Consider the following 139,985-nt stretch of genomic DNA (forward strand, 5'->3'; position numbering starts at 1 on the left):
ACAGCTGTCAAACTAGGATCGAGAAATTAAAAGTGAGAGTGTGTGCGTGCAACATGGAGTTAAACTTTTCAAAGTGCCATTGTAACCTTCACATCAACTTCATAGAAAGTTTAACTCCATGTTGCACACACTCTCACTTTTAATTTCTCGATTGAGTCTTGTATTCATTCATAACCTTAAGAATTTGAATTCTTTAATTTGAATGCAGTTGATTTCGAGTTAGAATATTTTTTGAATGAACATGAAAAACTTTATTAACAATGCAGAAGACTGAAACGAAATGCACTTCAATTGGGTACTAAAGCCCTATGTCAATTTTTATGTACAACGGTAAAAAACACGATAAAAAACCATTTCTGATCACTTTTTTTCATTTTAATGCAAAATTTTTTTTTGACAAGACAACATTTTTCCAATGGATCAACTATGGTCCCCTTGGAACGAGCTGTCAAGTAGGAGCTTTTCTATCAAGAAGGACCGCTAGGTTAATTTTTCAAAATTGATTTAAAAATCCATTTTAAACTCTTTGTGCTCGTACAAAGGGTCATTGTACTCAGAAAAATGAGCTTTATCGCTGTAAACAATAATATCAGCAATCTAAGCTTCATTTTAGGACCCAATTGAAGATCTTGGCGCCAAATACCACTGTTGACAAAACCGTGTTCTGTGAGTGCTAATAAACGAATGGCGGTCGAAAATAGACATTTAGGGACTTAACAAGGTATCGTTATCACAATAATTGAAGTGTGCTAATTGTATTACTATGGATTTATTCCACATTCAAATCACGCTTTTCAAAACGTTGTATATCTGCAAATTTCGTTTGCCGAGAACGCTTTAAAATATGGGTTGTATTCGATGTACTTAGAACGAATCATGCTAAAGAAATCGGAATGTTGGAATTTGCCTCTCTTTATGAAAAGTACATCTCGAAGTCATGTGGCACAATTGAGTTGTTCAAATTTAGTCAAATTTGCTCTTCAATTTATCGTCCAAGCGCCAAAATTCGCTACAAACGCTGTCGTCGCTGTCGGTCCCCCTTCATTGATGTCTACGACGTATATAAAACCGTAACCCCCGTCCAAAGTTCAGTTTCGTAAAAATGTTCTTCACGCAAGCATCGCTGGTGCTGACCGCGATCTGGCTGCTGACCGATTCGCCGGTGGCCGTCTCGTCGATCGACATCACCTTCCAGGAGCACATTCGTGATGCGCAGAAAAAGTACCTGCTGGTCAACGATAAAAAGTCGTTCTTTGGAGCGTGGCAGGACTGTACCTCGTTGGGGCTGAAACTGGCCACGGTCACGTCGAAGGCGGACGCGGACGAGCTGGCGACGGCCATCGGAAGCTACAATCCGGAGTACAAGCAGCAGTGGTGGATCGGGGCGATTGCGTTGAACCACAAGGGATATTTTATGTGGATTTCGACGAGTCGGCCGTTGATTTTCCAGAACTTTATGAAGGGAGAGCCGAACAATCAGGACGGGAAGGAGGATTGCGTGTCGATTGGGCAGTATCCGGACTACAAGTGGAACGATGATGAGTGTGAGAAGTTGAAGCACTACATTTGTGAGGCGTAAGAGTTTGGGAGGCTGTGAGATTGTGTTAATTATGAGAATATTGGAATAAAATCTGTACTTACTTAACTTACTACAAATCTTACTGTCTCCTTGTTACACTTAAACCGCGATGGTTTGACACCAATTGAAGTCAAACGAACAATGTTACTCTTTAGTTTGACAACCTTCTTACACAGAGCTCACACTTACTACCAAACTCTGTCAAACCAACGGGGTACAAACTAAAAAGTGTCAAACGAAAAAGTGATCAACAACCGTTTATTGAGTTTATACCCAGTAAAAATTTTGGCTCGAGCCAAAATTCTCACTGGGAACCTACAAATTGAGCAATAAATTTCATTGACATGAAATTGGCGAAACAAATAATTTTTCAAATGACTTTTCTAACATTTCGTCTTGAAAAATATAATTAAAAATCACACAAAGTCAAGTAAAATGATGAAAAAACAAAAGAAGAAATTTAGAACTTAAGAATTTTAGAAGATTAAAGTTTTAGAATTTTAAAATCTAAGAATTTTAAAATTTTAGATTTCTTTTAATACTGAAATTTTTAAGATCTTATAATTATAAAATTTAAGAATTTTTTTATAATAGAATTTTAAAGTTTTAGAATTTTTTAAATTTTAGAATTTTTTGAATTTTAGAATTTTAGTAACCTAGAATCGTGATTTTTTTGAAATTTTTGATTATAGAATTTTAAAATTTTAAAATATTGGATTTTTAAAAATTTTAGAGCTTTTAAATTATAGAATTCTTAACTTTTTTAAGTTCAGAATTATATAAATTAAGCATTTTGGAATTCTTATATTTTTTTAAACCTTAAAAAATATAGAATTTTGGAATTTTGAAATTTAAGAATTTTAATTTTTTTTTTGAATTTTGGAATTTTAGAATTTAAGAAATGTAGAATTCTGGTGTTTTTTTAAAGGTCCTATAAACCAAATTTAATTTTTGGTTTTTGGGTGTTTTTGAATACCCCTGGCCAACCTCCTGTGGCCGAATGGTTACGGGTTTCGCCTCATAAGCGGAAAGTCATGGGTTCTTCTCAGGGTGGCAGCCTTAGGTTTAAGTTCAGAGGTAGCAGCAACCGTATGAGTATAAAACGGTTGCTTCACGTGCTCTTCAAGCATGTGATCGATCTTGGGATATTCCTTTGCGCCTCTTCCCAAAATACTTTCCTCGTGTCTTCGCATGTAAATAATGCCCAGCCGATCGGTATAGGGACGTGGCGTTACATCGTGCTGCCATCTGGTTTTTTAAAGTGCAAGAGTGGAAAAGTGCTGAGTCATCGTCTAAAAATAGACGGCGTCCTATCTCGCCCAGCAAAATGAAGTCGATAAAGTAGTCGGTTTCGATGAGAAAAAGTGGAAAACGTGGTCTAAAAATAGCGACGCCATCCCCCTATTGCACTGCAGTCCAGTCGCATTGTCCAGATCAGAGCAAAGGGAACACCGCAAGAGTAGCGCCGCAATAAGACAATTGTCTTTACAAGACCCCGCGCGGCAAATAATAGCTGCTGGGAAGAGCTTGGAAAATGACACGAAAAAATTGTCACCGCGGTTCTAGCGATACATAGCGCACAAGGCACAAGGAATGGAGTTTACAGCATCTGGATGGAACAGCACTTTTCCTCTCAATAGGAACTGTGTTATAGATCTGGAAATGCTTAATAACAGTAAAAAATGAGTAACACGATACAATAGTCCTTGTAATTAGGATTCCGTGTCTTAATACTCAAACAGAAAAAAAAAATACCCCTGACTCAAGGCGGTTCTAAAAACACCCAAAAAGCAAAAATTTAAAATTTGGTTTATAGGACATTTCAAAAAAAAACTCCAGAATTTTAAAAATTTAAAAAAGTTAGAATCTAAGAATTTCAAAATTTCAATTTTCTCCTATTTTTAAATTCTAGAATCGAAGAATTTAAAATTTTTAATGTTTCAGAATTTCTAAATTTAAGAAATTTAGAACTTTGGAATACTAGAATTTTAGAATTCTAGAATTTCAAAATTTCAAATGGTTTAAATTTTAAAATTTTGAAATTTTAGAAGTTTGGAATGTTAGAATTTTACAAAAATGGAATTTTGGAAATTTAAAATTTTAAAATTTGTGAATTTTAAAATCGTTGGATTTAATATTTCAGAATTTTTAAATTTTAGAATCATTAAATCTAAAAATTAGAAAATTTTGAAAAAAGACAATTTTAGAACCTTGGAATTTTGAAATTTTAGAATTCTAGAACTTAAGAACTTTTTAATTTCTGATTTTTTAAGAATTTTTGAATCTTCAAATTTTTGAATCACAGGATTTAAATAATTTAGAATTACAGAAATTTATGATTTCAGGACCTTTGAATCATAGAATTTTAAAATTAAAAATTTTTAATTATCAGGCTTTTAAAATTATAGAAATTTAAAATTTTGGAATTCTAGAATTTTAGAATGTTAGAATTAAAAACTATAAAATAGAGAAAATGTTATTTTTTTATTGAAATTTTAGAATTTCAGAACTTTAGAACTTTTATATTCTAGAATTAAAATAAAGAATCTAAGAATGTTAAAGTTGTAATATTCTCGATTTTTTTAATTTTAAATTATAGAAATATGGAAACTATTTTTTTTTTAATTCAGTATCATAGAATTTCAAAATTTTGGATTTTTAAAATTTTTAAATTTCAGGATTTTAATTTTTTTTTAATTTTTAAACTTAGGAAATTTCAAATTTAAGAATTTTGAAATGTTAGAATCAACAAATTTTGAAATTTCAAAATTTTAGAAACTGAGAATTATACAAATTTAGAATTTTGGAATTCTTTTGTAAGAATTTTAAAATTTCATAATTTGGGAATTTTAGAAAGATAGAATTTTGGAATCCAAGAATTTAAAATTTTAATATTCTCGAATTTTTAAATTTTAGAATTATAGACATTTAGGGAACCTTGGTGTAGGCGTGATTGCCCAGTCGGCCTGGGTTTGATCCCAGACGGTCTCAATGGCATTTTTCGGACAAGATTTGTCTGACCACGCCTTCCGTCGGAAGGAAAGTAAATGTTTGCCCCGGTCTTACCTAGAGGGTTAGGTCGTTAGCTCAATCCAGGTGTAGGAGTCGTCTCCCTGGGTCCTGCCTCGGTGGAGTCGCTGGTAGGCAGTTGGACTCACAATCCAAAGGTCGTCAGTTCGAATCCCGGGGTGGATGGAAGCTAAGGTGTAAAAAGAGGTTTGCAATTGCCTCAACAATCAAGCCTTCGGACACCTAGTTTCGAGTAGGAATCTGGAAATCGAGAACGCCAAGGCAATGCTGTAGAGCGAATAATTTGATTTTTTTCTTTTAGACATTTAGAATCTTGATTTTTTTTAAATTTTGAATCATGGAATTTTAAAATTTAGGATTTTTAGAATTTTTAAATTATAGATTTTTTAAATTATAGAATTTTTAAATTGAAGTATTATATAGATTTAGAATTTTGTAACTCTAGAATTTTTGAATGAATTTTTAAAGTTTAACAGTTTTATTTTTATTAATTTTAGAATTTTTGAAATGTTAGAATCGAAGATATTTAAAATGTTAGAAATTTAGAGTTGTAGAATTCTCGAATTTTAGAACGTTAGAATCAAATAACTATAAAATTGAGAAATTGATATTTTTTTGTTAGAATTTTAAAATGTGAGAATCGAAGATTCATAAAATTTTAATACTCTCGTATTTTTTAATTTTTTAATTATAGTCATTTAGAATTTTAAAATTTTTGGAATTTTAAATCATAGAATTATAAAGTTTTGGATTCTTAGAATTTTTAAATTTTAAAATTATATAAATTAAGAGTTTTGGAATTCTAGAATTTTTGAATCATAGAAAATTCTTAAATTTTAAAATTTCAGAATTTTGAATTTTTTTGAATTTTAGAATTTAAGAAATTTAGAATTTTAAAATGTTAGAATCGAAGAATTTTTAAATAAAATTTTAGAATTTTGAAATTCTAGAATTTTAGAATGTTTGAATTAAAAAACTATGCAATTGAGATTTTTTTTTGTCCGAATTTCAGAATTTAAAAATTTTAGAATCTTAGAATTCTAAAATTTTAGAATCGGAGAATTTAAAAATTTTAATATTCCCGATTTTTTTAATTTTAGAATATTAGAATTTTTTAGTTTTAGAATATTACAATTTTAAAATTTTAGAACCTTAAAATTTTGAATTTTCAGAACTTATTGGAATTTCAGAATTTAGGCATTTTAAAATAACAGAATTTTTAAATTTAGAACATTACATTTAGGCTTTTTCCGTTGGATTGCTTAATTTCGAGGTCAAAAGTATTTATTTTTCAACGCGAAGTAAAATATTTCTGTCAGTGATAAATTTTAAAGTTGGATAACAAACAAGGCAGCTTCGAAACAACACTTTATTGAATCAAGAGTTCTTTAGCAGCAATAAGTTATGTACATTCATTATAGGATTCGAACTACACATCTACAAATATCCGGCGCCGGAAGTTGCTCTCCCCCAAAACGCCGGTCGATACTTTTTTTGTTCCACCAATCATATATAATTTGTATTATAAATCATTCATTTAAAAACTTTTAACCTACCTTCTAACAAAGAAAAAAATATATATATAGATGAATCATGCACTTTTGTCCAAACACAAACCAGAATGCAGCGACTGCGGCGGCGACGGCGGCTACAAAAGCGCAAAATCAAAGGCAAATCCACGACGACAATAACCCGGTTGTTTTTAGATCGGCTTGTACAGCAACGTCGTGACGTACTTCTTCCGGTAGCGGTGCGTCGCACTGAGGACCATCACGCCGTCCTTGATGGACAGTGCGTACAGATGGTTCAACATGACGTGATTCGGCTCCGGCAGCAGAGTCGGTTCGCACTTAATAACGAAAAGAAAAATGATTAAAACGGAGATTTTTCCCAAATTGGCCGCCCAAACTCACCGACAGCGGCGTGTCCTTGTTCAGGATGACCTGCAGCAGGTGCGGCGGCAAAACCGGCGGCCCGGACTCCTTGCCCCACGGCTTGCTGGTCGGGATGTCCTGGCTGTACTCTTTCGTTTCGTCCTTGCCGGTGTCCTCGCTGTCCTTGGCCAGCGCCTGGAAGACCTCAAAGTCGGACTGGCGCACCGAAACCAGGTTGTTCTTGGTTCCGACGTCGTTCTCGATGTTCTTCAGCTTCGGATCGTGCCTCCACTCGCCGTCCACGCAAAACTTGTACTGATGTTCCCCCTCGGGCAGATCGATAATCGTCACAAAGTCCCCGTGGCTCTTGACCATCGGCAGGGCCTTCCACTCCGAGAACGTCCCGCTGATGTAGACCTGCTTGCCACCGCCATCCCACTTGAACACCGTCGGCAGTGCCGTCTGAACCTCGTCCGTGTCGTCACCCTCCGGCTCGCCCTGCAGTGCAGAATCCTCCGACACCGTGTTCGACCGCCGACGGTGCTCCCGCAGAAACTCCGGCTCCGGAACCGACTTGGAGTAGTACGGCTCCGCGGCGTCCTCCTCGCTGCGCTGGAACACCAGCCGATGGGTTTGGTCCGGTTTCTTGTCGAACACAAACGCCTGACCGTCCTTGAGCGGCGATCCCGGAATTAAATCGTGCGAGCCTTTGTGGCGCTCCCGCGGGAGGTTGCTTCCGGCGTTGCCCATAACGGAACTGAGGGTATTTCAAGTGGAACTAGTGTGAAAGACTCAGGCGAATCTGTGGGCGGTTGAAAATTGGACGCAATTAATAAATTAGCGGAGAAAAATTACGTTTTTCGCTGCGAACACTCACTTTACTTTTTTTTTCTACTGCGATTTACGCGACTTTTATTTTGATTTGAAGTTTCTGGCGACAGATTGAAGAAAGATGTGTCAGCACGCAGCCAGTTGGGTGGAACTGACAGAAGGATTCACGGTGGGATTGGAAGCGTAGTTAAAACTGGTCAAAATAATTAAAATTATAAAAAAATAATTAAAATAAATAAAAATTAGCACCTCTTTTGTTAGCATTTATTCGATTTGTTACATTTGAGTAACAGCAAATGGCAGGGAATTGAAAAATACTTTTTGTTAAATTTTTGGATGATTTTTTGTTTATTTCACTTTTATTAAAAATATGTTTCAGTGTACAATTAGGTCCTAAAATTAATTTTAAATTGCTAATATTATTGTTCATTATTATTGTAACTTCACGGCTCTTCTTGACAAAAAGTCTGAAGCAACATTTGAAAAGGGCGCATAAGCAATTTGACAGCCATCACGATTTTGCAAATTCTGAGCCAAGAGTACACTATTAAATACTATTAAATTTTAACAAAACCCGCAGTGTTTAAAGGTAGCTGGGAAGGCCAGCTATTGATTTACATTTCGAGTTTTGTGAAAAAGTTACTTGTTGGCTCGAAATTTGCAACATTGCTCCTGCCGTCAAAATGCTTATCCGCCCTTTTCTCGTGTTGCTCCAGAAGTCTTCTATTTGACAGCTCGTTCCAAGAGGACCACAGATCCATCATAAAAGGTTGTTTTGATATTTTATTTTTTCGCCTTAAACAAAATAATCAGAAATAGTTTTTATGTGTGATTTTATACGTTGTACATAAAAAAATAAAAAGGGCTATTTTTAAGGGGGTGCAGTAATAAATAACGTAGGGTCTTGAACATAAATCTATTCAGTAATACATCACTAGTGTTGGGGTTGCCAGATAAATCTGAGAATTCCAGATATTTCAAATGTCAGCAGAATAAAGATTTATCATTCCCTGTTCCAGATTTTGACAAAATTATCAAGATTATTCTTTTTTTGCAAATTTTTGAGCAAGTTTTTGATAAAAATAAACGAGTCAAAAGCTTTGATTTAGTCAACATTAAATTCAACCTTTCGAGACCCACACATTAATCAAACCATTCTAATGTAACAAACTTTTGAATTGATTCATAACATTCTTCCCTTCCTCTTAATAATTGTTTGCTTTTTGTCTGCCCGATTTTTTATCGATAATTTAGCCAATTTTTTTTTATTTTGACCTGGCAACCCTGCGTATGCCATTGACAACTAACAAGCGCAAATATGAACACGCTTGCGTCCAAGCTTTGACTAGTCGACTTATCGATTTTTGCTCTTTTGATAAAAAAAGCACTCACACAGACATCCTTCAATCATTTCACGCCGCGGATCCTGGAGCTCAGGGATGTATTTTTCGGCAATGATTTTTTCACCAAATTGATAAACTCACCAAAATCAACAAAATTAACACCATGAACATATAAAGTAGACTTTTTTAAGCTAAAATCCAATACCTTTCTTAAGTAAGAAAGCAAATTGTAATAAATAACAAATGGTTGTCTTCGGCAAGTTTTCAATAATGTAAGGTACGCACTTCGGAAGTAATCGGTCAAGAAAAATTTCAAATGGGCAGCAGCGGTAGCGAAAGCAAGTCAGAGAGGGTGAAGAAAAGCCCCAAGAAAACATTCCCTCTCTTTTGTTCTGCCGTTCGTAAAGCTGTTTCTTGACCCCTTTCCTTCCGGTCTGCGTACTAGCCTTAAAGCGTCATTCATCATCCACAATTCATCGATGTCGAGCTAACTTGTCGCACGTTCATTTTCGGCCAAATTGAGTTAAGAATGCCATTTTGTGCAGCTCACAATGCCTAAACTTTTTATATTCACAAATCTCCAAAATTCAATTTAAATCCTGAGATATTCAATAAAAACCAAAAAAAAATCCATGCGTTGTTGACACCTTACATATGAAGAAAGGTTATATCTTGTCGTGCTATCTTGACACACCCTGAAAATTAATGTAAGCGCGACAGCTGGCCAAAGGGATTTCAGGTCAGAACGCGTTTGACACGCGTACATGCCCGACTACCGTAAACATTTGTAATTTTAACTCCGGCAACCAAATTCAACCACACTTCGGGGCCATGCACAGAATGGTCAACGAAACAAAACGTGTTTGTTATTGCTCAAATTGTGTGCTCTTTTTTTTGTTTATTTAAGGTCAAACATAAAATGCGTTTTTCTCGGAACGTCGAAATGGCGAGTGCGACAAGATAGCACGACGGCGTCGAATTGACGAATTATTCAAATCGAGGAAACTAATTCTGTTTTTTTTTTCAAAAAATCAAATTATTCGCTCTACAGCATTGCCTTGGCGTTCTCGATTGCGAGATTCCTACTCGAAACTAGGTGTCCGAAGGCTTGATTGTTGAGGCAATTGCAAACCTCTTTTTACACCTAAGCTTCCATCCACCCCGGGATTCGAACTGACGACCTTTGGATTGTTAGTCCAACTGCCTACCAGCGACTCCACCGAGGCAGGACCCAGGGAGACGACTCCTGCACCTGGACTGAGCTAACGACCTAACCACTAGGTTAGACCGGGGCCAACATTTACTTCCCTGTCCGACGGAAGGCGTGATCAGACAAATCTCGTCTCAAAATTTGCCACCGGGACCTTCTGGGATCAAACCCAGGACGACTGGGTGAGAGGCAACCACGCTTACCCCTACACCACGGTCCCGGTTTTTTTTTATTTTCTTTAATTTTAATTGACAGTAGTCACATGAAACGAGATCTCATACAAAATAGTTTGTGCGATTGTGACCTGATAGTTTCAAGATTAATTTTGAACATCCATTATAAAACTTTTCGTTTATGCACGAAGTATCAGCAATCTAAACTCAATTTCAAAATCCAATTAGTTTCCTGGCAAACATTTCTCAAATCAACTCTAAAAATAATTTAAAGAGATATTTATTGGATTGTTTTATTGAATAAATTTATAAATGCTCTCAAAGTAATCTGGTCCCTAACAGTTGTAAGACAAAGTGGAACTCATAAATTCAGCGATAAAAATTAACCAAATGTAGCCCTAACTCAAAGTACTTTCTTCACACATCAAAACGAAACTCAACGCACAGGCAATTAAAATTAATAAATTTAAACGCGTGTAAACTCTACTTCGCCCAGACTTGTGCTGGTGCTCGCTCCAATTGATGATTTGTTGGATACACTTGAGGGCGAAACATCACCAAACAAACCGATCCAAACAGCCGGTCTGAACTTCCTTGGAAGCTGAAACTGGGAACTTATAGCGAGAGAAACCACCCATCAAGACTCAAATCGTTTTAGTTTAATGCTATGTGTAGTGTGTGTTTGCCCACTGTCGTAGTCCATCATCCGTGAGTGACGAAGAAACGACAGGTTTTCCACGTGTTTCAAGACAAGCCGACACTTTGGGTGTCGAATTCATAACGAAAATATCTTCCTTTGCATGCCACAGTACAAAATTTATGAGTGTTTTTTTAAATAATATTTTTGATTGAAATTGCAATTATGTAACCTAATTTGACCAAATAATATTTGTTTATAAATATTTTCTCACAGTTCAAACTTAATATCGCCTTCCTGTCGGCCCCTTTCATGGTGTATAATTTTCCCAGGAAAACCGCCGAACCCCACGGGGAGACGAAAAAAAAAAGAAAGGTCAAAAACACTTGCATTTTCCGCCCGAAAACTCTTCCGCATGAAAAGGGGGAGAAGAAAATAGAAAGAGAGAAGTGAGTCTGAGTGCGTATTTAAGCTTCACGCAGGATTATTTTAAGGGATACGCATCAGAAGAGATGGCGATGGGATGAGTTGCAGCTGAGTTTGGTGGATTATGTTGTGGCAGCAGCATAATACTGATGATGATTTGAGTATGCGCGCGCGGTTTCTCGGATCGAGGGAAAAGCATATTTTCGGTGACGAATGGGCATAATTAAAAACATGTGCGCAGCATTTCTCTTTGTGGTGCGATGATATTTATCATCTAATGAATTTGTTGTTCGTTCGACATTTGTTGAAGTGAATTTTAACATCAACATTAGAGAAAAAACATTTAAAATGAAACACAGTTTTAATAAATTTTAAATTCTAATAAATTAAATATCATATAAATGCAGTACAATTTCTTTTTTTTTTTTAGTTTGCTTCAAATGAAAACTTTTATTTGTCAAACCATAAAAAAGGAATCAATGAAACTCTAAAATTACATATTTCGCTTTGTAGGCTTGGGTTTGATTAAATTTGCATATTTTAATCTTTGAAAATGGTAGATCATGTGAGCAACTCTCTACGAAATCGGCCGATTTCGACCATTTTTATTTTTTGTATTTTTTGATTTGACTCAAACTTTAAGGGGGCCTTTCCTATGACCAAATAAGCTATTTTGCGTCATTGGTTCACCCATACAAGTCTCCATACAATTTTGGCAGCTGTCCATACAAAAATGGTATGTAAATATTCAAACAGCTGTAACTTTTGAGTGAATTTTCTGATCAATTTGGTGTCTTCGGCAAAGTTGTAGGTACTGTTGAGGACTTTTGAGAAAAAAATAGGTACACGGAAAAAAATTGCAGATTTTTTAATCAACTTTTTTTTCACTAAAACTCAATTTCCCAAAATATTTTTTGATTTTCGAGATTTTTTTATATGTTTTAGGGGACAAAAATCCGCAACTTTTGAGCCATAGAGAAACATGGTCAAAAAATCTGCCGCCGAGTTATAATTTTTTGAAAAAATAGTGATTTTTGGAAAAAATCGAAGTTTCATGCAAAAACAAGTTTGACATTATAAAGGGCTCCGTTTTCAAGATATAGCCACCGAAAGTTTGATTTTAGCAAAATATTTGCAGTTTTTTAATTTTTAAAAATAGTGACCATGAGTGACCATTTTAAAAAATATTTTTTTTGAAAAGTTCAGAAAATTTGCTATAAAATTGTCTAAGAGACATTGAAGATTGGACCCCGGGTTGCTGAGATAGAGTCGCTTTCAGAAAAAGAAACACGAAAATTGAAGTTTTCTTAATATCACCAAAAAAACACGCTATTTTCTAATGACGATATCTCAGCAACTAATGGTCCGATTTTCAATGTTAATACATGAAACATTCGTGAAATTTTCCGATCTTTTCGAAAAAAATATTTTGAAAATTTTTAAATCTAGACTAGGACCATTAATTGCTGAGATATCGTCATTAGAAAATGGTGGGCTGTTTGGGTGAGACTTAGAAAACTTTAATTTTCGTGTTTTTTTTTTTCTTTAAGACGCTGTATCTCAGCAACCAGATGTCCAATCTTCAATGTCTCTTAGACAATTTTATAGCAAATTTTCTGAACTTTTCAAAAAAAAATTTTTTCAAAATGGTCACTCATGGTCACTATTTTTAAAAATTAAAAAACTGCAAATATTTTGCTAAAATCAAACTTTCGGTGGCTATATCTTGAAAACAGATGCATGAAACTTCGATTTTTTCCAAAAATCACTTTTTTTTTCAAAAATTCATAACTCGGCGGCAGATTTTTTGACCAGGTTTCTCTATGGCTCAAAAGTTGCGGATTTTTGTCCCCTAAAACATATAAAAAAATCTCGAAAATCAAAAAATACGTATTTTGGGAAAATGAGTTTTAGTAAATAAAAAGTTGATAAAAAATCTGCAATTTTTTTCCGTGTACCTATTTTTTTCTCAAAAGTCCTCAACAATACCTACAACTTTGCCGAAGACACCAAATTGATCAGAAAATTCACTCAAAAGTTACAGCTGTTTGAATATTTACATACCATTTTTGTATGGACAGCTGCCAAAATTGTATGGAGACTTGTATGGGTGAACCAATGACACAAAAATGCATATTTGGTCATAGGGAAGGCCCCCACAAAGTTTGAGCCAAATCAAAAAATACAAATAAAATCCATTTCCGGTTTTGGTAGAGAATTGCTCATGTTGAATCTTCCAGCAAAATATCGCACTATTTCTATTACTCCAAAAATTTCCATCAACCGATGGAATAACTTTTCTTATTATCAAAGATTTATTTGGATTAAAGTAGCAAATCTAGATCATTTTTGTAATTTATCCAAAATTTATGCGTAAAAAAGTGGAATTACATGGACTTATGAAAATTTCAATAGAGTAATTCTCCACATTTTCACAAATCGACTTTAGTCCATTAATTCCCTTTGTTGTTGCATTATTAGTTTTTCCATACAATTTTGCGGGCTGGTCAAACAAATTGGGCATGTGCATATTTGAAAATCGGTATATTGAGAAAGGACTGTTCATCGATTTGTTGTCTTCGATAAAGCTATGATAAGAACTTTTTAGAAAAAATGTACGCGGAAAAAAATCCCAGTATTTTTATTTGACTTTTTTTTTACAAATAGTAAAATTCCCAAAATACGTATTTTTTAAAATTTTCAATTTTTATACATGTTGTAGCAAGAGTTTAGGTTGGCGCAAAATCTGGTACCGAAAATGTGATTCTTTGAAAAAAAATAAATTTGGAGAGCAAAAAAAAAATATTTTTAAACATTTTTTTTTTTAAACATTTTTTGGTGCCAAATCAAAATTGTTTTTAACTTTAGATAAAGTGCACCTTTCTCAAGTTTTTTTATGGCAAAAACACGAATCGAAAAAGGTATCTTGTAATTTAAAAATAGAACATTTCGAAATCGAATAAAAATTTCGTATATCATCAGTTAAAAATGAAAGCTGATCAGACAATACTGAAAAAAGCTTTTTTTACAAAATTATTACTTGAGGCTGTATCTCATCAACCACTAGTCCGATCAATAATATAAAAAAATGTAGGAAATTTTTTCAGCTTCGCAAAAGTGCTTTTCCGTCATCACAGATTTTTAAATTGCAAAAAAAAATTATCGAAAAATGCGTCATTTCATTTTCGATTTCATCTAAATGAATTTTAAAAATTGTTTGACGTTACATTTGATTTTTTTTCAAAAATCACCAATCACCAATCAACGAATGTATATCATCGTACACACAGTAAAAAAAGAACTCATTGTAGTATTGAATCTGGGAATTTTGACAGATTTAGGATCAGAGGAAAGTGCAATTTTAATTCTAATAATGTGTAAATTTACATCTTTTTAATTTGATGTTGAGGTAATTTTACTTTCCTGCTTAAATTGAAATTACAAAAAAGGTAATATTCGACGATGAAATTTTTCAACCTTCCAAAATTCCAAACAACTTTAAAAATTTGCAGACAAAATTGCTTGATATATCCACAGTTAATTTTGAAAGGATGAAAATTTGATGTTTAAAAATTACCCCTTTTTAATCTAATTTTACTTCAATGTATGTTGAATATGTAAAATTACACAAAAAAGACGCAAATTTACACGATTTAAGAGATAATAGTAAAGTAATGCCGGGACCAGGGTTGCGAATGAGCGAGCGCTCACGGAAAGCGTGCTCGCTCCTGCTTGAGCGTGAGTTTTTATCAGGTAGCTCGTGCTCGCTCACGCTCACGCTCCTCCTCACGAATGAGCGAAAAGTGAGCGCTTACGAGCGAGGAACGCAACACTGGCCGGGACCCGTGATGTAGGGGTAAGCGTGGTTGCCTCTCACCCAGTCGGCCTGGGTTCGATCCCAGAAGGTATTTCTCGAGACGAGATTTGTCTAATCACGCCTTCCATCGGACGGGAAGTAAATGTTGGCCCCGGACTAACCCAAAAAAAGGTTAGGTCGCTAGCTCAGTCCAGGTGTAGGAGTCGTCTCCCTGGGTCCTGTCTCGGTAGATTCGCTGGTAGGCAGTTGGACTAACAATCCAAAGGTCGTCAGTTCGAATCCCGGGGTGGATGGAAGCTGAGGTGTAAAAAGAGGTTTGCAATTGCCTCAACAATCTAGCCTTCGGACAATTAGTTTCGAGTAGGAATCTCGTAATCGAGAACGCCCAGGCAATGCTGTAGAGCGAATTATTTGATTTTGATTTGAGTAAAGTAATGCTACAGTAAAAAAAATGTTGAATTATCAATTGAAAATATGAAAAAAAAGGAAAAATTGAATTCAGAAGCCATGGTTTTTGACATTAAAAAAAAAGATGTATACCAGTACAGTTGTTTTGCAATCCTCAATTTACATAATATCAACGTAATTCCATTAAAAATTTGTTTTTTTTATAATACAACATTGTTTTGCTTTCTGAGTTTTGGGCTGTTGAACACAGCAAATAAAGTAGTAATCCAGCTGCGTGTAAAAGGCCTGGGTGTAAAATAAATGTTGCATTATTTTATGAAATTCTGTGTAATATTACACTCTGAAATATGTAGCCCATCAGTATGGTAAACCTTCTTGACCGAAATGTCAAGCTCATATATGCGTTTATCCTTACAGCTTTTCATCGGTCTGACGGCCGAGTGGGCTAAGGCCAGTCCTTACTGTTGGTGCTGGGTTTGACTCCCGTCGGTTGCAACTTTTTTTGTGTTTGCAAAAATTGTACATGCAGTGTGTAATATTAAGTGTTTATTTTGACGAAGGTGATATGCATGCTTTTGTATGCGATTTTACCATCGGATTTTTTGCTGTGAAATGAACGCTTATTTTTTTTAAATTTATTCCAGTATTTCAAGAAGTGGTGAAATATGCTTCCAATCCCGCCCAATTACTCCATCATGTTCATCTCGTGGACAAGATCAAATTTCTCGCTCACAGAAATCATCATAAAACCGTTGTCAAAATGTGGAATTGATCAGGGACAGTTGTGTACGTCGTCAAGTCCCCACATATATAAAATGATGTGCGTTCCGCAATTCGTTCAACCACAATTGACATTTTGACCCCAGACACTGTCGAAATATGCTCTTCTAGGGGAGCGTGCCTGATGTCGACAGATTATTATTTCTATCAAGTGGCATTAGATTTAAAGAAAATATAACTAAACATGTTTGATATGTTAATGGTAATTGGGTACTAAAGCCCTATCTCAATTTTTATGTACAACGGTAAAAAACACGATTATAAACCATTTCTGATCACTTTTTTTCATTTTAATGCAAATTTTTTTTTGACGAGACAACATTTTTTCGATGGATCAACTATGGTCCCCTTTGAACGAGCTGTCAAGTAGGAGCTTTTCTGTCAAGAAGGACCGCGAGGTTAATTTTTCAAAATTGATTTTAAAATCCATTTTAAATACTTTGTGGTCGTACTCAGAAAAATAAGCTCTATCGCTGTAAACAATAATATCAGCAATCTAAGCTTCATTTTAGGACCCAATTGATGTTAAAAAATATGGATGAAAATTGATGATTTTCCCCTTGCATCGAGCCCAGCATCCCATTTTCAATTCCAGGCAATTAAAATTTCGACTCATCCGAAGCCAGTGGAAAAGCATAACGAACATGTGGAGGATTCAAATCATTTACTCCCAGCAGCATTTCCTCCCTCACTCTCTCTCTCTGGCTTAGTACCGCTCAGAGTCTCAGACTCAAGATTCGGATGCTGGTTCTGGCTGGTTCCTTGAGTCAGTCGTGTTCGGGTTGTCGAGTAGATCGGTCGTGTTTAAAGTGGAGTGGAGTTTCGTCTTAAGCCTAACGCCAGTGTTGAATGGATCCTGCCAAGCTGATAATGAGTGTACTCTTCCTCTGGTGAAACAGCAGCTTAAGCCTCGTTCAGTGCGATCAGTGATAAGGTTACTTAATCCGTACCGCAAAGGGAGAGTGTTTCAAGGGATTACCAAATTCGAGGAACAAATATCGTCTATTGTCTAATCAAATGCCAAATAGAAGCAAGTGACTGCGCTGAATGGTGAATCACAGGATGAAGATTCTTCTGGTGGCGGTTCTTGGACCTCTGCTGGTCCAGGCGATCGGTTCCCGAGACCTGTACAGCTACATCAACGAACCGAGCGAGATCCTGCCCCGTGGTGATGAGGAATTTGCCGAGGTCAAGCTGGACACTCCGGCGCACTTTTACTCCGAGAAATACGACACGCTATACGTAAGAGCAGAAATTTTGCCCGCGAAAAATTGCTTCAGAAAGAGTGAATGAAGCATGCGGTTATCAACGGTTTTTGAGCGTGTTCTAATCTTGACTTTCGTCGTGTCGTGACCTTTTGGGTGATTTTTTGGTTGAAGAAGGCGCCATCAGCAAACCGTTAATGAGTGCAAAATAAAACAGCTGGCTACACTTTATCAAAACCTTTACTGAAAGTGAGGAAGACATTGCGAGTAAAAATGCGTGGGAGTGAGAGTTTACTGATTATGTGAAGAGTAGTGTGTGTTTTGCAATGCAATTGCGTGCAAATTGGTTATCAAAAAAAGTTATTCCTGTGTATGTTTTATGCTGAGGAATAATGCACTTGGTGAAATGTGAATAAAACTGAAAAACTAACGATGCATATAAAATCATCTGCAGCTAAAAAAAACTGATAAGCTGATAATTTATGGAATTTGAGCATAACTCATAACGAATGTACAGCTAAATCTGTAAAGCTCAACAATACTTACATCCATTTGAAATGTTTAAATCAAAATTGATCGAATTTTTCTTAAGATCCAACAAAGTTCAGCTTTTCCACAACAAATCATTACTAAATTTTCAATCAAAGGCTGCAAAATTTCAAAAAAAAAATTGAAAAAATTAAAGAGCACATTTTTCCGAAATTTTGTCCATCGAATTTTTCATATCCTGAAAACCATTTCGCATCAATACTAAACTGCCGTTCTACGCATAATTGTCCCATGTCAGTTTTGGACGATTTTGACTTTATGACATTTTTAAGTTTAGTTTTATGTGTACTTTAAGAAAAACACATAAAATCTGGTACTTTGTTCGCAAACTCATTAAAAACAACACCAAGTCTGTTTGTCCCGTCGTTAAACTTCTACGCATAATTGTCCCACCAAGTATTTTCTTACACGGAATCATCAGTTTTACTAAGCATTATGTCTTGTTTACCAGTTGTATAGCAAGATAATCACAAATAAGGGTGATAAACTGATAACTAGGGCGATTAGGGACACATAGGGCGAATAGGAACCCACGGGACAATTATGCGTAGAAACACAGAAATCGATCGAAAAATTTCAATCGCGTTTTTCTCAGTTGCACTTTTTTGAACATGGGACAATTATGCGTAGAACGGCAGTAAAGTGCTATGAATTCGCTATGAAACTATTTTAAAATCTAGGAAAAATAGCATTTTGATAAAATGAGCCTTAATGTGAACCCTAAGTCTTATTTTGTACTTTCCAAATATTATAAGAAAACGAAAGTTTTGAAAAAGAATTCATTCAATCTTATGCCCAGTGGCGTTTACGTCGTTTTGGCGATTATGAGGTAGTAGAATTAATTAATTGCATTGCTAGCAACAATTCCTCATACTGGAAATAATCAAATACTGCCGTACGAGCGATTGTTCCTCTTGCCCCATATGGCCGTCTTGCCCCACCTTCTCCTAAGCTTTTAAAATTTAAATAAATAGTGTCCATACTTGACCATATCTGAAAATGATATTTTAGAAATGCTGGATTTTTTTTAAAGCTGTTTAAAAATTACTTAAAATTGGTGACTCATTTTTCTCTGTTTTCCAAGTTTGCGAATTATGTTAAAAATTAAAAATGTCTGTATGTTAAGTTTAAAATTCACTTTGATATTAAAGCGTTATTTTGAAATTCTGCGAAAAAAAGGTTAGCACAATTTCTCAAAGGAGTAATGCTCTACGAAATCGGCTGATTTCGATTATTTTTATTTTTTGTATCTTTTATTTATTTGGCTCAAATACATGTCTCCATACAATTTTGGCAGTTGTTCATACAAAAATGATACGTAAATATTAGAAAATCTGTAACTTTTGGAGAAATTTCCTGAACGATTTGTTGTCTTAGGCAAAGTTGTAGGCAAGGTTGTAGTTGTAGGTGATGAGGACTATTAAAAAAAATAGATTCAGGAAAAATTGGTTTGAGAATTTCTAAACCAAGTTTGTTTTCACAAAAATTCAATTTTTCAAAATCCTTTTTTTATTTTTAAAATTATTTGATCTGTTTAGGGCACAGAAAATTTGCCACCAAATTAATATCAAAAAAAAATTGAAATAAAAAAAACTCAACAATTTCTAACTACAGTTTTTGATGTGAAATCAAATTTGCAATCGGAAAGTACTTCACAATTTTTTTTAATAAAGTACACCGTTTTCAAGATATAGCCGCTTGAAGTTTAATTTCAACTGAAAAATTCCTGTCCATTCCTGAAAATATCATTTACATGAAAATGAGAAAAATTTCAATAAAACAAGCCTTTCCAACAAACTTCGTTTTGCCTTTTTTGGTTTTTGACGTTTTAGCCTTTTTGCTTATTCAGCCTCCTGTGATCAAAACTTGATTTTACGTAACTTTTTCCATACATTTTGCCGATGCTCCGGAATCGGTTCCAGAGTGGCCAAAGTGTCAATTAGTTAGCGTAAGAACCTTCCTTGGGCTTATACGAACCCAATGCAGTAAAAAGCGCCTCGATCCGTTGTTCCGTATTGAACTGATTCGCGTTCGAACAAAACCACCGAAATTTTTTATATATATAGAAGAAGATAGATTACTTAAGATACATCAAAGATTGAACCTATGGTTGCTGAAATACAGCGAGTAAAAGATAAAGAAACAAGAAAATTGAAGTTTTTTAAGTCTCATTCTCATCCAAAAAGCCTAAGTAATAGTAGCGATATCTCAGAAATGAATGGTCCTATTTTCAATGTTAAAAAATGGAACATTTGTAAAATTTTCTGATCTTTTGAAAAAAAAAACTGTTTTGAACATTTTGATATTAACTCCATCATTTCAAAGGGCGTAATATTAAATATTTTTTTAAATGTTAGTCTGTATTCCAAAACTTGAAAATTATTATTAAATTTTAAAATAAATTAGAAAATGAAAATATCTCTGTTAACTCGTAAAATTAACCATTTAAACTGCATTTTCCTGCTTTGACGGCCTACTTTTCTGTACCAAAAATTAAAAGAATCGAAAAGTGATACTTTTTAACAAGAGCTGAAAATTTATACTTATGAGCAATTCTCTACCAAAACCGGAAATGGATTTTATTTGTATTTTTTGATTTGGCTCAAACTTTTTGGGGCCTTCCCTATGACCAAATAAGCTATTTTGCGTCATTGGTTCACCCATACAAGTCTCCATAAAATTTTGGCAGCTGTCCATACAAAAATGGTATGTAAATATTCAAACAGCTGTAACTTTTGAGTGAATTTTCTGATCAATTTGGTGTCTTCGGCAAAGTTGTAGGTATTGTTGAGGACTTTATAGAAAAAATAGGAACACGGAAAAAAAATTTGCAGATTTTTTTATCAACTTTTTTTTCACTAAAACTCAATTTCCCAAAATACATATTTTTTATTTTTCTAGATTTTTTGATATGTTTTAGGGGACAAAAATCCGCAACTTTTGAGCCATAGAGAAACATGGTCAAAAAATCTGCCGCCGAGTTATGAATTTTTGAAAAAATAGTGATTTTTGGAAAAAATCGAAGTTTTATGCAAAAACAAGTTTGACATTACTTTTTAATGCAAAATTAAATTTGCAATCGAAAAGTACCTTACAGATTTTTTGATAAAGGGCTCCGTTTTCAAGATATAGCCACCGAAAGTTTGATTTTAGCGAAATATTTGCAGTTTTTCAATTTTTTAAAATAGTGACCATGAGTGACCATTTCTAAAAATATTTTTTTGAAAAGTTCATAAAATTTGCTCTAAAATTGTCTAAGAGACATTGAAGATTGGACCTCTGGTTGCTGAGATACAGCGGCTTAACCCTCTAACGCCCATGTTTACTCCAGAGCACCACTAATTTTTGTCTTCAAAATTAAATTTCTCTGCAACCCTGCATTTTTTCGACCTGATTCAACCTGCATTAGTTTAGGGGAAAGTGGGGCAAGTGTAACAAGCTAAGGAAATGCTCGTTATAACCCATTAAAAAGTTAAAAAATCTGTCGGATTTTATTATAATCATCTTATTCTAGGTCTTGACTAAGACTTTGTTTAAACAAGTTTTTAAAAAATCCTGTTTTTTAATATGAAAAATTGATTTTAAAATTTTTGATTTTCCGTACGTTCTACTCAACTATTGGGGCAAGACGAGCAACCCGTTGGGGCAAGAGGAACAATGCATGAAAAAAATATGGTAATTTGCTAACAATTGAACTGTTATCACTTAGATACATCAGATTAGAATGTATTTGAATGGTTTCTTCCATTTTTAGATTAAATAATAATATTTTACTAAAAATTTTATCGTTTTTACGAAAAAAAATACTACTTCGATGATAAATAGTAAATTTTCATAATATCACTATACTTTGTATGTACAATTTTTTTTAACGATTGTTTATCAGTTTTTAAGTACTTTCATGTATTTATTTCCCAATAAAATATGTTGTTGCAGCAATTCGTATTTTTTTCCATACTAAAAACCCATATGGTACACTTGCCCCACCTGAACAAGATTTTTTAAAAGCTCTCAACAGAAATAACCAAAAGTTAAATCATACTTTGTAATAGGTGCATGTCATTTGTAGGGACACTACTGATCTAGGAAAAATAGCATTTTGATAAAATGAGCCTTAAAACGAACCCTAAGCCTTATTTTGTACTTTCCAAATATTATAAGAAAACAAAGGTTTCGAAAAAAAACTTCATTAAATCTTATGCCCCGTGGCGTTTACGTCATTTTGGCGGTTATGTGGTAGTAGAATCAGCTAATTGCATTGCTAGCAACAATTCCTCATACTGGAAATAATCAAAATTGTAAAAATTACGGCCGTAGGAGCGATTGTTCCTCTTGCCCCATATGGTCGTCTTGCCCCACCTTCCCCTATATAGATTGTTAGCTTATGGCCATTAAAATTTCATCAAATTTGGTCGATCCTATTACGAGTTATGGTGAAAAACGTAAAAAATCTCGATTTTGCTCTGGGCGGGAAGGGGTTAAAGAAAAAGAAACACGAAAATTTAAGTTTTCTAAGTCTCACCCAATTAGCCTACCATTTTCTAATGACGATATCTCAGCAATTAATGGTCCGATTTTCAATGTTAATATATGAAACATTCGTGAAATTTTTCGATCTTTTCGAAAAAAATATTTTGAAAATTTTTAAATCAAGACTAGCATTTTAAATGGGCGTAATATTCAATATTTGGGCCTTTTAAAATGTTAGTCTTGATTTAAAAATTTCAAAATATTTTATTCGAAGAGATCGGAAAATTTCACGAATGTTTCATATATTAACATTGAAAATCGGACCATTAATTGCTGAGATATCGTCATTAGAAAAAGGTGGGTTGTTTTGGTGAGATTTAGAAAACTTCAATTTTCGTGTTTCTTTTTCTTAAAGCGGCTCTATCTCAGCAACCCGAGGTCCAATCTTCAATGTCTCTTAGACATTTTTATAGCAAATTTTCTGAACTTTTCAAAAAAAATATTTTTAGAAATGGTCACTCATGGTCACTATTTTTAAAAATTGAAATACTGCAAATATTTCGCTAAAATCAAACTTTCGGTGGCTATATCTTGAAAACGGAGCCCTTTATCAAAAAATCTGTAAGGTACTTTTCAATTGCAAATTCAATTTTGCATTAAAAAGTAATGTCAAACTTGTTTTTGCATGAAACTTCAATTTTTTCCAAAAATCGCTATTTTTTCACTCGGCGGCAGATTTTTTGACCGTGTTTCTCTATGGCTCAAAAGTTGCGGATTTTTGTCCCCTAAAACATATCAAAAAATCTCGAAAATCAAAAAATACGTATTTTGGGAAATTGAGTTTTAGTAAAAAAAATTTTGATAAAAAAATCTGCAATTTTTTTTTCCGTGTACCTATTTTTTCTCAAAAGTCCTCAACAATACCTACAACTTTGCCGAAGACACCAAATTGATCAGAAAATTCACTCAAAAGTTACAGCTGTTTGAATATTTACATACCATTTTTGTATGGACAGCAGCCGAAATTGTATGGAGACTTGTATGGGTGAACCAATGACGCAAAATAGCTTATTTGGCCCCCACAAAGTTTGAGTCAAATAAAAAAATACAAAAAATAAAAATGGTCGAAATCGGCCGATTTCGTAGAGAGTTGCTCATACAGCACTAAGATGGGTACGGGAAAGTTAAACTTTCCGGCACTTGTATCGAAAAGAAATACTTTTAAATATTGTTTTGATTTGAACGGTGAGTTGACTAAACACAAGGACATTGCTAAAAATATTGTTTGCCGCTCGTGGCAAAACTTGATATTTTTCAGAACTCGTCGTATTTATCCATTTTCCTTGACATTTTCGAACCATAAGTTATAATTTTAATTGTTATATTTTTTGTATTCTAAATCAGTTAGTTTAAAAGTAACACCCACATCCGATTAGGAGTTTGGAAAAATAAACCAAGACTCTGAAAAAAGCAAGTGTAATTAAAATAAATAAAAAATCTAAATATTTTCACAATCATCCACCGACAAAGGGGCAAACTTTGCAGGGGTTGGCACAACCACAATCTATCAAAACGGGCAATCTAAGTATAGACAATGTATTCCAAAGACGCTTACGATGCGTTATTATCGCTCGACGAAACCAGGACAGATCACCACACCACACTGAGTCGATGTTTGTAGCGAATCTTCATCGCAATGCTAAACAACGAGCTGCTTAATGTTACGCAAACAAACTTGATACCCGAGAACCACACACGCACAAAGCCCTGATAACCCATTCACAAATCCGCATGAATGAACGCTCTCTTCGATTCCCCGCAGATTAACACCAACGGCATCCTTTCGTTCGGGTCGGAGTTCATGAACTTCCTCAACCTGCCCTTCCCGATCGAGTACCCGGCGATCGCGCCGTTCTACTCGAACGTGGACACCACCCTGCCGAACGACACCGCCGCGATCGTGTACTTCCGATCTGCTGATGGGGAGCTGCTGGACCGGGTTGGGGAGTTGGTTCGGAGTAGTTTCGCCGAAGCGGGGGACTTTGAGGCGAGGGAGGTGTTTGTCGGGACTTGGGAGCACGTTGGGCACTTCAACATGAAGAACGACGTCACGAACTCTTTTCAAGTGGCGTTGATCCTGGGCGAGGAGGAGACGTACGTGCAGTTCTTGTATCCGGAGCATGGGATCAACTGGATTCAGGGCGATACGGGGGATTCCGGGTTGCCGGATGTGCGGGCCCAGGCTGGGTTCATCTCGGAGGATGGTCGGTTCTTCCAGCTGCAGGGATCGGGAACGGATAATGTGAGTATTGTGGTTGATGATCGTTGTTGGGTTGTGGAGAGTAATGGTTGGTATTCTTTGTAGATCAAGCACTTGACGGTATCGTCGAACATGGGCGAAGCTGGCTCGTGGTTGTTCAAGGTCGGACCGCTGGAGCAGGAGGAGAACGTCCTGGAGCCGAACATGATCGATGAGGGTGCGCTAAGGGAACCTCGAACCTGTGCCGAGGGGGGTCACTTTAAGTGTCATTCGGCGGCGTCCTGTACGGACACCCGCAGTGGATACTGTTGCACGTGTAAGGCTGGGTATTACGGCAATGGGTTCAGCTGCGTCAAGAACGATGTTCCGCTGAGAGTTGTGGGCGCTGTGAAGGGTTCACTGAATGACTGGACGATCGATACCCAGATGCAGTCGTACGTGGTCATGGCTGACGGACGGACATATACGGCGCTTAGCCCGTTGGAGGACGACGTCGGTACTACGCTGCAACTGGCTCAAGTGATCGGTGCCAGCATTGGATGGCTGTTCGCAAAACCCATTGGAAACGTACTCAACGGCTACCAGGTCACCGGTGGAAAGTTCAACCAAACAACCACGATCAGCTTCGAGGGATCCCACGACAACCTGCGCGTTGACCTGATCTTCAACGGCTTAAACTTGTGGGATCAACTGGCGGTAGACATCCACATAGAGGGACAGGTCCCGCAGATCCCACTTGGAGACAAGCTCCACATCGAAGACTACGCCGAGATCTACCAGAAGGCCAGCAAGGATCGCCTGGAGTCGTACACCTCGCACAAGGTTCACATTCCGTCGGAGGATCGCGAGCTGTCGTACACCATCCACCAGGTGATCACGTTCGAATCTTGCAAGTTCCTGGAGACGGACAGCGCAGCAAATCGCGTCGCAACACTCAAGACCAGCAAGATCAACCTGGGCTACGAACCTCGCGAGAAGGCGATCCGCATGGGTATGCTGAGCAAGGTCACCTCCGGAGAGCGGCTGAACCCTTGCGACGACGCAAACTGTGGAGCAAACACGGTCTGCGTGCCGAACGGAGACGATTCGTATGACGTAAGTTCCAACTTATACCAATGATCGATACCCTACTAACCAACCTTGAACCATTTCAGTGCAACTGCAAGAACGGCTTCACGTACGTGCCGTACTCGGCCAACGATCGCGTCAACTGCGTCGACATAGACGAGTGCTCCGGCGTGAACATCTGCGACGAGAACGCGCAGTGCATCAACGAGCCGGGCGGCTACAACTGCGTCTGCCATCCGGGCTTCGAGGGCAACGGGTACCAGTGCGAGCGGGCGGGATCGTCGACCAGCTCGGTGATCGTGGTTACGCCGCCGAACACGTACTACGAGGTGGACACGCCACGGGAACCGGAGCACAAGGAAGCGCCGCAGGAAGACGATCGGTGCGAGGTAAGGAGAGGCATGATCGTGACTTGTTTTAAGAATATAACCATGATCTTTGTAGTACTGCTCGGAATTTGCCGACTGCAACAACGGACGCTGCGAGTGCAAGACCGGCTACGCTGGAGATGGATTCGTGTGCGAGAACCCGTGCGATGCGGATCACGTGTGGAACGGTGAGACCTGCGTTCGACAAGGCTCCACTGAAGAGTGTAAGTTTGTCGTTGCTTCTGCCTGCTAGTTGTTACTAAGAACCTTCTGTTTCAGACGAGATCGCGCCCTTCTGCACGGTACAGGGTTGCACCTGTCCTACCGGATACGCCTTGATCGAGTACGCATTCGACCAAATCTGTCGGCTTTTGGAGGCTCAGCCGGAAGATCCGGATCTTCCGTCGTGTGACGTCGAGAACAACTGTAGTCCTTCGGCAAACTGCGAGTGGGACGAGCATCAGTACCGGTACCAGTGCGTGTGCAATCCCGGATACGACGGCAACGGTTACACCTGCGTTGAGAAGGAGGTGTCCTGTCTGGACGAGGAGGACATCTGCGATCAGCACGCGACCTGCAACTACATCGTCAGCTTGAAGAAGTCGATCTGCGTGTGCAACAAGGGATACGAAGGAGACGGTCGAACCTGCCATCTTGCTCCGGAATGTGCCGAAGACGATGACTGCGGCATGAACTCGCTGTGCTCGGACGGACTCTGCGTCTGCCAGGACGGATTCGAGCGGGACATTTCCGACTTTTGCGTGCGCACCGGATCTTGCGGAGGAGCGTACTGTGCGGAGAACGCCATCTGCATGCTGGAGAGAAGACAGAACATCCAGTACTGCCACTGTCCGGACGGATTCGTCGGAGATGGAATCCATTCGTGCAAGTCGATTCCACCTCCCTGTAACATCCGGAACAACTGCGGACTGCACGCATCCTGCGAGCCGGACTACAAGTAAGCATGATCGACCTTTTCAACGCAGGATATCTAACGTACTCCCCTTCCAGCAATCCCTCTACCTACGAGTGCAAATGCAACGCCGGATACTTCGGAGATGGATTCCTATGCACTCCAGAACGAAACTGCCGCAACATCCCGAGCTTGTGCGATCCCAACGCCAAGTGTGTTTCCACGACCAGCGGATACCAGTGCATCTGTAACCAGGGTAAGACCTCCCGTACGATCCCATAATCAGCTTGATACCACGATCACCTTCCACAGACTACATCGGCAACGGAAGCGTTTGCAGCACTGCTCCACGGCTCGATTCCGGATTCCTGCTGATCAGTCAAGGTGTCGCCAACGTTAAGGTTCCGTTCAGCGGAGCTCGTGGTCTCCCGGTGACCATGGCCCAGATGGCGATCGGAGTCGACAAGGATTGCGCAACAGGTCGCATTTTCTGGAGCGATATCTCCGCCAAGCAGATCTTCAGCTGCAAGTACGGTGGAACCGATCGCAAGCCGTTCATCACCAAGGACATCGTATCCCCTGAGGGAGTTGCTGTCGATTGGATCTCACGCCGTCTTTATTGGACGGATTCAGCCAAGGACACGATTGAAGTGGCGAGCTTGGACGATCCGGACCTCCGCACGATCATCGTTTCCAAGTACCTGGTGAACCCGCGAGGCATCGCCGTTGATCCTCACCAGAGCAAGCTGTACTGGTCGGACTGGAATCGCGAGAGCCCCAAGATCGAGTGGTCCAACCTGGACGGTACCGAACGGGAAGTCCTGGTAAGCGGACCCCAAGTCGAACTTCCCAACAGCATACAGGTTGCACCGGGCACCGGCGAACTCTGCTACGCCGATGCCGGAACCAAGAAGATCGAGTGCGTTGATACCTACTCCAAGCGCATCCGGACCGTGGCGAGCAACCTAACCTATCCCTTCGGACTCGCCATTACGGACGATCACTTCTACTGGACCGACTGGACCACGTAAGATTCCGAAATATCCCAACTCAAACCCAATCTAACCCCCCTCCAAATTCCAGCAAAAAGGTCGAATCGATCAACACGTACGGCGAGCGGCAAAAGGGCATCCCGTCGCCCGTTTTCGGCAGCCACAAGATGTACGGAATGACGGCCGTCACGGACAAGTGTCCGCTGTTCCACAGCCCGTGTGTCATCAACAACGGGGACTGCCCGGAGAAGCGCATCTGTCTGACGAACCCGCGGGCGCCGTCCGGCCGGGGCTGCAAGTGCGCGGACGAGTCCAACTGTAACGATGTTATTATGGACTATTGAGGCGAGAACGGGATCCTGTGAGGATCGGTGGAGTGTTTGCAGCGAAATGGAGGGAGAGAAAAGAAGTGTCTTTGACAGTAGCATTTAAGTTGAAGCAGATGTGCTAGTTATGGAATCATGGAAAAGTATACTTTTGACACCGTAATGTAGTTCGTAAAGTTAGTACAATAAAGTCGATTCAAAGAGTAATGTGAGATATTATTTCTGAGAAAGAAAAAAAATTAAAAATACAGGAAAATTTTCGAAAAGAGTTTTGGAACTTTTTATAAATGACAAAAAAATGTTTTTTTTTTTCGAAAAAATACATGAAAATGCCTAAAACATAAGAAACACTACACTTTATCAAAGTGTGCATTTTTTTGGCAGTAAAATTTCTTCATATGAAGTAATACTACAAGATTACTTTCAAACTTACTAACGTCTAATAAATGAATTCAATTTGATTGTATTTCCCAATAAAAATATTATCCTAATTTTTAAAATGGAGATTTCGGCATAACCTTGTTTGACTTTGTGTAATAGACTAAAGATACTTGGTTTTAATATATTTCTGTTAAGTATCCCATTGTATTTTTAAGCTTTAGCTAACTTAATTTTAAAATTTTAAAATGAATATTTTGATGAGATACCAGTTTTCCAATCTAATTGATGTATCTATATAGTGAACTCTCTCTGTGTTGATATTGTAGGGACCGTCGAGAGCGGGAGGTATCAAATTATAGAACGAAAAAATCAAAGCATGTTTTTGAAGAAACTATAAAATTAATTGACAAATGGAACAATATTGACATCGAGAAGATCAACAGCCAGAGAGACGCCTGTAGTTAGAATCAAATATTGAATATGAATTTTGAAAAATCATAGATTATTTTAAAATTAAATAAACAATTGAATATTTTCATCATTTTAACTTTGAACTTATTGTATTATAAATATAAATTTTAAATAATTGTAATAAACCATACCATTTTTATAGTAAATATATGGTAGAACTGAAAAATAGTGCAAACTGCTATTAAAATTTTGAAAAATATAAGTCTGGAGTTTTTTTTTTGAAAAGGTCCAATAAACCAAATTTCCAGTTTTTGCTTTTTGGGTGTTTTTGAAACCGCCTTGAGTCAGGGGTATTAAAAACACCCAAGAAGCAAAAACAGAAAATTTGGTTTATTGGTCCTTTTCAAAAAAAACTTCAGAAGTGATAATGACTTTATGATACATCCTTGAGAAAAAAACAATTGCAAATATATTTTTTGAAGGTAAATCAGCTTTGAGGTTAAATTAACTTTTAAAAATAAAATACCTACCTAAGAATTCGAATCGAAGAAAATGAGTTTTTCTAAGTGTTCTGATCTTTTCATTAAAAATAATAATCGTTACTTTTGAAAAGGTTTTCCCAATTTCCTCATTTATTTCCTAATTTCATAGTTAATTTGATCCTAACTAAGTAATTTTAAATTCTAGAAAATTTTCTCAGCCTTAAAAAATATTTTTTTTGTAGTGCTTTTCATTCAAGTAGTATTCACAGCAAAAAAAGTTGAATTTTGGAATGTTGAAAATTTGATAGGTTGAATATTACTCATTTTTTGAGTAATATTACTCAAAAAATGTGTAAAAATGTGAACCTGATGAATATTCATCAGAAACTGATGAAAATTCACCAATTCCTGATGTAATATTACACATTTTTTTGCCACAAGATCTGTCACCATTTCCTGATGAACATTACCATCGTTTTTTTTCTGTGTTCTTAAAATTCAAAAAAAAAATCGAAAATGTATACCTTAAAGTAACTATAATTTGATAACGATACATTTTATTAAACAAAGTTGATGCAAATTTGATTTTGCTTCAAAAAATGATTTTAAATCTTTTTATGTCTAAGTTTTTGATGTTTTCCAAAAAAACACGACTTTTTTGGCACCACCACGCATTATGGCTCAGAAATGCCAATTTTCGAAAATTAAAAAAATACGTATTTTGAGAATTTAAGTTTACGTGATGAAAATTTAATAAAAAAAACGGGTTTTTAACTATGTTTCCGGAAATTCCTAATCATAGCCGAAATAAATGAGTTTTTTTAAGTGTTCTGATCTTTTGAATAAAAATAATAATCGTTACTTTTGAAAAGGTTTTCCCAATTTCCACATTTATTTCCTAATTTCATAGTTAATTTGGTCTTAACTAAGTAATTTTAAATTGTAGAAAATTGTGATACACGGTTAAAAAATTGTGATTTTCAATTTAACTTTTTGTCTAAAAATTGATTTCCAAAAAAAAACACAATTTTTTTATATGTTTTAGGAGGCATAAAATGCCAACTTTTCAGAAATTTCCAGATTGTGCAAAAACCCTTTGACAAAGTTATAAATTTTCGAATCAACACTATTTTTTCAAAAAACCGAAATATTGGTCGCAAAAACTTTTCAACTTCATTTTTCGATGTAAAATCGAATTTGCAATCAAAAAGTATTCCAGTGAAATTTTCATAAAGTGAACCGTTTTCAAGATATAGCCATAGATTTAGGTATTTAGGTTTTTTTTAAATAGTCGCAGTTTTCCATTTTTTTTATTAGTTTTTTATTAGTGGAAAATTCTCTTTATTTTGCTTTTTTTGACTTTGTTGATACGACCTATAGTTGCTGAGATATTGCCATGCAAAGGTTTAAAAAGCAGGAAAATTTATGATTTCTAAGTCTCACCCAAACAACCCACCATTTTCTAACGTCGATATCTCAGCAACTAATGGTCCGATTTTCAATGTTAAAATATGAAACATTCGTGAAATTGAAAACGGTTCACTTTATGAAAATTTCACTAAAGTACTTTTTGATTGCAAATTTGATTTTACATCGAAAAATGAAGTTGAAAAGTTTTTGCGACCAATATTTCAAAGATTTTTTGCACAACCTGGAAATTTCTGAAAAGTTGGCATTTTATGCCCCTCAAAACATTTCAAAAAATAAAAATAGTGTTTTTTTGCAAATCAATTTTTAGTGACAAAAAGTTAAATTAAAAATCACCATTTTTTTACCGTGTATCATTTTTTTTTCAGTGTAGTCCTTATCCATACCTACAACTTTGCTGAAGACACCAAATCGATCCAAAATTCCTTCAAAAGATACAGATTTTTGAATTTTCATACATCATTTTTGTATGGACAGCTGCCAAATTTGTATGGGACATTATATGGACAAACTAATGATGCAAAATGACTTCTTTGGGCATACCGAAGGCACCAAAAAAGTTTCAGCCGGATTAAAAAATACAAAAATTAAAATTAAAAAAATCGATTTCGTAGAGAACTGCTCAAATACACAAAAAAATCGAAAATGTAACTATAATATGATAACAGTACATTTTATTTTTTTTTAATGTAAAGTTGATGCAAATTTGATTTTGCTTCAAAAAATGATTTAAAACTACTACTACTCTATAGCTTTTCGTCTTTCCCTGATCTGTGGTCCAAATATTTAAAATTTATCAAAATGTATAAAAGTGCACTATTTGATATTAAACACAAAAAAATAAACGTTCTCACAGTGTTTCCAATCGATTGTTACAAAGCTTTCAATAAAGTCTAGAAAATAAAATCAAACAATGTTCTTGGTATGATTTGTTTATTTGGTATAAATGGTATTGAAAAAGTTATATACTTCCCTTTTACACATAAATATTAATCCTAAATACTGGAAGCTGAAATGAAATTAAATGTTAACAGCCAAATTTAGCAAATCTTCTTCTAAAATATCAAAACTGCATAACTTCATCAATGTTTTGTTTAGTGAAAAAACATATTTTTTAATTAAATTCTGACTTATTTTTAAGATTATTTTATTTTTCAAATATCTGCCGACAAACTCACCACACCTAACCTAATTCCACCTCGCTGCATTCAGCAACCCACTTTCATCAGTTTTTATTTTGCCTGGCCTCAACTACCTCCCATCAGCTGCCACCCAGGCCCATCCCTCCCTTTTCCTACCATCACAACACAGCTGTCAGTTGTCCCTAGCCAACACACACAGTTCGTCGCAGTCTTTGATCGAAGGTGCATCGCAAGTGCAGTTCCGTGTTGTCGTTTTCTCTAAACACCCCTCCCCGGCCATGTTCACCAGCTCAGCTCCATAGTGTGTTGTGTGGAAGATCTCTTACAACAAAAAAACGAAGAACCGAGTGTTTTTGGGATTTTTCTCGGCGAAACTAGTTTATTAAAATTAACGTGAAACTGTCTAGCTACGTCGACGGGCCACATAAGATGGCAATAAGCGAACAATACGTGCTCATCATTAATTTGAGAAAAAGCTTTTTAATAGACTACATTTAAGGCCTCTTTGTGCGAGGAGGGCTTAGGTTGGTGCTGTTAAGGGGAAGTACCAGGAAGGAGTGCAATACAATTTCTGTTTTTTTGTTGGCTTTAATTTTGTTTGTTCCTGTTGAGTTCTTTGGGGGGAGGTTCAGGAGTTTGGCCGAGGCAGACTTCGAATGAATTCCGTGGTCCAGATCGCAACGCAGAAAGTCGACCTGGTTCACCTGGTTAGCTGGTGTTGTAGTAGTTGTTGTTGGTGGTCCATTACATAATCATGTTCCGTGGCCTCATTGCTTAAATGCGGAGAAATAGCCCCAGTCGTAGGCCCAACACCGTCATCGTCAAACACCCAACCACACATCTACACTACCAGTGCTGGTGTACGGCTATAGTAGTACTACAGCGACTACTATCACCATCATCGTCGTCATCAATACTCGACACTCGACTGCCTCTGTCTACCCACCGACCACAAACCAGCAAGACTTCAACAGCCTGAGCCTACGACGCACCGGAAAGCGACCTCGATTCACGCCTAAACAAGTTGTGCATTCTTCGACATCCCAGGAAGAGTTAAGACAGCTGACGACGTCCCCAGAACGCGGCGTCATCTTCAACAGCGTCCCTAAGGTAAGCCACCCTATATACTGTCTGAGTACTCTAGCGACACGCGGTTGAAGGTGAAGGTCTTCTTTATTTATAAACAAGTTCCGCCTAACTTTGCTGCTTGCTGGCTCATGCTCGGGCTTGCATCTATTGGCGAATCGAATCAGTTACGAGGTAGATTAGCATCGGTGAACATCTCGGAGTGGGTTGATCTCGCTAGACCAAGTGTTCCCTCGTCGGAAAGGGTTCTAATATTTAAGGCGTTACGAATTACACGAAATTGTCAAGCAATGCAGGCAGCGGCAGCGACGAAGCAACGTGAGTTCAAGGAAGGTCAAAAGTTGTTACAAGCTACACATTACAATACGAGCACGCACCCGTTCAAGTTATGCAAAAGCTGCAGGTCAAAACATTGTATCATCACGGTGTTCGCGTACGGTTTTGTAGAGGAAAGTAAAAGTTGGCAGCCAAAGTGCATGGGGCTAGACTAGTTGGTTGGTAGTGTGCGATTATATTTAGAACGCATCCGCTTTTTTGTGCAAAGGGATGCGCATCCTAAAATAGCGCTTGTGCAGATTCTCGTGAATGTAGTTTGAAACTTGCAGCAGCAGCAGCTGGCATGTGTTTGGGTGGTAATTATTGATGCTTTTTGGTGGACTAGAAATAGCATTGTTCTGGTTAAGATATGAAGAAGATTAGTAACCCAAACAAGTTTGAAGTAAAGGAAAGGAAAATTTTGGTCAAGAAAAATGCAATATTATTAGCGAACAGAATCACAACTTTTAGCTAACTCAACTAATATTTGGGCCATGTAAATCTATAAGGTCTATTCGAGTCAATGTGATGACTGTACGGGACTAACCTTAAATCAAGTGATATTTAATTTGAGCACAGTTGTTGTCTCTCTCAAAGTAGAAAAGTGAAAAAAATATTTATGAGTTTCCAGACATAGTTACATTAACCCCACTGTCAAAAAAATCAAAATGGTTCTACACGTGCTGGTATTCAACCAGTGCTTACCAAATTCAAACTTTTTTGTGATAGGTGACAGAACACCCCAAACGTCTTCACAGGTCTTCACCACGACAACCTGATTTTGACATTCTGCTTTAATTCGTTTCTCACACAAACGAATGAGTGCCACGCAGAGTCACTCTCAAAGTCATCGATCAACCTCTAGAAAAAAAAATCGCTCAGAGAACGGTCGTTTGATATTCTACCAAGATTCCGATCATCTCTCCAGCAAACATAAGGAAGAGAGAGAGAAACGAAAGATGAGAGAAAGAGAAAGAGCACGTTGTCTTGTTCGGGCGGCTGCTTGAGCGGTGCTCATTTTTCGTTCGTCTCGTCTTTGTGTTTACGTTCACCGACCGTCGCTAAGCAATGACGAGCACGATAGACGCGTGTGTCAGAGATCAAATTTCATGTTCGGAAATGATCGCTGGCAGAAAGTTGTTTCAAATATCGAGCAGCCCCAATCAGTGACAGATCAGTTTTGAAGCATTGTTTAACACCCAAATTTTGATATTATTAATCTCCTAAATATTTTGGAGGAAATTGTAGTAGAATTGATTATATTCTTTTTTATATTTTAAATAGTAAGTTTAATTTACAAAACTTGGAGTCAATCTAAAGTTACGTAACGTCATCAGAAAATAATATCTTTTTCGCGAACAAAGCTGAATTTGGATACAAGCTGAGAAAAAATAAATAAATATAATGTTATAGGTAAAATATTTTCTTTAATAATATATGGATAACCCCTTAACCTTGAAAACGAAGAGGTTAACGTTGCGTTTTTTATGATCTTGAATATACGCTTACAACGAATTTCCCGATTTTGACAACATGCCTGTTTTGACAACTTCACTATATTTTCCAAGTCAAAACATGTCAGTAATTTTGTATAGCTTTCCCATTTGTTAAAAAGAGAGAAAAAAGCGATTAAAAATCATTTTATAACCTGCAATAACCAAATAAAAAAAAGGAGGTTTATATTACACATCACCAATATGACAAAGAACTTTTCATGAAGCATCTGAAGTTGAATCTATTTCATTAAATTAGAATATTTTTTATCCAAATTTTCTACAAACATAACCAAGATTTCCAATTTGAAGCTCTTGAGCCACCGTGACCTCCGACACTAATTTTCGTTTTTCTTCAAAATGAAACAATATTTCATTTATTTTTAATTTAGGACACTTGAAGGACGTGTAGATGAACAATCTCAAGCATTTCTGCAATTGGTTTATTGTAAGTAGGTCGAATACCGATGCAAAAAAGGCTTTGTTTACCAATGGCTCTTACGGCTTTTTGAAAACTCACCCGAGACTTTTTCTATTTCTATTATCTATCTATTTAAATTATGTCGGTATTCCGGTACACTAAACCATCGGAGGTTTGACAGTTTTCGGTTTGTAGCTAGTTTGCCATGACAAAATTTTCGAAATTTCAAAATCTAGCTCAGGTATTGAAAATGTTCGAAACAAGTGATTTTAGCCCTTATCAAAATTAATTTTGATTTTAAAACTTCGAAATTATTTTTATAGAAAAGAGCAGAAAATTTCTCAAAAATTTCATTGTTTACAATAAAAATCAAACCCAGTTTCCAAAATTTCTTCAGTTTAAAAATTATGGCAAATTAGTTGACACCGAGAAATATTCTTTTTTTCATAAAAAATCAAGCTTCAAGAGAATGTATCTCATCAACAAAGCCATCGACTAAAAATTGCAATAATTGATTTTTTTGTTGTAAATTTTTGCCTTAAAAATGTCTTGAAAACGGTGCATTTAACAAAAAAATAATAAAGTCATTTTCGATAAAAAATTTGATTTTGACAATATGTTTTTAAAATCGTCAGTAAGATGCCTTTTTAGTCCCCTAACACATATGAAAAAAAATCGAAAATTTAAAAATACGCATTTTGGGGATCCTAAATTTAGTAATAAAAAGTCAAATAGTTTTTTTTTTCGTGTACATATTTTTTCTGAAAATCTTCAGAATTCGGGTATCATATTTTGCACTTCAGCGCATAAGATGCATTTTCAGTTCCCTAACACATATGAAAAAAAAACTAAAATTTAAAAACACGTATTGTGGGAATCCAACATTTTGTAATAAAAAGTCAAATAATTTTTTTTTCGTGTACATATTTTTTCTGAAAATTCCTTAACATAGCCTAAAAACATAGCTTACAACTTTGAAGGAAACACCACATCGATTAGAAAATACTTTTTGAAGTTTCTTTTTCTAATATTCCCATGCCCATTTTGCACAAACTGTATGGAAAACTACAAAACCAAAATTTCATTCAATAAAAAAAACAACAATAATACGAAAAAATGGCGCATTTCTTAAGAATTGTTCAGTTAAAAAATATATTTGAACAAAATAAGGGAAACTACTCTGCAACAATGTATGCAAATTCAATCTTCTACCAACAAATCCGTCCCAAATAATTCAAAGCTCACTCAAATTACCCCACATTGATTACCCGTCACTGTCTATGAATCAAGCACTATACTTGTACCCACCAACAGGCATCATCCCAAACAAAACCAGACAATAACAAAGCACGAGGTAGCGTCCTGCGTCCTACCTCCTTTCAAAGATCCCAACTTCCGCCTACTTTGCTGTCCTTTTCTGCTTCTGCTTCTCTAGGTCAAACCAATTTGCTCGAAGCTCACCAACTGCTACCGCTGAGTTTGTCGTTAATACAATCAATGACCAATAAACCAATATGCTCGAAGCAGTTTGACGTAAATGCCTCCTCTTCCCTGGCTCACTCTTTTTGCTCCATCGATTGGAGGCGACACAAAAAGGACATTATTTGCTTCATTGTGTGAAACCTGTATGGTATTGAATCTTTTCATTAACGTTGGATTTATTTTGAAAATTATTTTTTTTTTAACAATAAGGTTAGTTAGTAAATTACTAATTTTCCAATATTGAAATTAAGTCACCTTACCCTAAGAAACGTCAAGCACACAAAACTGGGGGCTCGTCCCAAGCCGGTTCCGCGTCATCGCCAGCGAGGAACTTATGTTTGGTATCGAGCTTGACGTGGTCCCTTCCCAGCGCCACACAAAAACAAACTTTTTTGCCTGCTTGAATGAACCTGGGGTACGAACGTACAAAAGCGAGGGAAAAATACGAACGTAATGTACACTAAGCGCCAGCACACAATCAGTCGATAATACGAGGTTTTACGGCCAAAAATAACCTCGTGCTACTATCAGAGCAAAAACAGAGGAGCATGGTCCGATGGGGTATTCTGGGGTGAAATTTAAGACGCAATTCTTTGTGGGGTCGCAAGTCGGCAAACATGTCTTTTTTACGGACTTAGCATTGTTGGATGCTGTACTGGTATTACTAGAACTAGAGACAACCAGAGAGTACATCACATGTGGATATTGATTGCATGCTCTCGTTTGTTGTATTGGCGCGCGGGCTTTTAAGGAAAACATGCGACACAGCCACTGCAAGGTCGAGGACGTTGTTGTCACCGTTCGTCGTTCCACAGCTGGTTGGGTGTCTAGTTTCTAGGCTTCTAGTCTCATGATAGTAGCTCAGCTTGTAAACAGTGGAACACGTGGTGGTATGTGAGTGTTGTGCTCTTTGGGATGGAAGTTTATATGAGTGTGAGGTTACGTAATGGAAGTGGTTTTGTTGTACTGGGTTAATTGAAATATCATGTGACGATATTAAGTAGACGAAACAGAAACTTATTAATTTCAATAGTCTATTGTTTTTATGTGGTCCTACAAACCAATTTTCTCAAAATACAAAGCATGTTTAAAAAAATCAGGCTAGTAACGGTTAAGCTTCTGATTTCGGACGATAGAAGAATATTTTTATTAAAATATCAAATAGAGTCGGAATTGAAAATTCAGAAAATCGAATCACGAAAAAAAATATCAGTGATCCCAAAATTGATTGTGCAATTTTTTTACATATTCGGAATCCTCAGGAAATTCCACGTCAGTTTAAAGTATTCGAGTTGTAAATTTGATTTTAAAAAATAACGAAATAAAACATTTTTGAAAAACAGTTAGATTTGCTTTTCCCAGTGATCTATATGTCAAATGCTGTATCAAGTAGGCGAATATCTGTTTTACTCCTAATCTGACAAAATGTTCAAAATTATTTAATTCATTCTAAATGGCATATTTTTCAATCAAATTAACAACTTTTTATCTTCAAACTCACGTGAAATTTCTCGAGGAATCCGAAAAAAAAAATTGCCCGAAAAGTGCCGTCTTCTTGGGCTACATGACAAAAGTTAACGTTGTAAAAAGTTTGTAATAGAAAAATCGTAAATCTATGAGAAAAACTGATATTGGCCAAAAAGTTAATTCCGTAGGCTTATACTGCCGTTCTACGCATAATTGTCCCATGTTCTAAAATGTGCAACTGAGAAAAACGCTATTGAAATTTTTCGACCGATCTATGTGTTTCTACGCATAATTGTCCCGTGGGTTCCTATCCATCCAATGTGTCCCTAATCGCCCCAGTTAGTAGTTTATCACTCCTATTTATGATCCTCTTGCTATACAATAGGTAAACAAGGCATAATGCTTCGTTAAACTAATGATTCTATGAGAGAAAATACTTGGTGGGACAATTATGCGTAGAAGTGTAACGATGGGACAAACAGACTTGGTGTTGTTTTTGAAGAGTTTCCGAACAAAGTACTAGATTTTATGTGTTTTTCTAAAAGTATACGACAAACTAAACTAAAAAATGTCAAAAAGTCAAAATCGTCTAAAAATGACATGGGACAATTATGCGTAGAACGGCAGTATAGTCCATGTCCTATCTTTTGACCCATAGGAGTATGGGTGTTGGATGCTGTTGCAAAAAGATATTAGGGTTTTAAAAAAATCCATTTTTAACAGTAATTTGCAAAAGCTATGAGAAAAAGTCAAACCTATTCTAGATGTCTATGGCCCATTTTGAAGTGCTTCAAAATAACTTTCAAATGCATCTAAGAGAGTTGGAATTGGTAAAGTTTTACGTAAATGCGAGGAATTTTAAGATTTTTCATGTTTTTTGGACCTCAAAATTCAATGCCCGTTTTACCCCACTTTCTTTTGTCGTAGAGGGCTCATATTTGGCATGAGTTCATCTCATGTATAGAAAAACAAACGCTGAAAGTTTCATCCAAATCGGAGCACCTCGATACGACCTCTAGAACAAACCGAGCAGAATTTACAAATACTGCCTCTTAATATTTGATTTGGGAGCGTTCTTTTATTACGTAACGCGAAAAATCGGACTTTTAGACCCCTCCCCCTCTCGTAACAAAATTTCCATACAAATTTTAAAAATTTTGTATGGAGCGTAACACGGCCTCCGACCCCCTCCCCCTACTGCGTTACGTAATAAAAGAACGCTCCCTTTGTTAGTTACAGTTTATAATCAAATAGTATTTCACCACTTCTATATTTCAATGCTTCTGTGCTCTTTTGGTCTAAGCTTGCAGGGATTCCAATCCCGTTAGCATAAGAGAGCACAAAGGCATTGATTTGTCGCCATCTTGGATTGCATATTCCCAGATCACATCGGAACATTTTTGGAGCCATTTTTTTGCTAAATAAAGTGGACAATTTATTTGGTTTTGGAGCTTTCAGAGAAGTTGTTGCAAATGAGAAGGGGTAACTTTTAGCTTGGTTGAAAATTAGGGTCGTTCACAATTAGAGTGTTTTATAAAATGTAACTTTCCACGAATATTTTGAGGATTTTTTTTTCTCTTCTAGAAAGTTATTTTTTATTTTAGTTGCATTCCAAAGGGGAGATCAAGCACTATAAACGCTAAAAAATCTCAGGAGTATTTTTTCTTTAAAAAAACGATTTTTGTATAAATTGGGTTTTTTATGATTATTCTACATAGAAACGAAAAATATGACAAAAAAATCAATATTTTAACAAATTGGCTTAAATCTGAGGACAGATTGTGGATGACAAAAAATCGAAAAATAACTGTCATATTTTGTCCGTTTTTTCATTATATTATTGTTATTATTATTGATTTTATTAAAGACACTTCGCCCCTTTAGTGGCATTTGTGTCGTTTTTCATTATATATTTGAATTGATTAAAGCCCGAAACTAAATAAACAAAAAAAAAACTTTTCATCATATTTTTTACAATCAATATTTGAATAGAAATAATAGTTAAATAATTTTCAGTAGTTGCCTAAAAATGTGAATTTTGTTTCATTTATTGGGTTGTTTTGGCAAAAAAAACATCAGTGCAGTAATTTAGGGGGTAATATGCACCCCCGGGGCAAATTGCACCCCCAGCATTTCTCGGTATTGGGAAGAATTTTCCAGGGAAAAAATCATAGAAATTGGAAGCTTAACATAGTAAAATTATGCTGGTAAAATTTGAGCATGGTAAGATAAAAACAGCCAAAGTTATTTACAAAACTTTAAAATGTTGTGTTTCGATTTAATTTTTTCAACTTTCAAAATGATGTTTGGACAACATCAAAGGCATTTATTGATACTGTAAGTGTTAATTTATATAGTTTTAGCCATAATCTTCATTATTCTATAGAAAGATGAGCCCAAAAACATTAAAAAATGTATTTTTAATTGAGGTTTTGCAGCGCGACTGTGTTTCAAATGTAGGTGGCGCCAAAATGAGGTTACTTGCCAAAAATCGTATTCCTTTCTGCTGGATTGAAGAACAAAATCGCTTATTTCTCATGATTCCCTGCATCAATCTTTATGAAACTAGTTGCAAAAGATGAGAAAAATTTTTTGCTTTAAAATAATGAACATCAATTTTTAGGCGCGCAAAAATTTGTGTACTTTTTCTTTAAAAAACATGTTTTCGAACACGAAAAAATGAGTTTCTCCGTATATATCAATGAAATAAACAGTTATATAGTTGATAACAGATGTGTTTACGTATATTCAACCATTTTTATTGATTTTTGACAGACTTTCGTGGCAAATAGTCCAAATTACAATCTTTTTCTAAATTTACAGTTTTCTCATAGAAAAATCAAACAAATATTGGAAAGTAGTACACCAAATTGTTGGAAATAATTTTTCTCATCCGAATCCGACATAAGTTTTATAAAAATGTTGATTTTGAAGGTAAAAACACATTTTTACAAAAAATCATAGGTTTAAGCTACTTGCTCATAGGTGGCGACATGTGTCTTTTAGCTTTGCTGCAAATTCTCTTTTAAGTTTTATGTAATAAGCGTGGTCGTGGCAAAATGCACCAATGTGATGCTCCTTTGTAAAAACAGCGGTGCCATCTAGTGGTGACTAGTGAAAACTGATTTTACCCGGTGCATTTTGCCCCGTTGTTGTAGTGCATTTTGCCCCAATGTTGGGGTGCATATTGCCCCGCATGATTGTTTGGAATGAATCAAAAATGTTTTTAGAAATTTGCATTTTTAAACAAATTTGATGGTTTTCAAGATTTTTTTACATGGATGAAGAAGAATAAGAGTTGATTTAGAACATTTAACAAAATTCTTCCACAGAACTGATGTTATGGTTGAGAAATCACAGTTTTCCCTTGGGGGGTGCATACTACTCCCTCTCTCCCTACCTAAGTTTAGATATGGGGTGCCTTTTAACAGTTAGCTAATTCAACCGGGGAAAATGAACTGAGCAAAAATGTTCAAAAAAGTTACAAACTTTACCCTCTATGATGTGTTTTAGAGGACAAAAAAGCTACAGTGTACGATGCACTAAATACATGAAAAATATATTATTGCAATTCCGTCGTTGAACTACTTACTTTTCCTGTCCTTCTCAAACGACGAAACGGCCTGCTTTTCTATTCCAGAAATAACAAAATAGAAATTAAATCGTTTTCAGCATTAATATCGGAAAGCATCATTTTTCAATATTTTTTTGGGTTGAACGGTGATTTTTTTTCCATCCGTGAAATATAGTTTATCCAACAAGTTGTAAATAGAAGATTTCTAAGCATGATTCGTAGTGTGTCCATCCCGGGAATTCCGGGGATTTTTCCAAAACCGGGAATTCCATAATCCCGGGATTTTTTATAATTTGTCCTGGAAATTTCCGAAATTTAAAAAAAAACAACAATTTTTAGTCTGGAAATTTAGATTTGGTTGTGGAAATAGATGAACAGTTGAACAGATAATAATTTTAAAGCATTACACATTGTATTCGGCATATATCAGCATGATTTGGTGCATTAGGGAAAACTGTTGAAATTGTAGTTTACCGATCTGTAAAATGCCTAGCGCTTTAAAAAAAGATTGAGATATCTAGGTATATGTATGATTTAAAATAAAAATCAAATCAAATTATTTTTCATCAAACACTGCCACGTGGGGCAAATCAGAACAAATGAAACGAATCAAGACACTTATTTAGCCATTTTTTGCATGATGTTTTGAATAACATTGGTTAAAACAGGAACAGAACAAAACAATTTCACAGAACACCGATTTTTAAATTGTTTGCTCTAAAATCGACCTACCTATTCAGACTGTATTCCTGTTTTTTTCCTAGAACTTAAAGATAATTTATAAAATATGTTTTGCAAAAGTTTTTTTTTTTTTTTGTAAAAGTTGAACTTTTCAATACAAGTATCAACAAGTAAAATTTTTATTTTTTTTTATTTTCAACGGTGAATTTATTTATCACATGGAAAAAAATCAATTCAAAAGACGCTAACTCAAATTCAAAACTTATAAAAGCTTATCTAAAATTTTACATTGACTGTTGTCATATTGTTTGTTGTAGCCTCTTGTTTTTTAAAGATATTTTCGAATAATTTTTTCGAGCTTTTCTGATCATGTCATATAAAAAAGAAATTTGTTTATATAATCCAAATCCAAATCACAACAAAGAACATAAAAAACTTATTTTAATTCTCTAAGATTGAAGAGTAGAAAAAACGAAACGAAACGAAACTATTGGCACTACGCCCCCCGGGGCATGGCCTTCCTCTAACGTGGGATTTCTGCTCCAGCGCCTCTGACGAGACAGGAGAAACCGGGACCGACGTTTTACTTCACCATCCGATAGAAGCTCAGTGGATAAGGCGGGAATCGAACCCGCGTCTCATAGCATCATCGGGATCGGCAGCCAAAGCCGCTACCCCTGCGCCACGAGACCCACCGAAGAGTAGATTATCATTAATTAATAGGATTGAGATAATTCTATGACTTTAAGCTTGAAAAACATAACAAATATAATAAAAACATAGATTTTATGACAGTTTTATAAATATCCCGGGATACCGGGAATTCCCGGGATTCCAAAAATATTTTTCAATTTTTTTTAAAACCCGGGAAATTTGGACGCTTTAATGATTCATATATCGTGCGCATACGACGTATGCTAAAAAAAAAGTTTTGCAACAAGATAAATTCAACATTTTTTGCTATTCTGTAAAACACCATTAGAATTGGATTTTTTCTAATGAAACGTTTGTTTCCCTGCTGAAATGTAATTTGCCGTCAAGATAAATCTCAAACTCCAAAAGCGTTTCGAAAAGGTCAAGATTTCAGCACTCAAATTGATACTGAAAAGGACGTATCAGTACAGTATTTTTGGCCATGAACATTACACACTCAGCTCTAATGTTCGATCGACGATATCGTCAATGTTCGATCAACGATATCGTCAAGAAGAAAAGATAAAGAAAAATAAAAAAAACATTCTAAATTTTAAAGTTGAGATTAAAACATTATTTGCTGTCACATGACTTTTTTTTATTTATCTATTAAGCGTTGAAAAATAAGTCTTACAATTAGTTAACATTTTGATGGTTAGTTGATTTATTAACAATTCTCATTTATTTCTAGAATGTTTGTTCAAGCCTTAGAAGAAAATCTTGAACGATTTAAAAACTTTCTTGAAAACTCTTCGAAACGGAAAATTCCAACCGGAAACGGAAAGCAGTTTGTCTAGTTTCCAGCTAAATTTAGACCGTCAGAACCAGAACCAGCGCCGGATACTGAGCGAAGACATTCTCGGAAGCGAGCAATCAAAAAAAAAACCCAACAGTCACGATGGGCAGCACCTGCTGCTGCTGAGCCCGGTGCCCTTTCATTGCACCTTTTGGGCACACGACGACACGAGCCAGAATCGAGTTATTTCGTCTCATCCGGTTTCACCCTTCAATTGAAATGCGTTTGAGAAACTCTTTTTAAAATGTTAGTTTAGCTTAAATTTTGTAAACGTATTTCGTATTTTGACTTTTTTCAGTATTCATGAAACTGTGTGTAACAAGTCTGTCAACTCGTCTCTTTGTATTCAAAGTCTGTCAAATGTCTTATGCTTTTGAGTCAAATCAGTTCTAACAAACCACGAACGAATCCGTCGATGCAGCTCGTATTAGGATGCAAGTTACATATTCATTAGACACACTCTTTGCATGTTAATACACTTTTGATCGATTTCTTTTAACGGGAAAAAACGTCATTGTCACTGTTTGGCAAATTCGGCAAAGATTATTTTTGAAAATTTAAGAACAAAACGAAATAAAATAGTCTTAAATGATCACAATGGACTTCTACGCACTTTTCAGTGCCTTGGATTTAAATGAATTCATCAAAAAATTGTATTTGAAGATGGTTTTGAAATAAGCATTAAATTCCCTTAAAATCATGATTGTTCAAGTATAGCCATTTTTTGCTTAACAAAAAAACCTAAATAAATCTTTGAACGGGAATTAGAGGGTTGAACAGTTCATGGTTTGCATACCGCTTCAAATTGACGAAGTCTGCTTCATCGCGTCACACCAAAACGACGAATTGCTTCTGCTGCTGGCACGTGTAGGCTTGACGCGCGCGATACACCTGAACTCATCAAATCCTTCACCGTTTCATGGTGATGCGTTTGATTGGTGGAAGCTTAATTGCAAAAACGGTCTACCCACCACCACCCAGTTTAACGTGTATCGCAAACTGATAGGTTATTCATAGAGGCCGAACCAGATCGAGCCCATTTCTTATCGCACTCACTCGAATAAGAGAGGAATTGAAGGCAAGGCAAGAAGAAAAAAAATGTGATTATAAATCAATCTACTCGCGCCATTCGCGTTCTCGCGAGAATGTCCATCATTCTCCGAACGTCGTCAGCTCAGCTGTTTTGAGCCGAACAACAGAGGCTCAGTCAGTCTGGAAGAAGACGCTGTTACGGCGACGACGTCCCGTATCAGTCGCAGGTCGGCGTCAGTCGTGATAATGAATTTCACTCGCGAAGGTTAAAAAGATTTCTTCCCGCCTTTCTTCTACGCAAATCTAATTCCAATTCTTTTTCCCGACTCCTTCCAGCTGACGCACCTTCCGTTCCGGAAGTAGGACCAACTTCCGCTAGTGGCACCGGCCAACCCGTGGGGGACACAGCCACGATGCAGCAGACCACGCGGACCGAGATGCGTCCGGTCAAGTACCACTACGCGGACTCGTTCTGGTGCACGTATTTGATTTCGGTGTTTGCCGCCAGTATCGCCGAAACGGTGACCTACCCGCTGGACCTGACCAAAACGCGCCTCCAGATTCAGGGGGAAGCGGCGGCAACGGCCGCGGCGGGAGGACTTAAGAAGGTGAGTGCTGTGGTCACAACGATTACAAAACATGAGTGGGGTTATTTTTGTAAAGAGCACATTGTGTTGCGATTTAGAAGAAATCGCTAGGATTTTGCTGAATAGCATATCAAGCTCACCTCGGATAGTATTCTTATCAATTCTCCCATGTGCTTGGTTTATCGGTACAAATTACACAACACAAGCTTTGTGTGAACTCAAAACAATAACATCAGATTATGTTGTTATCACTTTTTTCACTTTTCTTGTATGATAACTTTGAAAAGGGGTTTGATCAAAAACAAAAAAAAAAACTATACTATTAAATCGTTAAAATAATTAGTCTGAACTCTGATAAAATGTGTTCTATTAAATTTAGTTTAAATTTGTTAAGTATTTGAAAAAACAACTTCTGAGCATTTATCTGGAATTTCGGCCATCGATTTTTTATTAAGATTAACTTTGTAAGCACGGCTTGTCTAAAAGTTATTTTTATTAAACTTTAATGAACCTCGCCAATTCAACGTTTTTCTTAGGGTCAAGAAAAAGTTCCCCAAATTTGGTTTTGGATTTTGTGCCCAAAATGGTCCGAATTCAAGCAAAACAATGTACATGGGACAATGTCGAAATGTAAAAAGAGTCTATCCTGCTCATGTCAGTAGATGTTTACTTTAGGAACGAGCAAGATAGACTATTTGTTTACACTTCGACATTGGCCCAATTACGTTGTTTTGCTAGAATTATTATTATTTTTATTTTATGCAAATATCGTCAAAATTGTCATTTTGGCCTACCCTGATGCGGCAGGAACCACCCTAATGACCTGCCAGTTAACAATAATGAAACATAAATGTTTTTTGTTCACTTTTAGCAAACACTTTACTTAATTTTCGTGACAAATTACCACTTTCCGGTTAAAGTAAAGGCAATACATATTTGGTATGCAATCTTCATTTTTTTCGAAAATTTATATTTTTTAGAAAACTTTGCAATAAAGATCGAAAAACATTTTTAAACTTTATAAGACGCAAAATCTGATTTAAATTAGCAATTCTTCAATTTATTTTTGACTCAAATTTTGTAAGGACCTTGTGGGCTCATGTACCTTTTGAATGAATTTTCAGATAGATTTGGTGTCTTCTGTTGTAGACCAATGTCCCAAAATCCGCATCTTTAAGTAAAATCGGATTTGCAACTGAAAATAAATTTACAGACATTTTCAAATAGTGCACCATTTTTGAGATATGGCAACTTAAGGAGGTATCACACATTGACAAAGTGGCTGCTTTCAATGCTTGACTGTGTTTGTTTGCAGAAACGTCAGCCTTCATAAATTTTGCTTTGTTTGAGAGTTTGTCGCAAACTATGGAGCACTTAAAATCAGAAGTTTGTTTGTTTGTCATAGACTAATACCTCCTTTGAAATTAGTTTTTTTTTGCAAAAAAAAACATTTTTTTTCATTTTTTTAACTTCTGCCAACGATTTTTTTTTTCGAAGATCAGACCGTTGCAAATATTTGAAACGTCCTTAAGACAATTTTCTAAAGTTTCGTTTGAAAAGTATTGAAGATGGCGGATGGAAAAAAAAACAAACAGGAAATTGAAGTTTTTTTCGAAGGCTCACCCAAACAGCTCCCAATTTAATTCCAATCTTAAATGTTAAAAAATGAACACATGTTAAATTTGGTTTTTGTTAGTTTTGCAATCAAGACTATGATCTCAAAAGGGCCAAATATTATGAATTTAAAAATAAAAAAAACTGATTTCCAAAAATTGTTTTTTAAGATACAAATTTAATTTAAAAACCGGCATTTTTTTCAGTGTACCTATTTTTCAGAATAGTCGTCTTCAATACCTACAACTTTGCCCAAGACACCAAATCGATCAGAAAATTACAAAAGATACAGATTTTCGAAAATTTAGAAGTGCCATTTTGTATAGACAGCTGTTCAAATTATACGGAGACTTGTATGGGTGAACTGATGGCACAAAATGACTTCTTTGGCCATACACAGGTCCTTAAAAATTATGAGCCAAAAAAATATAAATAAAATCCTCCAACTCAACTGTAATCAGGGATGCAATAATCGCGAGAAAATCAATTTCGCTTCCGAACTTGTTTCACCCGCGAAAGAGAGAGGAGGAAAATCACGCAACAGAAAATCGCTCTCGAAATTCTCCAAGAAAATCAATCTGCTGATGATTTTTTGTGAATTTCCTTGTTAGCACCACTCAAAAATATTTATTTCACTTTGTTTACACACAATGTCCATCTACAAAATGTGACAGGTCATTTTTCGACGTGTGCCGTTACACTTGCAAGTATAGTAGTGAAAAAGATGATTCGCCGAATAATCAAGATGATGATTTTTTTAGATTCTTTTTACTGATCTTTCGTGCGCGAGAGAGGAGAGCCATGCTACCTTTGGATTTTTTCTCATGAAGAACATCCAAAGATTTTCTTTTGGTGATGATTATTCCATCACTGACTGTAATAATGTATAAAGGATTTAACTGTCATTTTTTTAAAAGCACGAAATTTGTTTTTTTTTGTAAACTCCTACCCTTCTTCTTTCTTTTTTGTTATTTTTCTTAATTGAGTGATGTTATATGCCTGCAAAGTTCCATAACCTAAAGAACTAAAAAAATCTCTAGATTGGTTCATTATGCTGAGTACGTTTGATTTGTTTTTTTTTTTCATTTGTTTCATTTGTTTCATTTGTTTCATTTGTTTCATTTGTTTCATTTGTTTCATTTGTTTCATTTGTTTCATTTGTTTCATTTGTTTCATTTGTTTTATTTGTTTCATTTGTTTTATTTGTTTTATTTGTTTTATTTGATTCATTGGTTTATTTGTTTAGTTTTTCTTATTTGTTCAGTTTTTCTCATTTGTTTTATCTGTTTCATTTGTTTCATTTGTTTCATTTGTTTCATTTGTTTCATTTGTTTCATTTGTTTCATTTGTTTCATTTGTTTCATTTGTTTCATTTGTTTCATTTGTTTCATTTGTTTCATTTGTTTCATTTGTTTCATTTGTTTCATTTGTTTCATTTGTTTCATTTGTTTCATTTGTTTCATTTGTTTCATTTGTTTCATTTGTTTCATTTGTTTCATTTGTTTCATTTGTTTCATTTGTTTCATTTGTTTCATTTGTTTCATTTGTTTCATTTGTTTCATTTGTTTCATTTGTTTCATTTGTTTCATTTGTTTCATTTGTTTCATTTGTTTCATTTGTTTCATTTGTTTCATTTGTTTCATTTGTTTCATTTGTTTCATTTGTTTCATTTGTTTTATTTGTTTCATTTGTTTTATTTGTTTTATTTGTTTTATTTGATTCATTGGTTTATTTGTTTAGTTTTTCTTATTTGTTCAGTTTTTCTCATTTGTTTCATTTGTTTCATTTGTTTCATTTGTTTCATTTGTTTCATTTGTTTCATTTGTTTCATTTGTTTCATTTGTTTCATTTGTTTCATTTGTTTCATTTGTTTCATTTGTTTCATTTGTTTCATTTGTTTCATTTGTTTCATTTGTTTCATTTGTTTCATTTGTTTCATTTGTTTCATTTGTTTCATTTGTTTCATTTGTTTCATTTGTTTCATTTGTTTCATTTGTTTCATTTGTTTCATTTGTTTCATTTGTTTCATTTGTTTCATTTGTTTCATTTGTTTCATTTGTTTCATTTGTTTCATTTGTTTCATTTGTTTCATTTGTTTCATTGGTTTCATTTGTTTCATTTGTTTCATTTGTTTCATTTGTTTCATTTGTTTCATTTGTATCATTTGTTTCATTTGTTTCATTTGTTTAGTTTTATTTGTTTCATGTGCTAAGTTTTCTTCAGTATGTTCAGTATGTTTAATCTGTTACTTTGAAGACGACATTCGAAGATAAACGACAACTGGTAGTATCAATCTGTTATTTGTTTTAGTTTGATACATTTGCAATTTATGTTTTTTAATATTACAACTGTTTATTTTTTTAATTTCCTTGGTTTCCAATATTTCCAAAATGTCTTTAAAAAATAAAGAAATAAAATTGGAAAAAACTTACACTAAAAATATAACATTTCTAACGCTTCAAAAATAAATTTTAAAATTTTGAAATTAAAAAAATAAACGAAAATCTGGAACTTCAAAAATATTTTAAGAATCTTAAGTTTCTCATTTTTTTAAACATTTTAATATACATAAATGTTTTTGATTTTCGGATACCTTTAAATTTCTAAGCTTCTATGTTTTTTTTTTATTTCTAATTTTTCTGAGATAACTCCTTTACTAATTAAGAAATAAGTTTAAAAAATCTCAATTTATTTAAATTTTAAAAACTGTTTTAATTATCTGTCACCCATTTTATGAACAACAATTCACGATTTCGGGAATTGATTGTATTTCCGTGTGTCGAATAACGGCGCCGGCCATGCTCTAATGCAGATCTTGAAAAAAATTAACATATTTTGAATAGGAATTGAAATACAGGACATAAGTAAAAAAAAGTCTGTTCTACTGTACTTTCGGAATAATACCTCCAAATCTTGTTGAAACAATCCTGAAAGCGGTAGACAGTATCTTGAAGCTACACAGAAAAAAAATCATGGTAATATTACATCTGGGAAGGGATACATCTTTAATGTTAGAAAAAAGGTGTAATTTTACCTCTGGAAATGTGTAATTTTCACACTTTTCTGGTGTAATGCCACTTTTTCAGTGTAAATTGAAGTAAAATTACATCATAAAAGAGGTAATATTCAACCTTCCAAAAATACAGCTTCCAAATTTACATTATTTTTTACTGTGTACCGTTTTAGCACATGCTTAATTCAATCTGTTTATTATCACCACTTTAAATTTCAGACCAAATACCGCGGAATGTTCGCGACCGCCAGCGGCATTATCCGCGAGGAAGGCGCCCTCAAGCTGTGGCAGGGTGTCACTCCGGCACTGTATCGACACGTTGTTTACAGGTAACTCGGCGGCCTCGCTTTAGATAATATTTACAATTTATTTAGCACGCTCTAATTTCGGTGTTTTTCCATCTTCCAGTGGCGTCCGCATCGTAACGTACGACGGTCTTCGGCGCAAGCTCCGCAACGGCAACAACGACTTTGCGCTGTGGAAATCGGCGGTGGCCGGAGTTGGGGCCGGTGGGCTGGCCCAGTGGTTGGCTTCGCCGGCCGATTTGGTCAAGGTGCACATCCAGATGGAGGGCAAGCGGCGGCTGATGGGGTTGGAACCGAGGGTTCACGGGGCGGCCCACGCGTTCCGGGAGATTGTGGCCCGCGGTGGAATCGCCGGGTTGTGGAAGGGCAGCATTCCGAACGTGCAGCGAGCGGCGCTGGTTAATTTGGGCGATTTGACCACGTACGATACGGTGAAGCACATCGTGATGAAGCGGACGGGGTTGCCGGATTGCCACATGGTGCACGTGATTTCGTCGATCTGTGCGGGGCTGGTGGCGGCCACGATGGGAACGCCGGCGGATGTGGTCAAGACGAGGGTGATGAACCAACCGACCGATTTACACGGAAAGTGAGCGATTCCTTGAAGAGGTTATGTTAAAAGTTCTAAATTGATCATCTCTTTTCAGTGGACTTCTCTACAAGGGCGCTATCGACTGTCTGCAGCAAACGATCGGCAAGGAGGGATTCTTTGCGCTGTACAAAGGATTCCTTCCGGTTTGGATCCGGATGGCGCCGTGGTCGCTCACGTTTTGGCTTTCGTTCGAGCAGATCCGCTCTAGTCTCGGTGCCGGAGGGTATTAGACAAAATATCCCTTAATTTTGTAAGATTTAACCCCGTTTTCGAAACAGACTCGCCAACTTCTGTTGCCGCACTTGCGTAATACTTAGAGTTCATGTTGTAGTTGTTTCGAGATTCGCAACCCGGATAGAGAAGAAAAGGCACAAATTATTCTACTTTGCACAAAGCTTCAAACTTTCTTAGCAACAAATGCCACTCAACTTAAGCTAAACTCACACGTCGACGTCGAAAAGAGTGCCATCTTTATGTTTTCGCTGAATAATTACGAAATATTATGTTCTTTCTCCGATACTAAGTCAAACCCCGCAATGCATCACTCTCTGTCAAGAAAGGAAGAAAAACAAAATCACAGTTTGAGACATATCCACCCGAGGTTGGAGAAGGACTATAATTTTTGATCTGTGATTTAGTCGTAGCCGTTAGGTTTAAGCACACGCCTTCAGCAAAACCTGATTCAACCTGTTGAGTTTAAGTCTCCAACAATATCTTCATCGAAATCATCAAAGCAGCGTCACTAGAATGTCATCCAAACTTTGCCTCAGAAATGCGAGACGAATTATCTCAGGGACGCAATTTCGTTTAATCCTCAACCTTATCTTGATACTTTCAGATTTAAAAATATTAAGTCCTTAACAAAGTTACTCTTCGGTTAATTTCCGGTCTTAAAATATTTGTCCTTAACGTAAGGAAATATAATCACGCCTTGTTCTACACTGAATTCGAAAAAAATACATTTACTATACAAACTACCCATTTGTGACAATACCAAATTTTACCATGTTACATACTATCCACTCAAAATACTTTGTACTGGAAATACCTTAAACAAAACCCTGTAGACTGCTTAATGGAAGCCCCCCGAAAAAAAACCCCACTGACTGGAGAAAGTTCGAAGCCCCCGATCCTGAGAAGAGTTATACAAATTGCTAAGTAGGTAGTGTACAAGTTCTATATAGAGTTAAGAGTAAAAAAGAAGCATAATTAACTAGATGTACGGAGGAAACGCAGTTGTGTAAGCTTGTGTGCGTGTGCCGATATTCGGGAGGAACATGGTGTTGTAATAAACTCGTATTTGAAGAAATAAACTGATTCATGGGTTGAAAAATAAACTGAATGCGTTTTCTTATGGTTTCTTTCGCGCTTTGCAACCAAACATCTTCCTAATCTGAAAAAATGACTAAAACATAATTTATAATTTTATTCTTGAACTACAACAAAGTCTAGAAAGAAGACCTTTTATTTTATTTAAAAAAAAAAACAAAAAGATCAAGCTAAACCCGATAATCTTCGTCTTGTCTTTTTTTCGTTTCTTGACGAGTTTTTGCTTATTCAGCCTCCTGTGATCAAAATTTGATTTTACGCAACTTTTCCTATCAAAAATCAAACCATCCACATTAACGACCCCCGGGTCTTTTGTGGTCTCTATTGCAAGTTTCTGCTCGAACCTAGGAGTCCGAAGGCTTGAATGGGGAGAGCATCCAAACCTCTTTTTACTCCAAGGAACCTTCCACCCCAGTGTTTGAACTGACGACCTTTGGATTGCGAGTCCAATCGCCGCCAGCGATTCCACCGGAGTAGGCTTGGTTTGGTGTGTTGTTTGTATTTATGGCATGGAGACAACTCCTACACCTGGAATGACTCAACGGCCTAACAACCAAGGCCGGGACCGACATTTTACTTCCTCATCCGATGGAAGGTTGCAGCAGATGGGAATCGAACCCAGAATCATCCGCTTACAAAGCGGACAACGTAACCATTCGGCCACGCACTGCCACGTTTTCCTATACAATCTGCAAATTTTCCGGAATTGTTTCTAGAGTGGCTAAAGTTGTCACTTTTTGGTGTATGCACATTCTTTAGACTTTTACGAACCCAACGCAACAAAGAGCACCTCGGAAATAGAAGTCTTATCAACTCAAAACAATCTCAAATGCATTTTTCTGCATTTTTAAACATATTTAGCTTATTTGAGCACGTTTTAAAATATTTTGAACAATCATGAAATTGCACCGCAAAAAAAAAAACAAAAATTCTCAAAAAAAAATTTCGTCAATACTTGGAAATTTTGGAAACAGGTGTATAGTACGTTTTAAAACACTTTTTTCATTCAAATGTTAGCACCATGGTCTGTAATTCTAAATTTAATTTTTATTGTTTTTTTTTCTCCAATCATGATAAATATGATATTCATCGCACAAAAACGCATTTAAAAATTTTCAAAAAAAAAGTTTAGTTGGCGATGGGAAAATGATTTATACGAAATTTATAGGCTTGTTTTCAAAATTTAAAAAAATGCCTGGATGCAATGCACAATCCTCTACGAAGTGAGATTTTTTTTCATTTTTTTTGTGTTATTTAATCTGGCTGAACCTTCTTGGGTGCCTTCCGAATGTCCAATGAAGCCATTTTGCAACATAAATTTGTCCATATAATATTCCATACCATTTGGCAACTGTCCATACAAAAATGGAATATGAAAATTGAAATATCTGTATCTGTATCTGTAGGTATGGATGAGGACTACACCGAAAAAAAATGACAGACGGTTTAAAGCTGATTTTTAAAATTACTCTTACCCAATATTTTCAACATTTTCCAATAAAACACAACACGGCGTGTTTTCTAGAACAACCTTATCAAGAAAAAATAGTCATCGCTACTTTCAAATGTGTCTTATAGGAAATTTTCTCAGCTTTCCAATGCTGCTATGAGCGAAATGTTTCATCGGGAAATTTCTGAGATATCTCTATTTTAAGTTTTTTGGTTTAAAATTTCTTTATTATTTATTGGAAATGTTATACTAATTGTTCAGAAAACTTATGAAATGATGTGTTTCATGTGTCATTTACTCATCAAAATGTGCAAAATAAGACAAGAAACAACTTTGTAGAAGGTTGCAAATCGCTAAACATTTTGAAAATGAAGCTTTAACCATTTTTTAATATATGGAATTTATTCAGAAATTTAAATCATAAAACAATGTAAAAATATATTTTTATAACATTATTACATATATTTTTTGTGTACAAATATCACGAGTCTGCTCTGATTTAGCTTGGTCAACCAAAACTTTGGCAGGTTTGTGATTGTTAATAGTATTATTGAATTTTAATGAATAAATTTGATATTTTCATTAACCAGAAACATAAATACAAATATGATTTTAAATCGAAATGTACTACATATTACTGTTACAAGCTTCAAAAGTCATATTTTCATGAGAATAAAATAAATATAAAATTTTATAAAATGTTTACTGTTGAAAATGCACTTAAAAGTAGCAATAAAACTCGACTTTTCCAATTCAGAATGCTTAAAACACCGTCACAAACTTTTTTTTTGTTTTAACAATATTTTTATTATTAAAAAAAACAAAAAAAGTCTTTCCAAACGATTTGAACAAGAATCAAGAAATAAAACATTTTTTAAAAAAGATGAGGTTAAAGATGAGAGTCTTATAAACTTCTAAAATATTGCTTTTTCCTTGATCATTTAGTACAAAAAAACTAAAACAATCATTTCATACTAGTGGAAAGTGTTTTTCTTAAAGCTTGCAACAGTAGTTTGCAGTTCAATTTCGAGTATTAAACATGTTTTGTATTCATGCAACTGGTTAATGTTTGATTAACCCTCTCACGCCCATGGTTACTCCAGAGCACCAAAACTTTGAATTCAAATATCTCGGAACTGACACAACTTTTCATGATGCTTTAAGTTGCAGGTGTTCATGTAGAATGTATACTAACATCTCCCCAAATTTCATCAAATTTGGTTAAGCACAAGCAAAGTTAGTGTGAAATGTAAACAAAAATGGGCCAATTTTAGGGAAATAAATAAGACCTGTTTTCGAAAGCCCGTAAAAAATACCAAACACAAAATTTTATGAAACAAAAAATGTTTTGCTATCATTTGAACCTTGGACAAGAACCCCTGTGAATAACATTGTTAGTTTGGACCGGTTTTAAGTGTTTTTCAACCTTTTTCATTTGGTGCACCAGAGCACCACCTAGGCATATGAGCAACTAAATATTCAGGAGCACTTTTTCTAAATTACAGAAAAGCTTATTTTTATCAAAACAAAGTTTATAAACGTTTTGACTATTCATAAACAAGACAAAACATTGTTATTAGACCGATAATTTTATTATTTTCCTCATTTTTCATGAAAATGGTTGTTTGTGGGTTTTGAATGAGCCAATCAAAGAAACCTGAAAATGCAGAGATTTTAGAATTTGTAGTTAATACTTCAGAAATATGGTCTTACAGCAAAGAATAAGTAGTTTTTAACACATTTCGAAGCGTTTTCAAACAAATGAACCAATAGATTTGAAGAAAACGAGATTTTGTGGTTTAAAAAAAAGTTGCTCATCTTCCTGATGGTGCTCTGGTGCACCACTTCAAATTCTACTTTTTTGCCTCAATTCTATGTTTGTGAGTCAAAGTAAAGTATTTCCTGCATTATTGTACCAAAATTAAGCCATTTACTATTTTTACGATAAGCAAACAGCTCTGGGCGTTAGAGGGTTAAGGAAATATGTTAATTATTTATAAAAATCTTGTAATAACCTATCAATCTCAAACCTGTAAAAATTTCGGTTGTATCAGCTTATTGCAAGCTGAATCATAGTAGACCGGTGTTATTTGTACACAACAATTATGTAATAATCAATTTATTCTAGTAAAAATAATATTTTAATGCGGTTTAAGGATTTTAATTTCTGAATAAATCTCACATATTCAAAAATTCGGTTAAAACAAAATTTTCAAAATGTTTAGCGGTTTGCAACCGTCAACAAAGTTGTTTCTTGTCTTATTTTGCACTTTTTGATGAGTAAATGACACATGAAACACATCATTTGACAAGTTTCCTGGACTGTTATTTAAAAGTTTCCAATAAATGATTAAGGATTTTAAAACAAAAAACTTAAAATAGAGATATCTCAGAAATTTCCCGATGAAACATTTCGCTCTTAAAAGCATTGGAAAGCTGAGAAAATTTCCTATAAGATACTTTTGAAAGTAGCAATGACTATTTTTTTTACTTAAGGTTGCCCAGAAAACACGCCGTGCACAATTCTTATATAATTTTTTATTTGTTTTAGGCGATATAAAGATGGAATTTTCAGAATATTCCTGAAAAGTAAAAAATCTTTGTCCAGTTATGCTTTTTTTTATATTTTTATATTAATTTAAATCAAACAGTACTTTAGTTTAGCTTAGCTTAGCTGGGTTGACCGTACTCTAGCCGAGCATAAAGCTCGCAAAAGCTAGGTTGGCGCCGATAAGAAAAATAAATAAATCAGGAATGTGCCGAATGACACATTACCAATTTAAACCAAACAGTACTTTAGTGGAATTTTGATAAAGTGCACCGTATTGCCATTTTTAAGTAACCTTTTTGAATAAGTCGCTGTGTTCAATTAATAAAAAAAAAAACAGTGTCCATGTTTTCCCATTTTTTCTACAAAGTTTCAAATAATTCTGACAATTCTTATGACGCCTCTAGCTTGGTAATTTTTTTCCTTAATAGGTTAATTTAATTTATTGTGCATTGTGTGATTGTGAACCATCCGGTGAACCATTTAGTGAAGGAAATTCGCACCTCCAAATTCTTTTCAAAGCAAGCTAATTTTAATGTTTCACAAGATACTCTGTTATTACTCTTAGCTTTACAACTGTAATTACCAAAGCCGATTCGGTCCTTACCAGGTCCCTGTACCAAAAATGACCTAATAAAAATAATTTTATGAAAAAATCGAATTATTGGTAAAGGGATTTTACACTTCCATGACAGTAGGTTTACAAAATAATGTGCAATTCAAACACTAATTTTTAATGTGTGTGAGAACAATTGACCCCAAATTCGTTGGTAAAGTAAAATAAAAGTAAGTTATTGCTTTCCGATTTAAACTTATTCGATTTTTCATACTCGAACGCGGAAGAAAAGAGTTCATTGAAATATTACGCAAAACATTTTTTTTAATTGTTTAGACAACACAATCTCAAATTTGTAAAATAAATTAGTTCCCGAAAGGTGTGACTTTTAATTTAAAGGCAACGGGCTTTAGACATGACATCTAAGGCCATATTAAACTAAAATAAAGCTTCAGTGCAGGAATTTATTCACTTTTCAGATTTTTTCTCCCTGTTATTAAAAAAAAACTTAAATTGCAAAAATTAGATCCTTTTGAGGATAATTTTCGTGTCTTAACCCTCTAACGCCCATGGTTACTCCAGAGCACCAAAAATTTTTGTGTTCAAAATTAAATTTCTCTACAATCATGCATATTTTCAACCTGGTTCAGCCTGCATTAGTTCATAAAGAAGGTTAACTTCTAACCATTAAAATTTCATCCAATTTGGTCGATTCAGTTATGAGTAATGGTGAAAAACGTAAAAATCCTCGATTTTGCTCTGGGCGGGAAGGGGTTAAATAAACTATCGCAAAAATATTCACAAAAAAAGATAAAATTGAAGAAAACTCCAAAGAAAAACCGAAGAGTAAAAAAACTATTTGTAAATTAAACAACCGAAAGAACTCTAAAAATACTTAAATTTTACTCAAAGAAATAGTTTGAAATTTAAGCCCATACGATACCCTAAAAAATAACATTTTTCCAAGTCAAATAACAGTATTTCAATAACATTTTCAAAACCAAGTCCTCACCATGCTCCGCTCTCAAATTGTTTCAACCTAACGAACTCAAATGCTCACGTTCGCATCTCATCGCCATACATTTTCTCTCTCTTTATAACGAAGTCGTACCCATCGGAATGTTTCTAGTCTTAATTTAACCGCCGGCGAGTTTGGATCAAAAAAACAGCAACTGTCGTTCAAACCCTTTCGCATTTCGGAAATCCGCAGCAGAACAACAACAATACAAAAGTGCAGTCATCAGACTACATTCGAGAAGTTTGTGAACCGAAACAAGAGGCAGTAAAAAACCACGAAAAATGAGCAATATTGGTAAGTGTAATTAGTTTTTGTTGTTGGTGTTTTTTATACTTCTTTCCTATTTGGTTTACAAAGTATCTTAAAATTACCGTTACTTTTTCGGGGCGTCGTTTTACTGCACCTTTTGCCAAAAAGTTCGATGCTTTCTAATGTGGAACACGTCATGTGTGAAGAAAGAGAGGCGAAATTGCCGGTACGTTTGCCGGTCGCGAAAAATCGAAGATATACCGAGAAGTGAAAAACCAAACAAGTTCACCCTGAATTCTAGGAAAAAGCTAAAGAATTGTGGGCGAGGAAAATGAAGCTAAAAATAATTTATATTTCCTGAACCAATTTGTCGAGTTCTCGGCAGAGTTGCTTTCGCTTCTTGGAAAGCGACAATTTCGTGATTCACTTTTTGGGGTCAGCGTAAAAATCAATACAAAACACGATGTAATGAAGATTCTACTGAACCAAGAAGAGTCGAGTAAAGTTCCTTAACTAAATCGACAACAACACAATCATTGGCACATGAATGTTAATAAGAAGTCGACCTCGTTTCTCCCAGTACTAACGAATGATCACAAGTCTGTAATGTAACCACTAGTAGCGGGGTACCTTCCAATGACGCCGAGGTGACACGTCTCATGTATCATCCCACCGATCTTTGCCGCTTAGCTTATAGACTTAGCTATAGAGAGAGTTGCAAACTGCTGCTGCTGCTTGAGGCATGACATCATCACTATCATTGGCCGTGTTGCGATTTTTTCTAGCGTTGATTTGGTGAACAAATAACAACAACATTAATCTGCGCTGCACAGAAAAAAATAATGTAAATTTGGAAGCTGTAATTTTGAAAGGTTGAATATTACCTCTTTTATGATGTAATTTTACCTCAATTTAGACTGAAAAAGTGACATTACACCAGAATAGCGGTAAAATTACACATTTTCAGAGGTAAAATTACACCTTTTTTCTGACATAAAAGATGTACCCCTTCCCAGATGTAATATTACCATGATTTTTTTTTCTGTGTGGGAGAGGAAGTTTGGGCAGATTTGGATGCTGCGGTTGAGAGAGCAGATCAACATTTGAGGAAAAATATAAATGCTTGACGTTAATTTGTTTATTTGTTCAGAAGCTGTGTTTGAAATTCTTTCAATTCTATTGAAATCACGTAATTCTGTTAAAATTGTATTATTTATTTTCTTTTTCTTTCTTTCGAAAAACCCATTGTGAACAGCATACTTTGCTAATTAATCACTTCCTCTTCAATCACAGAAGTTTTTTTCTAACATATAAGCACGATCTGCTAAACTAACTGGAGCAATTAACATATTTGCGCTAGTTGACCTGTTGTTGCAGTACTGTCTTATTAGCACTCGTTATGTTAAAATAGAAACAAAATAAATTTTAAAGATTTGTTTTATAAATTGCAACAGAGTAAGAAAATTGTAAGCTTTTGAAACAGTTGTTAAAAACAATATTTTTCAAATTCTTTGGATTCAAAATTCAAAACAAAATGTTTAAATAAAGATGGCATTGATGAGAGAAATAGGAACAAATATTAAATTTCAAAATTAAAACAAATCATATTTGATCATAATATTTATAAAAAAAAAACAAGCCTTACCCGACAAACTTTGTTCTGCCTTTTTTGTTTGTTGACGTTTTTAGCTGGTTTGCTTATTCAGCCTACTGCGATCAAAATTTTATTTTACGCAACTTTTCCCATACAATCTGCAAATTTTCCGGAACCGGTTCCAGATTGCCCAAAGTTGTCACTTTTTGGCGTAAGAACCTTCCTTGGACTTATACGAACCCAACGCAACAAAGAGCACCTCGATCCGACGTTCCGTATTGAACTGGCTCGCGTTCGAACAAAACCGTCGAAATTTTTTATATTTATATAAAAAAATAAGTCATACTAAGATAATTCTGTGATTTTTTTTTACCATTATTTTCCATAGTTGTTAGGTCCATGGCCCAATAATAATGCTATAAAGAGATTCCGAAATTTATGTCAGCGAAAAGCTTTTTGGCTAAAAATTACGAAAACTTATTGAAAAATAACCAATCACAATTCAAAAAATCTATTATGTTAAATCCATAATCATAATTCGAGTACTATTTTGTTAAATATAAGGTAAAAAAATGATGTCATGCACAATACAATAACATTTTGAATGTCAGTCAAAGTTTTTGAATATTTTATATTTTATGGAAATTTGGGTGAAAAAAACAAAATTCGTGCAAATCTTATAAAATATATGTATTTAAAAAAATCTTTTTTGTGAAAGCTATAAGCATAATTCGAGCACTATATTGTTTGATACAAGGTTGTTCGTAATAAAAAGGTATTTCATGTTCAAAACAATAACATTTTGAATATCTGTTCCAGATTTGTCTTCGGATATTTTATTTTAAAAAAACTATTTATTTAAAAAAAAAAGTGTATAAAAATCGATGATTTGTGGAAACTTGGGTGTTTTTGAATACCCCTGGCCTGAGTCGGTTTCGAAAACACCCAAAAGGCAAAAAAAATTGATTATTGGACCTTTTAATGAAATACTCGAAATTTTTACCAAATCACGTTTTGCTTGACACCCATATTTAACTGTTGTACGCATCATTGTCTCACATCACTTTATATATTTTTAAGGGAAAGTACGGCATTTTTTTAAATTTAATAAATTGACTTAAGGTAAAAATTAAATTAGACAAAAATAGCCTGAAATTATTGTATGATCTTAACAATATTTTTCCATGACGGAGTCAATAATATGATCATCGCTGCAAATAAAATAAAATGTTGCTTAACTTGAATAAACAATTAAGAGAACATTATTTTTCCACGACCAATGTACACTAGAGTTAAATGTAGAAAATTTGATACTTCAAGATTTATTTTTTTAAATAAACCGGTTTCCGGATGCAGTCTAGTCCAAGCCCTCAGAAAAATTTCAATTCGGACAAACGAATTTAAAAAAAAATTGCTGGTGATCCGGAAATTTTTAACCCAAGATGGCGGCCAAAAAGACGATGATGAAATACAGAGAATATTCATTTGGCAATGTAAATGGCAACCAACCACTCGAATTTGACTAAATTTGGGTCGCACAACTCAAATTTGACGTTCGGATAATCGCAATGGAGAACCCGCCGTAGAGCAGTTTTTGCTTTTTTTTCTACGATATATTTCAATTTCTTATGGAGAGACTGTCAAAAAACTGCTCGACAGCGGGTACTCAATTTCGGATAATCGAGTCTGGACTGTATTTTATATTAAGTCTCCATGCAATTTAAATTGTGAACACGTTTTATACAAAAATAGTATGAACAGATTTAAAACCACGTTTCCAGAGAGAAAAAAAAGTGTGCAATTTCGGCATATCGAAAAATTGTGTTCGCTTTAAAATCTGGAGTTTTTTTTAAAGGTCCAATAAACCAAATTTCCAGTTTTTGCTTTTTGGGTGTTTTTAAAACCGCCTTGAGTCAGCGGTATTAAAAAATACCCAAAAAGCAAAAACTGCAAATTTGGTTTATTGGACCTTTTCAAAAAAAACTCCAGAAATGTTTTCACTTAGGCTGGTACAAATATTTTTTTAAAGTTTTGTCGCCAATTTGTCGTCAATTTAAAATGGATTACGCTGTTTAAGAATCATTTTAAGGATGTTTGTGTTTATTCAAAAAAACATAATTTTTTTGTAAATTTTCGATGTAAAGTACCACTAATGATTTTTTTAGTTTGCTGAAATTTCGTTTTCGTCAAACATTTTTTGAAAACTAATGATTGAGTAATTCCATGTCAAATAACTTGTAACTTGTAACTTGAAACTTTGTAGACATGTTATCCTATGCTTACATAAGCCATTTTAGTGTATATGGAGCCAGTTGCAATCGATTATAACATTTGAGAAGGGCGTAAGTGTTAAGTTTTTTTTTGTATTACGTAATGTAAATATTGCTGTAACTCGAAGCCGTTGCATCTTATCAAAAAGTGGTCAAAGACAAACCTGTAGGATGGATGTGCTTTCTGAGAGAAAAAAATACACTGAAAGAAGAAAAATAGCCTAAGATGTTATAAAAACATTTAGTTGCTCTAAACGTCACCATCCTTGTGAAGTTACATTTACAGTTAATGTTGAAAAAAATTGAGGTTTTTGGCAATTTTTGGGCAACTTCTATGGGAGAGACTTGGTTTTTAGTCTCGAAAATATTTTCCCCGGAAAGTTCGTCCGATTTCCTACAAGTTTGCCTTTCACAGCATTTCAATTGGAAGTATGGGCTCACAGATATAAGCTCGTTCCTAAATTGCTCGTTCCTCGTTCCTGAAAACAAAATATTTTTTTTGAGTGTAGTAAAGTAAATTAGCTTACATCAACAATAAAACGAGTTATTGAAGGTGGTCAAAGACAAACTTAGTGTGATTTGCATTTTAAAACACTTTTTTCATTCGAAAGTAGAGACTTTGGCTTTTTATTTCAATTTTACAATATTTTTGGTTGAATTTCAAAATTCAAATCAAATTAAAAACTTCCTGAAAAGCATATAAGCCAATACAACTAAAATGTTCAGAACATCGTTGATGCATTGTCCAGCCATGTAAGTTCAGATGCAACTGATAGACAGGTGATGTGTAGGTGTAAGGCTAGCAGGGGCACAAATTATTCACTTCATTCATTCCGCGTGGTTGTCAGCATCACAGCACGTGCATTCATAGACAATGACGTAAACCTTAAAATATAAAGTTTATTGCAAATTCAAGCTAGTTATGGTGTGACCATTGCAACCGTTGTTTTTTTTTATTTGTTGCTCTCATGCCTTTTTAATGCGAAATAAAACAGTTTTACTCCTAAATTTATACTTGGAACAATTATTTTGCGTGCCCTCATTAAGTATGCAAAGCTCATCCAATGGCAGGCAACCCATTTGTAGTGTACACCTGCAGCATTGAATTTTGCAATGCAAGCTGATATCACCTGGACAAAACATTTGAGGTAACCTTTAGCTTATCAATAAATTTTGATAAATTATTTCGTTATGTCCGGAAATTTGTAATTCTGAAGATTATTATTTTCAAATGTGAACAAAAATTAATTTCATATTAAATCAATCGTAGCCGAGAGGGTTACCCAACTAAACCCCCCAAAACCTTCCCACCATTTAAGTAGCTTGTTTTATTAGTTCCACCTTTCTTGTTCATCCACCTTTCCATTTCCTCATGCATGGCTACCCTAATGGCAGTCCAAGCTTGTCTTACGATTTGGTCTAAAAATAATGTCTGACTCACCCAGCGTCATCGTCATCGTCATCGTAAACGACGTTCTGCACCACAACCCAGATTCTGTCCAGTTCGTGTTTTTTTTCGCTGTTGTCTTTGAAAAATCGCACCGCTTCATATATTTTCTGACCTCCCCACCCGGTCGGGCGGTGATAATGTTGCAATGCAGTTGACCGTTTTCGTTAGGGTGGTCCGATTTTGGTTTTCGGTGTCGGCTACTAACAATCATGTGTTGTTTCATACTTTTTTTTAATGGTTGATGTAATCATGCACTTATTGAAAGTAAGACCTTCTGCATGCCTCTCCCCAACCTTTCCGTAGTCGTTGTCGTAATACGTTTGATTAGCTTTATTGGAAGTTCAAGCCCAGGGTCATTCCGCACACCCAATCGCACCCAACATTCTTCTCCATCATCAATCCAGGTGCCCCCCCTCATCGTCGGGTGAAGGAAAAGAAACGTCCCAACGAGGAACAAGCCCCCGATGTAACTAACTCGTCCGCCGAGCCAAGTCCTTCCGAATCGTCGGAGGATCGATCTCAAGCATTTGTAGAACCGGCGCGAGCCCCTGAAGCTTCACAGCAGCAGGAGCAACCGCCAGTCTTGCAATCAGCGGTTAGGTTGATAGGTAAGTTTGGAATTTTCGGTCACATGTTCGTTGCCAGAACCGGTTCGAGCGCCAGAATTTGCCAAATTTGAATATTTTAAAAACCGTCAAAAGTCACATGACTCTGATGTCGACACACCTCTCCCGGCGGAAAGCATCGCCATTTCTCAAGTCTCAAGTAAAAAGCGAATGACAAGATCGAATCGGCATGCGATGGAGATGCGACTGGCTGGAGTGATTCACTGGTGATGGACGGGACGTTTGGACGTTAGACACGTGTGTGTTTGTCCAGAATGAAACGAGAACACAAGCAATTAGTGTCGAGACAATTGTTGCTTTTGATGAAGTTATGTGAGTGGGATGGCTATCGCGGTGGAGATTGATTGAAGTCCTCAGCAAATTTTATAAGGGAGAACCAGCAAAAAACACGAAAATTAAATTTCCAAACGAATCTTCAAATCTAAAATCATTTTTTTGCTAGATACATAGAAACCAATCATTAAAACATTACCAGTTTGTCAATTCATAGTTTTACGTTTGAGAAGCCCAACCAACCAACCAACCAAATAGACATGGTCAGATATTCAACTCATTACTCGTTGGAGAACCTTCCTTTCAAAAACCATTCAAAAATGAACAGGTTTCGAAAAAAAATACCACGAAAAGAAATTTACACAGCAAAAAACTATGTAAATTAGGAAGGTGTAAAATTGGAAGGTTTAATATTCACTCTTTTATGATGTAATATTACCTCAATTTAGAGTAAAAAAGTGGCATTACAACGATTACAACGAAATAGCGGTGAATGTACACATTTTTAGGGGTGACAAAATTCGCCTTTTCGCGCATTTTCGCATTCGCATGGAGATGGTGATCTTAGCGGGTTGCAGACTGGATTTCGTCATGTATGTGTGATGATTGTCCAGCTCAGGTTGCATAGAAATTGATTAAAGGGAATTAATGGAATTGATGCTAAACTTACTTAGAAAAAGGTAGCGAAACCGCAGGCTCTTTTTCCCAACCCTATTGTGGAACTCGATCAACATTTTTAGGGGTGACAAAATTACACATTTTTTTTGGCATAAAAGATTCCCAGTTGTAATATTACCATGTTTTGTTTTTTTTTTACTGTGCAGTTAAAGCAAAAATAATACATGGGTTATTCTCTACCAACTCACACTAAATCGGGAAAAGTTGCCCCGACCCCTCTTCGATTTGCGTGAAACTTTGTCCTAAGGGGTAACTTTTGTCCCTGATCACGAATCCGAGGTCCGTTTTTTGATATCTCGAGACGGAGGGGCGGTACGACGCCATTCATTTTTGAACATGCGAAAAAGGCCTGTTTTTCAATAATTTGCAGCCTGAAACGGTGATGAGATAGAAATTTGATGTCAAAGTATTTTTCATCGAAAAAAACACTAAAAAAGTTTTAAAAACTCTGCCATTTTCCGTTACTTGACTGTATTTTTTTTTTTTTTTTTTTTGGAACGTGTCATTTTAAGGGAAATTTAATGCACTTTGCAAATCTACATTGACCCAGAAGGGTAATTTTTTCATTTAGAACATTTTTTTCATTTTACGATTTCATGTTTTTTCTAACTTTGCAGGGTATTTTTTAGAGTGTAATAATGTTCTACAAAGTTGTAGAGCAGACAATTACAAAAAATTTGATATACAAACATAAGGGGTTTGCTTATAAACACCACGATTTATCGCGATTTTACGAAAAAAAAAAGTTTTAAAAAGTTACGTACCTCTTTGTTTTGTCGTCCGTGTCTGATTCGCCGACTCGACTAACTGCACTTGAATTAACGAATCCAAATTAGGTAATTTGAATGACTGACAGCTGAATTTTGCCACGTGAGTGCATTTTAGTTCAAATCAGTAATACATAATTCGAATTACCACAATTCAAATTAAAATTATTCATCATCAAAAAAACATTTTTTTTTTTTATGATAGGGTCCTATAAACATAGGAAACACAATAGCTTATAGGACCTTTTCAAAGAAAACTCTAGAACTCTAGTAGGTGGATTCAATTGATAGTATCAGTCAGCGGTCGTGGACACGAACGATTCCCAAATGATGAAAAAAGTGAATTTAAAAGAAGTTATTGTTAAAATATTTCATCATAAACGACTTAAGATTACCCTTAGGTTTGGATCGATGCCACCATCTTTCGGTCACCTGCTCCGTTTGTTTGTCAACAAAGCTGCGGCTGGATCGTGAGGGGGGAGAGGTTTTGACATTTGGAGCTTAACATTTCAAAAGGGCACATAACTTTTGTAAACAATAGTGAATCCCTTTCACTCGAATGATAGTTTGCATAAGGTGTGAGAGGGATACACTCTTGTTTACAAAATTTTTGTGCCCTACACGATTTAAGAGCCCCCATCAGATCCTCCGGTGGTTGAAATTTTTTAGTTTGTTTTTAGTTAGATTGACAAGGTCATATCATAACAAACATTTGGTTGGGGTGCTTGAGTGCCGTGTAAAAATGGCGTCAAACTGAAAATGAAACCCGATGATTTGACAAGAAACATTGTCGAACCTTCGGGGTTTTAGGGTAAAGAGTTTTAACCGATTTTATAATAAAACAAATTATTTTGTATTTATATTAAAAAAAACACATTTAAAAAAACCATAAACCTAAAAGAAATCCATATTTCCGTTCCCTTTCCAGAAATCGAAACCGAGGACAAGCTGGAGTACCAGTTCCACCCGGCGACGAACGGCGTGGTCAACTTCAAGGTCCGTGCCAACAACGATGCCCATCTGGCGCTGACCAGCGGTCCCGCCGAGTCGGACCCCATGCTGGAGATCTTCATCGGGGGCTGGAAGAACACCAAGTCGGTCATCCGCAAGAACCGCACCAAGCCGGACGTTTGCGAGGTCGACACGCCCGACATCCTGAACGCGGGCGAGTTCCGTGGATTCTGGGTCAAGTGGCAGGATGACGTGATCACCGTTGGAATGGAAGGAGCCGCCGCGGCATTCCTGTCCTACGAGAACACCTCCGAGCCGTTCCCGATCAACTACTTTGGAGTTTGCACCGGCTGGGGAGCGTCCGGCTCGTGGATCATCGAGCAGAACGCACCGGCTCCGTCCGCTCCGGCTGCTCTTGTGTCCAGCGGAGGTGCCGCCTGTTGGGTCCCAGCGGCCAACGGAGAAGTTCCTCCGAATGCCGTGGTCGGAGGAGCCGACGGTGAAGACATGTACATTGCACGGTCCCAGCACGAGGGTGCCATCATTCCTGGCAAGCTGGTGGCCTCGCACGGATGCGCTTATGTCGCCTGGGGTGGAGTTGAGAACCCGAAGCAGGAGTACGAAGTCCTGTGCGACGGAAACGGAACGTTCGTGAGTACCAGTGGTGGTGAAATTCCACCGAACGCCATCCCTGCTGGAGAGTCCGAGGACGGCGAGCCGCTGTTCATCGGACGGGTTAACCACGAGGGCACGGTGACCGTGGGCAAGGTTCAGCAGTCCCACGGCGTTTGCTACATTCCATACGGCGGCCAGGAGTTGGCGTTTGCCGATTATGAAATCTATGTCAGCCAGTAAGCAAAGAAGAAAAGCCATTTTGGAGCAGCTACATGAAGTCAGCAGAGAATCTCTTGACCGTATAATGCGGAATGCACAGCTTAGATATGGAGCAAAAACACAAAATTAAGCTCGCTAAAAAGCATGAAACCACATGATGCCTGCACATTTATATTTATTGTTAATTAACGAATGTATTAATTTACTAGTAGAAATAAAAAAACACCAGCTTTTGAACCACAATAAATTGTTTTTCTATCTAAAAAAAATACACAAATGTTCCTTCTTGTTTAGATTTTCTTGTTCTGCATTCAACCTACAACTTATCTCAGTTTGGTTAGTATCGAGACAAAACGGGACACATGGAGCGAATTGGGACAGCATTGCGAAAATCAAGATAATTTCTCTGCTCAGAAGTGGATTAAGCTCTTTTTTGCAAACAATGACATATCAATGCAGCGAGCTGATAAAAGCAACACAGCTGGATTCAGGAGATTCAGTTTTGCATCAACAGTCGTAGCGGTCGGATTATTGGAATTCCATATTTTCCTCAATAATTCAGTAGCAAGTAAGTACAACAACTGGGGCGATTCTGGTTCTGAATTAAAATTATTCGCATACTTGTTTGATAGTAACTTAATGGAAATTTAGGAACATGACTTTAAAAAAGTAATGAATTTTGAATTAAAACTTCGTTACAGTGGAGCAATTAATCGGAACATCAGACGATCCGGATGTTGGGACCACAAAAACCCAAGACCCAACAATCTCATGGTATTGGGTTCCAGCCTCTAATGGAAAAGTGCCCGAAAAAGCCGTTGTTGGTGGATTTGACGGCGGAAATTTGTACATTGCCCGGGCTAATCACAAAGGTGAAGTGGTACCAGGAAAGCTGCACCCGCCGTCCGGAAGCTGCTACATCCCGTGGGGAGGCTCGGAACATCGCAAGACAAACTACGAAGTTCTGTGTAACGCAAAGGGAAAATTCGTCCATGCTTCCATTTCCCTTCCATTCCTAACAATGCTTACATTGGTGGATATTCCACAGTTAACAATGAACCTTACTATATCGGAAGAGTGAATATTTACAAGACGCTTACCCTTGGCAAAGTTTCACGAATGCACGGCCTTTGCTACATTCCGTACGGTGGAAAAGAGCTATATTTTACTGAGATGAAATTTACGTCAGCCAATAGAAGTTGCAGGTCAAAATAAAAAATAAAATGATAAAAAATTTTAAGCTTAAGCAAAAAACAAATGCAGAATACAAATAAATTCAAAATAAATAAATAGAAAAAAAAACTTCATTGAAGCCACCAACGTTTGAAGTGGGAATACAAAAGAATATTCTTTAATTTTACGTGCAAGAGGATTACAAAAAAAAGATTTCTATACTGCTAACTGGGGAGATTAGGGACAGACAGCTCACGGAAACCATGCGGAAGGAGTTCAAACAAAAGGACACCAAGATCAAAACAACGGTTGCTAAATGGGTACAACTAAGACAACTATGCGTATAAATACAGCCACTTGTGTTCATGAGTTAAATCGCTATATTCTCAGTAGTTGCAAATTCTTGTTCATGGTCTAATCATGCGTAGAACGGCAGTTAACTGTTCATATCCGCGTAAAAATCCCATATGCATTTTGATTACTGAATTAATGATGCAGTATGATTTTAATCTAGTTGACCAAACTAAAAATTTGCAGTACTCTGTTCAAACATACTAGAGGAAATCAGTTTTCTGTAAAAGTTAACATGTGAAAAACTTGCCTTGCGTTTTTCGCAGCTTGCTGTTTATACTAACAGGTCCTTGTTAGGTGCTCTAAAAACTGACAATATAAGATGACAGTCTCAATATGAACGACAAAGCAAAAATGCAACAATGCAGTTTGCAGTGTCAAATCACAAATTATTAATAAATCAATGATAAGCAAGTAAATAATAGATAATGTTTATACATCTGACCTGCTTGACAAAACCGTTATCCCGAAACGAAGTTCATTATCGTCGGGACAGGTCGGGACGATACGATAACATTTTTTTTCATTGTTATAGATCAAGAATGATTTATCGCACCCTAATAGCACGGCATCTTTGACATCTAGGGAAAGGTGGGGCAAGACGACCATATGGGGCAAGAGGAACAATCGTTCGTAAGGTCGTAATTTTTACAATTTTGATTATTTCCAGTATGAGGAATTGTTGCTAGCAATGCAATTAGCTGACTCTACTACCACATAACCGCCAACACGACGTAAACGCCACGGGGCATAAGATTTTATGAAGTTTTTTTTCAAATCTTTGTTTTCTTATAATATTTGGAAAGTACAAAATAAGGCTTAGGTTTCTTTTTATGGCTCATTTTATCAAAATGCTATTTTTCCTACATCAGTAGTGTCTCTACCAATGACTTGCACCTATTATAAAGTATGATTTAACCTTTGTTTTTTTTTTTTCGTTGAGAGCTTTCCAAAAATCTTGTTCAGGTGGGGCAAGTGTACCATACGAATTGCGACAACAACATATTTTATTGAGAAATAAATACATAAAAGTACTTAAAAACTGATAAACAATTGTTAAAAAATGTCCATACAAAATATAGTGATATTATGAAAATTTACTATTTATCATCTAAGTAATATTTTTTTTCGTAAAAACGATCAATTTTTTAGTAAAATATTATTATTTTATCTACAAAATGAAAGAGACCTTTCAAATACATTCTGATGTATCTAAGTGATAACTGTTCAATTGTTAGCAAATTAACATGTTGTTTCATGCATGGGTTGTTCGTCTTGCCCCACTAGTTGAGCAGAACGTACGGAAAATCTAAAATTTTAAAATCATTTTTTTACATTAATTACAGGGCTCTTTCAAAGCTTGTTCTATCAAAGTCTTAGTCAAGACCTGGAATAAGATGATTACAAAAAAATCCGACAGATTTTTTAACGTTTTTAATGGGTTATAACGAGCATTTCCTTAGCTTGTTACACTTGCCCCACTTTCCCCTATAGACAATTTTAAAAGTTTACCTGAGCATACTAACATGGACAAGTCAGAGCATCCGCTTAGTCATATAAATTGGTCATATCATTTATAAGCTTGACCGTGCGTGCTGCCCACCACTGAAAAAGAACTAAATAACATTTGCACTTTTGTATTGCAGTCAGTTCCTAGGCCTCCTAGGATCAATAAAAAATAAATTTCACAATTGCCAGAAGTGTTTATAGGATGTCCAGATATGTATTACAAAAAGGAATTAAATCTAGAGTTTTTTTAATAGGTCCTATAAACATATGAAACACAATAGCTTAACCCTCTAACGCCCACGGCTGCACCTGAGAACCACTAATGTTTTAATTCAAATTGACATTTCTCGAAAACTATTGAATGAAATGAATTCATTTTTCCTACACATTGTTAATTAGGATGTTAACTGCCTCCAATTCCAATGTCAACCAATTAGGTCAAATCTGTAAAAAATGGCAAGCAAACACGTAAAAAATCTCGATTTAAGTCTGAGCGGGAAGGGTTTAAAATAATAACTCTAAAAATATTTTTTTACACTTTTGCAATCCCTCTGGGATGGGACATTGTATTTCCACGAATTTCCTGGGCACTATTTGCCGTGCGCCACAACTCGCTCTCTGTAACAGTATTCCTAATTCCAGTCCACGCTCACCAAATTGTCATGGCAGTGGTCAAGCAACTTTTCGTTCATATTCATCATTTTAAATTTATGTGTTCTTAACTTTCACGTTGGGATTAGTTGGGAATCGAACCCATAAACTCTCTGTCGACTTTGTCGATCTATTTGAAAATCGAGAGTTTCCTGTATAAACAGAGAGGAAAAGATAAGGGTAGGTTGTTTGAAAACTTTCCTCTCTCGCCAACAAGCAGACAACACAAACATAACAGTCGAAGAGAATCAGTCAACTGACTAACATCGTCTCTCAAGTTCGTTAGCGGGTCTGTTTTAGATGCGAAAATTAGTCATCAGCATTTCCACACTGCAAAATGGTTAATCTAGGTTTGTAATTTAATATAATTTCTGCTTTACAATTTAATACAAGCTTATTTGGTTCTAGTTTCCGCCTCGCCGAATAACAACGTTGAACAGAACTGGGGCTGGCACGGCCTGTGGGTTCCAGACGATGAACCGCACTTGAACCGGCAGACGCGATTGCAGGTTCTAAACCGCCGCGACCGCCAGTTTGGTCTCCGTTGGGTTTGGGCTAGCAACGGGCAGGTTCCGGCAAATGCCTTACGCACAACCGGCCCTACCGGTAGTCGGACGTACATCGGTCGCGCTCACTTCCAGGGATCGGTGACGCCTGGGATGATTGTCCCCGATCGGAAGGCCTGTTGCATAGCTTGGGGAGGTAACGAGCACTTGATTAAGATCTACGAGGTGCTGTGCTCGGAGGGTAGTTTTGTCCAGGTAACTCAGACCGATGCGGACGCCCTGCTGAGGGCCACTTCCGGAGGAATCTCCGAAAGTGGCGAGCCGATTTTCATCGGACGGGCCAAGTACAAGGGCAACTGGATAGCCGGTAAGGTTCAGCGATCCCACGGATCTCTGGGAATGTGTTACATCCCGTACGGAGGCAAGGAAGTGGCCCGTCCCGAGTACCAAGTATTCATAGCGGTTCCGCCGGAACCCGGAACCGTCGGCCACTACTGGCGGTCAACGGAAGAGTTCAGCGTTCCCGCAAACGCCACCATCGGAGGCTCGAACGAGCACGGTCCGCTCTACATTGGCCACGCGAGCCATCGAGGTTCGTGCACACCCGGTCAAATCAGCCGGGTCACGAACCGGTGTCACATCGCCTGGGGCGGAAGTGAACATCGTAAGCCGGCGTTCGAATTTCTATGCAACTGTCGGGGCAGGTTTGTGGCGTCCCAGGAGGGCCAGGTGCCGGTCGGGGCGATTCTCGGCGGATGGTCCGAGTACGAAGGCGAACCGCTGTTCGTCGGACGCGTTCAGGTTAAGGGACATTGGCTCGTGGGGAAGCTTCAACCCTCGCACAAAGTGTGCTACATTCCGATCAACGGGAAAGAAGTGGCACACAAGCATTACGAGATATTTGTGCAAGATGGAATCTAGAGTGGTTGAAACTGAATAAGTAAGACTGTAAAGATTCTAAGTGTTGAAAGATCTGTTATCAAGCATTGTACTGTATTGCATTGAAGATTAAACTTATTCATATTTACAAACAGTTGTGAAATGTGTTTCTTTCTATGGGGAGAAGAAATGTGCAATTTAGAGAAAGTTGGTTGTATTTTGCGATGCACGGCTTGCAGTTAGAAAAGGGCGATGTAAACAAAACGAATGAATGTAGAAACAAGGTCAAGTTGGATAGTGTGAGTGAGATATGACCAGGGTGTCGACAAAACATTTTGTCTGGGATCAATTTGAGTTAAAGCCAGACAAGCTGAAGATAAAGAATACTTTGAATTTCATAGAGCTATCTAAGCCCGATCGCACACTAGCTTACCATTTGTTTTTGCTGGCAGGTACAAATTTTAACCTAAAAACCCTTCGTTTACAAACACACAATACATGCGCACGTATATAACTCTATTGAAATTCAGTTAAGGAGCTATTAGACTTGTTACCATAGTCTAAACATACTCGCACTTTTTTGTGTTAAACAGTTTTCCAAACTCGCAAAGAAAGCCAAATATTTGCAAGCAGACGAGAGATTTTGTTTATCAATTTCTGCAAAATGTTTGATTTTTCAAAACCTCACAGAAGGTATGTTTGAATAATCTTATATTTAAAAAAAACAGATTATAGAAGGGTAATTCTCTACCAACTCACACGAAATCGGGAAAAGTTGCCCCGACCCCTCTTCGATTTGCGTGAAACTTTGTCCTAAGGGGTAACTTTTGTCCCTGATCACGAATCCGAGGTCCGTTTTTGATATCTCGTGACGGAGGGCGGTACGACCCCATCCATTTTGAACATGCGAAAAAGAGGTGTTTTCAAAATTTGCAGCCTGAAACGGTGATGAGATAGAAATCTGGTGTCAAAGGGACTTTTATGTAAAATTAGACGCCCGATTTGATGGCGTACTCAGAATTCCGAAAAAACGTATTTTTCATCGAAAAAACACTAAAAGTTTAAAAATTCTCCCATTTTCCGTTACTCGACTGTAAAATTTTGGAACATGTCATTTTATGGGAAATTTAATGTACTTTTCGAATCTACATTGTCCCAGAAGGGTCATTTTTTCATTTAGAACAAAATTTTTCATTTTAAAATTTCGTGTTTTTTCTAACTTTGCAAGGTTATTTTTTAGAGTGTAACAATGTTCTACAAAGTTGTAGAGCAGACAATTACAAAAATTTTGATATATAGACATAAGGGGTTTGCTTATAAACATCACAAGTTATCGCGATTTTACGAAAAAAAGTTTTGAAAAAGTTACTTTTTGCGTTTCTCTTTGTTTCGTCGTCCGTGTCTGTCGCGAGTGACCATGAACGGCCATGATCGATGACGACCAACTTTTTCAAAACTTTTTTTCGTAAAATCGCGATAACTCGTGATGTTTATAAGCAAACCCCTTATGTCTATATATCAAAATTTTTGTAATTGTCTGTTCTACAACTTTGTAGAACATTGTTACACTCTAAAAAATAACCCTGCAAAGTTAGAAAACACGAAATTTTAAAATGAAAAATTTTGTTCTAAATGAAAAATGACCCTTCTGGGACAATGTAGATTCGAAAAGTACATTAAATTTCCCATAAAATGACATGTTCCAAAATTTTTACAGTCGAGTAACGGAAAATGGGAGAATTTTAAAACTTTTTAGTGTTTTTTCGATGAAAATACGTTTTTCGAATTCTGAGTACGCCATCAAATTGGGCGTCTAATTTTACATAAAAGTCCCTTTGACACCAGATTTCTATCTCATCACCGTTTCAGGCTGCAAATTTTTGAAAACACCTCTTTTTCGCATGTTCAAAATGGAAGGGTCGTACCGCCCTCCGTCACGAGATATCAAAAAACGGACCTCGGATTCGTGATCAGGGACAAAAGTTACCCCTTAGGACAAAGTTTCACGCAAATCGAAGAGGGGTCGGGGCAACTGCTGTGTGAGTTGGCGGAGAATTACCCAGAAAATGATTAAATGATTGAAAGAATGAAACACTCACACTGACTAATTAAAAAATTCTTTTCAAATATGTCATTTCAGCATACAAATATAGAGTTGGTGTGAAACCATCGTTTCAGTGATATTTCTTCGCCGTTATTATGTCCACCATCTTGAATTTAAAATTGTCAAACCACTATAATTCGACGCCGTCGTGCTAACTTGTCGTACGTCGCTTTTTGACGTTCCAAGAAAAACGCGTTTTAATGTTTGACCTTGAATAAACAAAACCGAAAGCACGCACTGTAAACAATAACAAACCCGTTTTGTTTGGTTGACCATTATGTGCATTGTCCTGAAGTTCGGTTGAATTTGGTTGCTGGAGTCCCGAGTTACAGTCCAACTCGGTTATCCGAACCCTCGATTATCCGAAGGTTTGTATGGAACTTCGGATAATCGAATTACGAGCAAAAGAAATCGTTTTTTTTTTCTTTTTATTGTTTTAAACATCAAATTCGAGTTCTGCGACCCCATTTTAATCAAATTTAAATAGTTGATTGGCTATTAAATAACAAAATGAATTTTTCAATATTGGCCGCCATTTTGGATTTTTAGGGGTTACAACCAAAAATTCAACAATGACAAAAATCTTGTTTCGATTTTCGAAATTTTTGCATGAACTCCGGATAAACCACCAAAGAATGCCTCATGTTTTAAAGAATTGATTACTTTTTTGTCGTATCCGAAAGAATGCCATGGTTAGTTTATGCCTAGCACTCTTCTAGCCAAGTTTGCAGTGCGTCATCGCATTTAAATAAATTGAACTAAACAAACATTACATCGCCCAGCCACTATTGCGTAAAGTTTAAATTTCAAGCATATCAAAGTATCAAAAAAATGCTTTATATGCTAACAAAAAATATCCTTAAATTTATATCAATAGTAGTTAATGCAAAAAGTTGCAAAAAGAGGATTTTTTCAGCACGAGTCGTACATTTATCCAACGAGGTTCACCGAGTTGGATAAATACGAAGAGTGCTAAAAAAATCAAGTTTTGCAAAGAGTTCCATACAACATTTTTTGCAATTCCAAAAAACACACACTGAGTGAAATTTTATGTCAAATTTTCATGTATTTTGTCAATAAATCGTTTATCAAATGTTGAAAAGTGTTACTTTTCGAAACAAGTGCTGAAAAGTTCAACTTTTCAGCACCCATTTCAGTGCTGAAAAGTAGAACTTTTCAGCATTTAATTTGAAAAGTGTTGCTATTCGATTCTGTTATTTTTGGTACAGAAAAGTAGGCTATTTCGTCGTTCAAGAATGACAGGAAAAGTAAGTAGGGGAAATATACCCATTTTAATCACACTAAGCCGTTCGACCAATTCTCATCACTCTTGCCATTTCTGCTATTTAATCAACATTTTCAGATGTTTCAACAATGGAGAGTTGCTTGCTCACTTTTATTTGAGCTATTTATTACTTTGGAACAGTCAAAAACACTTTATATAAGCTGTAATTCATGATCAAAGTGCTGATAGGCCGATAATAGAAATAGGCTGAGAAAGGGTATAGTTCCCCTAGTTTCACGACGGAATTGCAAAAAAAAAAAACATTATTTCATTTTTAGGCCTCTTTTTATCTGTGATCCAAAAATACGACTTGTACTAAAATAATATTTACCTAAAAATCTTAAAAATTTTGCTCTGCGCTAATAAAAAATGACAGTAAATAAGTTCCGAAAAGCATAACATTATTCCACGAGATCCAAAGTCGACACCCTGCCTCACACCACTGTCTCGAACGGCACCTCACGAGCTATTTCCGTAGATCTCTGTGTTATATACAGCTAATCGCCACGACAGAAAGTGAAGAAGGTGTATCGCTCTAAATTTCTGCCACATAAAAGAATGCTCAGATATGGTTAACACAAGTAAGTACGATCTGCGATCTTCAACTCGTCCTGTTCTAATCGAACCCCGCAACGTTCCAGTTTCCCCACCGGTGCTGTACCAGGTGCAATTCCTGGCCGGCCTCGGTCACATCGGTGCGGATGTCCCGCTGGACCGGACGGCACGTCAACGCATACTTCAGCGACGCGATCACAACTCGGGCCTGCGATGGATTTGGGCAAGTGATGGTGAAGTTCCACCGAATGCCGTCAAGACCGGCGAGGGTTGCTATCTAGGACGGGCGTTTCACGTGGGTTCCGTGACACCGGGCCGGGTGGACCCGGAGAAGAAGGCTTGCTGTATTCCGTGGGGTGGCGATGAACATCTGAAGAAGGTCTACGAGGTGCTGTGTACGGAGGGGGAGTTTGTTCGGGTTACGCCGGACAGTACGGAGGGATTGCTGAGGGCGACCACGGCCGGGATTTCGGAGCAAGGGGAGCCGCTGTTTATTGGCCGGGTGTGGTGCGATGGGGGGTGGGTGAGCGGAAAGGTTCAGCGGTCCCATGGAGTGTGCTACATTGGGTACAGAGGAAAAGAGATGGCATATCCGGAGTACGAGGTGTTTGTAGGGGTTGGCGAACCACTTCAGGATGAACACTTTTGGGTGAACAACGTGCTGAGCATGCCTCAGGATGCGTCCGAGTTCGAGTCGTGTCACGTTGGTCGAGCTCGACATAGGAATTCGTTGCTTCCGGGAACGGTGGACCTTGTTAAGCTGCAATGCCACGTGACGTGGGGCTCGGAAGCGCACAGCAAGTCCCGGTTCCAGTATCTGTACAACTGTCGGGGTAGATTCGTACCGACCAAGGATGACCACATCCCGGTGGGTGCCGTTCAGGGTGGATTCTCCGACTTTGGTGAACCTCTGTTCATAGGTCGGGTTCAGGTTGGGATGAAGATGCTCGTTGGGAAGGTGCAACCATCGCACAAGGTGTGCTACGTTCCCATGTTTGGTGGAGAACTGAAGTATAGCGAGTACGAGATACTGGTTTTGGACTTATAACTTTTTTATTTATTATTTAAAACGACAATAAAAAAAATCTTCAAGGATTAGCGAATTTTGACTACCTTCTAGCTTCTTTATCATGGCCATTCTCTTATTCGGTATTGTTGTTAGCTTTATTCATATTACGTTTACACAAATTCGGATGTTATAAAAATGAGTGGAAATATCTTCCGAGATTGAAAAGCACTTACTTTAAAATTCTCACCAAATTTATGTGATGTAGACATCGTACTCATGTGACGTCATGTAAAACTGGTGACTCATGTTCAATATCTTAGGCACGCATGCATCACTTCATCTCAACAATAACCTTGAAACTGCATGCGAACTAACGAAGCAAAACGTGTTTTTCCAAATAAAAAAAAATGGCAACGATTTGATTTTGGCACATTCGCGCTTGATCACCTGCTATTGAAATTAAAACAAACCTTTTGTTTTCGAAGCAGTCATAAATTTATTACAAGAGCACCCATCGACCACCTCCTCCCTCCCCTCAACTTAGCTTGATTTGATGTATATCTCACTCTCAAACACAAGCCGCTCCACTTCCCTGTTCTTGTACGGCAGATAGCAGAAAAAGTAGGACCTCTGAATTTTGCCCCCAATCAGGGCTCCCTGATGGCTTGTGCGGCCAATGTAAAGCGGTTCGCCCTGCTCCGAAATCCCACCGGGCGTTCCCTTGAGCAGTGTCGTGCAGCAATCGATCGGGACAAACTGGCCCGGCGTGCACAGGACTTCGTACGTTTCCCGCTTGTGGGACTTGCCGCCCCAGGGCACGTAGCAAGCCTTTCTGTGCGGGTTGACCACTCCGATGGCCACCGAGCTCATACACTCGGCCCGGCCCACGTACAGCGTGTGGCCGTCCTGGTGGCCGGCGACGACCGCCCCCGGCGGAACCGCTCCCTTCGAGGCCTCGATCCACGTCATCCCGTTCAGTTTGTCCCAGCGCCGGAGGAACTTCCATTTGTCGTGGTTGTAGGGCCGTTCCGCCCGGTACCGGTACTGGTCGTCGTACAGCGAAGCTGACCAGGGGAGAACACGTGGATTAGAGTTGGGACTACTTTGATTGGGATGATTTACCGTACTGGACCATTTTGTGACAGATAAAAACGGGAAGAAATGACGCGTTCTCGCGTTTTTTCGGCGAATGACTAATGTTTTGTGCCGTTTGTTTGATAGTGTTTCTGCTTTACCTCTGTCTGTTTTGGCTAATGCAGAGAGACTGACGGTGGAAAGAACAAACACCTCTCTCACATGCTCAGAGGAAGTCACTCTCTCCTGGTTTGGAACACATACAGGTGGGAGATTCTCGGCGTTTTTCTTAGGTAAATAAGGAGCAACCTTTTTTATCACATTGTGATTTTTGCTGATAGAATTAAAATTGATGATCACGTTTCAACATACAAATTTTAAAGCTGTCAATGCAAAAGTATTCTGCTTCTAGAGGAAGGATTTTCTGATCGTTTTGGAATCTTCGGCAAAGTTGCAGGTTACGATCTGGTCCAGGATCTTTTTAAGAGAGACGAATTCGAAAAAAATAAGAAATGGATGGAACATAAAAATCGTTTTTCAAAACGTAGACAATTGATCATCATTTATCGAGTAAGAATGAATGTTATGTAGTTTTATTTGCTTAAAAAGTATTTGTCACTTCGGATAGCTTGTCTGCTTTTTGTTAAATGAAAAAAAAACGAATACGGAGCGAAGCTTGTAAGCAATCTCCAATATTTGCTATTTTTATTTAGAATTCGAAATTATGTAGTACTTTATTCGAGTCGGGCAAATATTCAAATTTTAAACAAATTGAGTTTTCGGGATGTTTAATTGTTTATATATTATTGGACTTTCCTGTATTTTTTTTAATAACAGAATGAGTTATTTTTCGAACAAATCTCCGTTATTAGTTTGTGTTATTATAATCTGGGTGTTCCAATGAAAAAAAACCGACCTCCTGGCAATAACAGAATATGAACTACTAAGGGGTTTCCTGAATGTTTTTATATTGATGTAATAAATAGACAAGAATTGTTAAAAAAAACATGTTCTGCTGATTTTTTAATTTTCCAGGTATTTACACGGAAAGGACTTACTTTAAGTAATATGCAGGGTCAAGGGTCCTGATTTTCGATTCATTGAACAGAAACCACTCACCCATTGCCTATCCATTCGTCGCCTATTCCAACCCGCTAGCATTCATGAGCGAATGATACTCTTCACGCCCTCAGTTTGCCATCAATTTATTTTTTCTTGGTGGAAGTTTCTTTGAATGGTGTCTATAATGTTATGAAATCAAAATAAATGCAAAATTTAATTGATAACATTGATTTTAAGCAACCCAAATCAATGAGTATAACGCGTTGCATCAGAGAAAAAATGTTTTCAGTTAAGAGTGATCGGAGACAATCGGCCTGCCGGAGCCGTTCGGAGACTGAGCCGATCAGAGAGAGAAGGAGAGTAGAAGAGAGAGTGTTCGGGAGCGAATGGTGTGAAAGTGACAAACAGTAGGAATTCATCAGGGCAGTATCGCGTCGCCTGCTATTTGTACTCGCAGATTGAGTGGTTGATTTTGAGCAATCAGGACCCTTGTGCAGGGTGACCACTTAAATCCCACTTTCAAATTCCCGACTCGCAGAAACTCAAATAATATGCTTTACTTATCTCAAGATTGATTTCAAACGCTTAAATAATTTGCTATGAAAAATGCTTATGTGGAACTTCTCAACCATACTTAATTTTATAAATTTTGGTACAGTATTTTTGAATTAATGTTGGTTTATCTAGTTGTCAGTATTTAACTGATCTATTTTTAAACATTTTAAATTCAGTTTGATAAGATTCAATGTTTAACCACTTATTTTAAGCGAAATGTTTTAAGAGACAAATTCTTTGAACATATTTTCAATAATTCAAAAAATTTTGAATTTATTTTTTGCGATTGGGTCCTAAAATTAAGCTTAAATTTGTGATACGATAAAGCTTATTTTTCTGAGTACAGTCATCCCTCATATTCGGAATAGTTTCAGATTGGCCAACGTTCAAAAAATCATAGGAAATCGATAATTGAACGAAATGATATGCTTTTACCTTCATGTGAAAGCTTTATTTGAGAACTTTCGATTGATGTATTGACAGACTGTAATGTTTTACGTTTTATAACCAATTTTCAAAGAAAATCATTGACCATGAAATCCACAAATTCGGAACACTTTTTTCTTACAGATGTAAACAAACTTTGGTTCTCTCCAGTCCAGGAGAATATATTTTTTATCAAAATAATGACTTTGCACACTGAAACCAATGAAACTCAAGCTTAGTACTGTTTTTTAAATGGTCTGATAACATTTTATGGGAAAATATCAGTTAAATTCCGGTGTTCCACAATTGTGGAAGGCACAATAACATCCCACAATTATGGAACAGGCAATTTGGAGGCAGTGTTTTGCTGCTCCAAATAAAATAGTCTTGAAATGCAGTTTATGTTTGAAAATTATTACTTTTATATAAGTGAAATAGCAAGAGAATGTCCAACTAAAGGTCTTAAAAAAGTAGGGCCACCAGAAAATGTGCATTTTGTTTGCTATTGACAAATTATTACAGAAGTATTCCGAATATGTGGGATGACTGTACAATGACCCTTTGAATGACCGCAAAGGATTTAAAATGGATTTTTAATTAAATTTTTAAAAATTAACTTCCCGACCCTTCTTGACAGAAAAGGTACTACTTGACAGCTCGTTCCAAGGGGACCATAGTTGATCCATCGAAAAAATTTTGTCTTGTCAATAATTTTTTATTTCAATTAAAATGAAAAAAAGTGATTAGAAATTGTTTTTAACGTGTTTTTACCGTTGTACATTAAAATTTTCATAGGGCTTTAGTATCCTTGAATATTTTTTTCATGTTTTCAAATCGTAAACAAACTTTTCTCATTTTTCATTCAGAACGAACGATTATACAACAACGATTTAATTTTATTCGATATCTAAGTTTCCCGATAACTGAAAATTAAGTTTTATCTCAAGTAATTTAGCCACTCTCACAAAAATAATTTGGAAAAAATGAATAAAATTTAGCTGTACAATTAAAAATATTTACCCCCAAAAACCATTGCCAAACTCAAGTTGGAATCATGTTTCATAAATTCAATCAATGCGACAAAATGAAACAGAATCATTACTTTACGCTAGCCATAATCCCGAAAATTAGGCTCTATTTTTATATTAGTATTTTCTTACCTATGTTAATATTTCAAGTTAGATTTTACCTCTTGTTTTATAAACAAAAACTAATAAAAATGTTGATTCATAAGCTCATGATGTTCATGAATCAACTAGATTGAAAGGAGCTTTAAACAAAAGATATTTTACTAAAGAAGAATTGAGTGAATTTAATTTGAAAGTTGTACAAACAAGTATGCTTGAAATTCTCCAGTTTTTCCGACTTTTTGACAAAAAAAGTCCTGTTTTTTCGTGTTATTTTCCGTCTCTTTTGTGTCGCTGTTCGAGTGCAGAGTGCATAATTGGCAAAGGGAGCGCGTGGCCGTAAAAAATATGCGGAGTGAAAAGTGATTTCTTTTGTGATTTTCAAAGCCCTTCCTATATCATCGTTGATCGGAAGGCACGGCGTCGGGTGGATTGTGTTTAAATTTTTCGAATAAGGTTTAATTTTTTTTTTTTGCGGTGAAAATGCCAATTCTATATAATGAACGAAAGACGCACTGACAATTTGGATAGTTGAGTTAATAGTGGAGCAAAATAACTGTGTGTGAGTGATTTTGTGTGTTAAAAACCTTCCCATAGCATCGTTGCTCGGAAGGCTCGCCGACGGGTCTGTTATGAAAGTCCTCCCCATAGCGTCGTAGCTCGGGAGGCATCGAAAAGCCAATACCTTATCCCACTAACCCAAAAAAATAATCACGTGATGCTTGAAGGAGATGCTGTGGATTCAACGGTCTCAAGCGGTATCAACAAGTATATAGCGAAAAACTATGTGCTTGATGAGTCTGCAACTTCAACTATCGGACTAACATTCCTCCCTTTCGTTGAACTGCAGGCTTCTTGGGAGGGCGCCGGTATTGACTAATAAAGTCGGGGTCTTCAGGGGTTAAACAGTGAACGGATGGTTGGCTCCCACTGATCATTTTTGATTCATTGTTTAACTTCAGCTGATCTGTCAATAACGGAGTAGCAGCTCATTGGCAGTCAACCATGCTCATGCTCATGCTAAAAAAAATTAAATTCTTAAATTTTTCCCGACTTTTTGACAAAAAAAACTAAATTCTTAAAATTTTCCCGATTTTTTGTGGATTTTGGCGAATTTCCGACTTGAGTGGCAACCCTATAATATGTTTTGTTTTGAAGTAATCAGTTTTTCAAACAATCTGCCCAGTTTTGTTCACGAAGTTTTTAATATTCCGTACTCGGGAGGTTATTCTATAGTTAGAATCAACAATTTTACAAATTTGCTATAAAAATGTTCGGCTGAAAATGCTTCAAATCTGAAAATATTTTCAACAACAATTCAAATTTGTAACCAGCGATGGAAGAAGCTTCATCAAAAATTTGCAAAAGAAATTTTTTTAACGCTCACCAAGAGAAAAAAAAATCAGAAGGAAAAAGGGTTTCCTCTCCTCTATTGCGCACGAAAGATCGGTAAAAAGAAAATCAAAAAATCATCATCTGGAATATTCGGCGGAATGCGTCGAAAAATGACCTGTCACTTTTGTAAATAGACAATGTGTGTGAACAAAACGAAATTGACTAATTTAGGTACAGTCATCCCACATATTCGGAACACCCACAAATTCGGAACACTTTTATGATAATTTGTCAATAGCATGCCAAAAGTAGCTTTTGTGTCCACCCTACTATTTTTAGAACCTTCATTTGGACATTATCTTGCTATTTCACCAGTAAAAGTAATTCTTTTTGAACAATAAACTACATTCCAAGTCTATTTTGTCCAGAGCAGCAAAACACTGCCTCCAAATGGCCTGTTTCATAATTGTGGGATATTATTGTGCATCCCACTATTGTGGAACACCTAAATTTAACTGATATTTTCACAAAAAAGTTGTCAAACCATGTATAAAACATCACTTAGCTTGAGTTTCATTGGTTTCAGTGTGTGAAGTCATTATTTGGTAATTAATATGTACTCCTGGAGAGATCCAAAGTTTGTTTACATTCGTAAGAAAAAAGTGTTCCGAATTTGTGGATTTCAAGGGTCATAGTAATTCTTCAAAAACTTCATATAAAAGTTAAAATTTGCAGATGTTCGATACAGCATTCGAAAGATCGCAAGAAAAGCTTTCAAATGAAGGTAAAAGCGAATCATTAAGTTCAATCATCGATTTGCTATGATTTTTTGAACATTGGCCGATCTGGAAACCGTTCTGAATATGTTGGATGACTGTAGTGCTACCAATGAGAAGCACGAAAATTCATCGGCTGATTGAATTTCTTCGAAAAGCTGTTTGTAAACAAGGAGTCTATCCCCCTTTGACTTTACGTGAACTGTCACTTGAGCATAAGAGATAGACTGCTTGTTTACAAACGCTGATTCGCCCTAATCAACTGTTCCTACGGATTTCATCCCTGCTTTGTAACCTAAAAACTATTTAAACTGTTCTTAGTGAAAAATTGTCAATAGAATTCGATTATGCAGTCCGTTTTTTCATTGACACACTACTTCTTGGTACTTTGGAAACCTAATTTACGAGTTATTTATTATGAAAACATTTATTGATGTTATCATTTTTAGTCAAGATTAATACTTTATTTTATTTGATTTTTTTGTAAAGCAGGAATGTTATATTTTCTTCAAAAATATTCTAGTATTAACGATCATTTTAAATTCTCTTCCACTGAACTGTCAGAGAGAGTACAGGCAGGCAAACTGCAATCGACCATCCATTCCCCAGTTTCTACCTGTGTCGTTGCAGTCAGCCAGCTGTCCAACAACGAAAGTCGCAGTCAGTCAGTTCAGTTCAGTATGTCATCCCCTCAAAAGTGCACAAAAATAATAACAAAGCTGACGATGATGATGATGTGAACAAAAGAAAGAGTGTTCACTTTTGCAGTTTCATTGAGATAGGCTACCCCCAGAAAAAAAGTGAGGAAAAAGAGTAGCAAAATCTTGGCATTTTTCGTCGAAGGTTGTTCACGTCATTCTGAGGAAGAGTGGATTTTACAGTTTTGTATGGATCAGTGACCCAAAAAGGATCCGATCGGAGTGTCCCTACGACGTAGAAAAACGGGGATCTCAAGTTGTTGAAAAGCTGTCTTCGCCACCGTCGTCGTCCCATATTGTGGCAGCCAATGTTATCAGCTGCGGAAAGTTGGCCCAACTAACGACCAAGACGATCATGGATTACATGTTGGATGCGTACGTGGGCTACGACATCGGTTCCGTGGCCGAACCCGACGACATCCCGCGGACCGATGACACCGTGTGGATCCTTGGCAAGCAGTACCGAGCGATTGAAGGTGATTGCCATTATTGACCAGTCTTCCAAGGTTCAGCCCCCCTCCAGAATTAGTGCATAGTGTTGTGTGTTGAGAACTTCGAGGACAGCCGAGCTAAAGTCCAAAAACAAGCAAATCCACCAATACAAGTGAAGATGACTCACTACCAACCCATGAGTGATGTGTGTATGTGGTGGACAAGAGATATGTTTTGGTTTTGGAAGCCATGAATGGGCGACGACGATGTTAATGCACTGAATTGGATTTGAATTGAGTATTGTTATTGTTGTACAAGTGGTGATGAAGAAGGTGATGGTGATAGTGTTTGGAATGTTTAATTTTTATAATGTTCAGCAATGTTGATTTGCCATTTAAACACAACTATTCCACACACACAAAAACAATAAAAAATATTTTTAAATGAATTGATGAACTATTGTCATTTTTGATGTTCTAACAGTTTTATTTTTTAAGAATCATTCAAATGTTTCAAAAGTCGATTATTTATTATAAAATAAGTGTTTTTTATATACCAGTAAATTTCACTGAATTTTCATCAATTGAAATTTCCAAATTTGTACTTGGAAGAAAATTGACTGAAATTTCAATTGTAAAACAGTTTTCAAAACAACTAAAATTAAAACAATGATATTTCATTTTGCTTTAATGAAAATTCAGCAACAGTTTGAGCGATCATTTGCAGAAAATTCAGCAATTGTTGCTGGTATTTCTGTTATCATGATTTGATTTTTATGTCGAACTAAAAAAACTGAATGTTAGCATTGAGGTAGGGGAAATTCTCGTATGTTTGGCAGGTCAAGCACTCGCCCCTGAAATTTGCCCGAAAATGGTCAAATTTCCACTTTTCAGCAATTCTTCATAAAAAATCCGAGTTTCGTGCTAACTATTTTGACAGCTGGAAATTCCCGCCTTACCTTATCCAATCTCGCAAACAAAGCAAACTGACGTTTCTGCAAACAAATGCAGGCAAACAAACAAAGCTCGAATTAAAAATTCTATATCACTTTAGCGTAGTTTAGGAGTCATACTTAAGCTCGACAATCAAAAATAAGTTATTGAAAAAAAATCATGATTCGATTATCCGAAGTTTTGATTAATCGAAGTGAAATTTTTACGACGGATAATCGAGTATGGAGTATTTAATAAATATAATCGTAAACAGATAACATATTTTCCAAATTTTAGGATATTTTTTTGTCATGTTATTTTTAAATTTATTTTTTTTACATTTTTTAGACACCTAAAAAAATGATAGGGAAAAACCTCGTGTGTTTGACAGGCTAAGGACTTTGTCCTATTTCCATCAAACTTCATTTAAAAAAATATATATATTTATCTTGGCTTTGATAGGGTGGCCACTCGGGAAATCGGGAAAGTCGGAAAAAAGGTCGAGAATTTGCCTTACTCCGCAAAAAATCGGGGAGGTCTGAAATTTGCCTGAAAAGTTTGTTTGTAATATTTTGTACAATTTTCAACTCAATTGCATCAGATTCGTTTTGAGCATATAACAAAAAAAAAAGGATTTTATTTGTCGGTTTACGGATCGAAGTAGTCATGCGCGAGATCGGACGTGAAATTTGTTCGGTGCCGAAAATTTGACGTTTTTCTTCGGTTTAGAGTTATTTTTCATTGTCAAATTCCAAGAAAGTTTTTTTTTTTTTTTTTTTTTGGGAGGGTGATCCAGCCGCACATCGTTGATGTCGAAACCTCTAAACTGGGCCCTCGTCCTGTCACGTCCGTCAGTAGTCTTGTCGTACATTACAACTAGAATCAGATCTGCCAATGAATTAGTACACTTCGACCAAATAAACACTGACGCTGTATGGATCTGACTCTAGAATAAATGCACAGTTGTGGGTTATTCATAAGTCCAAAATGCTCAATTATTCATATAAGTCCAAATATTCATTTGCGGATAACTACCTAACTTGAATTGAATACAAGATTTAAAGCAACCTATCCGAAAGCTACTCTTATCTCAAATCCCCGACATTTCAATTATTAACCAAAAATCGTTTCTTTTAAAACCTGTCTGGCTTCTTTTAAAAAAACAAAAAAAATTACAGTTGATATTTTACAAGCCGTGAATTGAAAAAGAGACGACCATTTGTTCGTCAGAATTCCAGTAGATCCTCGATTCGCAACAATGGTCGATACAATCATAATCCGACAACCGTTAATTCAACAGATCAACGAATTTAGTCCGATATCATTTCACTATTGATTGATCGAGACTCTATGGAAATTTTGACAAATCAGGATGGTTTTTATGCTACTTGAATGAAAATCACCGATTCTGATAGAATTACTAAATTCACTGTTACTAATTTTGTCCCTAAATAACTAAAGGCAAAGTATAAAAAGTTGATATTTATAGTTAAAATCCTAAATTCTACAAACACTATTTTTTTAAACCCGCATCCTAACCTGACACCCACATTAAGATAGGGAAAAATCACATATGTAGCGGTTCATTGTACAAATGTGATATTTCCACTATCAGAGAACCTCCTTGTCTCGATGACAGCTTACCGGCCATCGATTAAGCCCTGAGACTACGCCAAAGTGGGTTCTCGCAGCATGAAGTGGTGTCCATGTGTAAAAATGGAAGCTTCAGCAATATACTGAACACTTCGATTTTAATTCCACATCGAATCAAATCATACTCTTTGCCAAACAAGCATCAAACCTATGACACTCATTATGACAAAGCCCAGGGATTGTCAAATTCCAAGAAAGTTTCTGATTATTTTTTTCGGATTTGTTTGTGCACCGGAACGGAACGGCAAGACCAGAAGTTGTTCACAACCTGCAGATGCCTGGATTCAATGATGTTCTAGTGAAGCAACAGCATCGTATTCGATGTATATTCGGTTTGTCGAATGCTTTGGAGACCCTTGGTGAGATCTTTCCATCCTTTTTTTTTTTTTTTTTTGCTAGATAATTCATATTATATTCTATTTATCAAATGCAATATCCTTCCTACCCCACCCCATCTACCATGTCCTCAATCCAGATTCAACCCCCCACCCTTCTCCCTTTTCCCCCTCCATTAATAATAATAATTACTTGCCAAATTTACACTTACACACCCAACCACAACTCATTCGGAGCATTTGGTACGGTATGTTCACGCATCCTTCCTCCCCTGTTGATTCTGTGAAATGTGATCCGTTCTCAGAATCTGTCTCTGCGGTTAATGCAACGCAGTAGGCCTGGCCGCTTTAATTTTTGCAATACATGTTCGGGGTTACTCGGATGTAATGCAATCATTAGTATTGACAAAAAGGACTTGGGCGTAATCTAACCAAAAGATCTTCCAGGATGCTTTCTTCGGACTGGCTGCGCTTGTGTTGGATTAGATTAGATTATATGTCGGTTTAGCTAATATCTAAAATCACTAGAGCTCAAAATTCAACGATTTTTGACCAAGGTAATTTGTTATTCTGTTTTCATTTTTGATTTTTTTTTTTCAATTTTAAGAACACGGAAATTGAAAAAATATGAAATAAAAGCAGATTTAAGAAAATTGAATTTAAGCCTTTAAAAAAAGTTTTAAAAGAATTTGTTGCTTAGAAAATTTCGCATACTATGAGAAATAAAATAATAATTCTTATTTAACTAGATTATGTTAACAACGTTAAGCTTTCATTTTTACAAAAATGTCAATCGTTTGTTTTTTTGTTCGATTTTAATGAATTTTGTTCGATGGTCAATATTAACTGTTTTCTAAACAGTATTAATTCTATGAGGAAATGCCTATTATCTAAGGTTCTGGAAAAGTCGATAATAAGTGCATTGGCTGAATCTATTTTGGCCAGGATATTGTTCGTCATTCACTCCGACTTGATGTCCCATAAATCCTGGAAGTTGCGTTGAGTTAAACTCATCAACACATTTAAAGAAATATGTAAAACTAAAATAAATTACAAATTATAATATGCACTCAATTTAATTCGCACAACTTCACAATGACATTTTGTATTTTACCGAATAAAGGATCCATTACATTTCCGCAAACAAACAAACAAACTCGCAAACTTATTTGCGGCAGACTCGCAAACAAGGCAAAATGTACGCTGGCTGACGTTTGTACAAACACCAGGCACACAAACAAATCAAGCAAACTGGCAAACTGTCAAAAAGTGCGAGTTTGTTTGTTTGTTTGCCGTAGTGTAATAGCAACTTAAGTATACCTTTCCATTACCCATGAACTTTGATGATCTTGCAGCACTGTCAAGAGATATCGAGATTTAAAGTGGATTTCTGGAGTATTTTTAAAGGTCCTATTAATCAAAATCACCCAAAAGGCTTGAATTGAACATTTTTGTTTATGAGACCTTTAAAAATAAACTAGATTTTTTTTTTGAAAATATCAAGGTCAGATGTTGTACATTGTGTTCTGACATAAATGAAACCTGTGCTGCCCTTCTGATAAAATGTTAAAAATATACCCCATCTTCCCCCCTGCAACCCGCAGACCTCGACCAAATCCGCCGCGACGTTCAGAGCCGGCTGTGGTGCACCTACCGGCGCGGTTTCGTCCCCATCGGCGGCTCGCAGCACACCAGCGACAAGGGCTGGGGCTGCATGCTGCGCTGTGGCCAGATGGTTCTCGCACAGGCCCTGCTCCAGCTGCACCTGGGCCGAGACTGGGAGTGGACGGCGGAGACGCGGGACGAAACGTACCTGCGGATCGTGAACCGCTTCGAGGACAACAAGGCGGCACCCTTTTCGCTGCACCAGATCGCCCTAACGGGGGAGTCGTCCGAGGAGAAGCGGGTCGGCGAGTGGTTCGGACCGAACACGGTGGCACAAGTGCTCAAGTATGTTAGTTGGGACTTTTTGGAGATAATCTTTTCAATGATTTTTTTTCTTTTAGGAAACTAGTAAAATTTGACGACTGGTGCAGCGTCGTAGTCCACGTGGCCTTAGACAGCACGCTGGCCACGGATGAAGTTGGTAGGTTCTTCAAGCACAATTTAAGTAGATGTTCCTAATTTTAAAATTCCAACAGTGGAACTCTGCGAGGACAAATCCGACGCGGGAACCAGCTGGAAGCCCCTGCTGCTCATAATCCCGCTCCGGTTGGGCCTCAGCGAAATAAACCCAATCTACGTGGCAGGCCTTAAGAAGTGCTTCGAGCTGGCCGGAAACTGCGGCATGATCGGAGGGCGCCCTAATCAAGCCCTCTACTTCATCGGGTACGTCGGCGACGAGGCGCTCTTCCTGGATCCGCACACCGTGCAACGATCCGGCAACATCGGGGACAAAACCGGCCTCGACGAGCGGGAAATGGACGAGTCCTTCCACCAGCGGTACGCCCGGCGGATCAACTTCAAGGCAATGGACCCGTCGTTGGCGCTGTGCTTTCTGTGCGCGACCCGGACAGAATTCGACGACCTGCTGGCGAGGTTCGCCGAGGACCTGAACGGCGGCAGCTGCCAGGGCCTGTTCGAGGTGACCAAGACGCGGCAAGCGCCGTGGACGCCGACGACGGCCTCGTCCACGTCCTCGCGGAAAAACAGCGAACCAAACGAAACCTTCAATGAAATCTCCGCCACGGAAATCGTGAATGAGGGTAACTTCCGAATTTTCCCTAAATTTGGTGCAAAAAACTCAACAAAAGACTTTCTATTCCCCCACAGAATTTGAAGAGGTGGAAAGCAGACCGCTTGACGAGTCGGATGAAGAGTTCGAGATCATCGCGTAACGAGGCGACCGGAATCTGTACCGATCAACGTGTTTAAAAGTGCTTTTACAGGAACAAAAAAAACACAGAACTCTCAGCTTGAAATATCGCACTCTGAATCACATAACATTTTTTTGTAATGAATCGAAATATTTTTAAAACTGAAAACATTGTTTGATCTTTTTTATCCGGTACGATAAGCTTCATGAATGCAAATAATATTTAATATTTAGATTGGTGTTAAATGCACGACTTTTTTCTGTTAACCAAGGACTAATTAAGGAATACTTTTTCGTATAATAAATAGAGAAGCTTTGCCAGTCGTTTTTAAGTGTAAAAAAATAAATATTGGATAAAGAAAGAGGGGGTAAAACAACTTGCAATTTTGTAAAGTGCATCATCGATGGGAAAGATTTGTATACACGAAGGGACCGTGCGAGGATATTGCATTATGAGAAAGAATAATAATCATGTTAAGGAAATCGGGTTTTGACTGTGACTTACCGAAAAGGAGTGTTGAAGAATGCCCTCTGATCTGCTCAGGAAGAACGTATTTCAGGACCTCTATTTGATTGTCCACTCACTTAATTATAAAGCTCATTAAACTGTTTCACAATATTCAACCATCTTACTTTAATTCACCGTATTTATTGTTTAAAACTTAAAAATATTCATCCGGAAGCCGAACACGAGTGGTTTTAAAAGGTTTTAAATTTGCGCGCCGAAAACTGAACAAATCCAAAACATTAGCTACACGCTGACTAAGTTCTAATCAAATTTGAAGCAAAGTAACCCGCAACCATCATGTCTTTTATACACCCTTACCAAAAATCATTCAGTTTCCGTCAAAACCGAACCAACTCAGAAGTAAGTAAATGTGGCATCAGTGCGACGTGCAAACACTGCCTGAATTTGAAGCCGCACCAGACAGAAACGGGGGGCGCCTGGCGGTCGTTTCGAATTTTAATAAATGAATAAGCAGCCTTATCTTTTCAGCACTTTTGCATGAATAAGGAACTGATTAACCACTCAGGGCATCTCCAGCGCTGGGGTGCAAATCAAATTTGCACCCGGCTTATGAATACCGAGATCAAATTTGCCACCTTGAAAAAACTCCGTCATCCCCACCGCTAGGGCAGCAAATTTGCCACCGAAATAAGCCCACCACGGGGGGCAAATATGGGTTTTTATCATTTTTTGCTCTTGTTTACCTTCAAAATCAATAATTATGTGTTGATTCATGCCTAGAAATGCTAAAAGTTTATTAAACTTTTTAATCCTTTTGAAAATTTCAAAGAATTTCATTTTTCGAAAATGTCGACAGTTAAACCATTTGCTACCCGATTTGATTCCCACCAAATTTGCTCTCGAGTTTGCCCCCGAGTCTCCCACCGCGCGTAGCAAAGCAGGTATCAAATTTGATCTCAAGTTCATCTGTAGAAGAAAAATATGTGTCGGTACCTGTCGGGTACTCATTTTCTGATACCCGACAAGTACCGGCAAGCCGGGGGCAAAGTTTTGAAAGCGTGTTTCGGATATTTTTGTATTTCTGCTCTATGTATGATTCAAAAATTCAAAAATTCAAAAATTTAAAAATTCCAAAATTCAAAAATTAAAAAATTTAAGAATTCAAAGATTTAAAAATTCATAAATTTAAAAAAATAATAATTCAAAAATTCTAAAATTGGGTCTTAAAATGAAGCTTCGATTGCTGATGTTATTGTTTACAGCGATAAAGCTTATTTTTCTGAGTACAATGACCCTTTGTACGACCACAAAGAGTTTGAAATGGATTTTTAAATCAATTTTGAAAAATTATCCTCGCGGTCCTTCTTGACAGAAAAGCTCCTTCTTGACAGCTCCTTCCAAGGGGGCCATAGTTGATCCATCGAAAAAATGTTGTCTTGTAAATTTTTTTGCATTATTAATGAAAAAAGTGATCAGAAATGGTTTTTAATCGTAGATTAAACCCAATTAGTACCCAATTGGGTACTAAAGCCCTATGTCAATTTTTATGTACAACGGTAAAAAACACGATCAAAAACCATTTCTGATTACTTTTTTTCATTTTAATGCAAAAAAAAATTGACAAGACAACATTTTTTCGATGGATCAACTATGGTCCCCTTGGAACGAGCTGTCAAGAAGGAGCTTTTCTGTCAAGAAGGACCGCGAGGATAATTTTTCAAAATTGATTTAAAAATCCATTTCAAACTCTTTGTGGCCGTACAAAGGGTCATTGTACTCAGAAAAATAAGCTTTATCGCTTTAAACAATAATATCAGCAATCTAAGCTTCATTTTAGGACCCAATTCCAAAATTCAAAAATTAAAAATTCAAAGATTTTAAATGTTTTAATTTTTTCAAAAGTTTTTAAACTTTTTCAATTATTAAAAAAAATGTAGGAAAAAAATCATTTTTTTTTCTTTTTTTATTTTTTTTTAATGTTTTTAAATTTTTTTGATTTTTTTTATATTTTATTTTTTTTATTTTTTTTTATTTTTGAATGTTTAAAACTTTTTTATTTTATTATTTTTTTTTTTAAATTAAAAAAAATATTTGTTTTATTTTTTTTGTAATTTTTTTTCTTTTTTTTTCATTTTTTTATTTTTTTTATTTTTTTATATTTAATTTAAATTTTTCTAATTTTTTTCAATTATTTTTGAATAAAAAAACAATTTAAAAAAAAATGTTTTTTTCCGAGGATGATTCAATTTTCCGTGAATTATTCCATTTGCCACGGTAGTAAACCAGCAGAATTGCCGTTCAAGAGCCAAACGACATGCGACACCTAGTGTTGAGTAGCAGAACAGAACGAAGAATGTCGATTGAAATTTCCGCCCTTTGAGGTTATGTATGCGAATTCTGTTTTGTTAAATTACAGCGTTCACAACAACTTTTGAGCAAAAATTCGAGCTGATACTTTGTTAACTTATGATGCTCTATCATTTTAAACAATATTATTTTTTCAAAATTATTTTATTTCAAATATTTTTTTTATTGCGTTAATTTATAGAGGGCAAAGAGTTAACAATCGTACTACTTGAATTTTTTCTCAAAAGTTGTTCTATGAGCTGTAAATTCAATTTTAAGTTTGCATTCCTATGTAACCGAACAGCGAAAATCTGAATCGTCATTCTTCGATGCTTTGCGCCATCTGTCGGAATTTTTGAGCTTTTGATCGCGAATAGCAGGTAGCAAAGTGAAATCCCGAAGAACTGAGAGCAAATTTGCTACCACGACAGGTACCGCGGTGGGGTTGACGTCGGGTGCAAATTTGATTTGCTTCGATGTTTGCTACCCGCGCTGGAGATGCACTCACTCGTCGCACACGGAAGTTGCAAATGGTCGTGACTGCAGAACTTGAAAGCAGCAAGCTGGAGATTTCGGCACGTACGACCAATTTTTTGCGGAATAAACAAGAGTATTTTTTAAATTGCATTATTAGAAAAAGTGAATCATCAAACAAAGATAAATATTTTTTTTTATTTTGCCCGCATCTATGATTACTAAGATACCTTAAGATGGTTTAATGGACGTCAGCCATTACATCATTTTTCAAACTAGAAAGATTGTTTGCGGATTAGTTACCGTCTGTCAAACAAAGAACTTTAAAAATACGGCCATTAAAAAAAGCTACTTTTAAAAACCCAAGTCATGAGTACGTAGTTTTGCGATTACAAACTCCTGATCAACTTAATTAGATTTCTAAACTCGACAGGTTGCTACCTATCATCCTTTTTCTCGTCAATAAAATGTTACCTTATGGCATTTTCTTTAAAACTGCTTTTGGAAAACTCGAGTCGTGGAATTAATATGGCGGACAATCCCGTATCCCCTTAGCCAAACTAAAATACTCCAAATGAAACAAATTAAACTCTATAATTTTTAATTTATAGCATCTGGGGCAACACTAGAAAGGATGGATAAGCATTAGGGTGGGAACGTTTTTCAAAAAGTTCTCGGATCAAGTTTTAGTATGGTTTCCCTTGTAGGGCATGCCCATAGGGACTTTCATGCCAAATATCAGCTCATTTGGCTGTAAACTGGCTGCGCGCATCAGGGTTAAAGTTTACATGGGAATTACTATGGGAAATTGGAACTTTTTGTTCAAACGCTCCTACACTGCCCATGTTCGCATAAATGTCCCATATGCAAAAACAGCAAGCTGAGAAAAATGCTAAACAAGTTTGTCCCACACATAAGGCTACGTGTTAAGTTTTCACGAAAAAACTGGAATTCCTCCTGATTTCTAGAACAAATTACCGGATGTTATAGGCTCTTTTGAAAGAGCACCCGATTTTGAACCAAACTGCATCAATAACTCAAAAGTGACGAAATATGGGACATTTATGCGATCATGGGCAGTACAGGTCTGGCAAAATCACGCGCCAACTTCTGGTATGGTCAGGCCTATAGGGAATGGTCTGGAGAACACTTTTCCCGAAGAGAGCATATGGATTCATTGTCCCTAGACCTGGCGCATCGGCAATCAATCCGATGTCTCCGGAATCAATGGTTTCCCTCCAGAAAGCATAAAATTTTCCTTAGCATGCTATGAAAGTTTGATGAACCCCGCGACGCCATACGTCAGGCAGCTACCACGTGGTTGAAATATTTGCAAAAAATACAAATTTGCTATGCAAAGATTCTGAATTCAACTAAATAATATCAGGATTGCTCGAAATGATCATTTTCTAGTTAAAAGAAGGTTTGCAATTAAATATTCCAGCCGTTTCTTACCCACGTGGTAGCTGCCTGACGTATGGCGTCGCGATGTTCATCAAGCTTTCATAGCATGCTACGGAAAATTTGATGCTTTTTGAGGGAAAACCGTTGATTCCGGAGACATCAGATGTTTTGTCGATGCGCCAGGTCTAGGGACAACGAATCCATATGCTCTCTTCGGAAAAAGTGTTCTCCAGACCATTCCCCATAGGTCTGACCATACCAGAAGTTGGCGCGTGATTTTCCCAGGCCTGTAGGAGCGTTTGAACAAAAAGTTCCAATTTCCCATAGTAATTCCCATGTAAACTTTAACCCTGATGCGCGCAGCCAGTTTACAGCCAAATGAGCTGATATTTGGCATGAAAGTCCCTATGGGCATGCCCTACAAGGGGAACCATACTAAAACTTGATCCGAGAACTTTTTGAAAAACGTACCCACCCTAATAAGCATATCGACCTACTCGCTTCCCAGGTTTCAATTACCCCACGAAATCGCTTTCTCTCCTTTGTCCTGGTGTTCGTAATGTTGTTTCTTGACCCCCTTCTTTGGAGCTGCATACTGGCTCATAAAGTGTAAAGTCAACCTAATTTATGGTTATTTTTATTCTTTGTGTAGCACACTTATTTTTGGGTGCTGTTAATTTTGTTCAAGAGTGTAGTAAAAGTTAATTTTCCGCAAACTTGTTACTCTCTGCTCAGCGTGCAAAATGCGCCGATCAAAACAGAGAGCAAACAAAACCAAAACAACTCGACAACTGTCACCGTTCGCGAACGTGGTGCTCGTCGCGGATTTTTAGTTTTTAGTTCCGACTGCGCGGTTAGAATCGACCTCACGATGGGTGTCCGCGGTCTCACGACGTACATCGCCAGCAACGCCGAGCGCTATCTGGACCCGCACGAGCTGCACGACACGGCGCTGGTCATTGACGGGGACAATTTGTGCATTCAGCTGTTCGTGCGATCCGAGGCACGGATGAGTCCGTTCGGGGGGAATTATGACCACTTTGCGCGGGCCGTGGTGGAATTTTTTGATCTGCTGAGGAAATGTAACGTGCGGCCGTTGGTGCTGCTGGACGGTGGGTACGAGAAGAATAAGCTGAAGACGGTGCGGAGTCGGATGCTGGGGCGGATTCAGTTTGTGGCCAGGGTGAAGGCTGGGTCGAATCGGTTGATAATTCCGCTGCTGATGCGGGAAGTGTTTGTGGAGGCGTTACGAGTGGCGAAGGTTCCGTTTATGAGGTGCTTGTTTGAGGCGGACAATGAGATTGCGGTGCTGGCGCGGAAGTTGGATTGTCCGGTGCTGAGTTACGACAGCGATTTCTACATTCACAATGTGAAGTATATTCCTTATGTGACGGTGAACCATAAGGTTTACAGGAAGGTCATCGGGGACGAGGAGAACTACGAGATTGAGCTGGTGGACAAAAGGAAGGGAAAGCGAGCGAATCGAGTGCTGGCAAAGCAGGGTGAAGGAGTCGGGGAGGAGTCTCAGATTAGTGAGTCTTACTACTATCTGGATTGTAGTCTGTACACGATAAAGAACCTGATCGGAACGGAGAATCGGTTGACACCGGATAAGTTGCCGCTGTTTGCGACCTTGCTTGGGAACGATTACATCGAGCGGCGGGTTTTGTTCAAGTTTTACTCGTCGATGAAGGTGGGCAAGGTGAGCAAGAAGGTTCCGGTGCCGCAGCGCAGGATTGTGGCCATTTTGAGGTGGTTAGAGCATCATTCGGTCAAGTCCGCGACGAAGGCGGTGCTGAACCAGGTGCGGGAGCGGCATCGGGGTGTGCTGTTGAGGCAGTTGCAGGGCGCGATGTACGGATATAACTGTGAGGAGTGCGCGTCGTACGAGTATTTCGGGTTTGAACCGGCGGAGGAGAAGGGCGAGGACGGGGAGAAACTTGAGGAGTTTTTGAAGGGGGAGGATGAAGCTGTGGAGGAGCTGGAGTTGGAAGAAGTCGGCGACGAAGAGGTAGGTTGAAACGCAGGGTGGCCACTCAAGTTGGGAATTCGGGAATGTCGGGAATTTGTCAAATCGGGTAAAAGTCTTTGTAGTTCTGTTCATCGACATTTTTAAAAAATCACGATCGCTGCTTGATAAATGACGATCAAAGTTTGTAATAGCATTTTTTTTAATATTCAAAAAAAAAATAAGGGACTTGATCAAAATTTAAAAAATAAATCGAAAACTTCAAAATTGTAAGATATTAATTATTAAAAAAATCAAAAAAAAAAGTAATAAACAATTTAAAAAATCGAATAACTAGAAGGATAAGGCTGCCAGAAATATATGAATTAATAGCAGCTTTAAAAGAACCAAAAATTAACAATAAAAAAAAATAAAATCACATACATATTTATTTCAAAAATATTTTTAAAATCATGAATAAGACAAAAATGAATTTCTATATTTTCATGCAATTCATATTTTTCAAAAAAACAAATTCAACAAACTTTAAAAATTGCAAAAATCAATGCCTTCAAAAATTTAAAGCATTCTATACAATTTTAAAAACTTCAAACAAATTTGAAAATTTTATAGATTTTTTTTTGAATTTAATACAATTTAATAATTTTATTATTGCAGCAATTTCATTTTGAAAAGAGAATAAACCGGAAAAAAGTTCTACGTTAGAGCTCAACATTTTTCTGAATGTTTCTTTGGCAAAATAATCAGACCCGTTTTTTCATATTTTTTGTTTGCCCATTAGGGTGACCTACGCCGTGCCATGGTTGTCCCAAAAATGGTAATTTTCGTAAGCCACATTTTTTGAAAAATCATAACTCCGAGCCGTTTCCGATCAAAGCTATCTTGGATCGCAATTTTCAAAAAAAATATAACTCTTGGACGCAAATAAAAGGTTCTTACATGGGCTTTTAAGGAAAAATCTGGATTTTTTTAAAAAAGGTCCAATAAACCAAATTTTCAGTTTTTTGCTTTTTTGATGTTTTTGAAACCGCATCAAAAAAGCAAAAAACTGAAAATTAAAAAAAAAACTCCAGAAAAAGTTTAGTGTCCAAAAATTCAAACCAAGCATTTGAAAACGTCGTATGAAAACTTAAAATAGAAAATTTCATATAACCTTACACATAAAAATGGGAGGAGTTCATGAACAGGATTCCGAGCACTAGCGTGCCCAGGGTGGAGCAACATTGCCCCACCATCCTCGGAAATTTGTTCTAAAATTGGGCAGGGGGTGTCCATAAACGACGAAATTTTCAAAACTCTAATATTTTTGCCCCACCTTCCTTGAGGACCTGGGCACGCTAGTGATTCCGAGATATGATTTAAAAAAATCAAAACTGGATTTTTCGACGCGCCGCGCGAAAATACCGAAAAATTACGAAAGCGGAAATAAACACTTTTTAACCTGCGCTAACTCGAAAATTTAAGCGATGACCAGTACTTTTTTGGGTCTTTCAATTACGAAAATTGAAGTGTTAGGCTAGATTTTTTGGACACTAAACCCTTTAAAATCCCATTTAATAACATTTCATTTGCGTCCAAGAGAGCCTGGTGATTATTGAACTCGATCGTAATTTCTCGATTTATGATCGAGATTTTTCGATTGAAATATTACGATCGTAATTTGTCGATGGTAGGGGAACAGCATCTAATTCCAGCGTGCCTCTAATGTTGGCAGGTCAGAGCTTTGACATTCAATTAAAGCTAATTAAAAGCGTTTTCAACTGAACTCGAGTGATAAATAGCTCAATAAGAAGTGAGCAAACAAGTTTCTATCAAAAGTTTTGCAAAATTAGTTGTTTAAATCCTGAAAATCAGCAAATTGGATGGAGAGAGTGCATAAACTGCAAAACAGACGAGAATTTCCCCTAAGTCTTATTTTTTTGATTTGTGATTGAGATCTTTCAATCGTAATTTCTCGATCTACCATCGACTAATTACGACTGATGATCGAGAAAATCTCGATATGGATTCACAGCTCGTTTTAAAAATCTTAAAAAAATTTAAAAAAAATCAAACATATTCAACTAAAAAAAAAATCCAAAGATTTGAAAATTTAAAAAAATACTGAACTATAAAAAAACCAAAATATTTTTTAAATTTAAAAAAAATCAAAAATTGACAAAATAAATTAATAATTTTAAATAATTCAATAACTTCAGAGCTGTTGCATTTTTCCAGTTAGGAATTTTAGAATTTTTTTTTTTAGTAGATTCAAACAGTGAAAATTAAAAATTTTAAAAGGTCAAAGCAATACAAAAATTTTAAAAAATATTAAAAGTTTAAAAAATCAACTATAATTCAAAGAATATAAAGAAATTTAAATATTTTTTTAGAATTTTCGAATTTTTGAGTTTTTAAATTTAGGAATTTCAACATTTTTCCAATTTTGAAAGAATTTTTGAAAGCAAGATTTTCTCGTTCGACAGTCATAGTTCGTCGATGGTAAATACATAGATTGAAAATTTTCAATCGAATAATCTCAACCAATCATCGAGAAATTTCGATCGTGGATTGAGAACCAGTGCAATAGTTTTTTTTCTCAGAATAAAAATTATGATTTTTTTTTAACTAAAAATGACAACCGATTTTTCTAAATTTATTTTGAAATATAGTTGCGAAACAAAAGGTTGATGGTTGATTTTTTTAACATTTTATTCAGGTAACAAATTATTATTACTTAAGGTTTTGGAAAAGTCAAGAAAAAGTTGGGAATTTTGGGACAATGTGAATTGAGTGGCCACCCTGCCAACGATATTCGACTTATTTTTTTAACGTACTTTTTAACTTCATAGGAATCCACCGCAGACCCGGAAGAAGAGGTCGACGAACCGGAAGAGGCCGAAGAAGCTGAACCAGAGGAAGACGACGAGATTGCAGCGATTCCGGAGGACACGTTCAAGTGGGAACCGTGGCTGTTGGAGATTTACCAGGCCGCGCTCACTCCACGCTTCGTGGCCGATCTGTACCACTCCAGCCTGTACATCAACTACCCCCAGGTGGAGGACATTGCCCGGCCGGACAGCAACGAGCTGTGCTACGACCTGTTGAAGTTCACGTTTGCTTTGTTGAAGAGTTCGAAAAAGGGACAAACCTTTCGTTATTTGACGCGGCACGAAAAGGTTGCGCAGTACCGGTGGATCAAGTTCCAGGAGGTGACGTTGCCAGAAGGGGTGATGTTCAATCCGAACAAGCCGAAAAATCTTGGATTGTTTAAGGTTGTGTTGCGTGAATTTGAGGACTGCGATCAGATCTTTGATCGATTGCAACTTTTACCAACCAATTTGCAGCTGTACTTCTTGTGCCTCGTCTTCTGGATCAGGAAGAGTCCTCACGTGACAAACGTCCACGTCCACGCGCTGATCCTCTGCCTAATCCAGCTGCAGATCATCGACAAACGGCTCTCCAGCAAGTCACGCGACCCAAAAGTGTTCCAAAAGAACCAAAAGTCCTACCTCGAAGCCCAGAAGAAGTCCTTCCAAAAACCCTCGCACGAACTCGCCGACCCCGCCCCCATCTCCAAGCACTCGTTCAAGCAGCTGACCTCGGCCGTAACCAAACCGGAAGCGGTCCTCACCTACGAACTAACGCTGCCCCACTTTGGCATCGCCGAGCGCCACCAGCGACGGAACGCCGAATTTGACCGCGCCACGGCGCACACCTTCGCCGAACTGCAGGCGGTCGTGCTGAACCTGCTGTCGCTGAACGCCCTGCTGCGCCATCCGCTGGAACCGGCCCGGGTGCACGAACTGTACAGTGGGCTGTTTCTTCACAATGCGTTCCACACGATGAAGTCACGCGCCGATCCGCTCGAGTACGTGCGCAGTACGGTGTTTCGGTACTCGGGCACGCTGTTCCAGATTCACCGGGCGTTGTACGGATGGCTGGTGGAGACGGTGCCGGATTTGGCGGAATGCAGAACGCTTACTGCGAAGGCGAAGAGACAGCTTCGGACCAAGGAGGTGGTGAAAAAGGGCTCGACGAGTCATGAAGTCGTGGAGAATGATTGCGTTGAAAGGGAGAACAGTTCGGACGAGCAGCAGGACGAGTTCAACGACTTGAACAACCAGTTTAGTCAGCTGTTGATGGCGAGTTAAGTTCACCTTGTAATTCATTGGCATAATAAGGCAAGAAAGACTTTCAAAAAAACATTCGTCATTCTTTTTTCTGGCTGCTAGTTTCAGCCATGGACCGAAAAATGTCCTTCTTTGGCAACACAAATTTGGTCTTACGTGCCGGAATTTTCTGCTTTCTACGCTTCGGTTCAGCTTGAACCGCAATTTGAAACTTTCCGTGCGCGACAAACGAGTGGTCAATCAGCTCCCTGTCGGAGGGAAAGTGCTGTGGAAAAAAAAATCTTAAAATTATTTCAACTTCAAACTACCGATAAATCTCTTGAAGCTTACCTGTCCACACGTTTTACACTTGTACGTTCCGGCCCGCAAGTCGGCGTGCATTTGCACGTGTCGACCAAAATTTAGTTGACTCGTAAACTTCTTCGGACATTCGGAACACTTGAGCGATTGACTCTGCGTAGTTTCTGGTTTTTGTTCCAGCTAAACAAAAATTGAAAAAAGCGCGTTTACATTGAGCTCAACTTAAATCGATAATCCAACACGAATTACCCTCTTCCGCGCGTGCGATCTCAAAATAATGTTGTGAAAGTGAACGTGCCGAAGGCACAGCTCCTTCATGGCAAACGTTTTGAAGCACTTTGGACAGATAAAGACGTCCCCGTCCTGCAGGATTTCAACCTCGGAAATGATTTCGCACTCTTTTTCGTGTTTTTCGAACAAAGCCCTACAGGTAAATTCCTACCAAGATGAAAGTAAAAAAACCGTTAAATTCTCCAGCCCACAAAGTACAAAATAAAACAAACCTTTTTGCAAAATTTACAGCAGATTTTGGCGTGGGACGCCAAATGCATATGAAATCTGGTACGGTCGACGAAAATTTTGTCGCACCTGGCACAGTAAAAATCACCGAAATCGGACACCAATTGCGGCTGCTCCTGCTTGACGACGTCCGCGACGGTAAATTCCTTCTTCGTCTCGCAGACCGGATCCGTTTGCGGGCAGTCCATGTCCCACAACGGTTCTCCTTGATTAAACCCAGCTTCCGGTTGAAACAACAGAAAACAGCTGTCTTCCTTTGTTTGATTTTGTTTTGACGTTTCACACTTTTGTTTACCAACGCCGGTACACGATGAGAGAGAATTGCACAAAAATTAAATGGAATTCTAAATCAGAGCTATATGCTTTCAATTCTTTTAAAATCAACCCAAAATAGGATAATGGCACTAATGGAGCGTTCTTTTGTCACACTGCTTAACTTTCGTACCAGATGAGCGATACCCCCCTTGCTCGAAATGAAATAAACCAGAAGATAAAGCAGAGAGAATGATGGAACAAAAGAAATCACAAACAACACCGAACACCGAAAACGCAAAACCAGATAATGAATTGGGTACTAAAGCCAGATGTCAATTTTTATGTACAACGGTAAAAAACACGATTAAAAACCATTTCTGATCACTTTTTTTTTCACTTTAATGCAAAAAAAAATGACCAGACAACATTTTTTCGATGGATCAACTATGGTCCCCTTGGAACGAGCTACGAGTACGAGTACGAACTTTTCTGTCAAAATTCAATTTAAAACTCTTTGTGGTCGTTCAAAGGATCGATGTCATCAGAAAAATAAGCTTTATCTCTGTAAAAATTAATATCAGCAATCTAAGCTTCATTTTAGGACCCAATTGAAAAAAAAAATAAACTTGGTTTCAAATTGTTTTTTATTACATTCACTGCATTTTACTTTTTAATCTAACAGATTTGGTCTGACAAATCTAACATGGATTTTGGTCTGAAGCAGACGAGGGATAGGACAGAGCTTACACCCTTACCAAAATCATGATTTTCTGAGTTCAATATCCCAGTTTTCATACGATATTTTTGAGTTCAGGTACTACAAACATAAAAATGGTTATATTGGCTGAACTGAAAAATTTGAGCCTAACATTTCAAAAGGGTACAAAACTTTTGTAAACAATAGTGTATCCCTTTCACTCGTATGACAGTTTGCATAAAGTGTGAGAGGGATACACTCTTGTTTACAAAAGTTTTGTGCCCTAATGAAATGGAAGCACGAATTCGCATGAAAAGTGGGATATTGAACTCAGAAAATCATGATTTTTGGTAGGGTGTGGGAAAATCCAAACAATGATCATAAAATTATTTGGTTTTTGCTTAAAAAATCTTTAAAAATCCTAAACTAAAACATAATTAATGAATTTAAGAATTTAAGAATTTAAGAATTTAAGAATTTAAGAATTTAAGAATTTAAGAATTTAAGAATTTAAGAATTTAAGAATTTAAGAATTTAAGAATTTAGGCATTTTAGAATTTTAGAATTTAAGAATTTTAAGAATTTCAGAATTTAAGAATTTTAGAATTTTAGAATTTCAGAATTTTAGAATTTTAGAATTTTAGAATTTTAGAATTTTAGAATTTTAGAATTTTAGAATTTTAGAATTTTAGAATTTTAGAATTTTAATATTTTAGAATTTTAGAATTTAAGAAATTAAGAATTTAATAATTTAAGAATTTAAGAATTTTTGGTCCTATAATGAAGCTTAAATTTGTGATCTTATTATTCACACCGATAAAGCTTATTTTTCTTAGTAAAATGACCGCAAAGGATTTTAAATGGATTTTTAAATTTGATAAAAAAATTACTTCTTGACAGATAAGGTCCTATTAGACAACTCGATCCAGGGGGACCATAGTTGATCGATCGAAGAAATGTTGTCTTGTCAATTTATTTAAAATTTAAAATGAAAAATAAAAAGCTATCAGAAATGGATTTGAATCGTGATTTAACCGTTGTACATAAAAAATTACACAGGGCTTTGGGTCCATCTAAGAATTTAAGAATTAAAAAAAATAAAATTGAAGAATTTAACAATTTAAGTATTTCAGAATTAAGGAATTAAAGAATAAGAAAATTTAAGGATAATATTTTTTAATTTTGAGTGCTAGAATTTAAAAATTTGATAGTTTTAGAATTTAAAGATATTTGGTTTTTGAATTTTGTTAAAAAAAAATCGGTTCTTAAATTTTTGATATCTCAAATTTTGTTTTTTTTTATCATTTTAGTATTTTGAATTATTTGAATATTTTAATCATTATCTCCCAAGAATCCCAAGCGCACGCACGGTTCAATATGTGCTCAAACCGAACCGTTATTCTGTAAAATTGGAAATCAATGAAGACCATTCCAATTTTTTTACCCCGTCACGCATCAAATTTTCCATAAAAATATTAGGGTTAATCTGCGTGTAAATGAATTTTTTTTTCAAGATTTTGAGTTGATCTGTTTTTTCGTGTACTCGGTAAACAAAACAGAAACGTCAAAGTAGCGAACGTGAAAGTTGAACAGCTGCTTTTTATTGATGCACGTCGCAACGACGGAACAAGCAGATTGGGAGCAGAATTTCTCCAGGATCGAAGATCATGGACTTGTTGCCGAGTGAACAGGTAAATAAAATTTGTTTTGGAAAAAATAATTAAATTCAATTGCCTTTTGATTTTTTTTTAGTTTCTTATGAAGATAAAAACCGAAGTTGAAGAGGTATTCCCAAATGATGAAGTTTTGCTCAAGCAAGAACCAATTTCTGGAATCGATTCCATTCTGGTGAAAAAAGAACTCCTTGTGGAAGATGTAAAAACGGAACCACCAGATGTCGTCCCCGAGGGATTCGTTATAACTGTGAAAAACGAACCAGACATCTTAACGCCATCGACAGCCTTCGAGTCCGTAACCAAACAAGAACCCATCTTCCAAAGCTCTCCCGACCTGAACTGCTTCAAGTGCGACAAATCGTTCGTCACGCTGGATGCGTACCACCTCCACTGCGTGAAGCATACCAAGCAGGTTCGCGGCTCGTACTGTTGCCGTTACTGCCAGAGGGTCTTTCCGTGGCACAGCGAGCTGGTGCGGCATCAGGAGCTTTGCGCGCAGGACGTTTCGCCCCGGCTGGAAATGATCCAGGACGGGGACCTCTTTATCTGCCCAAAGTGCTTCAAGTCGTTTGCGATTCGAGACTTTTGTATTCTGCACATCAAACGACACACGCGAGAGGTTAAACGGAAACGACAGCTGGAGGATGAGCCCGCTGAAGAAGGGAGGATGACCGAGAGGATATTAAAGTGTTCCGAATGTTACAAGCAGTTTAAAAGTAAGGCGAGCTTTGAGCGACACTCGAGCGTGCATCGCGAAGCAAAGTTGGGACTTTACAGGTGCAAGATTTGTGGAATGGTGAGTTTTTTCAAATGTAATTTTTGAACAATTAGAAATAAACGATTTTTTTCAATTTTAGGATAACGAGTCAAACTACGAGCTGACGAATCACTCGCTGAAGGTGCACGGTAAGTTTCAAATGGCGCCAGCGTCGACAAAGAGTACCAAGTCTGAAACCATTGGTAGGAAAAAGAAGCCAGCGATTGAAATTAAAAAACTTATCAAGCAATAAATATAGAAATTCAAAAAATAATTTTATTTAACTGCGGATCAACAAAACCTTGTAAGCTCCCCTTTTTTCAACCTTTTTCCGATCGAGGGCCGTGTTACGCATCATACAAAAAAAATGTATGAAAAATGTGTTACTGTAGAGTCGCAACCGGGACTCCTTGAGACACGACGTTCCGGACGCAGCACCATCGCTGCCGATCATTAACCTCCCAACCACCCACTGACCTCATGTCCGCTTCCGTCGTGTCCTGCTCCGGATTCCGCCAACCGGTTCCTGCACAATTCAATCACACTCACACTTCCGCGCCAATCGTTCACTCTCCACTGTTCACAGCGTAAACATCAACACGCGCCTCTTTTCATGCGCTGTCAAAAACCAAGTACACGCTTCAGTAAGGGATAGTCTGTTTCGGGTTATTATTACCCGGTCAATATATTTATATTGTTTACATTATTTTGAAGGACGAAAACCCTACAGTTACGAGGAAGGATTTGTTTCGCTACGTGATTAAAGAACGCTCCCTAAACAGAACACAATATGCAAAAACCATTCTTAAATACCAACCCACAAAGTTCATAACGTAAATTTAATGACCTTTACCATTTCTAGCAATTCTAAACGATTAAACGGCAGTTCATTCTTCACATTAACGTCCAAGTTCGCCAGCGGAGAAAGCGGTTTTCGTTAAAATAATTAATACACTCTAAAAATAACAACATTACTACCCCAACTTACCGTTAACGATCCCACAAAACAAAAGTTTGTTTACCATTCGTTACACGCAGATGGCAAGCTGATCAAGTATTTAATGGTAACAACCTGTTGCACGTTGACATCTTTCTGACACAAATATTGCGCGTATTGTCAGAATTCGAGTTTGACGTTTTGTCACATCAGCTGCTTCCTTGCTCTGAAGAAAACTGGAACAACCGGAACAACATGTGAAAATTGCGGATAAGAGTTGGAATGGAAATGTTATAAAAAGTGTAAAACAAGCCCAATTTGGAAGTTTAACCTCATTTCACATGAAATAATGCAATATTTGCAAAATATTCTCCGATAAGTCCAGAGTATTATTGTTAATTTGATTTGGTTAACCGCGGTGGATTTTCTTGAAATAATTCGAACTGTCAAAAATCCACCAAAGCACCTGGTGGATTTTTGACAGTTCGCATTATTTTAAGAAAATCCACCGCGGTTAACCAAATCAAATTAACAATACTACTCAGAATTCGCAAAAGTTTTCAGGTAGCTATCAATATGTTTTTCCCCATTTTCATTTTTTGTTGGCCAACGAATCGGCCGACCGGGCAACAGACTTCTGTGTAATCTTTACATAAGCGTCTGGTGGTAAATCGGTTGTCGAAATCGGCCGACGAAATCGGTTACAAAAACAACCGATTTTTTTACCGATTTAGTCTGTGAATAAAATAAAATCTGACTCAACCCAATTTAATCGGTCTATAAGGCTTTCTAGGCCCAGTGAAAAAAAATAAATTTAACCCAAAAATGACGAACTCCTCGTCACAGTGTCCTGATGCAAACAATGATCGAGCTGTAGCTGTCACAGCCCTGCGAAGTATGTTGGTTGACATATCGGGCAGTCAGTCAAAAAAACCAGCTAGAAGTCGCTTGACAAAATTTGTTTGCTAGAAAGAGATAGGAAACCTGATGCAAACAAACGTCCAGCTGTCATGTAAACATACTTTGAATGTGTTGGTAAATTTCTGACTAGAAAGCCTTATAAGGCTTTCTAGGCCCAGTGAAAAAAATATAATTTAACTCAAAAATGACGAACTCCTCGTCACAGTGTCCTGATGCAAACAATGATCGAGCTGTAGCTGTCACAGCCCTGCGAAGTATGTTGGCTGACATATCGGGCAGTCAGTCAAATAAACCAGCTAGAAGTCGCTTGACAAAAAAAATTTGCTAGAAAGAGATAGGAAACCTGATGCAAACAAACGTCCAGCTGTCATGTAAACATACTTTGAATGTGTTGGTAAATTTCTGACTAGAAAGCCTTATTCGTAGGGCGACTAAAAATCTTACTCCTGACGAATCCCGACTAAATCGGTTAACTGGTTGGTTGTTTTTGATTACCCGATTTCGAAGGGTGTTTCGTTAGGTCGAGAACTGTCAAATTTTTTACGGGGTTTGTTTTAGTTTTTACACCGTGACGTCATTTGACAGCTCGTGTGCACTGTTTACATGGTCTTCGTCGATTGTCGACGAACAAAATCGACGACCGCATCGAACTGTGCTAAGTCCATGTAAACAGTGCACTCCTTTCTAACCTCCAAATCGAGTCGGCGTAAAACCTAACATTTTATTAAGTCCCAATTTTTTATATTTTTAAACTTGGTGATTATTGCATTCGATCGTAATATTACGATCATAATTTCTCGACTCACGATTGAGATTTCTCGATCGAAATTTGTCGATAGTAGATTGAGATCATTCGATCATTATTTCTCGCTCTACCATCGACAAATTACGACCGACAAACGAGAAAATCTCGATATGCGTTTTAAAAAATTTAAGCATTCATAAATTAAAAAAAAAGATCTAAAATTTTAAAAACTTCAAAAAAGTTTAAAAATAAAAAAAAATATGAAAAACTTAAAAAATACTTTTTTTTATTAAAATATAAGTAGGATAAAAAAATGAATTATTATTTTTGAAATATTTTAAAAATTGAAAAAAAATAAAAAATCAAAATTTAAAAGGTATCAAAAATTTGGTAAAAAAATACAGCCAAAGTTGCCCCTATCAATGACATTAAAAAAAAACATTGGCAATGTCTCATTAAACAAGTAAAATTTCCAACCCTTAAATTTTCTTAAGTTTTAAGAGTTTCTCTTTCCAATGCATTTTAAATGTATAAAATTATTGATATTTTTCAAATATTTTTTTATATTTTGAAGTTTTTTAATTGTTTGAAATTAAAAATAAATTTATTTAGATTTCTTATTTGTTATTTTTTTACATTAAAAAATTTTACTTAGATTTTTTTTTAATTTTCGTTTAAATAAAAAAATATTTAAAAATGATATTACAAATAACAATCGTAATTTCTCGATCCACGATCGAGATTTCTCAACAGTAAAATTACTATCGTAATTTCTCAATAGTAAGTCGTAATTTGTCGATAGTAGATCGAGATATGTCGATCGTGAGTCGAGAAATTACGATCGAATGCAATAATCACCACTCAAATTGTCAAATCATTGTAATTTTTTTACACAGATCTGTGCTATCTGAATTTTGCGTGAATGCCATACAAATGTATTGAAGCAATCTTTAAAAATAAGTTATGCTGATTCTCCTTGTGATTCTCAGTGTATGTACGGACGCACTGTTTGATCGACCTACAGAAAAAAATGCGTAAAAAGGTAAACAAAATAATAACTTTTTTCAATATCAATTTTCAACAAATTTTGAAACTGAATCGCCAATAATATAATAGAATTTGCCATCAGGACCATAAATGACGGTATTTTTCATGTTTTTTTATTTATTTATTTCCTATGGGCTACCACTCGACAGCTCGTGCTTTTGATGTGAGCTCTCATTTGACAACAATGAAGACTGCTGTCAGTTTGCTTCAGCTGAAATCGGGTTGCCACCCCCTGCCAAGCACTGACAGGAGTACGTAGAATGCAACGTCTACTGAAAAAGCGCTTCCCAAACACATAATTGAATTTCTAGTACCTATCGGTGAACTAAACTAACATGGCCAGCGTTATTCAGCCCCATTCCGGTAATGTCACGGCATAACTAACTAACTGACTTTTGTTTTTGGAAACACGAAGACGAGCTTTTTGCGGAAATGTCAGCTAAAATGGAAACGGAAGATGGGGTCGATTGTCCTCAATTCCACACCGAAACCATTGTGAAGGAAGAGCTGATTCTTGAGGATGAGCTGCCAAACGAGAGCGAAGAAATAACCATCAAAAATGAACCACTGGAGGAGGCGGAGGATGAACCCGTTGAGCAGTTTTACGTCACGGGAGAATCCGCCTTGAGATGTGACAAATGCAGTAGGAACTTTACCACACAGCGCGCGTATAATGAGCACATGCTGAGGCACCGGAACATCGACAGCAAGCGATATATGTGCGAGCCCTGCCAGAAAGTTTTTGGTAACTGGAGCGAGTTGGACCGACACCAGCAAATGCACGAGGGCAAGCTGGAGTTGCAGTACAAGTGCAACTTCCCGTCGTGCGATACGGTGTGCAAAAACAAGAAGAGCTTCGAGAAGCATTTATCAGCGCACAGGAAAGAACAAAGACAGGATAAAAAGCGACATCGGTGCGACAAGTGTGACCAGGTGAGAAGTTAATATCGCTTTACGATCGCTCGTAATAATCAGGAATTTTTACCTCAACAGATCTTCGATAAACGAATGTCCTTGAAAAGACACTGGAAGCTCAAGACTTGCGACTCGACGCCGATAGCCGTGGAGGAGGAAGACGGCACCTTCAAATGTCCCACGTGCAGCAAAACGTTTTCCCAGCAGCACCTGATTGACCAACACATCCGAACGCATCAGGGTACGCATAATACAAGGACACGAGCGACGTTCCAGTGTGAAACTTGTGGATTGGTATTTTTTTTAAACAGTTGGAATGCCCAATTCATCTAAATCAAAAATGTATATTTTCAGTATGTTGCCAGCAAAAAGGAGCTCGTGCAGCACGCCGCCAGCAAGCATGGCCAGGTCAAATCCGATCCGGTAGAACTCGGTGAAAGTGACGAGCAAGGCCTTTTCGTGTGTACCGAGTGCACAAAAACATTCACGCAACGTGATGGGTTGATGCGCCACCTTCGCAGACACGAAGTGTTAAACAGTGGCTCGTTCCAGTGTAAAGTTTGCGGAAAGGTTGGAAAGTTTCTCCTAATTATTCATCTCTTGCAGCAAAAGTATATACACTAAACTCAAAAGTCGACCAAGTTCTTGAGAGCGTGTAAAGTTTGACAGCTGTAACGCTGTCAAATCGTTACACGCTAACAGAACATAACTTATTTTATGTCTAGTAACGCTTTTTTTCTGCTTGTGTTGAAACGGTCAATGTTCAGTAAGCATGAGTAAAGAACTGCAATGTGCCTTTCAATTTAATCTTTCCAGTGCTTTGCCCGAAAAGCCGAGTTGATGAAACACTCGGTTGAGAAACACGACGAGGAGCTAATCGTGCCAAAGCCCGAAAGGCCGGAAATGGACGCCAGTGGGCGCTTCAAATGTACTCGATGTGAGAAAACATTTGAACTCCGCCACTCGTGCGTGGCACATATCCGTAAACACAAAATTAAGGACAGTGGACGGTATCAGTGCAAAAAATGTCTGATGGTAATTTTTTTTAATTTTGAGATATGTTTCTGTTATATAATGTACTTTTTATTATTTGTTTCAAGTGTTTCGTAAAACCAGAGGAACTGGTACGTCATGAACGTGTTGCTACAACTCAGACAGCAAGTTTATGTACCAAAAATGTCAAGTCGCTTCAACTAAACAAAACGAAACTCGCCAGGAAAACAGACAAAGCGAGGGACAAAGAGCATCACGCGATAGAAGAAAATGGATTATTTATTTGCTCGACGTGCGGCAAAACGTTCCTGAAGCGTAGGTGCTGTCTGGCCCACATTCGGAAGCATGTCCACATGGAGCAGGAAAGGTTCAAGTGTAAAACGTGTGGAATGAACTTTGGCACAAACAAGGAGATTCGTAGACATACAGCCCTGAAGCATGGCCAAGAGCAAGGCGCCAGTGCGAGCGTTGATAAACCGCAAAAAATAAAAAAAGAATAAAAATCATTTAATAATGGCGGACAAAAAAAGATTTTTAGAGATTGAAAATTGAAATTTCCTGCAACTGAAAATTAAAAAAATCAAAAATTATTTTTTTATTCCTGCGATTAAAAGATTTAAAAAATATGCCTCACGAAAAGTATGCGCAATTTTTCTTAAACAACGTTCCTTCCGAGCTCCAAACCAACTGCTTTATGAAACATAAAAACTGTAAAATGTATATGGGCAAATTTGAGTTTAATAAAATTGTAAAAACTGACACGGTATGTTATCCATTAGCGGACCCCTTCCCCTCTAAAGGTTTTTTGATGAAAAATTTAGTTATTTGTCTTCAAATCTTTTATTGGCATCCTTCAAAACAATTTTGAGTGAAATTTAATTGTCCTTTTCGTCAAAATAATTGTTTTAACTTCAAATCAGCCATGACCACTAGCATTTTCACAACAAAACAGCATTTCTCTTTTAAGGCCGGTACGCAGCTCGAAAGGAACGCAAAACGCCCAAGGAACGGTAAAGGAAAGGGTCACGATTTGTGAAGTGGCGTATGACGTTTCGGTACTTATTTGCAATATATTTTGGATTTGCTTATTTAAATGCGACTGCAGGCCAAGTGCGAATGATGCTGATGATACCTCTTCAGTTGACGCTCAGGCGAGGAACATCCTGGAAGGAGCGTCACTGACTACGTCCGTAGTCCTGTTAGATCATACTTGATCAAGACAGTATAGCTCTGGTTCCTTGCAAGTGTCCTATTTTCTTACCTCCACGTTGGCTTGGTTTTCATGATGACCTAGCTGGTGGCCTGTGGAAACGGATCGTAAACCTTTGACCACCGTGGGTCAAAGTCGAGACGGCTAAAAGAAAGGGGCGCGACAATGTGGGAAAGGAAGTAATTTGTGATTGTAGACGGTATTGTTTTGATTCGCAGTATGTTGAGTCAACTGCTGTGGATGTACCTGAACGTTGCAGAACGGGGTTTCCTCTCTCCTTTCCATTTCCAGCTACCACCTATCTTCTGTTTATTTTGTTTCACTGATTTTCTAACGCGGCTCTGTTTACTATCCTCCATTTGATTTCGATTTTACTCATTTGATTCTCTTATTTCTCAACGCTTTTTCACTCTATTTTACCAATTGATGCTGCTGTAACATACTTTCTGCTTTCCCTGCTTTCCCCTTCCCAATCAATCAATCAATCAATCCTTAATTTGGCAGTCAATTTTGTTTATCATGTGCCTTTTCTTTATTTGTCTATTTGAATAATTCAATATTCTTTTGGGCCAATATTCAAATTTGGGCCTATAAATTGCCCTCAATACAATCTAAGCTTGTTTTTACCTCTATTTATTAATTATTGTTAATTTCTTTATCTACTTCATAAATTACTATCTTTCTTTTACTATTGATTCTTCAAATAGTATATTTCTTTCACTGTCCATTGTTTTCAATCTTTACCCTTTTCTTCAAAAAATGAGGTTCGAGCCCTTACTCATTTTTGGAGTGATCAAAGAATTAACACAAATATTACTATTGTACTTTTGACAAACTTTTATAAAATGCTTAGGACCAAAATTGTAACAAAACACCGCGACAAAAGAAATAGCAACATAAAAACACGACTCAACACTAGGAAAGATTTCAGGAGAAAACAAAACACAGTAAAATAACAACTAGTTTTTGAATTCAAACTAAAAATAAAACAGTTTTTGCTTTAATGAAAGTTGTTAGGCACACTATAAATGGTTAGGCGCTTATACTTACATCAAACCCTACGTAATGTACCACCCCCGGCCGAGTTAAAATGCGTAACCGGAAAAGAAGGTGTGCATGCCTGGCACGAACACTCAAAGCGTGTTCTAGCGTGCTGCTCGTACTGACTCAGAGCAAGGGTGAGATGTAGGTGTAAGGGCAGTGCGTGTTCGTCGGGAACCTAGTGCATAAGATCGGTCAAGGCCCGTTCTTACACTGAAAATTGCGAATTGCGAATTGCGATTTGCTTATTTAAATGCGACTGAAAATATTTCGTATTCGATATAATAATATAGCAAATTCCTAATTGTCTTAAAATGCCGAATCTTAAAACGCAGAGTCTTCAAATTAAAAGGACGGAATTTATGTTGTGTTTGAAATAAAGTAAACCAAAGGAATAAATTTAAACAGAATTCAATTTTCGGGTAGTGAAATTCAAAAAAATTAAAATATTAGTGATTTAAAAATTTGGAAGCAGAGAAATTAAGAAATCCATAAATCAAAAAGAAATACAAAGATGCGAATAATTGAATTTCAAATAAAAAAAGCATTTTTTTCCGAATTGAGGAATTTAAAAATATTAAACATGTATTCAAAAGTTTTAACATACGAATATGCATGCAAATTTATTCATTTACACATTTAAAATAAAAAAATCTGAAATTCTTTTTTGATGAATTTCAAAATCAAAATTTCTAAAATTATTTATTTTTGCAATTAAACCAATTTCGAAGTTGAAATTTAAAAAACTCAAAAAAAACGAAGCTCTAGGATTTTTGTTTTTTTTTTTAAACAGTTCGTACTTTTATTGCCCGAAGTTCTCGCCAAAATTAATAATCTTAAAATTTGAGAATTTGAGAATTTAAGAATTTAAGAATTTAAGAATTTAAGAATTTAAGAATTTAAGAATTTAAGAATTTAAGAATTTAAGAATTTAAGAATTTAAGAATTTAAGAATTTAAGAATTTAAGAATTTAAGAATTTAAGAATTTAAGAATTTAAGAATTTAAGAATTTAAGAATTTAAGAATTTAAGAATTTAAGAATTTAAGAATTTAAGAATTTAAGAATTTAAGAATTTAAGAATTTAAGAATTTAAGAATTTAAGAATTTAAGAATTTAAGAATTTAAGAATTTAAGAATTTAAGAATTTAAGAATTTAAGAATTTAAGAATTTAAGAATTTAAGAATTTAAGAATTTAAGAATTTAAGAATTTAAGAATTTAAGAATTTAAGAATTTAAGAATTTAAGAATTTAAGAATTTAAGAATTTAAGAATTTAAGAATTTAAGAATTTAAGAATTTAAGAATTTAAGAATTTAAGAATTTAAATTTAAGAATTTAAGAATTTAAGAATTTAAGAATTTAAGAATTTAAGAATTTAAGAATTTAAGAATTTAAGAATTTAAGAATTTAAGAATTTAAGAATTTAAGAATTTAAGAATTTAAGAATTTAAGAATTTAAGAATTTAAGAATTTAAGAATTTAAGAATTTAAGAATATAAGAATTTAAGAATTTAAGAATTTAAGAATTTAAGAATTTAAGAATTTAAGAATTTAAGAATTTAAGAATTTAAGAATTTAAGAATTTAAGAATTTAAGAATTTAAGAATTTAAGAATTTAAGAATTTAAGAATTTAAGAATTTAAGAATTTAAGAATTTAAGAATTTAAGAATTTAAGAATTTAAGAATTTAAGAATTTAAGAATTTAAGAATTTAAGAATTTAAGAATTTAAGAATTTAAGAATTTAAGAATTTAGAATTTAAGAATTTAAGAATTTAAGAATTTAAGAATTTAAGAATTTAAGAATTTAAGAATTTAAGAATTTAAGAATTTAAGAATTTAAGAATTTAAGAATTTAAGAATTTAAGAATTTCAGAATTTCAGAATTTCAGAATTTAAGAATTTAAGAATTTAAGAATTTAAGAATTTAAGAATTCGACGGTAACATTTCAAAAGGCATCATGTACATTTTGACACTTTCTGGATTATTGTATATTCTGAAAGTACTTCTAATAAGCTACCTCTCCACCAAAAATGAGCAAAAGTTACTTCAGTAGATCATGATTTTAAATAAAGTAACATAAACAAAATCTCTGCCATCAGCAGTCCCTGTTTAAATAGCCCTGTCAACCTGTCAAACAAAAGGCTACATAAACCTCGTGACGAAAAAAAAGCAACAAGAAAAAAGCGCCATGTACATTCGGCGAAGAAAAACGAATCATAACAAAGCGCCCCCCTCAGTGACAGCAGGGTGATATCGACGTTGGTGATTTCAAAAGAAGTTATGTTTGTTTTTCTCAAATAAAATTACGGAAATAATGTTTTATTGAATATGGATGGATATGGATCAACAAAAGCAACGTTTTTCATCGTTTGTTATCATCAGAACATCTTATTTTGCTTTTATATTCAAATGGGAATTGAAAATGGATGCCCAACATTCAAATGCGTTTTTCTCAAAACGCATGGTTTGTACATGATGCTTTTTGAAATGTTGGCGTCGAATTTAAGAATTTAAGAATTTAAGAATTTAAGAATTTAAGAATTTAAGAATTTAAGAATTTAAGAATTTAAGAATTTAAGAATTTAAGAATTTAAGAATTTAAGAATTTAAGAATTTAAGAATTTAAGAATTTAAGAATTTAAGAATTTAAGAATTTAAGAATTTAAGAATTTAAGAATTTAAGAATTTAAGAATTTAAGAATTTAAGAATTTAAGAATTTAAGAATTTAAATTTAAGAATTTAAGAATTTAAGAATTTAAGAATTTAAGAATTTAAGAATTTAAGAATTTAAGAATTTAAGAATTTAAGAATTTAAGAATTTAAGAATTTAAGAATTTAAGAATTTAAGAATTTAAGAATTTAAGAATTTAAGAATTTAAGAATTTAAGAATTTAAGAATTTAAGAATTTAAGAATTTAAGAATTTAAGAATTTATGAATTCAAGAATTTATGAATTTAAGAATTTAAGAATTTAAGATTATTTTTTTTTTGAGGAACCCTCGTCCTGTCACGTCCGTCAGTAGTCTTGTCGTACATTACAACTAGAATCAGATCTGCCAATGAATTAGTACACTTCGACCAAATAAACACTGACGCTGTATGGATCTGACTGTAGAATAAATGCACAGTTGTGTGTTATTCATAAGTCCAAAATGTTCAATTATTCATATAAGTCCAAATATTCATTTGCTAACTAACTTCAATTGAAAATCAAAACTTTAATCTAAAATCTTCTGAACTTAATGTTCATAGCTTAACATTCCTTTGACTGTTGTATTACTACTTCTATCAAAAACAATACAAATTTATGAACAGTAACTGATATACAAATTGGATAAACATCACGATTTGAAAAAGAAATGATCATTTACGTCAAAAAATCCGTAGTTCCTCGTTTCGCAACAATGGTCGAAACAAACCTAATCCGAAAATCGTTAGTTCAACAGATCAACGAATTTTGACCGATCGAGACTCTATGAAAATTTTGACATAAATCGACGCCAACATTTCAAAAAGCATCATGTACAAACCATGCGTTTTGAGAAAAACGCATTTGAATGTTGAGCATCCATTTTCAATTCCCATTTTAATATAAAAGCAAAATAAAATGTTCTAATGATAACAAACGATGAAAAACGTTGTTTTTATTGATACTTGATCATCCAAATTCAATAAAACATTATTTCCGTAATTTTATTTGAGAAAAACAAACATAACTTCTTTTGAAATCACCAACGTCTATATCACCCTGCTGTCATTGAGGGGGACGCTTTGTTATGATTCGTTTTTCTTCGCCGAATGTACATGGCGCTTTGTTCATAATGCTTTTTTTTTCGTCACGAGGTTTATGTAGTTTTTTGTTTTACAGATTGACAGGGCTACATAAACAGGGACTGCTGATGGCAGAGATTTTGTTTATGTTACTTTATTTAAAATCATGATTAAACAGACTTTACTGAAGTAACTTTTGCTCATTTTTGGTGGAGAGGTAGCTTATTAGGAGTACTTTCAGAATATGCAATAACCCAGAAAGTGTCAAAATGTACATGATGCTTTTTGAAATGTTACCGTCGAAATATGCCTAGTAGTCTACATCAATCAAAGTTTATTGACAGCATTACTCTAGCTTAACAATTGCAACTAACTTTAACTTTAAATAGATTTTGAAAGAATACAGATTTATTTTAAATGCTAATGCTAAGCAACAAATCAATTACGATCCTGAAGTCCCACCTAAATCCCACATTGTGATAGTGAAAAAGTCACAGAAGCAGCGGTTTCTTGTGCAATTGTGATATTTTCACTATCGGAGAACTACCTAGTTCACGAAGACAGCTTATCGGTCAACGGTTATGCCCTGGGCTGCGGCAAAGCGAGTTCTCGTAGCATGAAGTGGTGTCCATAGTGCTTATAAAAAATAATATATACCCAAATTTTAACTAATTCACTAGGATCAAATCATGCCCCTTGACTTTTCAAGGCCCAGGGAGAATTTAAGTGTTTAAGAATTGGGTCCTTAAATGATGCTTAAATTTGTGATATTATTGTTCACAACGATAAAGCATTGAAAACTTGTGAAAAATGCTTGGATGTCCACAAATTGTTAAAATACCATTCAAAACACTTTAATTTTACTCGAATTTTGAGTAGAACTTGGTCAAAGTGTAAGCGAATTGGTGCACTGTAACTGAAAATCGCACTTTGCTGAGTTCGTTTTCGCACTTTTTCATACGATTTTTTCAGTTCGACTGCGATTACACAAAAAAGTGTAATCGTAGTTGAACTGAAAAAATCGTATGAAAAAGTGCGAAAACGAACTCAGCAAAGTGAGATTTTCAGTTACAGTGTGGGTGGTTTATTTTTTTTTACTTTTGAGCAATTCAGTTTAATCGTGCATCGAATAAACAACAACATTCAAGTGAAGTAGAGTTTTTTGAGTTTGTCAAAAAATATATTTTGATAACTTTTGAATCAAGCACCTGGTCATTCGGAGCTTGAACGCTGAAGTGAGCACAAGCGATCGTTGTGTGAAAGTTTTTTTTCTTGAAATCGCTGGTTTTTGCGCGGATTGTTCGAGCCGGTTTCCGGAGTCTTTTGTCCTAGTCCGCGTCGCCGGTGTTTTTCCGGATCGGTGCTTGTGGCCGGGGCTGCTGTGATCCGTTTCGCGGCGAGTGGAAGTTTTCGGTAGCGCCTGGGCGGCCATTTTGTGAAGTGGTATCTGGAAGTTAAGGCGGAAAGCATAGTGCGGAAAGGGAGAGTGTTCGAGGGAAAAGTGGAAAATTGATATTAATAAAAAAGAAAAGCGGGAAAATAAAAGGGGAAAAGGAGTGATGAGTGGTGCAAAGGGATCGAAAATCACCACCAAAGTGGTGACGCGATCGATGGTGACACCGAAACCAGCGGTCGTTCCCGGTCCTGGTCGAGGTGTAGGAAAAGGAAGCATCCAGTCTTCGGCAAGTGGTGGGCGCAAAACAACGATTGTGAGTGCGCTAACGGCTCAAGGTTCGACCGCTGCAACATCGTCCAAAGAAGCAGAAATCTTGAACCGCTCGGAGGTCGCGTACATGGAACCAGTGGACTACGAGAAAGAGTTTCCAAGACACGCAGTTGAAGCTGGTCGGCTTCTTTTCGAGGCTGGTTTCAAGGACTGCAAGGAAATCACAAAGATTGGGCGGTTCCGGTTTAAGCTGGATTTGGAGCGGGAGGTCGATTACGACAAGCTGCTGAGGATTGATTTAGCAAATCAAAACCTTCGTGTGTTCTTGCCAGCTAGTCGGAAGGAGACCATTCTCTTCGTCCCGAACGTGCCGGAGAATTTTGACGAAGGAGACATCCTGGCCAACATAGAATGTCAGCAGACCGTGCTGAAGGTAGAGCGAATTAAGCGGTTGCGGAACGGCCAGTTGATCAACACCAACAACCTGAAGATCACGGTGAAAGGTCAGACAGCGGCAAAGACGGTGAGAATCTACGGATGTGGATTCAGGGCCGAGTTGTATATCTTTCCGGTTAAGCAGTGTGTCAAATGCTGGAAGTTCGGTCACTCGGCAGCCAGGTGCAGAGGGAGTGTTCGTTGTGGTAATTGTGGAGAGTCCCACAACGAACCGAGTGCCGATTGCCCTAACAGTACGCGCTGCATCAACTGCGGAAAAGATCACAGAGCTGGAGATCGCAGCTGTGCAATGCGTAAGAGGAGCCACGAGATAAACAAGGAGGTGGCGCATCGTCGAATTCCATTTGCGGAAGCCGAAGGACTATTTCCCTTGTCGGAGAACAGGTTTGCGGGTCTGGAAGATGAGGGCGCTTTTCCAAGGCTGCAGGGAGATTTTCAGCAGTCGGGTTCGCTGCGACCGAAAGGAAATCGCAATCGCGGGATGTCGTTTGCGGGAGTCAGCTCAGCATCCGGCGCGTCCACGCGCGGAACCGAAGGAGAAGCAGAAGAGAGGCCGTCTGGTGGAACAACAGTTCCCACTGCACCACTCCGGTCGTTCCTGGACCTCGAAAGAGTGACGGAGTTCGAGGCGTTCGTGGGACAGCTGCGGAAAATGTTCTTTCAGCAGGTTCAACAGCGATCCTGGCTTAGGAAGCTGATTGCCCTCCGGGAAAAGGTGAACAGCAAGCTACAGGAAGAGGTGGGCCCACTCGAGTTGGACCGTCTGCTCATCGAAATCAGCACCGAACTGAACAGCATTGTAGAAGGCGAACTAGAAACATCGAACACCAACAGCAGCAGAATAGTTTTGCCGACCCAAAATGTCTAACAAAACCCTACGAATTCTACAAAACAATATTCAAAGCATACGACCAAATGATACGAGAGAAGACCTGTTCGCTAGTTTAGTGCTGAATGAGATTAATGCAGTTCTGGTACAAGAGTTGTGGCTAAGGGAAGGTGAACCTTTCCAACTGAAAAATTACAAGCTTGTCTCGAAGAGAAGAAAAGAAGGTTATGGCGGAGTTGGAATTCTGCTTCAGGAGGAGCTGCAGTACGAAGTGTTGGACATCCCGGATCTTGGCCCAGTGGAAGCGGTCGGAGTAAGGATCACTGGCGGGTTCGATCCTATCAGCCTGTTTTCGGTCTACCTTCCACCAAATTCTCGTCTCACGAATGAAGCAAAAGAAGGAATTGAGAACCTGTTCCGGTTGCTGGAGGTCCTTCTTGGGGAGTTGTTGGTGGGAGCGGACTTGAATGGGCATCACACGGACTGGAGTCCGGGTTCTCCACTCTGTGCCAGAGGAAAATTTTTGAAAAACCGGCTGGATGTGTCCCCGTTCGTGGTTCTCAACAACGGCTCGCCGACGACAATTCCTAAGCCTGGCGAAAGGAGTTCCGCCATAGACATCACACTGGCTTCGGCGGGACTAGCCCGGAAAGCAACGTGGGAGGTGCAAGATCAGGAGTTCGGAAGCTGCCATTTGGCGATCTTTGTGGTCATTGACAGCAATATCCCGGTAGCGAAGCAAACAACAAAGCGAATTAACAAGCAGAAAGTAGTCGAGAGCCTGTCAGCAATCCAACCGCAGTTCATCTACTCTCCGGAGGAAATGGTGGAAATCTTTAACGAAGCGGTAGAGGACGCGTCTTTCGTTGTAAAGAACAAAAAGGCCAACTACTTGAAAAGGTGGTGGTCGGACGAGATTGCGGACTTGTACGATTCGAAGAGAGAGGCCTTACGGACGTACAACGTGTTGAAGTCGAGGACAAACTACATCCAGCTACAAAAAGCCAGAGCACTGTTTAAAAAAGCTGTCAGGAAGGCGAAACGGGAACACGTAGCTGAGCTGACGGGAAAGATTGACGAGTCGACACCTCCCAAACAGCTATGGAACATCGTCAAGGGAATAGATACGGCGTTGGCTGAGGGCAGTAAAAAGAGGGCGATCCTGGAGCGCTCCAAAGGAGAGGAGTTTATGGAGCACTACTTCAGTGGAAGATGTGGTACAGTGCAGTTGCCGAACTACGAGACAGCCCGGGACTTGGAAGGTTTCGAAATGGCGCTCAAGGACGGCGAAGTGCTTAACGCACTGAAAAGAACAAAAAATCACTCGGCGCCGGGAGAAAATCAAGTCTCGTACGACATTGTTAAGCAATTGCCGCTAGGTCTGCAGCTCAAGTTCGCAGAAATGCTGAGCAGAGTATTCGCGACTGAAAACATTCCTGAAAGGTGGCGCATCACTGAAGTACGACCGATTCCAAAGAAAGGAGTGAACCCCAACCTACCGAACTCGTGGAGACCCATTGCGCTCATGAATATCGAGATAAAGCTGATCAACAGTGTAGTGAAAGACCGACTGGCGGCGATCGCGGAGCTAAATGGTTTGATCCCGGATCTGTCTTTTGGTTTCCGGAAGAATGTATCATCGGTAACCTGCGTGAACTATGTCGTGAATGCTGTACGAGAGGCGAAGGAGTACAACAACGAAGTCATCGTAGCATTTCTCGACGTGAAGATGGCGTATGACACCGTGAACACGACTAAGCTGCTTCAGATCTTGGCAGGGCTGGGTATCCCGGAAAAACTGACATCGTGGCTCTACGAGTATCTCAGATGTCGCGTGTTACGACTACAAACGGAGGACGGAGTCGTAGAACAAGTAATCTCTGAGGGCCTATCACAAGGTTGTCCGGCAGCACCGACACTTTACAACTTCTACACGGCTGGGTTACACGATCTCTCAAACGAAACGTGCAAGTTAGTGCAGTTTGCTGATGATTTCGCCGTCATCGCAACAGGTGCCTCCCTCGAGCTGGCGGAACAACGGTTGAACGGTTTCCTCGATGTTTTGGCAGGCCGGCTAAAAGAGCTGGACATGGAAGTAAGCCCATCCAAGTGCGCTGCGATCGCCTTCACCGGAAAAAGGATCGACCATCTCAGAGTCAAGATGCAGGGGCAAGCGGTTCAGATCGTCAACACCCACAAGTATCTGGGATACACCTTGGACCGGACCTTGAAACACAGAAAACACATCGAAACCGTGACCGCCAAAGCCGGAGAGAAACTTGGACTGCTCAAGTTACTATCGAGGAAAACAAGTGGTGCGAATCCGGCAACCTTGGTCAAGGTGGGAAATGCGATTGTTCGGAGCCGGATGGAGTACGGAGCCACGATCTACGGGAATGCCGCCAAATCAAATCTGGGAAAGCTGCAGGTGTTACAAAATTCGTACATCAGAATCGCCATGGGATATGTACGAAGCACACCCATCCACGTGATGTTGGCCGAAGCTGGCCAAATCCCGACAAGTCTTAGAATAGAGGCTCTTACCAAGAGAGAACTGATCCGAAGTACGTACTTCAGGACGCCGTTGCTACGCTTTATAAGCGACACGCTATCGAGGGAGATTCCAAACGGATCGTACCTGACGGAAATGGCGGACAAGCATGCGGATATCCTGTACCAACTGCACCCTTCAGACAAGGATGTCGCACAGGAGGCAAGAATGAGCTACTTCAGCAACTTTGACCTGGAAGACTACGTACAGCACACGCTAGGAAAAGAAACACTGAAAAAGGAGAACACAAACGAAGCAGTTTGGAGGCAGAATTTTCATGAAGTGGCCAATGGAAAGTACAAAGACCACAAGCAGATATTCACAGATGCTTCGAAGACGCCCGGAGGGACAGCGCTGGCGGTCTACGACTCGAGCGAGGAGGCGACCTACACGGAGAGCATTAACGACAACTACTCAATCATGAACGCAGAGCTGCGGGCTATTTGCATCGCAGTTGAGCATGTGAAGCAAAAACAGTACGAAAAGGCGGTCATCTACACGGATTCCAAGGCGGCTTGTCAGAGCCTGCTAAACCTAAATGCACTGCGAGAGAACTTTATCGTTTGGAACATTTACAAGGAGATTCAAAGCATGCGGAGAGGCTCGCTGAGAATCCAATGGATCCCCAGCCACGTCGGAATACGAGGAAATGAAATTGCGGACCAAGCAGCGAAAGCGAAGTCATACGAGAAGCAGACGGAGTTCATTGGAATTACACTTGGAGATGCTAGAGTACTTTGCCATGAAGAAATCTGGTACAATTGGAGGGAGGAGTACAAAAAAACATCACAAGAAAAAGGACGCTGGCACTTCAAGATCATGGAGAATCCGGGAAGGAACATCTGGTGCAAGGAGCTGCTCCTTACAGCAGAACAAATTCGAGTACTAAACCGAGTAAGAAGTGGACACACGATGACTAAAGAAAGACGCGCGCTTTGGCAGCTGGAGTTGGACGATCAGTGTGAAGTCTGTCAGGAGAAAGAAGACCTAAGTCACCTTTTGTACATGTGCCCTGTGCTAAACAACATACGAACCCAATACAACGTTTTGGAGTATATGAATCCCCTGGAGCAAATCCTAACAGACGAAAGCGAGGAAGGCATGAAGCAAGTAGTGAGGTTTATCAAGGAGGCGAAAATCCAGATCTAACGACAACACAACTCGACACAACCAAACACCAAACAAGACGACGTAGGCGAGATGGACCAACCGCGGTCTTAGCCTGTCAGCCCAAAGGAAAAAAAAAAAAAAAAAGCACCTGGTCTTGTTTCGTGTGATAAATCATTTAGAGGCTCATGGAAAGTAAAGAAAACGTACGTTTCGCGTTCTTTTGACTTCGAATTTTGATGAAGTTTAATTCCATTTAATTGATTTCTTTAGCTTCTTGTCAAAATGTCAGCTCAAATCAAATTAGAAGAAGGGGTCGATTGTCCACAATTCCACACCGAAACAATTGTTAAGGAAGAGCTGATCCTGGAGGATGAGCACCCACACCCGGAACCGACATCCCACGAGAACGTAGTCATCTCGGCATCCGGTTACGAAATTACCATCAAAAATGAACCTCTGGAGGAGGAGGAGCCTCTGGATAAGGTCGTCACGGAAGAACCTGCCTTCAGCTGTGACAAATGCAACAAGCAGTTCACCTCGAAGCGCTCGTATAGCGAGCACCTGCTGAAGCACCGGAACTTGGAGAGCAAGCGATTCATGTGCGCGCCATGCCATAAACCTTTTGGTACGGCAGGCGCGTTGGACACACACGAACGGCGGATGCACGGAGGTGTAAAAAGTGAGCGACCTTCGGAGGAGGCTGAAAGTGCGCCAAAACGGTTCCGCTGTGACAAGTGCGACAAGCAGTTCGACGTGGCGATCTCGTTCAAGATGCACCGCAAGCGGCACCGGGACCTCGACAGCAAGCGCTTCGTGTGCGCACCGTGCCGGAAAGTTTTTGCGACGCGGCGCGAGTTGAACCGACACCAGCAGAACGTTCACGGGGGAGGGATTGGCAAACTGACGTTGCAGTACAAGTGCCGGTACCGGTCGTGCGATACGGTGTGCGATAACAAGGAGAGCTTTGAGGAGCATTTGGAGGAGCACAGGACAGGGCAGACACCGGATGGAAAGCGGCATCGGTGCAAAAAGTGTGACAAGTTCTTTGCCAATGGAACCTCTTTGAAACGACACTTGGAGCTCAATATTTGCGACTATAGGCCGATAGTGCTGGAGGAGGAAGACGGCACCTTTAAATGTTCCACGTGCAGCAAAACGTTTTCCCAGCAGCACCTGATTGACCAACACATCCGAACGCATCTGGGCCGGCCGGAGTTTCGCTTTGCAACGCTGGATTTTACTGAGAAACAGGCGGAGGAGCTGGGCACGGATCCGATCGTTGTAGAGCAGAACGGAGAAGAGTTTTTCAAGTGTCCTATGTGTTTGAAGCTGATTCAACAACACGACGCTTGTGTTCGACACATAGGCGTGCATATCACAAAGGCACGAGCGACGTTCCAGTGTGAAGCGTGTGGATTGGTAATTATCTGAAATTTGGCTTCCCAAGTCCTCCAAAAATCTGGAATTTGTAATATCTCTTTAACAGTTCGGAAGCAAGAACCCAGTGCACACTTATTTGTAATATTTTGCAGTGCTTGAAGTCTTAAAAAAAAAAAAAAAGATTGGGTACATACTATTTTTGAATCAACATTGATTTCAACTGGTTATAAAATAATGGTTTTTTTTTTGCATTTTAAGCTAGAAACTAAACTTCACAAAATTTCCCGTCAATTGATACCCTTATTGCAAATTATAAAAATTTTAATATTAAAAAATAAGGTATTTTGTAAAAATTTTAGTGTTTTACATCGGAAACTCTTTTCAAGCTAAAATTTGTTTTTTTTTTTTTGCAGTCCTTGTTATCCGAAGGTTTGTGGGGATCGAAGAAGGTCGCGTGGCGGGTCGGACGCAAATTTTGGTGCTCCTGTCATTTTCATGGAGTTTTTTTTATGTTTGAGGCAAAATTTAAATGTCTTTAAAGTTATTTCAACGGTTTGCGAATATTCTAAAACTTGTGCTCCTAGTGAAGAAGGAAACTGTTTGGTCCGCGCCGGAAGTGAAAGTTAGAAGGAGACCATCAAACTGCCAAGGGAACCAAGAGAATTACTGAATTCGCGTTACGGACAGCTTTATACCGGACGGTGCTGGGTGGCGTTAGTCATCAAATTCTGGTCTGAAGAGGATTACTAGAATTTTGCCAACTACGTGGAGCTGAAAGTCTGAATTTTTGGATCCGTCAGGATCGCCGCCTGTGGCCGTAATTTGGATGTGTGCTTCCTCCGACATAAAACGGCTGTTCAAGATCATGTTGTTCAAACCCGGTGAGGAATTTCCTTTTTGCATCTTATTTAATTTCAAGCGTTGAAGGAGTGGCCGTGGCTGAATGGTTACGGTGTTCGCTTTATAAGCGAATAGTCCTGGGTTCGATGCCCATCTGCTCCCAACGAGAAAGTTTAAGAAATATAAATTCGTGAAACTCCTGAACATGAACGAAAAATCAAAGTTGCTCGAGGCGGGGTTCTATCCCCCGTCCAGGTTGATAAACAAAAAGGCTAACCACTAGCCCATCGTGGCTTGATGAGCTATGACTGGAATTAGGAATACTGTTACTGCTAACTATATACGCGCTGGGTCTTTGTCCGTTTGACAAAGGTTCGGAAGTTCTAAATAACGTTTGAATCTGATTGATGTAAACGTTCTTCAGGGCGGGGCTTGTCGATAAAGCTGAGGTACCTCGCGCTCGGCTAGCCAGCGTAGAAATGGGTCACTGAAGCTCGGCAGAGCTAACACCTTTCAAATGCCTATGCGAGTTATTTGCATGTATAGAATGTCAAATTCTAAAATACATGGAAACAACTCAATTTGTAAGAAGCGGCCGCGTGGTCCCGTTTGATTGGTTGCACACACACACACACACACAGTCCTTGTTATCTGAAGGTTTGTAAGAGACTTCGGAATCACGACTATTTTTTTCATTGTTTTTTTTTTTTCTTAAGGAGCTATTAGATTATGGCAAACAAACAAACAAACCATGTTGATTTATATCAATCGTAATTTTTTGTTCTATTATCGACAAATAACGGATAACGATCGAGTCAATCTCTTGTTTTCAAAAGTTCAAAATTTCTTTTTTTATAATTTACTTTTTTTTATAATTTAAAATATAAAAAAATAATAAAAAAGTATAAATATTTCAACATTTGAAAACCCAAAAAACAAAATTCATTTCAAAATTTTAAAAGCTGGAAACCTTAAAAATTAAAAAAAAGTTAAGAAAAATTACAAAATTTACAAAATAAGGCTTTCTAGGCCCAGTGACAAAAATATATGACGAACTCCTCGTTACAATGCCCTGATGTAAACAAGCTGTCACAGCCCCGCGTAATATGTTGGCTGATATATCGGGTGGTCAGTACAAAAAAAAACAGCTAGAAGTCGCCTGACAAAAAACTTTTGCTATACAGCAATTCCCCACGAAAACAGCATGATTCGAAAAAAAAGTCCTCCGATCGGGCTCAAATTTTTTCGGGTGGTTCCTTGGCCGAAAAATTAGACCCGTATTTTTTTGTTTGACCATTAGGGTGACCTACACCGTGTTAGGGTGGTCCAAAAAATGGCAATTTTCGTCATTTTTCGTAAAAACCACTTTTTCAAAAAATCATATCTCCGCGCCATTTCATCCGATTTTAGATGCAAAAGAAAGGTGATTAATTTGGCTACTTGGGAAAAATAGTAAGAAGTTTCCAAAATCTAGCTTAACATTTGAAAAGGTCGTATGAAAACTAAAAATGCTGTTATGAAGGTCTCGTGACCAAAGGGCCTATGTCTGAAAATATTTTTATCGGATTCCTCGGAAAATTTCACGTAACATACCAAAAAATGGTGAAGTTATGTTTTCAATACTCTGAGATACGATTTTTGAAAATAAAAACTGGGTTTTTCGACGCGCCACGCGCAAAAATGGGAAAATGACGAAAACGGGGAAAAATCGACTTTTTTCACTAAAACTGCGATAACTTAAAAATTTCAGCGATGACCTATACATGTTAGGGTACAAAAAATTTCGTAATTGAAATACGCAACATTTGGTACCCTAACATGTACAGGTCATCGCTGAAATTTTCAAGTTACCGCAGTTTTAGTGAAAAAAGTCGATTTTTCCCCGTTTTCGTCATTTTCCCATTTTTGCGCGTGGCGCGTCGAAAAACCCAGTTTTTATTTTCAAAAAATCGTATCTCAGAGTATTTAAAACATAACTTCACCATTTTTTTGATATGTTATGTGAAATTTTCCGAGGAATCCGATAAAAATATAGGCCCTTTGGTTCCGAGATCTTCAAAACAGCATTTTTAGTTTTCATACGACCTTTTCAAATGTTAAGCTAGATTTTTGAAACTTCTTACTATTTTCCCAAGTAGCCCAACTAATCCTTTCTTTTGCGTCTAGGACAGCTAAAATCGGATGAAATGGCGCGGAAATATGATTTTTTGAAAAAAAGTGTTTTTTGCGAAAAATGACGAAAATTGCCATTTTCGGACCACCCTAATACGGCGTAGGTTACCCTAATGGCCAAAAAAAAAAAATACGGGTCTAATTATTTCGGCCAAGGAACCCCCAGAAAAACCGGACAACTTTTTTTAATCATGCTGTTTTCGTGGGGAATTGCTGTATAACGAGATATCAAATCTGATGCAAACAAACCCACAGCTGCCATGTAAACATTCTTTGAGTGTGTTGGTAAATTTCTGACTAGAAAGCTTTATTATAAAATATTAAAAATAAAAATATCAAGTGCAATTTTGATTGCTGTAATATTGTATTTTTTCGGAGGTTTCTAGGTACCTGCTTAAAATTTTTGAACGTTTTCAAAAAAATGATTCCTTAAAAAAACAAAAACCAATCACTCGATATCTCAATGTTGATGGTTAAATTTAACTCTTTTGTGAAAAGCTTTAATTATTCGATTTGAGTTGCAACCCTTAAAATTCTTTAAAGTTTTAAATTGTTCAATTCCAAACCTTTCTATTTTCAGTATGTTGCCGACAACAAGGAGCTCGCGAAGCACGCGGCCGACAAGCACGGCCGAGTCAAATCCGAACCGACCGAGCTCGGTGAATGTGACGAGCAGGGTCTCTTCAGGTGCACCGAGTGCACAAAAACATTCACGCAACGGCGTTTGGTGATGCGCCACTTTCGCAGGCACGAAGCGATGAAGAAGGGCTCGTTCCAGTGTAAAATTTGTGAAAAGGTTGGAAAGGTTCTTCGTATTATTTATCCCATGCAGCAAAAGTTCATTAAACTCAAGAGACGATCAAGTTCCTGGAATCGTGTAACGGTTTGACAGCTCGTTGATCTCTAATCAAAAATGTGCTGTCTCAAAGCTGTCAAATCGTTACACGCTAACAGAACAAACCTTAATTTCTAAGTTTAAACGCATTCTGCTGCATGGGTCAAAACACGCGGTTCAATTTACCCTTTCCAGTTCTTTCCGGAAAATGCCGAGTTGATGAAGCACTCGATTGAGAAACACGGTGAGGAGCCAAAAGCGCCGAAGACGAACAAGCTGGAAAAGGACGCCAGTGGGCGGTTCAAATGCACGCAATGTGAGCAAACATTTGAACATCGTCAGCCGTGCGCAGCACACATTCGTAGGCACCAAATCAAGGACAGTGCGCGGTATCAGTGCAAGAAATGTTTGAAGGTAAATTTTACAATCTTATTTTTTTGGTAAAATATAATTTCCTTTTTAACATTTTCAAGTGCTTCGTCAAACAAGTCGATTTGCAACGTCATGAACGAGCTGCTACCAAGCTGACGGAGAGTTTCTGCAACAAAAATCTAAAGTCGCGCCAACTAAACAAATCGGAGCTCTTGAAGCAAACCGGCAAACCGTATCAGGTCATCGAGGAAAACGACTTATTTATTTGCTCGTCCTGTGGCAAAGTGTTCCTGCAGCGTCCGTTCTGCGTGAGCCACATCCGGAAGCACATCGACCTGGAGCAGGGCAGGTTCCGGTGTGAAACGTGCGAAACGAACTTTGGCACAAACACGGAACTTCGCCGGCATGCGGCCCTGAAGCATGGCACTAGTGCGGGCGTTGAAAGACCGCGGCTGGTTCCGATCAAGCTCGAGCAGGACGAGGACGGATGGTTCAAGTGTCCCGAGTGTCCGGAGCGGTTTCAGCAGCGGGTGACGTGTACCAAGCACGTGAAACGACACGAGAATCTTCGCAGTGGAAAGTATCGGTGCGACTTCGAGTCGTGTGAAATGGTGAGAGAAGGCGAGATTGGTTTTTGAACAGGACTAAACAATTGATTTATTTTAAATTTCAGCGTTTCGGATCGAATTTTGAGCTAAAACGGCACGTGTTAGTGCACACAAATGACCAACCTGCGAATGAAGCTTCTACGTCGAAGGCACCAACTAATATAAAAAAGGAAATTCCAGAGGAAATCGTTTCCGACGCTAACTAATACATTTGAAAAATTGTTTCCTCCATACCAAAGACGTTGTAGATCAATCTATACATTAAAAATAAATTTAAAATTGTTTTTTTTTTTCGTGGAGATAACCCACTAGGCCAGTGCTTACGATGAAGGAAGAACTGCAAGTCTAATGATACAATTGTCATGAAACGAACTAACTCCAAACCTTACATACGTGTTTTGTTCACTCTCTTCAAAAACCAAATGATTTTTATTTGGGAATCAGAAAATTGATAGTCGGGTTGAAAAATCATCACCCAATCGTAATAATTCGTTCATATTTTTTCGATATATTTTTCGACAAATTACGGCATTACGGCTAACGTTTTCAAAAATTTATAAAATCAAAAATCCAAATATAATAAATTTATTCAAAAAACCAAAAATCAAAATTATTATTATTATTATTTGGGGGATCCAGCCGCACATTTGATGTCGAAACCTCTAAACTGGGCCCTCGTCCTGTCACGTCCGTCAGTAGTCTTGTCGTACATTACAACTAGAACCAGATCTGCCAATGAATTAGTACACTTCGACCAAATCAGTAACAACATTTCAAAAGGGCGAAACCTGCGATCCTGCCGTTTCGGGAAAATCAACATTCAAAATTTTGCAATTTCGATCAATTCCTATTTCCACAAAAAAAGCATGAAAACCATCAATTTTGTCAAAACGTAATAGAAAATAGCAATAATTTCATCATAGAGAGCAATTTGAAATTAATTAAGGTGTTTTTGCTATTAAAAATAGAGAAAAAGAAATTACGCCTTTTTGAAGAGCGTGCCTACATTTTCGCCCCAACGTATTCGCCACCCACTCAACCAAAACAACGGTTTCGCCCGTCAGGTTACGCCACAAAGCAGAAGTAAACAACAGATTCGCCCTTTTGTTTTTTGTTCATTTTTCGGGGTTTCAAGAAAAAAGTGGTGAAACAACTATTTTATCATTGTGAAACGTTACAGTCAGTGATAATACAGGGATATTTGCAACCTCAGTGATAAAAAATTGGTCTAGAAAGCCTTCATAAGGAGTCCGATTCAGGCCAAGACTCGTTGAGCCAGGATACACCGTAAGTAGCAAGTTGGTTTGACGATGTGGTCTATATTGAAGTGACGTTCCTTGGGATCCTCGCCGGAAGTGGGAGACATGGCACCCCTCGACACCATCCTGCCTTCTCAATCTTTGCATGGCTTCAATGGTTACGGAGGCGATGATTTTGTTCGGCATTTCTCCTAAACCTCCCTACACTAACTTTTTGTCCTGCAACTGCTCGACCCAGAATCCCCAAATGTCCCAAGAGCCGGTAAATTATGGACCTTCATATCTAGATTGTGAAACCAGACCAGATCCGATACTACAATAATTGAAATTAAAAAGTTATGTATTTAGGATCATACAAATCTGTGTTTGTTGAAGAATTGTGGTCAGAGACATCAGAAACATACATTTTGATTCATTTTGAGGATTGTCAGGTTAAAATTCACCAAATTATAACGAAAATTTAGTGTTTGTTAAATATACGTCGGAACTTGCAGAAAACACTACATTCGCCCCTCGTGATTGGGTGAAAACACAAGGGCGGAAACTCAATTTGGTTTGTTTTGATTGATGTTGTTGATTAGCCCTTTTGTTTTTTGCTTGTAAAACTACGTATTTTCGGAATTTCGTGATGATGGAGGGTGTTTTAGAATCAGTTTTGTTCGCTTTATATGATTCTGACAAAAACTCAGTTTGTTTACATCTGAGGGTTTCGCCCTTTTGAAAAGTTGTTACTGAAATAAACACTGACGCTGTATGGATCTGACTCTAGAATAAATGCACAGTTGTGTGTTATTCATAAGTCCAAAATGTTCAATTATTTATAAGTCCAAATATTCATTTGCGGATTACTACCTAACTTGAATTGAATACAAGATTTAATGTAACCTATCCGAAAGCTACTCTTATCTCAAATCCCCGACATTTTAATTCATACCCAAAAAAAAACGTTTCTTTTTAAAACCTGTCTGGCTTCTTAAAAAAAAAACAAAAAAAATGAATAACAGTTCATATTTTACAAGTCGTGAATTGAAAAAGAGACGACCATTTGATCGTCAAAATTCCAGTAGATCCTCGATTCGCAACAATGGTCGATACAATCATAATCCGACAACCGTTAGTTCAACAGATCATAAGCATAAGCATAGGTGCCCACCCGCAGTTGCTACTCCGTTATTGACCAGGACCTCCAGAAGTTACATCCACGAGCCGTGGAAGTGGGAGCTATCTTTCCTCGCTTCGCAACTTCTCAAAGGCCCCTATCATGCTGATCAATACCGGCGCCGGCCACGACCAGTGGTAAGGTCACGGGGAAGTGGATGGGAATGTTAGTCCGATACTTGAGTGATAGAGACCGCCCAATCGACTGCATCTCCGACAAAGTATCACATGAGTTTTGAGGGGGTTAGTAGATGGGTATGAGGTCAGGATTTACGAGTGGCAGTGATGTGACCATTAGCATTTTGTTTATCGGTTGGAAATTTTAAATCTTAGGCAGCCGACTGCGGAAAGATAGATAATTGATTATTTAAAAAGTTTTTTTTTTATCGAACGCGTGCCAGCCGAGCAGTAGTGCTATGGGCTGGACTTATCAGTATATTTTTACTGTTTTTACAATTTAGATATCGCGAGCAAATTTCAAAAATAGTAAATAAATGACGCTTTACTCTTCATAAAATCGATAGTTTGATGAGTTAATACTAAAACTGCCAGATGGAATAAATTTTGACCATCATTTACGACGAAAATTATCGCGAAAAAACAGGACTGCGCGTCCCAAGAAGCACTGCACTTATGATGTCATTATTCAATTCGACGGTAACATTTCAAAAGGCATCATGTACATTTTGACACTTTCTGGGTTATTGCATATTCTGAAAGTACTCCTAATAAGCGACCTCTCCACCAAAAATGAGCAAAAGTTACTTCAGTAAAGTCTGTTTAATCATGATTTTAAATAAAGTAACATAAACAAAATCTCTGCCATCAGCAGTCTTTGTTTATATAGCCCTGTCAACCTGTCAAACAAAAGACTACATGAACCTCGTGACGGAAAAAAGCAACATGAACAAAGCGCCATGTACATTCGGCGAAGAAAACCGAATCATAACAAAGCGTCCCCCTCAATGCCAGCAGGGTGATATAAACGTTGGTGATTTCAAAAGAAGTTATGTTTGTTTTTCTCAAATAAAATTACGGAAATAATGTTTTATTGAATTTGGATGATCAAGTATGAATAAAAGCAACATTTTTCATCGTTTGTTATCATTAGAACATCTTATTTTGCTTTTATATTAAAATGGGAGTTGAAAATGGATGCTTAACATTCAAATCTGGAGTTTTTTTTAAAAAGGACTAATAAACCAAATTTTTAGTTTTTTTCTTTTTGGGTGTTTTTCAATACCCCTGACTCAGGGCGGTTCTAAAAACACCCAAAAAGCAAAAACTGGAAATTTGGTTTATTGGACCTTTTCAAAAAAAACTCCAGAAATGCGTTTTTCTCAAAACGCATGGTTTGTACATGATGCTTTTTGAAATGTTGGCGTCGAATTATAATAAAGAATCACCCCATGCACACAAACAGCGACACAAAAGAAATGAAAATAAGCATGCAAAAACATTACAGCGCGTCCCCGTGGTCGCACTAATCACAACCGTTAGTTCAACAGATCAACGAATTTAGTCCGATATCTTTTCACTTTTAATTGATTGAGACTCTATGGAAATTTTGACAAATCAGAATGGTTTTTATGCTACTTGAATGAAAATCACCTATTCTTATAGAATTACTAAATTCACTGTTACTAATTTTGTCCCTAAATAACTATAGGCAAAGTATAAAAAGTTGATATTTATAGTTAAAATCCTAAATTCTACAAAAACTAGTTTTTTTTTAATCCGCATGCTAACCTGACACCCACATTAAGATAGGAAAAAATCACATATGTAGCGGTTCATTGTACAAATGTGATATTTCCACTATCAGAGAACCTCCTTGTCTCGATGACAGCTTACCAGCCATCGATTAAGCCCTGAGACAAAGTGTGTTCTCGCAGCATGAAGTGGTGTCCATGTGTAAAAATGGAAGCTTCAGCAATATAGGGGAACGGGTGTACCCCATTTGGCATAATGGACATTTGGCATAACGGGTTTTCAAGAAGGACGTTTGGCATAATGGACGTTTGGCATAATTGGTCCAAGACATCAGGGACGTTTGGCATAATGGACATTTGGCATAATGGACGTTTGGCATAATTGGTCCAAGACATCAGGGACGTTTGGCATAATGGACGTTTTGCATAACTCGTTCAAAAACCATCAAGGACGTTTGGCATAATGGACATTTGGCATAATGAACGTTTAGCATAACTCGTTCAAAAATCATTTTGGACGTTTGGCATAATGGACGTTGGGCATAATTATTAAGAGATTATTATAATTTTTTCGATTATTATTATTTTTTCGAAAAATTAGGTATCTCTATATTTTGAATAATTCACAATAAATCTTTTATATGAAATTTTGATATTTTTATTGAAAATTTAGTTTAAAGAAGGAAATATCTCTTGTTATCTTTACATCTTTCCCCTTTCAATATAATTAGCAATAATATTTTTTGAATAAAATTTTTCCTTTTCTTTCCCTATATGAAATTCAACTTATAAATGAAAAAACCTCTTCAAATCTTCGACAATTGAGCTGTTACAATGTAATTTTCCCTTCTTTTGATCATCATTTAACTTGAAGAAGGAAAATCTCTAAATAAATCCACATTTTTGCCTTCTTTTTTTCGAATTAAATCTAAAGAACACCCAGAACTGGGCAGCACTCGTCTGACACGAGAGTAGCGGTAAGATTTACAGATACAGAGAACAAAGTTCTAGATGACCGAGAGAATTATACCCTCGAGTCCATTTTAAGAAAAAGTTCATCCTTCAAAACAAAAAGTGTTGTCTATGGGAATTGAACCAGGGACCTTTAATAGAATAACTAAATGACTAAACTGCCTTGGCCACAACAGCTTGGTGAGACAAGAATAGTCATATATCGATGTATGACCCTTGTTAAAGATTTACTGTTTTAATTAATGAAATTAATTGTTTTGCATTTTTCGATTTTTATGCAATTTTCCCTTCTTGTATTTATTTAAAACTTATCTTAAAGAAGGAATAATTGTTCAAAACAAAATAAAACATAAAGAGATTTTTCCTTCTATAGGTTGAATTTTATATAAAAGAAGGGAAAATTTCATAAACAAACTCAATTGTCAAATATTCAAAAAGTATTATTTTTAGAGATTTTCCCTTCTAAAAGCTGAATTTAAAATAAAAGAAGGGATCGAGGAAGGGATAATTTCAAAACAACTCATTTTCCAAATATTTGAAGAAAGAAAAATGTACGTCCCTTAAATGTAAGAAGGGAAAATTGCATAAAAAACAATAATTGCAAAATGTTGAAAAAAAAAACAAAAACTGCACATCTTTTGAGAGATTTTATCTTTTTTTAGTTTCAAAATAAAAGAGGAATATTGCTTTAAAAATATTTATTGCATTTTTTTAAAGAAGAACAAAATGTACATACATTTTTAGGTTGAATTCAAAAAAGGAGGGAAAATGGAGAATAGTATAAAATCTTCATTGCAAAATATTTAAGGACTGTCAAAACATACATCTCTTTGTTAGTTGAATTTAAAATAAAAGAAGGAAAAATTTTATACAATAATAGCTGCACAGAATTTCAAAAGGAGAAAAATGTTTTTATTATGTAGACACTTTTTAATTTTTTTAAAAATAAAATTGAAAAAAGTGCATTTCAAAGCTTTATTGAGGAATATTCCAAAAAGGGAAAAAATTACATCCATTGAAAGAAAATAGATACTTAATTTCTTAAAGAAAAAAACATCTTTTAAAGCAAAATTATATGTTTAGAAAATATGAAAAAAAAAGTTATAAATTATTATTCTTTACAAAAAATAAATACTAATTTAACAAAACAAAAAAGCTAGCAATAATTATGCCAAACGTCCATTATGCCAAATGTCCATTATGCCAAACGTCCTTGATGGTTTTTGAACGAGTTATGCCAAACGTCCATTATGCCAAATGTCCATTATGCCAAATGTCCATTATGCCAAACGTCCATTATGCCAAACGTCCCTGATGTCTTGGACCAATTATGCCAAACGTCCATTATGCCAAACGTCCTCCTTGAAAACCCGTTATGCCAAATGTCCATTATGCCAAATGGGGTACACCCCTAAATAAAAGCGTTTTCAACTGAAATCGAGTGATAAATAGCTCAATAAGAAGTGAGCAAGCAAGTTTCTACTAAAAGTTTTGCAATATTAGTTGTTTAAATAGTGAAAATCAGCAAATTGGATGGAGTTAGGAGCGAGAGCTTAACCTGCCAAAGATACGAGAATTTCCCCTACTGAACACTTCGATTTTAATTCCACATCGAATCAAATCATACTCTTTGCCAAACAAGCATCAAACCTATGACACTCATTATGACAAAGCCCAGGGAAATTCCAACATGTCAAAATCTTTATAATCAAAAATTAAAAATTCAAGGATAAACAAATAAATTCAAATATTTTTAAATTCAAACATTTGATGAACCCATAATTGGGTCCTAAAATGAAGCTTAGATTGCTGATATTATTGTTCACAGCGATAAAGCTTATTTTTCTCAGTACAATGACCCTTTGTACGACCACAAAGAGTTTAAAATGGATTTTTAAATCAATTTTGAAAAATTAACCTCGCCGTCCATCTCGACAGAAAAGGTTCTACTTGACAAGTCGTTCCAAGGGGACCATAGTTGATCCATCGAAGAAAAGTTGTCTTGTCATTTTTTTTTTGCATTGAAATGAAAAAAAGGGATCAGAAATGGGTTTTAATCGTGTTTTTACCGTTGTACATAAAAATTGACATAGGGCTTTAGTACCCAATTCCAAAAATTAAAAATCCACAAATTTTTAAATTCTAGAAAATTAAATAACTGTAAAATTTTAAAATTAAGATTCTATTATTTAATAATTTTTAAAATTTAGTTCAAAACAAAAAAACTTTGAAGAATATTTAAAATTGCCTTATACTTAATATTCAATTGTGTATTTTTATTTTGCTTCTAGAAAATATAATCTAGAAAAAAAAAATAAAACATACATTTTTTTTCATATTCATGGAATTTTGGAATTTTTTAAGGGACTCTCTAGCTCTAACTTCTTGGTACATTATTGAGATTCCATTTGCTATCTTGTGAAAACGACCATTTTGGTTAAAAATAAGTTTATGATGTGAAACCGTTTTGTTAAACTCAACAAACACTTGCATCTTGCTTCATACCGAGTTTGTAAGTTTGCTCCCGTTTATCTGGATATTGCAATTCCACAATCGTGACTTAGACTTATCGAAATTTGTTTGAATGCGGACGTTCTTTCGTAGTAAATTTCACAGCAAGAGCCATAAATTGTGAGATATTTATTTCATCGCTTTTCTGTACACACACCTTTAGTCAAGCTTAGACTAACTAAATTAATGTATTTCGTCAACTAAGGCTCGCAGAAACATGATGTTCCGGCGAAAGCATGCTTTACTTTTCCGCTAGTTAGAAACAACAAAATTATTCACTAATCGACTTACCGCCTCCACCGTCGAGGAAGGGTTAATTCTTCAGTGCCCCGTCCTGGAACACGGCGTTCGCCTCCGCGGATCCGCTCGAGGCCGCCGCCAGCAAATCACCCTCAACGTTGGCCAACGCGTTCTGATACTCGGTAATCTCCAGCGCCTCCCACTCGGCCTTGAAGGCCGCCTTCGGATCCTGTGGCATCGCGACTGCCGCTCCGGACATCTGGTCCTGCATCGATTGCGTCTGGTCGGCCGCATTGTTCTCTCCCAGGACCAGCGTGTAGATGCTGCGCAGACCAAACACGTTCAAGAAGTACCACGAGGCCGACGAGACCCAGGCCGCGTCCAGGGAGGCCAGTTCGATTCCGCGCTGCAACATCGGCTTGAAACGGAGCGTCAACGGGAAGGGGACCTTCGTCGTGACGAAGCCGGAGAACATCCAGTTGATCCAGCCACCGATCACGATCATCGGCAGTACGTTGATGAAGTTACCCTTGACCAGGTCGGACAGCATCGCCGTCGAGTTGGGACTTGGCGGGGCGCGCTTCTGGGTCTTGAAGTATCCGGTTTCCTCGTTGTTGAAGTAGTGTCGGCGCATGGCGAAAGACGATGGGGTCAGATATTTGCCGTTTTCCCGCAGCAGACGCGCCCGGATCATCGCTTGGCTGCGAAGAAAACCGACTTTGAGTCAACCCTTCCAACATACAAAGAGGTAGATTCTCACCTGTCCTGGATCTGGGTGAGCTCGACCTTCTTCTGGGAGGAAATCAATATCGAAAAGTAGTGGCGGATGATTCCGACCAGGAAGGTGATGACCACAATCGGCAGAAACACCCAACCGCGGATGTTGGGATCGATGAGCAGCTCCGCCATCGCTTAATTTTCGCTAATCGCACTAAATTTAGTTGAAAATACTCGACACAAGTGATTTTTTCCCACGAGCGCTGATTAGAAAGAAAAATATTTTCCGCCTGACAGTTCACGGGCGATGTGTCAAACCAGTGTGGCCAGCCAGTCTAGCGTGCATTGATTTTCGTTGACGACCGTGCGGCGAATGTCAGAAATTAGACCTCATTCGCACTGTAAACAAATTGAACGCCGAACGTTGCTGCTTCAAAGAAATTTGGTAAGTTCGGTGATTAGCCCGATTTTGTGGACATTATTTAGTTTAATTTGCTGTGTAAATTTAATAAATTATTCCAGCAAAGTTTAACATGTAAAACTGCCCTTGAATTCATTGCTAAATGCCATTAAAAAAACAAATTTTAATATTAGATCACATTCAACATGGTAACAATTTTACACGGTTATGAAAAAACACTTGTTTTGTTGCTTTTTGACTTCACACTGTTAATGCAATTTAAGCATTCTGTTTTACCATATTCAAAAATCAGATTTTCAAATTTCATAAAAAAATAAGATCTTGGAAAAAATCAAAATCCATGACTTCTGAATGCTTTGAAACTTTTGGATTTATTTTTAGATTTATGATTTTACTACAATTTACAATGTATTGTATTTTTTTTAGAATTTTTGACCTTCAATTATTTTACTCTTGAAAAATATTTTTTTTAATTTTCAGATCTTATTTGTTTTCGTTTCATAAATTTGAAATGTTCTGTTTC

The 139,985-nt window shown here is 37.1% G+C and overlaps 18 protein-coding genes across 21 annotated transcripts in view; 14 read left to right on the forward strand and 4 right to left on the reverse strand.

Annotated features, from left to right (window-relative positions):
* Window positions 1–1,064: 1,064 nt before the first annotated feature.
* On the forward strand, window positions 1,065–1,649 carry LOC6035992 (ladderlectin). The gene has a single exon (XM_001846046.2). The coding sequence runs from the start codon at window positions 1,103–1,105 to the stop codon at window positions 1,577–1,579; it is 477 nt and encodes a 158-aa protein (XP_001846098.1). The 5' UTR covers window positions 1,065–1,102; the 3' UTR covers window positions 1,580–1,649.
* Window positions 1,650–5,964: 4,315 nt separating this feature from the next.
* Window positions 5,965–7,476, reverse strand: LOC6035993 (5'-AMP-activated protein kinase subunit beta-1). The gene is made up of 3 exons (XM_038257130.1): window positions 7,361–7,476; window positions 6,523–7,285; window positions 5,965–6,458 (listed from the first exon to the last, which is right to left on the reverse strand). Exons 2-3 carry the CDS (start codon window positions 7,231–7,233, stop codon window positions 6,312–6,314), a joined length of 858 nt encoding a protein of 285 aa, XP_038113058.1. The 5' UTR covers window positions 7,234–7,285; window positions 7,361–7,476; the 3' UTR covers window positions 5,965–6,311.
* A 9,407-nt stretch (window positions 7,477–16,883) lies between these two features.
* Window positions 16,884–28,463, forward strand: LOC6035994 (nidogen). The gene is made up of 9 exons (XM_001846048.2): window positions 16,884–17,350; window positions 24,155–24,634; window positions 24,698–25,687; window positions 25,747–26,049; window positions 26,105–26,252; window positions 26,308–26,986; window positions 27,040–27,197; window positions 27,254–27,968; window positions 28,025–28,463. The coding sequence occupies exons 1-9, from the start codon at window positions 17,156–17,158 to the stop codon at window positions 28,275–28,277; spliced, it is 3,921 nt and encodes a 1,306-aa protein (XP_001846100.2). The 5' UTR covers window positions 16,884–17,155; the 3' UTR covers window positions 28,278–28,463.
* A 3,818-nt stretch (window positions 28,464–32,281) lies between these two features.
* On the forward strand, window positions 32,282–52,591 carry LOC6035995 (mitochondrial uncoupling protein 4). 3 transcript variants are annotated; one of them, XM_038254341.1, is made up of 5 exons: window positions 32,282–33,213; window positions 45,480–45,751; window positions 50,577–50,686; window positions 50,766–51,251; window positions 51,310–52,591. In XM_038254341.1, the coding sequence occupies exons 2-5, from the start codon at window positions 45,557–45,559 to the stop codon at window positions 51,482–51,484; spliced, it is 966 nt and encodes a 321-aa protein (XP_038110269.1). In that variant the 5' UTR covers window positions 32,282–33,213; window positions 45,480–45,556; the 3' UTR covers window positions 51,485–52,591. The 3 variants fall into 3 exon arrangements, with proteins under 3 accessions (XP_038110269.1, XP_001846101.1, XP_038110268.1); XM_001846049.2 differs by lacking the exon at window positions 32,282–33,213 and adding an exon at window positions 33,369–33,507; XM_038254340.1 differs by lacking the exon at window positions 32,282–33,213 and adding an exon at window positions 45,334–45,408.
* Window positions 52,592–58,247: 5,656 nt separating this feature from the next.
* Window positions 58,248–68,090, forward strand: LOC6035997. 2 transcript variants are annotated; one of them, XM_038255520.1, is made up of 3 exons: window positions 58,248–58,449; window positions 64,123–64,326; window positions 66,991–68,090. In XM_038255520.1, the coding sequence occupies exons 1-3, from the start codon at window positions 58,437–58,439 to the stop codon at window positions 67,866–67,868; spliced, it is 1,095 nt and encodes a 364-aa protein (XP_038111448.1). In that variant the 5' UTR covers window positions 58,248–58,436; the 3' UTR covers window positions 67,869–68,090. The 2 variants fall into 2 exon arrangements, with proteins under 2 accessions (XP_038111448.1, XP_038111449.1); XM_038255521.1 differs by lacking the exon at window positions 64,123–64,326 and having other exon boundaries at window positions 58,251–58,449.
* A 255-nt stretch (window positions 68,091–68,345) lies between these two features.
* Window positions 68,346–69,070, forward strand: LOC119767268. Its single transcript, XM_038255522.1, has 2 exons — window positions 68,346–68,415; window positions 68,549–69,070. Coding segments are annotated over exons 1-2 (381 nt in total). The 5' UTR covers window positions 68,346–68,414; the 3' UTR covers window positions 68,929–69,070.
* Window positions 69,071–71,761: 2,691 nt separating this feature from the next.
* LOC6035998 lies at window positions 71,762–73,072 on the forward strand. The gene is made up of 2 exons (XM_001846051.2): window positions 71,762–71,881; window positions 71,940–73,072. Exons 1-2 carry the CDS (start codon window positions 71,869–71,871, stop codon window positions 72,956–72,958), a joined length of 1,032 nt encoding a protein of 343 aa, XP_001846103.1. The 5' UTR covers window positions 71,762–71,868; the 3' UTR covers window positions 72,959–73,072.
* Window positions 73,073–76,726: 3,654 nt separating this feature from the next.
* On the forward strand, window positions 76,727–77,963 carry LOC6035999. Its single transcript, XM_001846052.2, has 2 exons — window positions 76,727–76,886; window positions 76,947–77,963. Exons 1-2 carry the CDS (start codon window positions 76,874–76,876, stop codon window positions 77,906–77,908), a joined length of 975 nt encoding a protein of 324 aa, XP_001846104.1. The 5' UTR covers window positions 76,727–76,873; the 3' UTR covers window positions 77,909–77,963.
* Window positions 77,964–78,340: 377 nt separating this feature from the next.
* On the reverse strand, window positions 78,341–79,133 carry LOC6036000. The gene is made up of 2 exons (XM_001846053.2): window positions 78,992–79,133; window positions 78,341–78,933 (listed from the first exon to the last, which is right to left on the reverse strand). Exons 1-2 carry the CDS (start codon window positions 79,002–79,004, stop codon window positions 78,410–78,412), a joined length of 537 nt encoding a protein of 178 aa, XP_001846105.1. The 5' UTR covers window positions 79,005–79,133; the 3' UTR covers window positions 78,341–78,409.
* A 5,721-nt stretch (window positions 79,134–84,854) lies between these two features.
* Window positions 84,855–91,572, forward strand: LOC6036001 (cysteine protease ATG4B). The gene is made up of 5 exons (XM_038256012.1): window positions 84,855–85,398; window positions 89,879–90,224; window positions 90,281–90,360; window positions 90,416–90,979; window positions 91,047–91,572. Exons 1-5 carry the CDS (start codon window positions 85,278–85,280, stop codon window positions 91,109–91,111), a joined length of 1,176 nt encoding a protein of 391 aa, XP_038111940.1. The 5' UTR covers window positions 84,855–85,277; the 3' UTR covers window positions 91,112–91,572.
* Window positions 91,573–96,562: 4,990 nt separating this feature from the next.
* Window positions 96,563–101,938, forward strand: LOC6036002 (protein asteroid). The gene is made up of 2 exons (XM_038255210.1): window positions 96,563–97,793; window positions 100,583–101,938. The coding sequence occupies exons 1-2, from the start codon at window positions 96,654–96,656 to the stop codon at window positions 101,882–101,884; spliced, it is 2,442 nt and encodes an 813-aa protein (XP_038111138.1). The 5' UTR covers window positions 96,563–96,653; the 3' UTR covers window positions 101,885–101,938.
* On the reverse strand, window positions 101,863–102,955 carry LOC6036003 (zinc finger protein 57). The gene is made up of 4 exons (XM_038255211.1): window positions 102,667–102,955; window positions 102,413–102,601; window positions 102,194–102,343; window positions 101,863–102,128 (listed from the first exon to the last, which is right to left on the reverse strand). The coding sequence occupies exons 1-4, from the start codon at window positions 102,868–102,870 to the stop codon at window positions 101,943–101,945; spliced, it is 729 nt and encodes a 242-aa protein (XP_038111139.1). The 5' UTR covers window positions 102,871–102,955; the 3' UTR covers window positions 101,863–101,942.
* A 2,235-nt stretch (window positions 102,956–105,190) lies between these two features.
* On the forward strand, window positions 105,191–106,338 carry LOC6036004 (zinc finger protein 585A). The gene is made up of 3 exons (XM_001846057.2): window positions 105,191–105,325; window positions 105,387–106,106; window positions 106,168–106,338. Exons 1-3 carry the CDS (start codon window positions 105,302–105,304, stop codon window positions 106,318–106,320), a joined length of 897 nt encoding a protein of 298 aa, XP_001846109.2. The 5' UTR covers window positions 105,191–105,301; the 3' UTR covers window positions 106,321–106,338.
* A 3,623-nt stretch (window positions 106,339–109,961) lies between these two features.
* LOC6036005 (zinc finger protein 600) lies at window positions 109,962–112,154 on the forward strand. Its single transcript, XM_001846058.2, has 5 exons — window positions 109,962–110,650; window positions 110,711–110,926; window positions 110,987–111,202; window positions 111,449–111,667; window positions 111,733–112,154. The coding sequence occupies exons 1-5, from the start codon at window positions 110,150–110,152 to the stop codon at window positions 112,123–112,125; spliced, it is 1,545 nt and encodes a 514-aa protein (XP_001846110.1). The 5' UTR covers window positions 109,962–110,149; the 3' UTR covers window positions 112,126–112,154.
* A 6,657-nt stretch (window positions 112,155–118,811) lies between these two features.
* On the forward strand, window positions 118,812–130,744 carry LOC6036006 (zinc finger protein 808). The gene is made up of 7 exons (XM_038256250.1): window positions 118,812–118,864; window positions 124,417–124,468; window positions 124,536–125,684; window positions 129,238–129,453; window positions 129,688–129,906; window positions 129,966–130,475; window positions 130,538–130,744. The coding sequence occupies exons 2-7, from the start codon at window positions 124,451–124,453 to the stop codon at window positions 130,676–130,678; spliced, it is 2,253 nt and encodes a 750-aa protein (XP_038112178.1). The 5' UTR covers window positions 118,812–118,864; window positions 124,417–124,450; the 3' UTR covers window positions 130,679–130,744.
* LOC119766496 lies at window positions 119,213–124,304 on the forward strand. The gene is made up of 2 exons (XM_038251081.1): window positions 119,213–120,574; window positions 120,816–124,304. Exons 1-2 carry the CDS (start codon window positions 119,213–119,215, stop codon window positions 124,302–124,304), a joined length of 4,851 nt encoding a protein of 1,616 aa, XP_038107009.1.
* A 7,454-nt stretch (window positions 130,745–138,198) lies between the features above and the next one.
* LOC6036008 (ER membrane protein complex subunit 3) lies at window positions 138,199–139,361 on the reverse strand. Its single transcript, XM_001846060.2, has 2 exons — window positions 139,085–139,361; window positions 138,199–139,025 (listed from the first exon to the last, which is right to left on the reverse strand). The coding sequence occupies exons 1-2, from the start codon at window positions 139,231–139,233 to the stop codon at window positions 138,398–138,400; spliced, it is 777 nt and encodes a 258-aa protein (XP_001846112.1). The 5' UTR covers window positions 139,234–139,361; the 3' UTR covers window positions 138,199–138,397.
* A 26-nt stretch (window positions 139,362–139,387) lies between these two features.
* Window positions 139,388–139,985, forward strand: part of LOC6036009 (protein dpy-30 homolog) — a 2,497-nt gene continuing 1,899 nt past the window's right edge. Inside the window, exon 1 of the mRNA XM_001846061.2 lies at window positions 139,388–139,486. The gene's annotated coding sequence lies outside the window, so the exon portion shown is untranslated. The remainder of the gene's footprint in view (window positions 139,487–139,985) is intronic.

Source organism: Culex quinquefasciatus, chromosome 2, assembly GCF_015732765.1.
Source record: "Culex quinquefasciatus strain JHB chromosome 2, VPISU_Cqui_1.0_pri_paternal, whole genome shotgun sequence".
In the NCBI taxonomy this organism is placed as follows: Eukaryota; Metazoa; Arthropoda; class Insecta; order Diptera; family Culicidae; genus Culex; species Culex quinquefasciatus.

What these genes read in the sequence shown, in the direction of transcription:
- LOC6035993 (XM_038257130.1), bottom strand. Translation starts at nt 7,233, where the DNA reads ATGGGCAACGCCGGAAGCAACCTCCCGCGGGAGCGCCACAAAGGCTCG. An exon ending in ACAAGGACACGCCGCTGTCG is followed by an intron (nt 6,459 to 6,522) that starts GTGAGTTTGGGC and finishes TTCGTTATTAAG; the next exon opens with TGCGAACCGACTCTGCTGCC.
- LOC6036005 (XM_001846058.2), top strand. Translation starts at nt 110,150, where the DNA reads ATGTCAGCTAAAATGGAAACGGAAGATGGGGTCGATTGTCCTCAATTC. An exon ending in AGTGTAAAGTTTGCGGAAAG is followed by an intron (nt 111,203 to 111,448) that starts GTTGGAAAGTTT and finishes TAATCTTTCCAG; the next exon opens with TGCTTTGCCCGAAAAGCCGA. An exon ending in AGTGCAAAAAATGTCTGATG is followed by an intron (nt 111,668 to 111,732) that starts GTAATTTTTTTT and finishes ATTTGTTTCAAG; the next exon opens with TGTTTCGTAAAACCAGAGGA.
- LOC6036003 (XM_038255211.1), bottom strand. Translation starts at nt 102,870, where the DNA reads ATGGACTGCCCGCAAACGGATCCGGTCTGCGAGACGAAGAAGGAATTT. An exon ending in GCTGTAAATTTTGCAAAAAG is followed by an intron (nt 102,602 to 102,666) that starts GTTTGTTTTATT and finishes TCATCTTGGTAG; the next exon opens with GAATTTACCTGTAGGGCTTT. An exon ending in GATCGCACGCGCGGAAGAGG is followed by an intron (nt 102,344 to 102,412) that starts GTAATTCGTGTT and finishes ATTTTTGTTTAG; the next exon opens with CTGGAACAAAAACCAGAAAC.
- LOC6035992 (XM_001846046.2), top strand. Translation starts at nt 1,103, where the DNA reads ATGTTCTTCACGCAAGCATCGCTGGTGCTGACCGCGATCTGGCTGCTG.
- LOC6035997 (XM_038255520.1), top strand. An exon ending in ATCAGCGGTTAGGTTGATAG is followed by an intron (nt 64,327 to 66,990) that starts GTAAGTTTGGAA and finishes TTCCCTTTCCAG; the next exon opens with AAATCGAAACCGAGGACAAG.
- LOC6036004 (XM_001846057.2), top strand. Translation starts at nt 105,302, where the DNA reads ATGGACTTGTTGCCGAGTGAACAG. An exon ending in ACTTGTTGCCGAGTGAACAG is followed by an intron (nt 105,326 to 105,386) that starts GTAAATAAAATT and finishes ATTTTTTTTTAG; the next exon opens with TTTCTTATGAAGATAAAAAC. An exon ending in GGTGCAAGATTTGTGGAATG is followed by an intron (nt 106,107 to 106,167) that starts GTGAGTTTTTTC and finishes TTTCAATTTTAG; the next exon opens with GATAACGAGTCAAACTACGA.
- LOC6036008 (XM_001846060.2), bottom strand. Translation starts at nt 139,233, where the DNA reads ATGGCGGAGCTGCTCATCGATCCCAACATCCGCGGTTGGGTGTTTCTG. An exon ending in CTCACCCAGATCCAGGACAG is followed by an intron (nt 139,026 to 139,084) that starts GTGAGAATCTAC and finishes TTTTCTTCGCAG; the next exon opens with CCAAGCGATGATCCGGGCGC.
- LOC6035995 (XM_001846049.2), top strand. Translation starts at nt 33,480, where the DNA reads ATGCAGGCAGCGGCAGCGACGAAGCAAC. An exon ending in AGCGGCAGCGACGAAGCAAC is followed by an intron (nt 33,508 to 45,479) that starts GTGAGTTCAAGG and finishes GACTCCTTCCAG; the next exon opens with CTGACGCACCTTCCGTTCCG. An exon ending in TATCGACACGTTGTTTACAG is followed by an intron (nt 50,687 to 50,765) that starts GTAACTCGGCGG and finishes TCCATCTTCCAG; the next exon opens with TGGCGTCCGCATCGTAACGT.
- LOC6036006 (XM_038256250.1), top strand. An exon ending in AGTGTGAAGCGTGTGGATTG is followed by an intron (nt 125,685 to 129,237) that starts GTAATTATCTGA and finishes TTCTATTTTCAG; the next exon opens with TATGTTGCCGACAACAAGGA. An exon ending in ACTTCGAGTCGTGTGAAATG is followed by an intron (nt 130,476 to 130,537) that starts GTGAGAGAAGGC and finishes TTTAAATTTCAG; the next exon opens with CGTTTCGGATCGAATTTTGA.
- LOC6036001 (XM_038256012.1), top strand. Translation starts at nt 85,278, where the DNA reads ATGGATTACATGTTGGATGCGTACGTGGGCTACGACATCGGTTCCGTG. An exon ending in ACGGTGGCACAAGTGCTCAA is followed by an intron (nt 90,225 to 90,280) that starts GTATGTTAGTTG and finishes TTTTTCTTTTAG; the next exon opens with GAAACTAGTAAAATTTGACG. An exon ending in GCTGGCCACGGATGAAGTTG is followed by an intron (nt 90,361 to 90,415) that starts GTAGGTTCTTCA and finishes AAATTCCAACAG; the next exon opens with TGGAACTCTGCGAGGACAAA.
- LOC6036002 (XM_038255210.1), top strand. Translation starts at nt 96,654, where the DNA reads ATGGGTGTCCGCGGTCTCACGACGTACATCGCCAGCAACGCCGAGCGC. An exon ending in AAGAAGTCGGCGACGAAGAG is followed by an intron (nt 97,794 to 100,582) that starts GTAGGTTGAAAC and finishes TTAACTTCATAG; the next exon opens with GAATCCACCGCAGACCCGGA.
- LOC119766496 (XM_038251081.1), top strand. Translation starts at nt 119,213, where the DNA reads ATGAGTGGTGCAAAGGGATCGAAAATCACCACCAAAGTGGTGACGCGA. An exon ending in GCACCGAACTGAACAGCATT is followed by an intron (nt 120,575 to 120,815) that starts GTAGAAGGCGAA and finishes CTTGTCTCGAAG; the next exon opens with AGAAGAAAAGAAGGTTATGG.
- LOC6035994 (XM_001846048.2), top strand. Translation starts at nt 17,156, where the DNA reads ATGGTGAATCACAGGATGAAGATTCTTCTGGTGGCGGTTCTTGGACCT. An exon ending in AGGGATCGGGAACGGATAAT is followed by an intron (nt 24,635 to 24,697) that starts GTGAGTATTGTG and finishes TATTCTTTGTAG; the next exon opens with ATCAAGCACTTGACGGTATC. An exon ending in CCAGTGCATCTGTAACCAGG is followed by an intron (nt 27,198 to 27,253) that starts GTAAGACCTCCC and finishes CACCTTCCACAG; the next exon opens with ACTACATCGGCAACGGAAGC.